This window comes from Schistocerca gregaria, chromosome 2 (genome assembly GCF_023897955.1).
Source record: "Schistocerca gregaria isolate iqSchGreg1 chromosome 2, iqSchGreg1.2, whole genome shotgun sequence".
Classification (NCBI taxonomy): Eukaryota; Metazoa; Arthropoda; class Insecta; order Orthoptera; family Acrididae; genus Schistocerca; species Schistocerca gregaria.
Window position 1 is genome coordinate 812,253,986 of NC_064921.1, and position 107,188 is coordinate 812,361,173.

The following is a 107,188-nucleotide window of genomic DNA, read 5'->3' on the forward strand; positions in this document are numbered from 1 at the left end:
GACAGCCAGATATTTAAGTTGCATATATTTTTCGTAATGCATTTGTGTTTGTATTCCTTATGGAACGAATTTTTTGGTCTGCGGCTGAAACCACCTTAAACCATCTACGAGCAGGCCGTTGTGGCCGAGCGGTTCTAGGCGCTTCAGTCCGGAACCGCGCTGCTGCTATGATCGCAGGTTCGAATCCTGCCTCGGGCGTAGATGTGTGTGATGTCTTTAGGTTAAATGGGTTTAAGTAGTTCTAGGGGCTGATGGCCTCATATGTAAAAGTCTCATAGCGCTTAGAGCCATTTGAAACCATCCATGTTCAGGTCGTGTAGGACGGCCTCAAGAACTTCTCAAGTTGCTTAGTTTTCTAGTCGACGTTTCCAAATCCCACAAACACCTAGACATAGCATACATGTCCAATAATCGAACAATTTTCTCAGTTTCCCACACTATGTTTAACTTGTTGACATGCTACCGACTTAACATCTAACCTCAAACCAAACGCAACGACTAGTTTCGCGTCGCCGAAGTTGGAACAAGCAGAAACTGATTAGTTTTAACAGCGACTTGGCGCAGCGGTGCACCGTGCATGAGCAATGGCAAGTAGCGCGGTTTCGAAACTTAGTTTCACAACATAGTGTCGACGTGCAAGATAGCCTTTAGAGAACCTGCATTTGCATCCTGCGTAAGGCCTAAATGAGAGAGATTAGGAATCGTTATTGAAGCATACATACAAACAGTTTCGCTTCATTTTGTAAAGAAACGGAATAGGCTTACTCTTGATGAAAATAGCAATTCCCGGCTGAGCCGTTCGATACCACTTCGCGATGTATATGCGATGCAGCGAATCTTAGTGAGCACATCTTGTAATGTTGTTAGTTGGCTAGAATGATGAAATTACGGTACTCTGGGTACAGTTATTATGACTAATAATGAAATTGTTGTGAAATATAGCCTTTATTCGAAGCTGTACACAATGAAAGTAAGGAAATAGTAAAACACACATTTATAAGAATCGTGAAGTAAAACCTATTTGTTATTATTGTTCAGCTTAATGAAAGGACCCAGGAAACACGTTAGTAATAAAATTCATTCTGTAATTAAAGAGTTATTTAGTTTTGTAAATTATATGTTATTGTACAACTACATTTTCTGTTTTGCCAACGTTGACTATACTCTTTGACCTGCTTGTTATTCTATAGTGTTTGTAATGATTTACGAATCTAAATTTTGTAACTCATCCTTTAAAACTGTTAAACTCTTAATTGAAATCGTGAAAACAAATATTTTAAACAATTCAGACCGCTGTGTTCCGATTGTTAGAATGTATGCAAACCTCGGCAGCAACAGCCGGAGGCAGGTTGTTCTGCACCAGGTTTCGATGTGGTCAGTTATATCACAAATTTTGTAAGGCTCAATTATATGGGACGTTATCTTGTGGTGCAATAAAGGTGTAATAAAAAAAGTTTTGTATGTTTCCGCTATATCATGGTTCCATTTGCAACAGGAGGGGAAATTACTAGATGTGCACTGCACAGTCGCTTGCGAAATATGTAAGTAGATTTATGTAGAATGCAAGACAGTATCCTTCTGGGAATGCAGCATGCAAGACGCTACCGGAAAGCTACTGGCTCGCGCGCAGAATATCGCTGCTGGAAGGATGTTTTCGTGTGGAGTAGGTTTCGCCATGTGCGCGCCCACTTCCGAGAAGCGGCCACCTGGCGTAAGTGCGGCAGCCAGTGCTACATAAAAAGGCTGAGCTACCACGCCGGCGCCGCCAGCCACTCCCTTGCAGACATGAGCAGAAGAGTAACGGCTCTGGTGGCAGTCGTGTCGTGCGCCTTGTGGCTGGCGGCAGCGGGCGAGGGCGGGGCGCCGTCGACGTCAGCGTCAGAGGAGTTCCCGGAGGTGCAGACGCCGCAGGGGCGGCTGCGGGGTAGCGTGCTGCGCTCCCTGGATGGCCGAACCATTTACTCGTTCAGGGGAGTGCGCTACGCGCAGCCTCCAGTCGGCGACTTGCGCTTCAAGGTACGCTGCAGCCTGTTGGTGAACTAAAGAGCGAGTCGTGCTTCAGGCAGGGGGCGAGGCCAAAGAGCATATATGTACATACACTACTGGCCATTAAAATTGCTGCACCAAGAAGAAATGCAGATGATAAACGGGTATTCATTGGACAAATATATTATACTAGAAATGACATGTGATTACATTTTCACGCAAATTGGATGCACAGATCCTGAGAAATCAGTACCAAGAACTACCACCTCTAGCCGTAATAACGGTCTTGATACGCCTGGGCATTGAGTCAAACAGAGATTGGATGGCGTGTAGAGGTACAGCTGCCCATGCAGCTTCAACACGATACCACAGTTCATCAAGAGTAGTGACTGGCGTATTGTGACGAACCAATTGCTCGGCCACCATTGACCAGACGTTTTCAATTGGTGAGAGATCTGGAGAATGTGCTGGCCAGGGCAGCAGTCGAACGTTTTCTGTATCCAGAAAGGCCCGTACAGGACCTGCAACATGCAGTCGTGCATTATCCTCTTGAAATGTAGGCTTTCGCAGCGATCGAATGAATGATAGAGCCACGGGTCGTAACACATTTGAAATGTAACGTCCACTGTTCAAAGTGCCGTCAATGCGAACAAGAGGTGACCGAGACGCGTAACCAATGGCACCCCATACCATCACGCCAGGTGATACGCCAGTGTGGCGATGACGAATACACGCTTCTAATGTGCGTTCACGGCAGTGTCGCCAAACACAGATGCGACCATCATGATGCTGTAAACAGAACCTGGATTCATCCGAAAATATGAAGTTTTGCCATTCGTGCACCCAGGTTCGTCGTTGAGTACACCATCGCAGGCGCTCCTTTCTGTGATGTAGCGTCAAGGGTAACCACAGCCGTGGTCTCCGAGTTGATAGTCCATGCTGCTGCAAACGTCGTCGAGCTGTTCGTGCAGATGGTTGTTGTCTTGCAAACGTCCCCATCTGTTGACGTAGGGATCGAGACGTGGCAGCACTATCCGTTACAGCCATGCGGATGAGATGCCTGTCATCGCGACTACTAGTGATACGAGGCCGTTGGGATCCAGCACGGCGTTCCGTATTACCCCCCTGAACCACCGATTCCATATTCTGCTAAGAGTCATTGGATCTCGACCAACGCGAGAAGCATTGTCGCGATACGATAAACCGCAATCGCGATAGTCTACAATCCGACCTTTATCAAAGTCGGAAACGTGATGGAACGCATTTCTCCTCTTTACACGAGGCATCACAACGTTTCACCAGGCAACGCCGGTCAACTGCTGTTTGTGTATGAGAAATCGGTTGGAAACTTTCCTCATTTCAGCACGTTGTAGGTGTCGCCATCCTTGTGTAAATGCTCTGAAAAGCTAATCATTTGCATATCACGGCATATTCTTAGTGTCGTTTAAATTTCGCGTCTGTAGCGCGTCATCTTCGTGGTGTAGCAATTTTAATGGCCAGTAGTGTATATATCTCTATTCGATATCTTGGATCGATTATGAGTAGGGACTGGAAAATATAGCATCTAGTTTTGGCAAAATTCCCAACAGTTGTTTGCATGCTACGGTCGCAGGTTCGAATCCTGCCTCGGGCATGGATGTGTGTGATGTCCTTAGGTTAGTTAGGTTTAAGTAGTTCTAAGTTCTAGGGGACTAATGACCACAGCAGTTGAGTCCCATAGTGCTCAGAGCCATTTGAACCATTTGAGTTGTTTGCAGAATTCGCGTCTATTTTTGTCGAAATTCGCATCTATTTTCTTTGTAAATTGTTAGATGCACAAACGTAAACGGTCGTCACGCTACATGACAGAGAGAAACAAATTGATAGTTCTTTGAGATTGACTGTTAAAAAAAAGTGGTGATTGGGAACTTTTTGACTGCAATGTTGGCGTATCCTAAAACTGTAAACAACTCTTTTTTCCGAGATAGCCATTGTTTTCTTCGTTGGACTATATTTAAACTTTCAAAAATGGTTGTTCTGTTGAAAAGTAGCAGCATCTTCCCGCCAATTAGGTGAATGCATCTGTGGTATAAGGTGTTTCCTGACATTATTTGTTTTTTTCCCACCCAATTAGAAAATAAAAAATCTGCAGCAACTAATTTCGGCTTTTCGTGGCTATTCATAGACCTACGACACAGCCGGCCGTTGTGGCCGCGCAGTTCTAGGCGCTTCAGTCCAGAGCCGCGTCCGGCCAGAGTGGCCGAGCAGTTCTAGGCGCTACAGTCCGGAACCGCGTGACCGCTATGGTCGCAGGTTCGAACCCTGCCTCGGGCATGGATGTGTGGGATGTCCTTAGGTTGGTCAAGTTTAAGTAGTTCTAAGTTTAAGGGGACTGATGACCTCAGAAGTTAAGTCCCATAGTGCTCAGAGCCATTTGAACTAGAACCGCGCTGCTGCTACGGTCGCAGGTTCGAATCCCGCCGCAGGCATGGATGTGTGTGATATCCTTAGGTTGGTCAGGTTTAAGTAGTTCTAAGTCTAGGGGACTGATGACCTCTGATGTTAAGTCCCATAGTGCTGAGAGCCATTTGAACCATTTTTGAACCTACGACACATGCTTGACAACTCTACAGATAGAACTGACAAGGCCCTTAGCTCAGTAATAGAACCGAGCGTACAGGAACTTGATTTTAACGTTAGGGGAAGAATTTCGGCGCCATCGAAAAACGTCACAGATTTTGTTTTCCAATCGCTATAGCGCAGAGGGCGGGCTCTCTAGGCTGTTGTCGCAGATGGCCGTGAGCCTAAACAAACGAGAATTTAGACCGCCACAGGAGAAGGAGCGGTGCGGGTAAGCAAACCATTTCGCTGGGCAACAGCCTACAGCAGAACTAACACATTGTTAAGGCATCGCCGATCTCTTCTGGTGTTGTAAAGTCGTAATCAAAACTGGTGGTAGATCAGGATTAGTCGCTTCACTTATTTCAAAATAAGCAAAGAAAACAAGCAACGCGCAACACAAAGCATTCGGGGACGCCTACCACACAACTGTTTGTTGAAGTGAGCAGAGTATTGTTAACGACGTAGTTCAGACCCAACCTCTAGCGGTATTCGATGCAACTATAGTTCTAAACATCCGCCACCTAATTTGCCACGTTAAAATTGTCCGCATTATACTATCTTTTGAGTTTTAGCTCAAAACCAAACATACAACTGATAATTAATTGAAACCCTCAGCTGCCGACAGGTGTTGCTGATACAGCTCGATGGGGACAGCTGAAAATGTGTGGCCCGACCTGGGCATTTTAAGTTGTCCCCATCGAGCTGTATCAGCAACACCTGTTGGCAGCTGAGGGTTTCAATTAATTATTATTATTCTAGAGAAGCTGCACGGTCATCAATAGTATCTGTTCTTTCGATAACAGTTACTGTCTTCAAACATGCAAGTTTCTTTCTTATAAAATGGTAGGTTCCATTACATTATGCGACGTCTATTTTAAACAGGCCATTCAACGGTCCACAACTCGCATGGCACTGGATCATTGAGCGCATTGATACATCGTAGCAACGTACATTTTATTTTGCAAATAGGTTACGCACATTATCTTTTCAAATTGGGCTTCATCAGATGATGTACAATGCCAGTTAACTGCCTACATTTTCGATACGGTATGCAGAAAATAAAGCTATTTGTAATTATCACTTACAAATACAGTAGCTGATTTGGATACAATTCGTCATGATATATTTCACTCGCTGCATTGTACGAGCTAAAATCAACCATAGGCAAAATTTACGTAATGCATTTTTACACCTGAGTTTGATGCAGCGTTGTAGCCGGCCGCTGTGGCCGAGCGATTCTAGGCGCTTCGGTCCGAACCGCACTGCTGCTACGCTCGCAGGTTCGAATCCTGCCTCGATCATGGATGTGTGTGATGTTGTTAGGTTAGTTAGGCTTAAGTAGTTCTAAGTCTAGGGGACTGATGACCTCAGATGTTAAGTCCCATAGTGCTTAGAGCCATTTGAACCATTTTTGAGCAGCACCGTAACTATGACGAATAACGACAATAAACAAATTCAATTATTTATCGAATAAAGATATCAGACTGTAAGATGCGCAAAAATCAGATTTTTTCTCGTAATAGTTTTCGAATAATTGGATGATAAGTTTTTCATTTAGGCCGGAACGCTGTCTCTCAGCAAAGGCACAGCGAAAAGAGTAACAAACGGTCTGCCATCTAGCGGTGCGGTCCACCGTGCAGTGAAATGAGGAGATTTTCTCAGTGTGTGTTTCTTGCGTTAGTTATATTAATGACTAATTTCTGTATTCGGTTATACCGTCAGTAACATAGCCACTCGTGTTCCTGCTGCTAATAAGGCAAATACACCGTTCATTTATTACATATTTTTACGAGCTTGAAACAGGAGCGACTTATTTTCGGTTACTTGCGTAGTTACTAGTATATTTTTGTAATTTCTTGAATGTTTGAGTGCTTACTAGGAACAACCTGTTATTTTAATAACAGTGTAGCGTAGAGTACCGCCGTTGCTATCTACCCTTGTATCGACCCTCGTATCGCACATGCTTTTGGTTGTTTTGTTTAGAACAGCTCAGTGTCGGCTAGACCGTCAGTGACAGAGCCGCTCGAGTTCCTGTTGCTACTAAGGCGAGTACACCGTTTCGTTTATCGCATATTTTTACGAGTTTCAAACAGGAGCGACTTCAGAAATGGATAGGCACTGTGATTGCTGTGTACAGATGCGATCTGAGTTGGTGACCCTTCGCTCACAAATCCAGGCAGTGTTGTCTTCTGCTGCCAAGAGCATCACTTTGGGGGGGGGGGGGGGGGGGGGTCGGACGCGGAGACGTGATGGACGTCGAGCACGACCCACCTACCCCAGATTGGTCCACTGCTGTGGCCGCCCCGGGCACTGCCTGCGCTGAGGTTGACCCCTCACCCGTGGGCGAGTGGGGGATCATTCCAAAGTCTGGCAGGGAGCGAAAGACTTCCAAGGGGCCGATCGCAGGCCCTCCCCAGTTCGTTTTACGAACAAGTTTCGGCAGTTATCTGTGGATGACGAACTCTCTGAGCTGGATGCAGTCGTCCACCCTGTTCCAGAGGAAGCTTCTCGGCCCTCAAGGTCTGTGCATTCATAGAGGGTGGGTTTGCTGGTAGTTGGGAGCTCCAATGTTAGGCGTGTAATGGGGACCCTTGGGAATATGGCTGCCAAGGAGGGGAAGGAATCCAGTATGCACTCCGTGTGTATACTGGGGGGGAGTCATTCCGGATGTGGAAAGGGTGCTTCCGGATGCCATGAAGAGTACAGGGTGCAGCCAATTGCAGGTGGTAGCCCATATCGGTACCAATGATGTGTGTCGCTTTGGATTGCAGGAGATTCTCTCTGGATGCAGAAATGGTAAAGACTGCCAGTCTTGCTTGCAAGATTAGACGGAGCTCAGCATCTGCAGCATCGTCTACAGAACCGACTGTGGTCTTTTGGTGCAGAGCCAAGTGGAGGTTCTGAGTCAGAGACTCAGGCGGTTCTGTGACCGTGTAGGCTGCAGAATACTTGACTTGCGCCGTCGGGTGGTGGGTTTCTGGGTTCCGTTTAATGGATCAGGAGTCCCTTACACACAGGAAGCGGGTACACAGGTAGCGGGGGCTGTGTGGATGGGACTGGGCCGTTTTATAAGTTAGAGGGTCTCAGAAAACCACAGAAAGGGGGTCCGCCCAAAAGGGGGAAGGTAAAACACAGTATGGTAGCTGTAGAAACGATCGGCATTGTAGTTGTCAATTGTCGTAGCTGTGTCGGGAAAGAACCAGAGCTCCAATCCTTAGTAGAAAGCCCTGAAGCTCAAATAGTTATAGGCATGGAAAGCAGGCTAAAGCTGGAAATAACTTCAGCTCAAGTTTTTTCAAACGACCTAACAGTATTCAGAAAGGATAGATTAAATACAATTGGTGGAGTATTTATTGCTGTCAGGAGTAGTTTACCTTGTAGTGAAGTTGAATTAGGTAGTTCCTGCTAAATAGTATTGGTAGAGGCTATACTTGACAATCGGAGTAAACTATTCATTGTATCGTTTTATCGACCCTGCGACTCAGAAGATATAGTTGTTGAAGAGTTCAAAGAAAACTTAAGTCTCGTTTCAAATAGGTACCCCACTCATACAATTATAGCCAGTGGCTACTTCAATCTACCCTCGATATGCTGGAAAAATTAAACGTTTAAAGCCGGTGGCAGGCATAAAACGTCATCGGAATTTGTACTGAAGGCAATGGTACAAATGGCTCTGAGCACTATGGGACTTAAAATCTAAGGTCATCAGTCACCTAGAACTTAGAACTAATTAAACGTAACTAACCTAAGGACATCACACACATCCATGCTCGAGGCAGGATTCGAACCTGCGGCCGGAGCGCTCGCGTGGTTCCAGACTGTAGCGCCTAGAACCACTCGGCCATCAAGGCTGGCACTGAATGCTTTCTCAGAAAGCTTAAATGGTTGCGAAAGCATACTTGATATCTTAGCAGCAAATAATCCTGCACAAATAGGGAGTATCGGACGAATACAGGGATTAGCGAACACAAGGCAGTTGCTGCTAGGCTGAATACCATAACACCTACACCCATTAAAAAAACGCAAAGTACGTCTATTTAAAAAAGCTGATAAAAATGCTCTTAACTCGTTTTTTAAGAGACAGTCTCCACTCTTTCCGATCTGATCACGTAAGCGTAAAAAAATGTGGAACGACTTCAAAGAGATAGTATCGAGGGCAATTGAGAGATAATGTTGTTGTTGTTGTGGTCTTCAGTCCTGAGACTAGTTTGATGCAGCTGTCCACGCGACTCTATCCTGTGCAAGCTTCTTCATCTCACAGTACTTACTGCAACTTACATCCTTTTGAATCTGTTTAGTGTATTCATCTCTTGGTCTCCCTCTACGATTTTTACCCTCCACTCTGCCCTCCAATACTAAATTTGTGATCCCTTGATGCCTCAGAACATGTCCTACCAACCGATCCCTTCTTCTAGTCAAGTTGTGCCACAAACTCCTCTTCTCCCCAGTCCTATTCAGTACCTCCTCATTAGTTATGCGATCTATCCATCTAATCTTCAGCATTCTTCTGTAGCACCACATTTAGAAAGCTTCTATTCTCTTCTTGTCCAAACTAGTTATCGTCCATGTTTCACTTCCATACATGGCTACACTCCATACATATACTTTCAGAAACGACATCCTGACACTTCAATCTATACCCGATGTCAACAAATTTCTCTTCTTCAGAAACGCTTTCCTTGCCATTGCCAGTCTACATTTTATATCCTCTCTACTTTGGCCATCATCAGTTATTTTGCTCCCCAAATAGCAAAACACCTTTACTACTTTAAGTGTCTCATTTCCTAATCTAATTCCCTCAGCATCACCCGATTTAATTCGACTACATTCCATTATCCTCGCGTTGTTTTTGTTGATGTTCATCTTAAATCTTCCTTTTAAGACACTGTCCATTCTGTTCAACTGCTCTTCCAAGTCCTTTGCTGTCTCTGACAGAACTACAATGTCATCGGCGAACCTTAAAGTTTTTATTTCTTCTTCATGGATTTTAATACCTACTCCGAATTTTTCTTTTGTTTCCTTTACTGCTTGTTCAATATACAGATTGAATAACATTGGGGAGAGGCTACAACCCTGTCTCAGTCCCTTCCCAACCACTGCTTCCCTTTCATGTCCCTCGACTCTTATAACTGCCATCTGGTTTCTGTACAAATTATAAATAGCTTTTTGCTCCCTGTATTTTACTCCTGCCACCTTTAGAATTTGAAAGAGAATATTCCAGTCAACATTGTCAAAAGCTTTCTCTAAGTCTACAAATGCTATAAATGTATGTTTGCCTTTTCTTAATCTAGCTTCTAAAATAAGTTGTAGGGTCAGTATTACCTCACGTGTCCCCATATTTCTACGGAATCCAAACTGATCTTCCCCAAGGTCGGCTTCTACCAGTTTTTCCATTCGTCAGTAAAGAATTCGCGTTAGTATTTTGCAGCCATGACTTATTAAACTGATAGTTCGGTAATTTTCACATCTGTCAACGCCTGCTTTCTTTGGGATTGGAATTATTATATTCTTCTTGAAGTCTGAGTGTATTTCACCTGTCTCATACATTTTCCTCACCAGATGGTAGAGTTTTGTCAGGACTGGCTCTCCCAAGGCTGTCAGTAGTTCTAATGGAATGTTGTCTACTCCCGGGGCATTGTTTGGACTCAGGTCTTTCAGTGCTCTGTCAAACTCTTCACGCAGTACCATACCTCCCATTTCATCTTCATCTACATCCTCTTCCATTTCCATAATATTGTCCTTAAGTACATCGCCCTTGAATAGGCCCTCTATATATGCTTTCCACCTTTCTGCTTTCCCTTCTTTGCTTAATCCTGGGTCCCATCTGAGCTCTTGATATTCGTACAAGTCGTTCTCTTTTCTCCAAATGTTTCTTTAATTTTCCTGTAGGCAGTATCTATCTTACCTCTAGTGAGATAAGCCTCTATATCCTTACAATTGTCCTCTAGCCATGCCTGCTTAGCCATTTTGCACTTCCTGTCGATCTCATTTTTGAGACGTTTTTATTCCTTTTTGCCTGCTTCATTTACTGCATTTTAATATTTTCTTCTTTCGTCAATTAAATTCAATATTTCCTCTGTCACCCAAGGATTTCTATTAGCCCTCGTCTTTTTACCTACTTGATCCTCTGCTGCCTTCACTACTTCATTCCTCAAAGCTACCCACTCTTCTTCTACTGTATTTCTTTCCCCCATTCTTGCCAATTGTTCCCTTATGCTCTCCCTGAAACTCTGTGCAACCTCTGGTTTAGTCAGTTTATCCACGTCCCATCTCCTTAAATTCCCACGCTTTTGCAGTTTCTTCAGTTTTAATCTACAGTTCATAACCAATAGATTGTGGTCAGAGTCCACATCTACCCCTGGAAATGTCTTACAATTTAGAACCTTACCATTATACAATCTATATGATACCTTTTAGTATCTCCAGGGTTCTTCTATGTATACAACCTTCTTTGATGATTCTTGAACCAAGTGTTAGCTATGACTAAGTTATGCTGTGTGCAAAATTCCACCAGGCGCCTTCCTCTTTCATTCCTTACCCCCAATCCATATTCACCTACTATGTTCCCTTCTCTCCCTTTTCCTACTACCGAATTCCAGTCACCCATGGCTATTAAATTTTCGTCTCCCTTCACTATCTGAATAATTTCGTTTATTTCATCATACATTTCTTCAATTTCTTCGTCATCTGCAGAGCTAGTTGGCATATAGACTTGTACTATTGTCGTAGGCGTGGGCTTCGTATCTATCTTGGCAACAACAATGTGTTCACTGTGCTGTTTGTAGTAGCTTACCCGCATTCCTATTGTTTTATTCATTATTAAACCTACTCCTGCATTGCCCCTATTCGATTTTTTGATTTTGTGTTTATAACCCTGTATTCACCTGACCAAAAGTCTTGTTCCTCCTGCCACCGCAATTCACTAATTCCCACTATATCCAACTTTAACGTATCCATTTCCCTTTTTAAATTTTCTAACCTACCTGCCCGATTAAGGGATCTGACATTCCACCCTCCGATCCGTAGAACGCCAGTTTTCTTCTGATAACGACGTCCTCCTGAGTAGTCCCCGCCCGGAGATCCGAATGGGGGATTATTTTACCTCCGGAATATTTTACCCAAGAGGACGCCATCATCATTTAACCATACAGTAAAGCTGCATGCCCTTGGGAAAAATTACGGCCGTAGTTTCCCCTTGCTTTGAGCCGTTTGCAGTACCAGCACAGCAAGGCCGTTTTGGTTAGTGTTACAAGGCCAGATCAGTCAATCATCCAGACTGTTGCCCCTGCAACTACTGAAAAGGCTGCTGCCCCTCTTCAGGAACCACACGTTTGTGTGGCCTCTCAACAGATACCCCTCCGTTGTGGTTGCACCTACGGTACGGCTATCTGTATCGCTGAGGCACACAAGTTCGAAATATAGTGCGTGCTTCAGTGTGAGATGCTTTTAATAATTTCCACAATGAAACTCTGTCTCGGAATCTGGCAGAAGACCCAAAGAGTTTCTTGTCATATATAAAGCACACCAGTGGCAAGACACAATCAATACTTCCACTGCGCGATAACAAGGGTGAAGGCAGTGATGACAGTGCCACTAAAGCAGCGTTATTAAACACAGTTTTCCGGAACTCCTTCACGAAAGAAGACGAAGTAAATATTCCTGAATTCCAATCAAGAACAACTGCCAAAATGAGGAACGAAGTAGATATCCTCGGTGTGGCAAAGCAGCTTAAATCACTTAATAAAGACAAGGCCTCCAGTCCAGATTGTATAACACTCAGGTTACTCTCATATTATGGTGATAACAATAGACCCATACTTGGCAATTATATACAACCCCTCGCTCACAGAAAGATCCGCACCTAAAGGTTGGAAAATTGCACAAGTAACATCAATACCCAAAAAGGGAAGTAGGAGTAATCCGCTGAATTACAGGCCCATATCACTAACGTCGATTTGCGGTAGGGTTTGGGAACATATAGGCCTACTGTATTCGAACATTAGGAACTACCTCCAACAAAACGATTTATTGACATATAGTCAGCATAGATTTAGAAAATATCGTTCTTGCAAATCACAACTAGCTCTTTATACTCATGAAGTAATGAGTGCTATCGACCTGGGACGTCAAATTGATTTCATATTTTTAGATTTCCAGAAAGCTTTCGACACCGTTCTTCAGAAACGTCTTCTAACCAAAATGCATGCCTGTGGAATATCACCTCAGTTGCGAGGCTGGATTCGTCATTTCCTGTCAGAAAGGTCACAGTTCGTAGTAATAGACGGAAAGTCGTCAAGTAAAACACAAGTAATATCCGGCGTTCCCCAAGGAAGTGCTATAGGCCCCTCTATTGTTGCTGATCTCTTAAATTGTTTGCAGATGGCGCTGTCATTTACCGTCTTGTAAAGTCGTCAGATGACCAAAACGAATCGCAAAATGATTAAGATAAGATATCTATACGGTGCGAAAAAGGGCAATTCATCTTGAATAAAGAAAAGTGTGAAGTTATTCACATGAGTACTAAAAAAAATCGATTACTCGACAAGTCACAAAAATCTGAAGGCTGTAAATGCAACTAAATACTTAGGGTTTACAGTGACAAATAACTTACATTGGAACGATCACATAGATGATGTTGTGGGTAGAGCAAACCAAAGACTGCGATTCACTGGCAGAACACTTAGAAGGTGAAACAGATCTACTAAAGAGACTGCTAACACTACATTTGTCCGCCCTATTCTGGAGTATTGCTGTGCGGTGTGGGATCCGATCAGGTGAGACTGATGAATGACATCGAAAAAGTTCAAAGAAGGGCGGCTCGTTTTGTATTATCGCGAAATAGGGGAGATAGTGCCACAGATATGATACGTGAAATGGAGTGGCAATCATTTTTAGTTGCGATGGGAACTTCTCATGAAATTTCAGTCACCAGTTTTCTCCTCCGATTGCGAAAGCATTCTGTTGGCACCCACCTACATAGGGAGAAATGATCATCACGATAAAATAAGAGAAATCAGGGCTCACACAGAAAAATTTAAATGCTTTTTTCCCCTCCGCGCCGTTCGGGTGTGGAACGGTAGAGAGACAGCTTGTAGGTGGTTCATAGAACCCTCTGCCAGGCACTTAGCTGTGAATAGCAGAGAAAACACGTAGACGTAGATGTATTCTGTATATTTAACACATTCAGAGGAAAATAAACTCTCCCAGGTATGTCTGATTACTCCATTACCATTCATTTAAAAGTGTCGCTGTGAAAGGGCCTGAATAACGTTGTGAAACAGTCTGTAGCTGTCCTCGTGGCGCATTGGGTAGAGAGAATGGGGACTTCCCTGCTCGATTTTTATTTGCCGATAGGTTATACGGTACCTGTTGTGTAATGTATTTGCTACAAGTAGCACTTCTACGGTATGCAGATTACAGTAAAGTGTATGACAGAAGGGTACTGTTGTGGTTACAGGTAGGTCTTCTAAGCGTTCTGCACATAAATCAGTGCTCTGCCTTCCGTCGCAAGTAACTACGGGTAGCTCTGCTATCGATTAGAAGCAGAACCTGTGTTGCAGACACTTCCATGTGAAATTTTGTGGTAAATAACACACAAAAAATCTTTTCAGAGCAACCCTTTTGAACAAAATTTAAATTTCGTTATGCTGAGGGAATTGGGTTAGGAAGTGAGACGTTAAAAATAGTGTTTGAGGTTTGCGTGCCTCAGCAAGACAGATCAGCATACTAAACGTGCAACCAGGACAGAGAGCTCTCTGTCAAGAGGCCAGACGAATGGGTGGTTCGTAAAGAGGGGCAGCAGACTTTTCAGTAGTTGCAGTTCTGTTAACTGGACTTCTAATATCAGCCAAAATGGTCTTGTTGTGCTGGTGTTGCGAATGGCTGAAAGCAAGCAGAAACTTCTGAGGGCTTGCTGCTCTATTGTATGGTTAAATGATGACGACGTCCTCCCGGGTAAAATATTCTGGAGGTAAAATAGTTCCCCATTTCGATCTCTGTGCAGTTATTACTCAGCAAATGTCATTATCAGGAGAAACAAAACTGGCAGTTAATGGATCAGAGCATGGGATGTTTGATCCTGTAGTCAGGCAGGCAGGATAGAAAATTTAAAGAATGAAGTGGATAGGTTGCTGTTAGACAGTTTGAGAATTAGTGAAGTTCAGTGACAGATGGAACAGGACTTCTAGTCAGGTGATTACACGGCTATAAATACAAAATCAAATGGGGGTAATGCAGGAGTAAGTTAAATAATGAATAAGAAAATAGGGAAATGGGTAAGCTACTATGAACAGCATAGCGAACACATTATTGCAACAAATATAGACATTAATCCCACTTCAACACAGTAGTATGAGTACATTGCCAACAATCTCTGCAGATGATGAAGAGATTGAAGAAATGTGTGATGAGACAAAAGAAATTATTCAGAGAGTGAAAGGAGACAAAAATTTAATTGTGGGGACTTGAATTTGATACTAGGAAAAGGAAGAGAAGGAAAAATAATAGCTGAATATGGGGCGGGGGGTAAGGAATGGAAGAGGAAGCCACATGGTAGTATTTTATGCAGAGCATAATTTAATCATTGCTAACACTTCGTTTAAGAATCAAGAAAGTAGGTTGTATGCTTAGAGACACCAGAAGGTTTCAGATTGATTCTGTTATGATACAACAGCCATTTCAGAAACTGATTTTAAATTGTGAGACGTTTCCAGGGGCAGATGTGGCCTCAAACCACAATTTTTGGTTATGGACTGTAGATTAAAACTGAAGAAATTGTAAAACGGTAGAAAATTAAGGAGCTGGTACCTGGATAAACTGACAGTTTCAGAGGGAATTTCAGGCAGCAGTTTACTGGAAAAGGGGACGGGAATACAGTAGAGGCCAGTTGGGTAGTTTTGAGAATGAAGGTAGCAGGCGACCAAAAAAGTGCAAAGACAAGGCCTAGTAGGAATCCTTGTACAACACTGAAGATATTGAACTTAACTGATGAAAGGAGAAAACACAAAAATACAGCAAATGAAGCAGGTGAAATGGAATACAAAAATCTAAAAAATGAAATTGATAGTGGGTGCAGAATGGCTAATCAGGAATGGCTAGAGGACAAATGTAAGTATTTAGAAACATAGTCCTCAAGGGGAAAGATAGATACCGCCTACGTGTAAGTTAAAGAGGTCTTTGGAGAAAAGAGAAGCAGGTACATGAATATCAAAAGCTCAGATGGAGAAACAGTTCTAAGCAAAGAACAGAAACCTGAAAGGTGGGGGAGCATATAGAGGGGCTATACAAGGGAGATGAAATTGAAGACAATATTATAGAGATGGGAAATAATATACTGTGAGAAGAGTTTGACAGAGCCCTGAAAGACCTAAGTTGAAACAAGGCCCTGGGAGCAAACAATATTTTGTCAAAACTACTGATAATCTTGCGAGAGCCAGCAATGACTAAACTCTTCCATCTGGTGTGCAAGACATATGAGACAGGTGAAATACCCTCATACTTCAAGAAGAATGTAATAATTCAAATTACAAAGAAAGCAAGTGCTGACAGGTGTGGATATTACTGAGGTATCAGTTTAATAAGTCATGGTTGCAAAATACTTACACAAATTCTTTACAGAAGAATGGAAAAACTGATAGAAGCTGACCTTGAGGAAGGTCAGTTTGGATTCTGAAGAAATGTAGGACCCTCTAACTTCTCGTAGAAGACAAACACACATATATAATTTTTGTAGTGTTAGAGAAAGCTTTTTCCAGTGTTGACTGGAATACTCTCATTGAAATTCTGAAGGCATCAGTGGTAAAATTCAGGGAGGAAAAAGGCTATTTATGACCTGTACAGAAACCAAATGGCGGTTGTCAAGGGCCCTGAAAGGGAAGCAGTGGTTACAAAGGGAGTGAGTCAGTGTTGTAGTGTACCTCTGATGTTATCTGATCTGTACATTAAACAAGCAGTCAAGGAAACCAAAGAAATATTTGGGGTAGAAACTAAGGTTCAAGAAGGAGAAGTAAAAACATTGAGGTTTACTGATGATGTTGTAATTCTGTGAGAGACAGCTAGGGACTTGGTAGAACAGTGGAATGGAATGGACAGTGTCTTGAAAAAAAAAAGGGATATAAGACAAACATCAACAAAAGCACAACAAGCATAATGGAATGTAGTCAAATTAAATCAGTTGACACTTAAGGGAACTAGGAAGTGAGACACTTAAAGCAGTGAATGGATTTTGTTATATGGGCAACAAAATAACTGATGTTGGCTGAAGTAGAGAGGATATAAAATCTAGACTGGCAATGACAAGAAAAGCATTTCTGAAGAAGAGAAATTAGCTACCATCGAGTATAGATTTGTGTCAGGAAGTCTTTTTTGAAAATATTTGTAAGGTACTCATGTGCAGAAACATAGAGAATAAACACATTAGACAAGAAAAGAATAGAAGCTTTTGAAATGTGCTGCTGCAGAAGAATGCTGAAGATTAGATGGGTAGATTATGTAACTAATGAGGAGCTACTGAACAGAACTGGGGAGACAAGAAGTTTGTCACAACTAAAACAAGGGCTCAATTGACAGGACACATTTAAGACCTCAAGGGATCACCAATTCAGTGTTGATGGGAAGTGTGTGACAGCAAAGTTATACCTTAAAAAAACAGTATCTACATTTTAAAAATAACATAATGTAACTATAGGCAGACATGTTTGTTTGGTAAATGCCAGATAACACAGTGGATGCATTAAAAAAAAAAAAGATACAGGGTTTTTCATGAGTAACTCCATGGTTTCTGAAGATGATGCTGTGAAAATTACAAGACATGCAGAAAAAATCAAACAATGGAAAATCCAGGATAACATGTAACGGTATTATGAAACGGATAGTAGCTACTTATCACGAAATCTCCTGTGTCCATATTGAACAAACAGTGTAATCGGCAGTTAATAATAAAATCAGTATTATGCATTTATCACTTATTTTACCTTTTCTGCCCACACCTCATTTCCAATCCATTATATATGGAGACATTTATAGACATCTTTCTCGCACTCATAGCATCAGATTTGTATCTTTTGGCAAAAACTGGAACTAATTTATTTCCAGCACAATTCGGCTCTGCATTAAAGCTACAGAATGTTACCAAGTTGTGCTGCCACACAACAATTACAGCCCACACTGAACCTCTGTGAGTAGTTGCAATTTATTTATAATCACCCAACACATTGACCAAGTCACAAACAGTGCCCATATTGAGCACCCCTAATGTTAGTTGAGAACTTCCTCCATCCATTGATATGAGTCTGTTCCTGTATCTCCTGTAGTTTTCAAGTACTCATCTTCTGAAATCCTTATGAACAACAGTATACATTTAATTCAATGTCTTGTTAGGAAATAAAGTTATCTGAAAGTGGGTTTACCAAACTTTTAAGAGCTCAAGAATTTGTGCCTGAACACAAGAGATAAAAACATTTATGAGTCCTGGATTGGATGAAATGAGGTATGGAAGATTTAGCTTTTGATAAATCAATCTCACTTCAAATTGAAAAAAGGTTATTGATGTATGTTTCGTGTGCTTTGACTGAAGTTTTTGTTTGACAATTTTGCTGATGTTTTGGCAGCACCAGTGTCTGGCATTGTCAAATTTTACCATCCATAGCTACTGGCGACCTGAAGGGTGAAGCTTTGTCAGTACCAGCCAATCATGCTGGTGAAATGGCACAAAAATTGTCAAACAAATGTTGTGTGAAGAGCACTAGACAGAAGCCAGCAGGCAATTTGTCAGAAAGGGGCCACAGTAGTATTAACAATTTTATCACTTCAAACTGCTAAAATTCCATGAACCATTCTTTTAAAACTTTTAGCAAGTTTTGCCTAGCAGCCGGATCAGGCATCACTGGGAATTTGACACAAAAGAGCATAGTGTTTAAAGGTAAATACTGACTTAATTCATATCACCTGTCCACTAAAAAATTCAGCTGATTATGCCCATACAGAATAACTAAGCGTAATTCCTTTATTATTGTAAGGCATGTTGCACCATGGTATTAAAACCAACTCTTTTTTGTTTGAAATTTTTGTGGAGTGGACCACTTGAAGGTCAGTACCCTGCTGGTATAGTCAGCTATCAAATAATTTTGACCTTTCCTGCTCTATTCATGAATGAAGCATGGATAGAGCGACTGTTGATGATTACACCTCTGCATGAGCTATAATTTCTCTCATTTCTCTGATGAGGTCATTTCATAAGAAGTTTGCTTAATGTTCTCATCCCTTGGTCTTCCTCTAAAATTTTAACCCCTCCTCCCGCCCCTTTTCCCTCTGTTACCAAATTAACAATTCCTTCATGTCTCAGGATATGTCCTGCCAACCAAGTCAAGTTGAGCTACAAATTTTTGTTCTCCCCAATTCAAATCAGTTCCACCTCATTAGTTACATGACCTCTCCAGCTAACCTTCAACATTCTTCTGTATCACCACATTTAAAAAGCTTTTGTTCACTTCTTATCTGAATGACTTATCATCCATGTCTTGTACAAAGCTACAGATACTTTCAGAAAAGACTTTCGAACACTTAAATTTAGATTATATGTTAACAAATTTGTCTTTTTCAGAAATGCTTTTCATGCTATAGCCACTCTGCATTTTCTGTTCTTTCTACTTTGGCTTTGGCTATAATCAGTCATATTGCTGCATAAATAGCAAATCTCATCTATTACTTTTAGTGTTGCATTTCCTAATTCCCTCAGTATTGCCTTTTTTAATTCAATTACCATAGTTTTTATTTTGTTGTGTTCATTTTATGTCCTGGTCTCAAATCTATTCCATTCAACTGCTCTTCCAAATCCTTTGCTGTCTCTGGGAGAGTTACTATGTCATCAGTTAAGCATGAAATTTTTAATTTTTTTTTCACTGAACTTTAATTCCTTCTCCAAATTTCTTCTTCTACTGCCTGCTCAATGTGCAGATTGAATAAAATTGGGGATAGTCTGCAAATCTGTTTCACTCCCTTCTCAACCACAGCTTCCATTTAATGTCTGTTAATTCTTACAACTGCAGTCTGGTTTCTGTACAACTTGTAAATAAGCTTTCGGTTCCTTTATTTTATCCCCATTACCTCCATAATTTCAAGAGTATATTCCAGTCAACATTGGCAAAAGCATTCTCTAAATGTACAAATGCTTTAAATGTATGTTTGCCACACTTTCACTTATCTCTTAAAATAAATTATATGTGTCAGTACTGCCTTATATGTTCCCAAATATATCCAAAACCCAAACTGATCTGCAGTAAAGTTGGCTTGTGTCAGTTTTTCAATTCTTCTGAAAATAACTCTTGTCAGAATTTTGCAATGGATTACAGCCAGTTAAATATATTTTTATTATGTCTCCACGCTCTCTGCCAAATATGTGGTGTGAGGGAAGCCTGCCTACTTGGTTTGCCAGACAAACATTCAGACAAATCGTATTAATGAGTTTTATTACCAAATGAAACCAAATGAAATTTAAAATACTTATCTTTTGCAATTACACTGATGTGTCACAAGCAAAGGGCAACATACAAAATAATGAATCTTTTTCAGTAATAGACAGTTCCCAAGTCTGAGATACATAGAATCTACAAGCAATGTAACTAGAGTTGACGTTGCTATTGAACTGGCTGTCACCAGTTGGTTGCAGCGCTTATGTCCTCTTCACGTTGTCCTGGAGAGAGGTCCAGTCAGCATGTGATTGGCTGACTTCTCATAGCCTTCCCTTCTCTATCATTCTTGACCGGCATGCCAGCTCTTGACTTTACACTGTAACATTCTTCCCATAGAGATCATAAAGACAATATTAGAGTAACTGCAGCTTGCACTGAGGCATTTGAGCATTCATTCTTCCCACACTCCATATGCAAAAGAAACATGAAGTAACACTTATGTATAGTACAGTACTTACTTCACAGTAATTTTCAGAGTGTAGCTATAGATGTAAATATAGACAATGTTTAAAAAACCTATGTAAATAAAATATGAATATGACACAAATTATCACATATTATTATGAACTTGCAGCCACCAGTACCATTAAATCCATGGGATGGTGTAATGGATGCCACAATGGATGGTGCAAGATGTCCTGAAGCAGAGAACACTAACCAGACCTCTGAAGACTGCTTGTTTCTCAATGTGTACACAACTAAAGTAAGTAAAAATACTTCTATGATAGACACTTGCTATCTGTTTTAGGAAACATATATCTCCAAAATGTTAATGGAAAATTCTCCTTGCAACTTGTTTCATTAATTTAGATACATACTTTCAAATCATTCTTACATCAGCATGAATCCTTTTCCATTACATTATATATCTGCATAAATGTTGGTCTACATATTAAACTAATGCCAGCTACCAATGCAGAAATTGTGAAGTTAGGTTGGCAGAATAAAACATAGACATCTTCTATAACTCAGAGCTTGCAGTCATTTCATAATTTGAAAGAATAAGCCAGTTCCTTTCTACATTATGGAGGAATAATTACCTGCAATTCCAAAAGCTAGGGAGTGTGTATTTTTCACTTTATATGTGTCAATCGGAAATGTGCACATTTCAAGTCCTCAAGCCTCAGTGATTCTGCCTTATAGTTTAAAAGTTAAAGGGAAGAAGTAAAATACATTGAGATATACATAAAATATATCTGGAAAAGTAGACAAACCCTTATAAATATACATTTGAGTTTCCTGAATCCTCAATGTCTATGATAATGACATGTCTCTAAATCCGATTTATATTTTACATTATGTTAAATTAAGCATCAGAGCAATTCTGTGCCTATTTCAGAACATCATAATAAAAATGTAAGTCCCTCAGAGTGTCAGCTCTGTATGCAGGCAAATTACACTCATAATACATTGACTGAAAAAGATTTATATGAAGATAGAATGACAAAAATATATGAAAGATGAAATTTGCAATAATATTACCAAAATAAAAACCTAATGAATCAGTTTTAATCCAAATATTTTGATCTATTTTGAATGAAGTTGTTCAGTTATTTCTGGGGGCTGTTTATAAAAAGTCCAGAAAACCTGTTATCTCACTGTGAATAAATGGTTGCTCTGACTTTCAATAAATGTTTGCAATCCTTGGAACAATTTCTCAAAGAGAGACCCAGATTGAAAACATGGGTCACATGATGACAAATGGTAGCAACTACTATGAAAAGAGTCAGGTAATTATGCAGTTTTATGTTGCAGCCAAAAGTGTGTGTCATATTTCCTCAGAACCAGATTTTAAAATGAGAATATTGACATGGAAAAAACAAAGAGCTTTCAGTCAGAAGCAATTGATCACACATTGATTCAGTGCTCGCAATTGATCTTTAACTGTTAAAGGACAGTGAATTCAACAGAACTGTGTCATAAGGAGCATGAACAAAGAATGTGCTGAAAACCTCAGCTGAAGAGAATCTACAAAAATATGAAGTCACATTTGCATATATTGCATGATGTTCTAGTAGGATACCTCAGATCTAACAAGTCTTGAAAACGTGAAAGTGTTGATTAATAACTTAACTGATTTTTTTAACACAGTAAATAATCTCTTAATAATAATCATATTGATCTAGTAAATTGCATCCAAGATAATATGAAATGTGGTTTCCACAGTGCTAATGATAAATGAAGGAATTTTTCATAACAATATGACTTGATTGGGATGACTTAGTAGTAAATAATGCAAGTTCAATGGAATTAAGTAGATTAATTTATACACATTTCTATAATTCCAGTTGCCAGATGATACTAGAAACCCAAAGAGACCAGTGATGGTCTTTCTACACCCTGGTGCCTTCTATCTCTTTAGAGGAACAAGTGATCTGTTTGGTCCTCAGTATCTGTTAGATGAGGACATAGTTCTTGTGACTCTCAACTACAGGCTTGGAGCTTTAGGTATGTTGCCCAAAACCCACTTGATTTATCTTTAACAAAGTATAAAAATATTAGTAAATATGCTGAAGTTCACACGCAGACACAAAAATTCACCAAATGTCATTGATTGTTTCACAGAATAAGATAGCTGTAGCATTACTAGCTTTACATTCTGCATACTATTCATAGCATTAAAATCAAAAAATAAACTTCACTTTCTAGATTGTCCACCATTTGCTATACCCAACTCCTCTCTCATCCATTTTTCTAATGAAAAAGAGAATTGTACACTATTATTTTACATGGCAATAAATAAGAACTGCAACAATGAATTGACCAGACATTGACTTTGAACTCATTTTCTGTTTGGACTGCATGATGGAAATCAGTGTGTTATACCTTGCCAGAACTGTAGAAATATCTACTTTTATTTGGTGTGTGAATAGTGTACCTTAGTTGAAAACTGGCCAACATATGCTGTAATATTTAAGAGAAAATGGGATTTTGGAGCATTTTTTGTGAAAGTCAATTTTGAGGTTTTATAGAAGCCAGATAGCAATTTGGAGAAAAATTTCTTTTTTGAAGTTTAAAGATACAGCCTTTTTCAATTTTCAATTGGATTTTTCTTGTTTTCTGATTACAGCAATAATTTCATTGGTATAATGACAAATGCAAGAAAGTGCCACTGAGCATACCACTGTTGTAGCTGTTGTGGTAAAGGAAGTATGGGTGTAAAGCTTGAGCTTTTCTTAGTTACATCATATGTCATTACTAAAGCAAACTCCCCATGTTTGTCAGTTAAGAGTTTTTAAAGCAATTGCATTAGTAGCTGCAATGGCAACTTGTAATTGCCCGCCTTCTTCTTTCTTCCATCGATTGTCCAAATTAAACAATTTCCAATCCAAGTAATTAATAAGCAAAGTCTTTTATGAAGATTTGAGAGGAGTGAAGATTACAATAAACTTTCAAGTTTACTTCACTTGTTATGCCGAGATGGCTCCAGTTCTTGTCTAGGGGTCTCACTCTTGAAACTGAAAATCTAACATGAGGTCCTCATAGTTGGTTTGAACTAAATAAATTGGAATATTGTTGTTGCAGAATGTTTTTCAAAAATATATGTTCCACTGATTTTTTCATATTTTAGTATTTTATTTATTTACATTTTATGGCCTTCATTGGACCACTCTAGCCTACTTTATACAAAAAATTTTTCTGTTTCCTGTCAGCCCAGTACTTCTTCATTCTCTTGGATCTCATCCTTCTTTCTTCTTTGGAAACTACCGTTCCTATTGTCTCTTTGTCGATTCTCATTTGCAGTCTGGTTTGTTTATCTGTGAGTTTCCTGATTTTGTCAGTTTTGTTTCTTAGATCTTCTAGTGTAGTCTGTATCTCATCCATACCTTCCTTGATTTCTGTAATCCACTTAATATTGCACTTACCATTCCACAGTTTTTCTGTTATTCTCCTGCTGATCCTGTTCTCTGGTGTTCTGATTAGATGCTCGAAATTACACTGTTCGCACCTATTATACAAAAATATGTCCAATCACATCAGAGGCAAGTGTACGACTCTCTCCCTGTGGAAATAGCAATATTCCAAAGGGTACACAGTTTTTCTTAACAAATGAATTCCTGGTAGTTTTTGTTACATTATTAATTTCGATTATCATTTCATAAATGAATCCATAATAAACATAGTAAACACTACTGTATTGTGTAATTAATAATAGAAATTGTAAGAGTGCAAATAATTCAGAACTAGTACTTATGCATTGTAATGTTGAAACTAAAGTATTTTATACAGTAATATCTTTTCATAAATTTTAGCATGAAGTATAACTTACTATGTATAAAATTAATAAAATTATGTGAAAGTTTTCAGAAAAACAACTGAGATAACACTGACCTGCCCAAAAATCGAAAAATAATACTGGTATCGACAACTACTGTTGACAAAAAGTAATGTTAGACAAGGATGTCCCATTACAGACCTCACATTTGTATTCCAATATGGAAATGTGTATTTAATTGTTGCCAGTAGAGGGAAATAAAATTGGAAATTGTAAGTGAGCACATAATATACAAGCAGCTCTTAATAAATGAACAATAAAATATGTTGTACATTTTAACAGTAAATAAAAATTTGGTTTGCTCAAATAAATTTTGCAGGAAAGAAGAAAGAAAAAAATAAAACCTGCCTTAATCACTTTTGCTGCTGGTTGAGTTCTTGCTGCAGCAATTGCAGTCATCTACTTGGATCAGCAACATGTCTATCACTGTATGAAGACAACAGGCTGTTTGTGCATGTCTGTTTGACAAAGGCCAATATAAATTGAAGGGCCACAGAAGTTTAACTTTTGTGTCTACTGAGCACAGTACACTTTCCAAATGCTATTCTTCTGACCAAATGAGGTCACAAGGTCTGCTTTAATAGATTCCTCTATGTTATTGGTTTCCATCCATTTAATAATAAAGCCCTTCCTCTGTGATAATTGCATAAATTTTCTGATACACAAGAATTTTTTTCGTTTCTGCCATTCAAACTTCTGGAATGATTGCATCATTCCAAAATTAATTAATGTCTTATTTCCCACAAGAACTTGTCTCTTTTCCCAGCTACTCTGTTATTTTCTGTCAGCACAGGCTTTTGTTGAACTTTCTGTATCTGGGGCACAATTTCTGATCAGTGCGCCAAAACATTATTTCACTCATATCAGATGACTCTATGTGTAAACTTGTCCAATGGATACTTCTGTAGCATGCCAAACCCTTTTTTGGTGAGAAAAGACATAAAGTTTTTGTATATTCCCAGGAAATTCATTTCACTCTACTTTCAGTAATACCGAAATATTCAGAAGTTCTATTTTCTGGGTGTGGTACAGAGCTGTTTGCATCCTGGTCTTTTTCAGCCCTAAAGGAAGCATGTACAGTGACCACATTGGACTTCTCACAAGTCTACCAATGACACATGGTCTCACACAGGGCAGTTAATTATATCATGAGGACTACCTCACATAAATACATAACAATGAAAGCCAGCACAACTGTTTCACATACGACACCAAGCTATTATGTAAACACTGTAGCAATATTTATATGAAATAGAGAGTGGAGGAAGGAAGGCAATAGGGATGTGACTTCCAATTGCTCAGGGCACTGTGGTAATGCAATGGTAGAAGTTGAAAACTTGTTCTGTATCAAGATTCGAACACAGATTTATCACTTCTCATGAGTGGTTGCATTAACTGTTTAGGCCACCTGGATATGGTCCGTGACTGACTCAAATTTTCAGCTTGTTGAATGCTGCATTGCAGCATCCATTGTGTATTAACCCCCTAACCACATATTATTCATTCCCATAGGAATACGGACAATATTAGTACATCTGCACTGAAACAAATGTCAAGAAGCCATCACGCTATTACAAAAAATTTTACAGGGTGTTTAGAAATTCCTGTTATGAACTTTTAGAACCTGTAGAGTGCAGTAAGTACATTATGTTTTGAATAAGAACCCATGTCTAGAAACTTACCATTTCCATGTGACAGCCATTTGACAGCATGTTTGCTAGTAGGTAGGCGACAGGTTAGTCATGGTGGGGTGGGTTAGATAAGATCAGCTGATGGCATGTGAAGTCCATCCTACCTCTCTCACCTGCTTCAAGCCTCATTCATATGTCTGTGCATGTTAGAACAGTACGGTTGAATACACATTTGCAGAATACACAGACACGATCATCCAATGGCGAAGCTCACAGTAATGGAAGAGCTGCTCATTGTCTTTATCAAGGTTGTTCTCCACAATGTCTGTTGCATACCTTTTTAGCCACAGTTACGCAATGGCTTCGGGAAAGGGTACCTTCACTCTAAGCAGGCATCACTGTGGTGCTCCAAGGAAATGTTGCACACCCAAACTTGAAGAGGCTGTACTGCATCACATTGAAGAGAAGTCTTCAATGAGTACATGAGCAATTTCTTTGGCTATTACTGAGTGGAATTGTAAAACAAGTGATGTGGTCACACCTAATCAATTACTTGTAAAAGTGATTGTATTACCAGCATGTTTTAAAATTTGTTGTAGCACGGAAAGGGCACATTTCTAACATAGGTTCCAAGTCAAAATATTATCTATTTGCTCCTCTCTACAAGTCCTAGAAGTGTGTGATAGGTATTTCTGAACACCCTGTATATTTGAGCGTTTTTTGTTCTATCACATATGCCCAACAAAACAGACACCATTCGTGATGATGTGGCTGGTGGGTACAGTTATATGAAATAGGGAATGCATCATCACTCATCCATTAGCCCCCTACTCATAAATTATTCATTCTCATAGAAAATGGGACAACATTAGTGCACCCACACTGAAACAAATGTCTAGGAACAATTTCTCTGTCATGTCCGGATGGCCAAAGCAGTTAAGGCAATTGCTCAGGAGAAGCTTTAGTTCTGGGTTCGATTCCTGGTCTAGCACAAATTTTCAACTTTCGCTCCTACATTAACACAGTGCCCTATGTGGCTAGAAATCATGAATTCCCACCCATGTGTTCCCTTTCCCCATTATCTATTTCATATAAATGTATGCACCAGCCACATCATCACAAGTGATGTCTGTTCCCTTGGACATGTCTGACAGAACAGGCACCACTCAAATATGTAAATTAGTGCAACAATGAACAATGGAATTAAAATTCTGTTCAAACGTCCAGCAATGTAGCATACATGAGCATGTGGTACACAAAAAGGTGCAACAGCAAATAAATTTAACATGTGATATTATTACTTGATGTAGATTTATGTGCAGAAAAACATAACAGCTGTGAAATGCAGTTACAGAGCTCACATTTACAATTTTAATTTTGTTCATACATATCACCACTAGGCAAATTGCACCATAATATTGCAAAGGAGTGATCAGAAGTAAATGATAATATGCCTGTAAGTAGAGAATGGTTGTATCTTTAAACTGTGCAAAGGAAATTATTAATGTAACTATGGTCTGACTTCTGTGAATCTTCAGAGCCGACAGTCATCAAAAAATGTTTGAAAAAGCACATTTTCTCTTAAATATAAGCCTGTATCTTGCCCCCATTTCAACTACAATGTAATACTTATACATCAAATAAAAGTAGACATCTCCACAGTTCTTGCAACATACAATATATCAGTGTTTGTTAACGAGAATATAAGCTCAAAATCAATGGTCGTTCTTTATGAACTGGATAATAGTGAGAGCTCAGATTCAAGTGATACTCTTTTTATCATCTAGAAGAGCAGCTTTGCTTAACCACACCAATGGTTTCAGACTTCCCCTAATAATAGGACATGAGAAACAAAGAATTATACCAAAGCACATGTTCAGTTCAAAAAAATGCTAAAGTACAATGAGACAGAATGGCTGTCTAGTACTTATCTTTGGAAAGCCAAATTCCAAGTATGTACTGTCAATGGAAACACTAACTATAAAAAAATTTTCCTACCTTGCATATCACTCTGTTCCTTCCTCAGGAAAGAAAGGGGGATAATTATTATATTTTTTTCACTAAATTTTATGTTTTAGAATCAGTCTGTAAACTGTGCTTGTATAAGGAGTGCACATTTCACAAAATACCACTATGGGCATTTTCATTTCTGTATACAGAAGTACCAAGTTAACTTTTTCAATAGTAACCTGTAATTAAATAGCCATTTAACAAGATGGCTGTAGCTAAAATATACAGGACTTTCTTTTAGTCACTACATTGACATGACGGTTTTGAAAGGTCTATTTATAAAAGACTGATAGAAAAGAGAGAGAGAGAGGGGGGGGGGGGGGGGGAGTTCCAATGAAGAGTAGTGTGCTTCACCATGGGTTTGTTTGGTTGACACAGGGTTGTGACAGAGATGCTCAGCAAACTCCAGTGGCAGAAGTTATAAGAGAATCATTTTGCATGATGGAGAAGGGTATTATTGAAATTTTGAGGGAGTCCTCTTGAGGAAGAGTTGGACAACATGTTTCTTCCTTCCACATACATCTTATGAAATGACCACAATGAGAAGATTTGAAAAATTAAAGCTATATAGAGGCTTACCCACAATCATTCTTCCTGCACACCATTTGCAAGTGGAACAGAGAACAGGTGATCAGTTAGTGGTACCAGGAGTACCTTCTGTCACACACCATTAGGTGGCTTGCAGAGTATGATATAGATGTAGATGAAAAGAGCAGACATCAAATAGAAACAAGTCACTTATATGATAATGAGGAATACTAGGTGAAATATAAACTAATGATACAAGGGAGTGCAACCATTACATGTAAAGGAAATATTGATCATTGAATAAATAAGGTGTTAGGGATTTCAGCCCAGTTTTTTAACTTGTATTCATCAAAGGATAAAGGAGACCACCCTTTGTGAGTGGCTTACTTTACTCATAACATTGTTAATTAAACATATGGTCTTACATTCAGCCACCACCCACAATTACATAGTTATTTGCTGCTCAACCACAACCATAAATTCAGATGGATATGTTAGAGTTACTATTGGTAACTCTTTTTGTGCTTTTAAGCACATGATGGCACCTTACTTAAGCATAATGCATTTTGCTCAATATTAATTTGCTATACTATCTCTTTTACACATTGACTATAACAGTGTAATAGGGATAAACACATTCTTTGTCCTAAAATTATTCCAAGGATGTGGCCAGCAGAACATATTACTACCTAAGTAATTCCATCATACATAGTCGTTTAATAGTTTCATTATAAAAAAAGTTTTCCCTTTCTGCACACTGATCATCCTATGACAGATAAAGGTACAGAATACCTTATTTGCCTTCCTCAAGATAATATGCTTATTTATATTTACAGATTGTATTCCAATCATAATGTGTAAAATGAGATGAAAACATAATTGATTATAGAAATATGCACTAACAGTAATCAATTATAGGGTTCCTAAGCACTGGCGACTCAGTTCTTCCTGGGAACAATGGATTTAAGGATCAGGTGATGGCTCTCAGGTGGGTCCAGCAGAATATTGCTTCTTTTGGAGGTGACCCAGATAATGTAGCACTCAGTGGCTATAGTGCTGGCTCCACCAGTGTATATCTGCACATGCTGTCTCCGATGTCTAAAGGTGTGTACCAACTGTCATAATACACATTTTGTAAGCTTGTGACTTGTTAAGTACAAATAGTGAAATTAATGAAATATTTTAGAAAATAGAGCATAAGTACTGCTAAACAGAAATGTGAAGCTGGAAACGAAAGTTGAATTTTAACTATTAAAAAATCCAGGAAATTAATGTAGTAGCAATAATAATATGCCAGAGGTGCTTTTTATATTTTATTTACCTCTACCAGTTTTGAACAATAGCTTTCTCAAGTGCTAATTAAAACATAAGAAAAGCAGTTGTTGCAAACTTTTATCATGATGGTATGCGTTTTATTCAATATTTTGAGGCTGCAGAACAGCTTTTTTTTTTTTTTTTTTTTGCCACTTCTTCCTCTCAGAGTAATATTTGCAGCCTACATTCTTTGTTATTTGTTGGATATATTCCAATCCCTGTCTTCACCTACAGTTTTTACCTCTACTGCTCCCTTTAGTACCAAGGAAGTTATTCTCTGGTGTCTTAAAACATGTCCTATCATCCTGTTCCTTCTTGTTGTCAGTTTTGACATATGAGTCATTCTGTGCCAACTCTGCGGAGAACAGCTACACAGGAAATATTATGAAATAGTCATGGATGTTGACGTATAAGGGGCATTCAAAAAGCATAAAGCTGGAGCCTGGAATGTGCAAACCAGTGACAGGAGGGTAATACTGTAGTGCGTGTAACGAGGTGTGGTTCTGACCAGAGTATGGAAGTTCACAGCCTGTGACTAGAGGGCATGCATGCACATCACGTGACAACACAGAGCTAGCAGAAGCATGCATCAATATCCAACACCGCCAGTCGTATTGCTAACAGTGACATGGAAGCCTCAAAATAAGAGCAGAGAGGTGTTGTTCATTTTCTAACAGTGGAAGGAGTAGGAGGAACAGACATTGATCGATGGTCACAAGTGTATGGCAAACACTGCATGTCCCTTGCAAGGGTCAAGGCATAGCACAAGCACTTCAGGGAAGGACAGGTGTTGTTAGTCAATGATGCATGGTCGTGGAACTCCAGCAGAAATCAAATGCGAGGTTCTTGGCCGTATTCCATACAGTCTGGACCCGGCTCCCTGTGATTACGCCATTTATGGTCCCCCTAAAAGGCTCTGAGCAGCAAACATTTCACCTCGGTCGACTAAGTCCAGCTGTACATGTGGAACTGCTTCACACTGAAGCCCTGGGAATTTTATGAGACAGCCATTCACCACCTTGTGTCACAGTGGGACAAGTGACTCAACAGCCAGGGTCAATACTTTTAACATATAGGTACTATTTTCTGTAATTATACCTCCAGATCATTTCTTTTTGAATGACCCTTATAGTTCCTGAATTCACACTCTACAACAAACAAATGAATGTAGTACCAATATTCCTGTATATCAGTAGACACTTGTATGTAATTAATGTAACTGGAAATGCAAAATGGAGTATTTTTACACTATTGGGCACAACCTTGAGGTTTTGTGTGCCCAAACTACCATAAACAAATACTGATTTCAGTGCAAGTAGCACAACTATTTTAGAACTTCATGATGTGTAAAATAGTTCACTCATCTGATTCGTAAGAAGCAATTTGAAAAAATCCCAAGGCATAGAAGAAGCTGAGGAAGGAATTTATTAAGAATGTTTGGGGAGCTGACTCTGGGTGAGTGGGCAGCTGCATTTACCAGTCTGTGTCTTTGCATATCAATTTTCATTTCACCTTAGTGTTGTGCTGGTGAATATCTTCTCTTACATGAAATTCTGTTATATTCATTTGCCCATTTCTGTGTCATTAGCATTTCTCCTACACCATCTCTTCCACAATGGACTCCTGCTCCATTGTCTGAGCCAGTTCAGAAAAGTGTTCCTTTCCCTCTTTCCCTGGCTAAAACCATTCCCACATCCTGTTTCTTAAGTGCTGCCTAAGCCATAGAATTCAACCCAATGGTCTAAGCATAAAAATTCCTTTCTCTAGGCCCCCACCCCTCCTAACACAATGACCTTCACCACTTCAGTTTTTTGCCAGTCCCTAGCCCTCACAAAGCTGGTACTGAAGAAACACCTCTCTACGCCACACGATCCCAGTACTGTATCTGCTGCTTCCTCAAGATACTGCTACTGAGCAATTTGTGCTACATACATCATATCTCTGAAATTCAATCCCTTGCTCTCTAACACCTGAAGGAAAATTACAGACACCACTTCCCTAAGTTATTAAACTTCCTGACATCCTATTGCTACCTCAGGGCTCCCTATCCTGTCCACAGTGTTCATCCTCATCAACACTTCACAACACCCAGACTGAGTCTAGCTGATCTTTTCAACTTGCCACATCCCCCAAAGCTCCCTACCAATCCTACACCAAATCCAGAGCCATAATATTCCCATAACATTGTTGTGAAACTTTCCACCAAAACCCTTAGCTTCATAGAAGTTTCAGTCCTATCCAAAGGCCTCACCTTTAACACTGTAGTAAAATTTAACCATCTTGGACTTGTCAAAGACCTACTCTCCTTCTACAATCTCAACAATGGAAACACTTTTTTCTACCAATTCCTCCAACTAAAGCCAAACTAATCCCAACACTGAGCCCTGTGACTCCCAGTTCATACCATCATCCAACCATGATCCTCCTCCCTCCTACCTAAATGCCTCCTTGTCACCTTAAAGGAATTTCTTACCTCCAACTTGGCCTCACCATCCTTCCCCAGGTCTCTTCCTAGAACATTAACCTTTCAGCAGAAGGAAGGAAAACCATACACAGCCTCAAAACAAATGGTGACCTAATCATTCTATCTGCAGACACAGGTTCTACCTCTGTTGTTAGGAGTTACAGTGACTACTCGTTGGGAGGCCTCTGCCACTTATCCAACTCCTCTACCTATAAACTTTGTCAGAGTGATCCCATCTGAGAAGTCCAACATAAACTCCAATCTCTGCTTAAAGTCTTAGGCCCTTCCCAGAACCTTTTCCCTGAATCAATTGCATTCCCCACCCCTTTGACACCCCACACACCTACCTCCTATGTGCTACACAAAATTCACAAACCCAACAATCCTGGTTGCCCCATTGTAGCTGGATATTGTGCCCCCACTGAAAGAATTTTTGCCCTCATTGATCAACACCCACTGTATGGAAAAATACATAAAATAAGGGAGAGACAACCACTTACCTACAGAGAACTGGTGCGTGGCGCAGAAACACATAATAAAAAAAATTAACATTAGCTTTTGAGTGAGACTCATTGCTGCTGTGAGCATGGTTGTTTGGGTGTGTGTGAGTATGCAAATGTATGAACTCCTACTAAATAAATAAAAACAAATACTAGAAAATAAGCAAGAGTGCAGAAGGTAATGTTAATTGTTTTCTGTTACATGTTTCTGTGTGTCATGCACTAATGCTCTTTGTGTAAGCGGCTGCCTTTCCCTTACTTTACGTAAAAAATTAGCAGAAACATGAATAACATTGAGCTTAAGTTTGTAGTCGCTTTAATTATATTCTAAATTGTTCATGCACTTACACTTATTTACTTTGCATTTCTGCAAATAATAATTTTGTGTTGAGAAATAAGTCATGTGTTCAGAATGGAATTTTCACTCTGCAGCAGAGCATGCAGTGATATGAAACTTTGTGGCACTTTAAAATTGTATGTCAGACTGAAACTTGAACTTGGGACTTTGCTGTTTCTGGGCAAGTGCTCTACTGACTGAGCTCCCCGAGCATGACTCATGACACGTCCTCACAGCTTTATGTCCAACAGTACCTCATCCCCTACATTCCAATTTTTGCAGAAGTTTTCCTGCAAAACTTGCAAGCCTAGCACTTGTGGAAGAAAGTATATTGCAGAGACGTGGCTTAACCACAGCCAGGAAGTTTCTTATCAGTGTACATTTCACTGCAGAGGAAAATTTCACTGTGGAAACATCCTTCAGGCGGTGGCTATGCCATGTATCCACAATATCCTTTCTTCCAGGAGTTCTATTCCTGCAGTTTTCACACGAGAGTTTCTGTGAAGTTTGGAAGTTAGAAGATGAAATACTTTGAGAAGTGAAGCCATTAGGATGGGTTGTGAGTCATGCCAGGATAGCTCAGTTGGTAGAGCACTAGCCCACAAATGGCAAAGATCTCAAGTTTGAATCCCAGTCTGACACACAGGTTTAATCTGTCAGGAAGTTCCAAATCATTATATCCTACTGACAACAAATTGTCTCAGGTTATTCACAGTTTTAATCACCTGTCAAATTAATACCAAAATGTTATCCAAAGTCCAAAATGTGGTAAAAATAGGAGAAGAGGAGCATATTTGCAACAAGAGATAATATTTCAAAATTCAGCCACTGTCTCCTAGTTTTGATAATTTGCAAGGAAGTACTCTTTTTCTAGATTATCTCTTGTTTCAAATATTATTTTAAAATACTGAAACACTATTTATTGTACATAATTATGACCAAAGTCATTATTTTGTAGGCTTATTTCATAAAGGAATTGCAATGAGTGCAGGCTTTCAATCAAGTGCTGTAAAGGAACCATTGCAGCAAGCAAAGAAGCAAGCTAGAATTCTAAACTGCCCTGACACCACATCAGAGAAGATTGTTGAATGTTTGAAAGGAAAGGATGCCCTAGAAATTGCAGAAACACAGCCACAGTTTTTTGTAAGTATTTTGTTGTTACTAAGAATATAAAAGAGCTAAAGCAAAAGCTGGTAATGGAACTTTCTTGAAGGAATACAGATAATTCAGGGGGTAAAGGTATAACACCAAATAGGGAAAGCACAGAATTGGGAGGGGAAGATAAAATGTAGGATGAGGGGAAACTATGGAGAAGAGGGTGTGAGGGTAGGACGAGTGAAATTATAACCAAGGAGCAGGGGTGGAGCTGTGTGTAGGGTAGGGGTTAGCAAACATTGAGGTCAGGAGGGCTACAGGAACAAATGATGTGTAGCAAGGACAACTCCTTGTAGGTAAGAAATCCATGACAAGTTGAAGCATTAAGTCACTCCACAAGGTGCGCTCGTATGGTAGGACACCACCTGTGAGAGGTAGGAACTGAGTGGTTTGAATCTCAGTCAACATTGTTTTACTTTACACATAAAATTAGCACTTGTACCTTCTTTGGTGTGGGAAGAATTGGAGAGTGATAAAAAAAAGATAGGGAAAGGGGTATGGGGTGGCTCAGAGAGGACTCAGCTCTATAGATCAAAATGGATTTGAGTCACACATAATGTGTATAGAAGAAAAAATACTGTCTACAACACTGTTATTTGAAGAACTTTAAAGCACTAAAACTCAGCTGCTGGAATATTTTGAATAACAGTAATTTTCGGTAAAATAACATCACCAGAAACTGAGTAATGTTAATACTCGTTTCCAATCTTGCTAGACTAGTCTCAAGCATTTTCAGTGGCATCATTAAAAATATTCATACTGTGTGAAATTCACTAAATATATGACAGCAGATTGTATCTCAGGCATGAAAATAACTTCAGAATGGAGGGAACCTAACATGAAGTGCAACAAGTGTTAATACAGGGCCATGTTTTTAACCTACATAAATTGTTTCTAACCTACATAATTATCTTTCAGTAACTTTAAAGAGGGTGTTAAAAACTGCAATCTTTGCTGATAAAGGGCAGGAAGGATAGATAACATTCCTCCATAATTTCTAAACTCATTGAGGAAGTGGTAACAAAATGCTATTCATGTTGGTGTGCAGAATGTCTGAGATTGGTGATATATCATGAGACTTTCAGAAAAACATCATCCACAGGGTTCCAAAGATTGCAAGAAATGATAAGTGTGAAAATTATCACACAATTGGCTTTAACAGCTCATGCAGCGAAGTTGCCAATTAGAATATGCTATATGATGATTAGTTTGGCTTTAGACAAGGGAAAGATGCCAGATAGGTAGTTCTAACATTGCAGTTGATAATGGAGGCTAGACTGAGGTAAAATAAAGTCATGTTCATTGGATTTTCAATAATATAAAAGGATGCAAGTTGTTCAAAATTATGAGAAAAATAAGGGTAAGCTATTGAGAAATTGGGGGAGGGGGATATACTGTATGAACATGGCATACCAAGTACAAAAAGGTCAGATTAAAAAGGGTATAAGACAGGGATGTAGTCATTTGCCCCTACTGTTCAATCTATACATGGAAGGACCAATGACAGAAATAAAACAAAGGTTATATGTGTTCTGAGGCTCTCCCATGTATATGCTGTTTGAAGGGTTCTCGTGTGTCCAGCCAGGTATGATAGTCAAATGCCCATGATATTAGGCAAACAACCATTCCACCATCATCAGGTGATGGTGATGCAATTATCTGTCTGCCCTCTGCTGCTAGTGGGTCAATGTGTGATTCTGTGTTCCGACAGTGCGCAGCGTGTTCAGTTTTGGGGGAAGCAGAGGCTGCCGTAGGTGGTAGGAAGGGGGGCACAGTATCTCTTCGGCAGCCGTGGCAGAATGATCTCGTGTCTGCTTGCATCATTATTCCTTGATAGAACTTATTTTTGGGTCCAGGCCTTGCTGAGTTGGTACCCAGTGTCTCTGTTGACAAGGTTGTCTGTTATGCGAATTTACATGGCCTCTTTGAAAATGCAGTCCCAATAGTTATTTGTGGAGCCAATGCATTTGTCTTGTAATAATTTGCTGTATGTTCAGTGATTATGCAACATTCTGCTAGGGCAGATTGGCTTGGTTGGCATAGGCACGTATAGTGATGGTGTTCTTTGCATTGATCTACCAACATACAAAATGTTTGGCCAATATAGGATTTGCCACAGCCACATGGAATTTTGTATACATCCACTTTCTTGAGACTGAAATCATGTTTCACTGTTTCTAGTAAGGTACACGTCTTAGCCGGTAGTTGGAAGACTGTGTTGATCTTGGGTTGCCTTGTTACTCTCGCTATTTTGGATGATACGCTGCCTGCAAAAGGTAGTAATGCCAGCCCTTTATTTCTCTTTTTGCCATTTGTTCTTCGTCTTGGTCCCTACTGTGCTTCTGTTATTGGAAGGCCCTTTGGATTTGGTGGTTGCCTTATCCATCCTTGCTGAGCATAGTCTTCAAGTGTTTGAGTTTCATTGATAGGTTTTGTTCATCTGTGATCATATCTGCTCTGTGTACCAAGGTGTTAAGAACTCCATTTAGCTAAGCTGGATGGTGGCTACTGGAAGCATGTAGGTACAGGTCAGTGTGTGAGGACTAGCAGTACATCTCACCTGCACTGCAACAGGACATCAAGAAAGGGTAGTTGTCCATCTTTCTCGATTTACATAGTGAACTGTATATTATTATAGATGGAATTTAGATGTTGTAGCAATATTTGTAGTTGGTCCATTCTATGTAGCCAGATTACAAATGTGTCATCCATATATTGGAAGAAACATACAGGTTTCAGTTCAGCAATTTACAGGGCTACTTCTCTGCAACTCTCCATGAATAGGTTGGCTACCACTGGAGAGTGAGGGCTCCCCATGTCCACTCCATCAGTCTGCTTGTAGCACCTGCCATTGAAGACAAAATGGGTCAATGTTAACACACGCCTGAAAAGTTGTGTCAGTTCTGCCACAAATTTCTCACTGTTTAAGTTGATTGAATCTGCCAGAGGGACTCACGTAAATAGTGATACTACATCAAAGCTGAAAATGATGTTGAATTCTTGTAAAGTTAGCTCCTTTAGGTGGCCAATGAAGTCCATCGAATTCCGGATGTGGTGTGCACATTTTCCCACAAAGGATCATAGCAGGCCTGCCAGATGCTGTGCCAGAGAGTATGTCAGAGACCCTATGTTGCTAACTACCCGTAGCATCCCATCTTTGTGTGTCTTTAGAAGGCTAAATATCCTCTGTGCTACTGCCAAGTGTTGGTGAGGTCTCATGATGTCCTTATCCTTGAGTGCGCCATTTTTCATCAAGTTGGAGATGCTTTGATGTATCTTCTTAGTAGAGTCTGTTTTAAGCTTCTGATATACTGAACCATCTACTAATTGCGGCAACTTCTGTTCATAGTTGCGTCCCTCAAGAATGATGGTAGCGCTCCTTTGTTGGCTGGGAGAATGACTACCCCTGTATTTTCTCTGAGGTTATGTAGTGCTGTTCTTTCCACTCTGGAGATATTGCTTCTGGCTGGTGTTGCTGTTGAAGGAACCTGGCACATTTTTCTCCTAAGTTCTTCAGCCTTTTTGTCTGGTAGCCATCAGACTGCCTGTTCTACTGAAGATATTTCAGTGAATGGGAGAGTTTGCAGGTGTTGGCGCAAAGTTGGGCCCCTTTTCAGGCACAGCTATAGCTGTGTCGTCAAGTGGTTTCCCCTTGAAGATTGGTCTCTGTTTCTTCTTGTGGTTTGCCAGGTAGCTGAGCAAACTTAGTGATCTGCTTCTCCATGGATATCGAGTGCGTCCAGTGTGCTTGGGCCCAGGTGACACCACCCACCCACTCCCAGGTGTATTCTTGAACCACAAAGGATTATCATAGGTGAAGGTGCAGCAGGTCCTTCGTGTTCTTGTCAAGTTTCTGTTGGGTGTAGCAATTCTGTTCCCTGACCAGGGCCAGGCTGGCTCTACACTTGATACGATTCATAACAGTTGTGCATATGTGACACAAGACTTTGGTGAAGGTAGGTATGGTGTGTTTGTCCCTTCACCTTAACAAGAAGGCAAGAATACTTAGCAGACATCCTTTCTGGTTTTGAAGCTTATCCAGTTTCTTCACCAGATGGTACATATTCTCCCATTAGAGGTTGGTAATATGTGCTCAGAGGCTTTCCCATTGTATGTGCTGTTTGAAGGGTTCTTAGGTGTCCAGCTGGATATGATCGTTGAATGTCCATGATATTTTGGAAAATAACCATTCTGCCCATCATCAGGTGGTGCTAATGCAATGATCTGTCCACTCTCTGCAGGTAGTATTTATCTCTCACAGGTCTAGGTGCGATTCCCTATGCTGATGGTGTGCGGCTTGTTCAGTGGTGGGAGAAGTGGAGGCTGCAGTAGGTGGCTGCGATAGCCAATCTCCCCCAGCAGAACATTGAATAAACACTGGACACACAGTGAATTATGACAAGACAAAAATACTGGCCCTACAAAGAACTGCTGGGTCTCCATCTTCAAAGAGGCCATAGATACTTGCATAACAGACAACCTCGTCAACTCAGTAAGCTCTAGCAAGGAGCAACAGTCAACAGTGCAAGTGGACATGAGATCATTCTGCCATAGCACATGGAATAGCACCTTGACCTGCGAGAGATAAATACTAGTGGCAGAGAGCAGACACATCATTGCATCAGCACCACATGATGATGGCAGAATGGTTATTTGCTGAAATATCAGGGCATTCAATGACTGTATCCAGCTGGACACCAGAGAACCCATCAAACAACAAAATTAAGATTCATTATATGGATAAAAATTCAAGGTGAAAGGACATCAATGCTAAGATTTGTTGAAGACAATGCTGTCCTGAGTGAAAGTAAAGAAGAATTAAAGCATATACTGAATTGAACGCACAGCCTAATGAGTACAGAATATGGATTGAGAGTAAATTGAGAAATGTTGAAAGTAGTGAGAAGTAGCAGAAATGAGAACAATGAGAAACTTAACATTACAGTTGGTGATCATGAGTAGGATGAAGTTAAGGAGCTCTGTTACCTAGGCAGCAAAATAATCCATGATGGATGGAGCAAGAAGGATATGAGAAAGCAGACTAACATGGGCACATGGGTAAAAAGGGCAGAGGAAGAGGAGGAGATTAATGTTTAACGTCCCATTGAAAATGAGGTCATTAGAGACAGAGCACAAGTGCTCTGTCTCTAGGAATTAGGGAAGGATGGGGAGGGAAATTGTCCGTACCCTTTCAAAGGAACCATCTGCCATTTGCTTGAAGCACTTTAGGGAAATCATGGAAAACCTAAATTAGGGTGATCAAATGAGGTTGTGAACTGTCATCCTCCCTAATGCAAATCCAGTGTGCTATCTACTGCGCCACCCTGCTTGGTGCAAAAAGAGCATTCCTGGCCAAGAAAAGTCTGCTAGTATCAAACATAGGCCTTCATTTGAGGAAGAAATTTTTGAGAATGTTCATTTGGAGTACAGCATCATATGGATTGTATGGTAGTGAAACATGAATTGTGGAAAAACTGGAATGGAAGAGAAATGAAGTATTTGAGATGTGGGGCTACAGATGAGTATTGAAAATTATGTGGATTGATTAGGTAAATAATGAAGAGGTTCTCCACAGAACTGGTGAGGAAAGGAATATATGGAAAACACTGACAATAAGAAGGGGCAGGATGATGAGACATGTGTAAGACATTGGGCAATAACTTCCATGTTACTGTAGGGAGCTGTAGAGGGTAAAAACTGTAGAGGAAGAAAGAGATTAGAATACATCCAGCAAATAACTGAACACATAGGTTGCAAGTGCTAGTCTGAGATGAAAAGATTGGCACAGGAGAGGAATTCATGGTGCATCAAACTAATTAGAGGACTGATGACCCAAAAAAGTCCTCATTAGTCAATCTTCCTATAAATTATCTGAATATCTAGATTCAGGGATTGAAAACATCAGCTAGTTACTAATAGCAGATTAAAAGAAGATGTGTAGTAGAATTCAGGAGGCAGCAGACATCTTCAAAGTAGCAGATTTCTTATTAATTTACGCAATTATATTTGGATACCATAAGTGGGGACAACATTAAGCGGTATAGTTATACTTAGCACACCTATTTTCACTATTGACCTTGTAGAATATTAAGTATGTACAGTGTCCTTATGTTATGTTAATGTATTCCTTAACTTGTTCCACATCCATGAAGGTTCTCCTTCTTGAGGGAATCTACAGAACTTGATGAATGAATGAGTGAAAAAATGAATGTCTGTTCAAATGAAGCTTGTGTGTAGTAGGGCTTCCAGTATACTGACTGCAGCATACAAGTGATGATAAGCACAAATGACGGTTATGTTTGTACATAAGTAGACAAGACATGACCCATCATCACCATTAATATTATCTTTTGATACATGTAAAGGCATCCCTGTTGATGTGAGTTGTTTTTGTAATGACAGCACACAAGTACTCTTTGAATAACAGGTACACTGTGTCAACAGTGGCAGTAAGTCTCTTGTTAATTTCCTTACATCACTTATACTATGCTCTTACTTGCATATTCAGTATGCAGTTATCACATCAGATTGCTTGGAGATAACACACACTAAGTATCACACACACATTTATTAATCACTGATACATAACAAATGAACATGGCAGAACAAGTTGTGCGCCAAAAGTGCAGACTAGAGAAAGCCGTCCAAAGAACAAAAGTCACAAAGGTAGGGCACTCTGTACCAGACATGCCACAAGTACTTTTCAAGTTATGAGTTTTCTTCCTGGAGCATGGCTGTTTTCATGACTGAGTGCACTTCTTGTATATTTTAGTTACAATATGATAAAACACATACAGAAACTTTGAATAGGGATGAGTGTAGGATATCAGATGCATGATCCGTGTGTAGAAGAACCTGAAATGTCTTCAAAACCTGTGAATGGGGATAATGATGCCTGAAGAACCTGCGAACTGTGGTGGTGACTTTATTGAAGATGACATACACAAGACATCCAGATGAGAACAGAGCACAGCACTTACTAAACACTCAGAGAGAGAGAGAGAGAGAGAGATAGAGAGAGAGAGAGAGAGAGAGAGAGAGAGAGAGAGAGAGAGAGAGAGAGAGAGAGAGAGTCCATAAAGTCGCTCTTGTTGGTCAGTAATATTGTTGTTATGGGCAAGAGCCACCACACTTATCTGCCATGCACCTTGCACAGTATCAATGTTTTAATTGTGCCACTAATGATGACCTCAAAGCTTGGCACTGGTTTTGCAAAACTGTAAATGACTATTAATATTACACAGTTTAAGTTGCTATTATTGAATAACAAATGAGCAACATTCAGTGTGGTGTAGATTAGTTTCTGCATGTTCTATGGATCATATTTGCAACACATTAATAGTTTTCGTAACAAGATACAGTTTCTCTGTGAAAACATGACTACTTGCTCACCTCTACATAACTGCATTCATTTTCTTTTTTTTAAATTTTGATCTGTGACAATACCTCACATGTGTAAACCATTCAAATATAAACTATCTGTTAAGAAAATCATCTTTGGAGTAAAAGGAACTGTCAAGCAGAAATGATTTCAATCAGTTTCTAAAACTTCCATTGTCTTACAGAACTTTAATTAATGAAGTTGGTCAAATATTTTTATGGCTGCATACTTCTCTCCTTTGTACAGTTGTCAGGTTAAGTTGTGGATAGTGGAGAACATGCTTGTTAATAGAGCTACATCTATTTCAGCTGCTATTGATTTCAATTCATGCCTGATTCTTCACAACAAACTTCATAAGGCAGTTATGGGATTCTGGATATGGATAGTAATAGACATAATAAACTGTTCCCTAGTTTTCTACATACACATATATTTTACCATAAAGATGGATACACACGAACACTGCTTGAAGTACAAAGGCAAATTGAATTAAACATGGCGGCTTGTCAGAGGAGTTAATGGTCCAAAGATTGTAATTTGTGCGGTCGATGTGACCTATCAACGCCACACAGCCCCCCCCCCCCCCTCCCGCAGTACGGAGTACGGCCTATGAGTCCTGAGTGGAGGTCGTGGGGTCATGTGGGTGTAAGTGTCGGCGTGAGTGGTGTGAGGCAGCAGGCATACAACTAGAAGCTCCATAGCGGTATGGGAGAGGAGGCAGCATGTGAGCATGCCTTCCCCATGCATACTGAGCCATCTAAATAAATTAAAGCTCGAACACATGATGGGTTGCACTCTTGCGAGAGGGACAAGCTATGCACTATCTTGACGTTGAGTTCCTCGGTGAGGATCGGGTCTTTGCTGTTAGTGAGCAATACAAGCACATGGTTGTCTAACACCATAATCAACATGACGTCGACACAGTCAGGTGGTACGTTGCAGCGCAAAATGAAGGATGGTGTGTCTGCATCTCAAGTACCTGAAAGTCTTCAAAACCTGTGAATGGGGATGATGATGACATGCCTGAACAACCCGCGAACTGTGGTGGTGACTCGTTGGATGGAGAAAACCCAACCCAAGCATAGGTTGAACAGACTCATTAGCGGGTTTGTTAAAAGAACATGTGCTCTGGCAGTCCGACTAGGACGGCAGAGGGGTGTCAGAGTCTATGAAGGTAGGCTTGAGTCTGTGTAGAGAAACGGTTTGCAGGTGATCTTTTATCATAATGTTGAATGTCGTCTCACCCCTCTGGAGTACTTCGAAGGGGCCGAGGTAAAGGGGTTGTGAGGGTTGTTTGACAGAGTCATCCCTGAGCATGACGTGTGAGCAAGTGCTGAGTGCGGTCAGCATGTAAGTGTCAGCTAGGGAATGACTGACAGGTGGGTGTATCTGGGTGTTTCTAAAGTGTGCACGCATCCTTCCAATAAAGTCTGGGAAGGAGGGGGAATCCCTGGGATCTTGGGGGAGAATTAGTTCCCCAGGTAAAACCGGGTTTTTGCTGAAAACGAATTCATCATCCTATGTAAATCTGGTTTAAATGTAGAACGTAGGCCCAACAACACCCAAGGAAGTGCCTCAGACCAGAGAAAGTCGTGGCACCTGAGTGTAGTTTTAAGGGTGCGGTGCCATTGTTCCTCCAACCCATTGCTTTGCGGGTAGTAGGCTGTCATATGGATCTTTTTAACACCACAAAGATTACAGAGAATCATAAAGAGTACAGATTCAAACTGTCAACCATGGTCGGTTGTGATGATGGATGGGCAGCCGAACCAAGTGATCCAAGAAGAAATGAATCCTTTGGCCACAGTTTCTGCTGTGATGTTGGGTTAGGGGACGGCTTCCACACAACGAGACATTCTATCTATTGTGGACAGGATATACCTGTGGCCCTCCGATGGAGGCAGGGTACTGATAAGTTCAACATGTACATGATGGAAATGTCCCTTAGGGATGTCAAACTTGCTGAGTGGTGGAGAGGTGTGACGTCCTATTTTGTTTTGTGGACAGGAAATGCAGCTGCGTGCCCATGTTTGGCAGTCCCATTTCACATCTTTCCACACAAAATGCTTGGTGATGAGCTGAATGGTGGGTCAGATGCTGGGGTGGGTGAGATTAAGCAAGTTATCGAAAACCTGTCGGCACAGCGTAGGCGAGAGCAAAGGCCGCAGAATGCCTGTGGAAGAGTCGCACCACACTTTGTCCAAAATGCCAGGGAACTCAGCCTTGGTAAACATGAGCAAAGACTGCAGGTCCATGAGCAGACCCTGAGTGTCCTCGTCCGAAGCCTGTAGAGCGGTGAGGTCAGATAAATCAACGATACTTGAAACGGGATTGATTTGCGAGAGGAAATCAGCAGAGATGTTCTCCATGCCTTTGATGTGGTGTACGTCTGTAGTAAATTGAGAGACCAGGTCAAATCCTCTGGTGGGTTGCAGAAGGCATCCACCAACAGTTTGTAATTAGTAATAATGAAGAAAGGATGGCCCTCGATGTCAGTGCAGAAATGTTTGATGGACTCGTACACCGCCAGAAGCTCTCTATCAAAAGCGGAATATTTCTTCTATCAAAAGCAGAATATTTCTTCTGTGCTGTAGACAGTTTTTTGGAGAAGAAATGAAGTGGTGAAACTGTGTCATCTTTGCTCTGTAATAATACTGCCCCGACCACGAAGTCGCTGGCATCTGTAGTGATGAACAAATTGGCAGACTGTCTGTTGTTAACTTTGCCTCGGGTAACAAGCGAGGCCGAGAGAGGTGCTGGCATCGTGCAAGGGATAGTGATGGCCACTGAGTTGCTTGGCTGGCATGCGGGAGAGGGGTAATGTTTATCAACAAGCGGGGTGACTGACTGCGTAGCGGGCACGGTCGTGCTGCGCGAGCGACTGTTATTAGAGACACTGTTTTAAACACGAGTCACTATGCGTAGTGGGCGCTTGGGCGGTGCTGAGGTCACGGAACATGAATTGTCACATTCAATGTTTTTGAACTAACCTGATGAGTGTTTGAACTGATACTTGGTGATGAAGTTCAATCCGGCGCAGGAACTGTAGATTGCAGTTTCAACAGCGAGGTGCGAGCTGCAGTGAGCTTGTTGTAAGTGTGAGCAATGCGTTGTTTCAGCTCACCGTTCTCCCAGCGGAGGTGCACCACTGAGTCATATTCCAAAAGTAGGTTAGTGACACAGGTCACAATCCTGCCCGCGAGGGCGGAATACTCGTGAACTAAATCCCATGTTGCGGTAGAAACGGAACGAGGAGAATGGGTGCCAGAGCACGGTATCTGAGTGTTAGATGGGTAGTGTAACACTGAACACTGGACTATGTTTGGAAAGAGCTTGTAATGGGACAAAAAATCCATACCGAGAATTGGTTTGTCAATGTCGGTGATGTAAAAGGTCCACGGGAAATGCAGAGAAGGGGATAGGTGGACCATCACTTTCACAGAACTGACAGTTTGTAACATTGATGCATTGACAGCTTGTAGGAGAAACTTTGTCAGTGAAAAGTCAGTAGGAGCCAATGATCAAGATCTGATAGACATGTCAGCACCAGTGTCAATTAGGTAGACAAACTGCAATGAAATGTCTGTCACATATAAACGACTGCTTGGTGGAGGGGACAAGTGGACAGAGTGCAATGTTAGGGAATGCCTCTGAAGTTCCCCACAGGACTTGGCGTCACTTAGTTCCTGCGGTCGGTGTTTGGGTGTTGGCAAGGTAACCTGCACTTCTTTGCCTCAGCTCCAAAAATCTCATGGTACCAACAGTACGGATGAGCCAGATGTGGCAGTGGCGGTGACTATGATAGCGGGGGAGGCTTGTCCACATTGATGTGTACTGGGACATAAACTGGGACATATGGAGTGTCAGCAATTCTTGAGTGCTTGGAAAGAGGAGAGAGCAAATGAGTACTGCCTGGTGGCATAGAAGGCATAGGAGCGGAACGGGTCTGCCTGCAGACAGCCGGTAAATAGGAGGACTAGTCTCACACAGCGATGGTGGGTGAGCTGGTGTTTCTGGTGCAGGAGCACATACAACTGATCTGCGACGTGTAGACGAGAACCGATAGACTAGAAAGAGTGCGGCAGTAGGTATATCTGTAGGTCAGTAGGTAACTTGGCAGACCATACTGCCCACAGGGTGACGTCTGGCATCGTGTGTTCACTCACGAGTAACCTGAGGCAGCGCCAAAGTTGTGACAGAGTGCGGTCCCCCAGATGCTCCTTGTATAGAATCTTGATTATCAATTCCTGTGGTGAGCAAGCAAGTTGGTCCAATATCATTTTCTTGGTGAACTCGTACTTCAGTGGCAGTGGAGGCGAAAGTAGATCACAAATTAAATCTGAGTGGTTGTGAAGGTGTGTGACCAAACATATGAACTTGGAGTTGTCATCAGTCACTTGATGCAGCTCAAAGAGGTGCTCCACCAATGTGAACCATGAAACTAGATTGTCCTCTTATAGGGGAAGTAGCTTGGGTAGGCAGCCTGGAGGTGGAGACGAAGGTGGCTTCAGCGTGTCTTGGAAGGCCTGCGGTCCCACTGCACAAGAGTCCATGCTGGAATCCAGCATCACCGGAGTGAAAATGTTACTAGCACAAACGTTCAGAACAACAGCTGGTTGTAATATCTCTGAAGATGCCCGAAAACACGATGCGGCAGGCACGGCCAGTACCGTGGAAGCAAATTGGTGAGCAGTGCATAATGAGAGCCCGTAAAGTGGACCGGAAATTGCAGGAATAGCACTGATATTGTCCAACTCAGAAATGACGTGGAAGGCCAGCAAAGCAGATGCAGACAGTACTGCAGAAGGAGCAAGTGGTTGTATGGTTGGAATCGAGGCCCCCCGTGGGTGAGGGGTTGGCCTGAAGCTTAAAGTGGCAACAAAGAGAGTTTTCCATGCACACTGGCCATGCGCCCTTCGTGGTAGGACGATAAAACACTGGTGAAACCTGTTGGCAGTCCCACTGTCATAGTACAACATTGCTAGGTGAAGAGGCTATGTAGAGTGCACTCGTATCCTCATGGTCGCGAACTGGGCTGCTGATCTGGCGGTTTGTTATGGCGAACTGTATGCATAAAAATGTCTGTTACTGATTTGTGAGGAAGGTGAGGTGGTGTAGCTTGGTAATAGTTGACTGCATGTGTGTTTTGCACAAATGATGGCGTTGCACATGGCACTACTGTAACTGATGTCGTGGCACATGGAGGATTAAAGCATGTGTGCAAATTTCGGTCCCTTTGAACTTCGTACGAGCAGTCGATTGTCACACTATTTAGTAGATCATCCACTTCACTTTTCACTTGTTGTTGTGCATAATCCAGTGAAACAAAACCTGAGTCCATTGTTTGAGCTACCAGCGTAACACTTGGTCATTGTGGAGTTGCTAAAGTAAAGGTTATCCTCATCAAAGATTGTGGATCGTTGTCTCTTAGCTGTAAAATAACCAATGGCGGAGGGTTGTGTTGGCCTGGTTGTAAGAGCTGGACCTCAAAATCTTCGTAAAGAATGTTTGGTGATGTAGCCATGGCGTCATATGTGAAACCTGTTGATTCTATATGACTGGCACGAAAGTCGCGGAAGATGGAGAACTTTTTGTCCGTGGTCACCAATACGGGATACTGGATATGGATAATAATATACGTAACAAACGGTTCCTAAGTTTTCTATATACACATATATTTTACTATCAAGACTGATACACATGAACACTGCATGAAGTACAAAGATAGACTGAATTAAACATGGCAGCTCGCCAGAGCAGTTAGTGTTCCAAAGATCGTAATTTGTGTGGTCAATGTGACACAGTAAATACGTTGTGATACTATTGTTATTGTATTTATAGCAGATTACGACTATAAAAATTAAGCACTTACCACAAACTTATAATATTCGCAACTTAACAGTCATAAGGCCTTAAATATTACTGTAAAGAGCTTTTACTGTATTGTTTGGCACCTTTACAGGAATTTGGTTGGGATCCTATGATTATTTTTGGTGTTGTTATTGAGCAAGATTTTGGAGATGGAGCTGAGAGATTCATAACAGCAGATCCAACAGAGCAGCTACTGTCAGGGAACTTTGCTCAAGTTCCATTGATAGCTGGAACAACAAAAGATGAATTCACTTGGAAAGGTCTGGGTAAGTACTCTGTTTTCTATATTAACCAATACTTTTTAAAATAGCCAGCAAATTGAAATATCAGTATGAGGAGAAAAGAGTCACAATCTACATTTCTCATAGGAAGTCAAAAAATACTTACAATCAATAAGTAAGATGAGATATAATTTAAAAATAAAAACCACACAGCCAGCAGTAGCTATTTTAGTAATTGTACACACAGTTCTTTATATTAAAACAATTTTTGTTCATAATTTTCTCCATTTATGAGAAACATAATCTAATAAGAGACTTAAAAATGTGTCCTTTTGGCCTAGGGAGGCAACCCCTACAGAATATAGGGAAGTTGCAAAGATTCAAGTAAGCAACACCATCACCTAACTTACCCTGTCAAGGGGTCTGAACATTCTTATAGAAAACATTGTAATATGTACTGCAAGTTTCATACCCGGCCTCAGATAAAGAACAGATATCATGACCAATGAACAAGCAACAAAATCTATGTGAAAAATGAATAAAACAAGTGATAGAAATACTAATTCTGCAACATACAATATTCAGAGTTTAGGAACAAAAGAACATGATCACAACAAGTTTCTTAAAGAGCACAAAGTAAATACTAACAGTTTAAAATGGATAGATTAACAGTTATATGAAAATGGATAGATTCCTATCCCCCACATATTGACAGATATGTCTAACAGTCTTTTTAATGTGCCTGTCTGCCACACAGCGTCACCTATATGTAGTGAGCAACAGTCTATCCATTTCATATTGTTGTGTTCCATCCCAGATTTTAAAAAGTGAATACTGTAATAACAACAGAGGCATAGAAAAGAGTAAATGATATTAAAGATTCAGAACGCTAAGGTAACATTTTTCACGTATTCACCCAAACCATACCATCATATGTCCAGCAGTTATAGTGTGATTTAGCACTCCAAATCATTGCTTTCAGTCATCCACCATCTAGTGAAATTGTCATTTACACCTCCTCAAGCATCACTTACCACTGACTACAGAAACTTGTGGTTTATGAGGAGCTACTCAATCATTGTACCTCATTCTTTTTTACTCCCTCTGCACAGTCATTGTGCTAGCTGGACTGCTAGTAGCTTAATTCCATCCACTGATTTCATCTGATTTTTTTTACAACCAGTCTCTACAATGTTCAGTAGTTCCTGTTCATCACCACATGAGGTCAGGTAGTTCTTGATTTTGCTGTGGTTGTTCCTTTGTCATTTTCACTTCATAGTATCATCATGAACAGCTGACTTGGCCAGCTTTAGAAGGATTGAAATGTCCCCTGGAGTGGTGCATGGTGCTTACAATGTTTTTTTAAATTTTTTTTTTTTTGTAATTTCCATTTTTGGCGATACAGAAGTTAGTACTTTAATATACTTTGCATATTGTCATACATTGTTATTTTATGGGATAGTATTCTGGAGTAAATCTTCACTTAGGCAAAAGGTATTCATTGCACAAAAAAGTAGCTAGAATTGTGTGTGAGGTTCACACATGTACAGCTTATTGGCATCTGGAATATCAACCACAAGTTCACAGTACATTTATTCACTTATGACACTTGTTATTAACATTCCAAGTGATATAAGAATTACATATATGTTCACAGAAACAACAGTGGAAGGAAACATGATTTGCTTTACTCTTTAATCATTCTAACTTTGGCACAGAAAGTGGTGAGACAAAGTTGAGGCAATAAGCAGCTAGCTGGCACAGACAACATTGATATTGTTGTCACGTTTGCCTGCTTTATTTACTCATTGATTGTCCTTAGTGTCAACATACTGTGTTGCTACACTGGCTGAAAAATGGGGGGGGGGGGGGGGGGGGGGGTGGAAGTTCAGCTCTGACTAATGTAATTTAAATGATGTAGCTAACAGGTGCACATTTGCATTTCACAGTTCTTTACTTTCATTGTTCTCAAACCCCTCCCCCACTCCCCAATAATACACATCTATATAGCCAGTCCACTATTGGTTAACTTTGATAAGCCTCATTAATATGTTGCAAGCAAACATCAACATACTGCTATGATAGTTTACCGTTGAATATCTATGAGCAGTAAGAACCTAGCCACACAGTTCACAATTCTTGCAGAATACTGTGGTATGTATTGAACAGACACTGTCATTGCTTTAACACACAGCCTATTTGTCTTCCACTTATTCCACCATTAAGTTGATGCATTGTCGTTGACCTAACCAGCACGGGTTTCTCGTCTGAAAATCAGCCATGGACTGACTGTCTCAAGACCAAAAATTGGACCTTGTATATCATCACAATAAGAGGCACTGAAACTATACATTGTTCGATATTTAAGTTACAGAAATTACAAGTGAAACATACTTCATTCAATTAAGTGCATATACAGAAAAATTCCGTCTTTTTAACAGGTTGTTCCACTACAAGGGTTAGGCTGTATTATTTGTTTAAATCATGAAATTAACAGATGTAGTTAAGCAAACAATACTTTTGACAAAACTGCTAATTACTTTTGAACAGAGCCAAATAAATACTTAAAGAATACCAGTGTTTTGTCTTCCAAATGTTTATAATTAGTACAGAATTTAAATTTGTTTATAAGTCAAAATTAGAATTTAAGTTATGAAACAAATACTGATTTCACCCTATAACAAAAGATAGTAACTGAGAGCAGTCAAAATAAATTATGAAATCAATTACATGCATAAAACTAAGCACAACATTAGGTATGGTGGTATATTCTTTAAGATTGAGGGCCAAGCTTTCTCTTTTATGAAAATGCAGATTATTCTCATGTATGTTAATGGCAATTAGCCAAAAATGTAGAAAATGAATTTATGGAGGCATATGGCAAAACAAGAGGGGAAGAAAAAAGATCCCAGCTTGCTTTGTCACATCACCCCCTCATTGGATTGACCAGACAAATATTGCTAATAGCTAACTGGGCAATTCAGTAACCACAAGTGGGGCCAGAAATTGTGTTTAACAACTTACATACAAGAAAATTTTACATATGAAATCTTATCAAAACTACAGTACATATGTTTTTTAAATTCCTACTTATATGAAATGACCATATGAAAAACCTCATGCAAAATATTTACATAGCGTGTTTTGTGCAATTGCTCAAAATTATCCACAAGTTATACTTTTACTAAAAATTAAACATCTTCATCATAAGAGATGACCTTTTTGGATAAACAAGGATTACATTTTAAGATACATATCACTTTATACAAGTCCTGTCATGCTTAAAAAAAATAAATCCTCATGCCTGGCAAAAAGTTAAATTACACTGCGCATTGCAGTTCACTTTTTACACAGAAAATTTCACTTGCTCAATGTTTAGTATTTTTCACAAGCACTTTTACTCTTTTAATGAGGTTTAATACACTTTCTCAAAAAGTTGTCCTTGCCTTCAACAGGTCGTAGTGGCAGTTAGTAAGGAAATGCACTGCTATTAGTTCCCTTGGAGGTGGTTCTCCTTCACCACCGTACATGAAAAAATTAGACAATATACTCTACTTTAGTACACTTACTTTTACTTCTAACTAAGTATAAGGAAAAAATGTTTAACATTAATGGCAAATAATGGTCATTACTTCATAAATAAATACATTACATAGTCCTCATGATATCACAGCAATTAGCACTAAAATTGACTATAGTACGAAACATGGGGACTAGTAAAAATTTGAAATCAAGTGCACGTTACACTACAAAACCTTACTCTAAGTCATAACTGTCTGAAACTGGTTAAACATGAAAGATTTGTGTCTCTTTCACATTTGCAAAATAGCGAAAACTCAAGATGTACACAAGCAAAGATTTACAAATAAATTACAATATGAAAAAAGAAGAGTGTCACCATCACTTAACGTAATTACTATTCAACTCAAAATCAAGGGGATGTAAATTGTACCAAACCATTGCCCCACGTCTCTACTCAACTCTGAGCACTACTCTCATTCAACCAGAAAATTAAATCCTCACAAAATCACAAAATGTTACCAAAGAGTTGACCTGTCAGAAGCACGTGCATCAGTCTAGAATCACAGTTATCAGTTAATCAGCAAAATTACCTTTCTTCATTCCAGTATTACGACTTTAAGTTCATAATTCCTTAGTACACAAATAGGAGTTCTGACATAACCTATAGATCCAATAATGCAGCATTATATGACTTGTATGTCACTAAAATATTGTCCTTTCTGTTAAATTCTCATTCCCAGCTGCAGTGTCATGAATTGCACAATATATGCAGTACCCAACATTGCCTAGTTCACAAATAGATCATCAAGTTAGTTACACCACAATTGTTTTGTATACGGTTAGATTTTTTATTCATCATGTCTGTCAGCACCATTATTTTACTTATATTTCTTACCTCATTAGGTAGTCGAGTGCATTCTCAAAAAATATCCCTACTGCAGTGACAGGCTCCCTAACCATTAAGATCCTATCATTATTCATTATTTTATTATTTTCTTATTGCTTCATTAACTAGTAAATAAATACCGCTCTGCTTATCCAATGTAAAATTGATTCTACTGAAAAACACCCCTCATTAACAGATCCTTATGCGAAGTCAAACTTAACTCTCATTACTAATCAGACAATATTATTGCTTAGAAAAACTATTATTTCACTGCATTCTATAAAATTGCTTGAGATTCTAGCCTGAAGGGCAATATGCATACAAATCTTGCTTATTCTTTCCACACACATTATTCCAGGCAACTATGTTTTAAGTTGTAATTTCTTAATGTTAAGCAAGGTTGTGCCACGACACACTTCTGTAGGTAGATAGTTATCTCAATATACTGACTGCACTGACCAGAAACGCTTCTATGAGAGTAATCCCAAAAGTATGGACTCCTTTTTTATGAGTACATAGACCTGTTTATTTCTACAATGGTTTACATCAGTTTACAGCTTGAACATTTAGCTATTTTTTGACATTATCACCATTTCTGTCAATGCATTTTTGTAGATGCTGTGGCAGTTTTCGTATGCCCATGTCATACCAGCTCAGCACCATGCTGTTCAGAAAGTTCTGAATCTCTTCTTTCACCTCATCATTGAAGCTGAATCGATGGGACCACAATTAATGCTGACACGTACCGTGAGACTCTGAAAAAACTCAAACAGACAATTCAGAACCAGAGAAGAGGAATGTTGGGCAAGGGCATACACATTCTCCATGACAACGCTTGCCCACACATCGCTCGGCAAAGCGTTGCTCTCCTGCAACAGTTTCAGTGGAATATAATGACCCACCCCATATTCCTGACTTGGTGCCCAGTGACTATCACCTGTTCTCTAGGTTAAAAGAACAATTGGCCTGAAAGTGATTCAGCTCTGATGACGAGGTGAAAGAAGAGGTTCATAACTTTCTGAACAGCACGGCAGTGAGCTAGTATGGCATGGGCATACAGAAACTGCCACAGTGTCTACAAAAATGCATCAACAGAAATGGTGATTTTGTCAAAAAAATTGCTAAATGTTCAAGCTGTAAACTGATGTAAACAATTGTATAAATAAACAGGTCTATGTACGTATAAAAAAATAGGAGACCTTACTTTTGGGATTACCCTCATATTATACTACAATTAATGTTAATAACTTGGTATCCAAGATGGTTTTTTTATACTGCATATTACCTCTGCTGCTGCACCAAATTATCCTAACTTCATACATGATGATGATGATAATTTATGGTGGAGGGAGCTAAACAGCTAGGTCATTAGTGCCCTTGCATTAATGTTATACCAAAGAAGATTTTCAAAATCTATGTAGAGAGATCAATAAACTGGTAAACTAAATTTGATCCCAGCAAAGGAAACATAAAGCAACCCCAAAAAGGTGAGGTTCAGAAAAGCCCTTAATAAAAAAATAAAAAATAAAAAAAAAAATAAAAAAAAACACACCATGAGACACAGCGGGAAATCTAAATAAAATCATGGATAAAATACGTGTAAAGATGCTGTTAAAAAAGGGAAAAATAACCGTGGCTGTAGACGACTTACAAATAATATGTGACCCAGTGACTCTGTGACACATTAATAAGATCTCACACCAAGTGTTTTGGGAAGAATTCCAGACACTACACATAAGACATGAACAACACTCACCTTGTTATCAGTTAAAATAAAGGGAAGATCCTGTGGGAGACCCAGTTTAACCCTCTGGTTGTCATATAAAACACACTCAGTTAAAAGATGTCGTACTGACAGCTGTATCCTGCATCTCTGACATACCGGGGGCTCCTCCCAACCTAAGAGGAAGCCATGTGTCAATAGACAATGTCCCACTGTCAGCCAAGTAAGGGATACTTCTACACACCATTGCAAGCAGAGGGAGGTGATCCATGGTCACACTAAAGTCTTGATGGAACATAGTTTATTGTCCCTCACTTACAGCCACTGGGACTCCCACCAACATATGCCCTTCCTGGTCACAAATGAAGTGACAGCCCACAGAGGGACTGAGCAGCGAGCAGGAGGAGGAAGGGAGCAAGCCTCCTTGGCAGCAGCACCAGTGAGTTTGTTTCCCTGGATGCCTACGTGCCCTGGAACCCAGCTAAAAATGACTTGTTTCACCTTTGCAAGAGAAGGAGAGCGTCCTGCACTTGTTGCACCATCCAATCTGCTAGGTACATCTGTCCAACAGCCAGAAGGGCTCTTTGAGAATCAGAGCAGATGATAATTTTTTTGCCATGACACCATCTCTGCTCTATTGCCCTCAGGATGTCAAAAAGTTCCACGTAATAAATTGAAAACTGCTCTGGGAGCCCTATCAAGAGGACAAAGTCAGGGAACAAGACAAAACAACCGAAAACATCTCCCTGCTTAGAACCATCCATGTAGATGGTAATAAAATCTGGGTGGCTACATAAAATTTCATTAAATTTAATTTTAAAAACATGGTCTGGAACTGCAATGCTTCTTGTAATCAGTTATGAAAACAACCTAGGCCTTGGCAGTAGCCAGGGGGAGATCCTACTCCACCCCTGGCTTTGGACCTGAATGTCCCCCACCTGTAATAACTCAAGGCTCTCCCTTGCACAGATTCCAAATGAACATGTTGCTTGTGGTTGATGATTGACCAGTCATCCAGTGGCTGCTGAACAACATAACTGGATGCTGGCAATGTAGGAATGGACAATGTCCTTTATGATTGGCATACCACGAGGAGAAGACTACGAATAGACAGCGGAGGCTCACCAGCTTCAGCACACAAACTAACAACAGGGTTTGTGTGATAGGCCCCTGTTGACAGCCTAATACCCTTGTGGTGAACTGCATCCTGCATTTTAAGGTATGAAGGTCTTGCTGACCCATAAATCTGGCTTACATATTCAGGCCGGAGTCACACAGAGGCCTTATAAAGATGCAGTAGACGTGCTCTGTCAGCTCCCCAAGACCTATAACTGACACATTTAAGGATGTTTAAGGCCTTGAGACATCTCAGTTTCAGTTCTTTAAGGTGTGGCAACCATGTTAACTTCTGGTCAAAGATAGGACCCACTTCACCTTTTCCATGAAAGTGGGAACAGTGTCCCCCAGTTTTAAAACAGGGAAATTAAACAGACAGTGGGAATGATTAAAATTAACACAAACTGTTTTCTCTAATGAGAATTTAAAACCTGTGGTGCAACACCATTCCTCCAACCACCTGATCGTCAGTTGCAATTGCCGAGTAACTGTGGTGAGGCTGGAGGATGCCAAGAAGATGGAGAAGTCATCCACAAACAAGGAACATAGTACTGGACATCGCATTGTGGTTGTAATACTATTGATTGTGATGTTGAAAGCTGTCACACTTAAAACACTCCCTTGAGGGACACCATTCTCCTGCTTAAAATGGTCAGACAGGACATTCCCAACCCTGTATGTAAAATATCAGTCCAAGAGGAATGACGGTATGAAGGTCATAGACGTCCACGGAATCCCCACTGATGGAGCTGCAACAAAATATTATGCCTCCAGGTAATGTCATAGGCCTTTCCCAAATCAAAGAAAACACCAATAAGGTGTTGCTTATGAAGGAAAACTTGTTGAATGGCAGCTTCTTGCAGGGTCAGGTTATTGAGAGTGGAGCGATAGCTTCTGAACCCACACTGGGAATGGCTGAGTAGGGACCTGGTTTCCAGAACCCACACTAGGCACTGATTGACCATACACTCCAGTGTCTTTCCTGCACAGCTTGTCAAGCTAATACTATGATAACTATGAGGGTCTGTCTGATCCTTTCCTGATTTTAAAATTGGGATTAAAATAGATTCCTTCCATGAGTTGTGAAAGTCACAAGTTATCCAAATTTTGTTGAAGAGCTGAAGGAGGACTTCCTTTGACTGTCAGTCGAAGTGTTGCAACATGCTGTAGGTTATCAGGTCATTTCCAGGGATTGTATCACAAGCAACTGACAATGCAGAAGTCAGCTACCACAGAGAGAAAGGCTGGTTGTATTCTTCCATGTTGGTGGAATGGAAATCAAGATCAGCCTTCTCCTGTGCCTCCCAATATTGATGGAAGGTGGGATCCTGGCTGGAATCAGCTGTGATGGGTTTATATGATTCAGCCATTGTATGAACTATATCCATTGTTGATGTTACAAGAGACCCCTGTATTCATACAGCTGCTATTGGCAGTCGTGAGTTGAGGTCCCGCTGATGGATTCCCATACTTTACATCCAGGTGTTGACCTATTGATGGAGTTTAGGAACTCTTGCCAAGACCTCTGCTTACTCTGTTGAATTATTCTCCTCGCCTTTGCATGCACCATTCAAAAATATGCAAGATTCTCATCTTTAGGGCATCAACTGAATCTGCCCATTGCTGTCCTCCTGCACCTGATTGCAAAATGACATTCATCGTTCCACCAATGGGCAGGTTGCTTCCTAGGTGTTTCCATAGACTTTGGGATGGATGCATTAGTGACATGGTGAATCACAGCTGTAATGTGATCCACCAGTCCTGGATGCCATCACATTGCTCTAAAACAGCTAACTGCCTGTAAAGCGTCCAGTTAGCCTTTTTGAACAACCATCTTGGTGGCTTTCTTTCAGGCTGTGCTTCATCAGGCAGATGGATCCAGATAGTGAAATTGTCACTACGATGAAGGTCATCATCCACTGCCCACTGAGCAGTGTCCCCAAGAGCAGGCTAGCAAAAGGAGAGGTCTGTGGTGGTAGACAACCTGTAACAGTGCTAAAATGTGTAGCTCGACCTATGTTCAAAAGTATGAGATCTGTTGTGTGTAGTAGATCCTCAAGTGCCTGTCCATTCGAGAAAGTGGTGTGAGAATCCCATAGTGCACTGTGTGCATTGAAGTCCCCCAAAAGGAGGAGGGGGCGGGGGAGTTCATCAAGAAGATGAGTGAGGACCCCACTGTCAAAAGGCTCTTGAGGTGGTAGGTATAAAGAGCACACAATGAAGTCAACATGGGCCACTATCCGAACAGCAACCGCTTGTAGTGTTGTTGTTAAGGGAATAGGTAAGGAGTGAAAAGTGTCCTTTATGAACACTGCAACCACACCTTTTGCCATATCACCAGTAAGGTTGTCTTTTCTGAAAAGGTAATAGTCTACAAATACAGGTGTGTCAGTCTCTTTAAAATGAGTCTCTCGAAGGCAAAGGCAAAAGGGTCTCTCCTGTACAAGAAGTCTCAGTTCCTCCAGATGAGTGCTATATCCATTGATGTTCCATTGTAGTATGTGGGCATGTCATCAATGTGGTCTTGATTTACCCCTGTCTTTGTGCTGAGATGGTGAGGTGCTCGTAGAGTGAGGCAGAGTGGTGGGGCTGACTAGGTCTGGTGATGAGGCATCAAAAACCATTATGTCCTCACCGGCAGTCACTCATGCCAGAGTGATGTCTGATGGCACCCAGGTCAGCTTTCCACCTGAATGTTGAGTTCCTTTCCCCACTCCCTTTCCCAGCAAGGATGATGCAGAAGGGGGGCGGTGAGAGCCACCTTTCTTTGAAGATAGTTGGCATTGAGAAGCACTGTGCTTTTGGGATGCCTTTGAGCTGCATGCTGCAGAAGCATTACTGGTTTCTTCCATTGTAGCTGCCTGAATTGCTATCTCTTTCACTTGGCTTTGGCACACGCAGCTGCAAGTACAGGTACTAATGGTAGATAATGGTACACTGGACGTCGTATGAGTTGAAGTGTTGACCTTAATAGCAGTTTTCTGCACCAAGGAAGCATAAAGAGGGGCAAAGACAGGGGGTTTCATTACCTGATAGTCCTTCTTGGCTTCTGCATAGGTGATCCGTTTGGTCACTTTTATTTCCTGAATTTTGCATTCCTCTGCAAAAACAGGGAAGGCTCAGCTCCAAACTGGGTGGCTCCCAGAGCAGTTAATGCAGACTGCTGGAGACAACGGACAGTCAGTCCCAGCTTCATGGGCTGCCTTTCCACACTTTCCACAAGTTGCTTTGCCTTTGCAACTTAGATTTTTATGGCCAAAACTCTGGCATTTGAAGCATCACATAAGGTATGTAGGGTTGAACCCTAAGTCAGAGGAAAACTGCCAGTATGTTTTCAGGTAGTGTTGGAGAGTTGAAGGTTACAATAAAAGTGGCAGTCTTCTTAGTCTCTCCATTGGCCTCGTGTGTCCTTCGTTCCACATCTATGATCTGCTGAGGTACCCATTCTTGTTTCAGTCCAGCAGTGTCTATGTTCATAATATCATGGCAGGTTACCACACCTTTGCTGGAGTTAAGGGAGCCATGCAGCTCAACAATGATGTCATACTCACCCAATTTCTGTGATCTCATAAGAAGTTCCACCTGCTTTGCCCAGTTAGTCTTGACAAGCAAGAAACCATTTCACATCTACTTAATAGACTTTCAGGTACTAGCTAGCCCTTCTAAGCCTTTATGGATATAGAAGGGGACACTTTTTCAAATGTTGCCTCCATCCTCTTGATCACTACAAAGATATTGTGATTCATGATGTCTTGAGCCACGTTACTGATAACATGTTGAATATCAGGAGGCCTAGCCTCCCTCATTCTTTTTGATGAATGGGTTTGAGAACTCCCAGGTGACACACCTTTCCCTCTGGGAGGAGAAGATTTCGAGGGTTCCATCTTGGTCCCACGAGTAGCTGGTGAAGTAAGGGTCCACTCATACGGAGCCCCACATTCCTGAATAAGCCTTGTACAACTGAGTTGAGCTAGGTTCTCCAGAGGTTGTCCGCTAACAACTGTTCCACCTGAACAGCCATGCATCTCATCAGCATGTAGCACACTTTGAGATTGAGGTTTTTTTTTATAGAAGTTTTTTTCCATCCTCGCGATCCAGGCAGTCAAGCCAAGATCCCCATTCCCTGAGACACACAATGTTCCACCACTGTGCAGCACGGTGGTTGCTGAAGCATGCCCAGAGCTTATGGTGGCAGGGGACTGGTGGCTCTTACCAGCCCCCAGCTCAGGAACCCCAGTGTCACTAAGCCCGTACTCAGCAAACAAATGCTGAGCCCCTGAGGGCTTCACACATGAGCTGATTACCTCAGATGTTATAGTTTTCAGATAATCTGCACCGTCTCCTTCACCTATGCTGACAACTTTCATTTTCTGTTTACCTTAGCTCACTGTTTGGCATAAATACTTTAACCATGGAACCAATTTATTTTCTTCCATCCTCTTGTGATTCCATAACTTATCAGTAACAACATAATATGTATGTAGGTAACACTGGAGAAAACTTTTTAAAAATATTCCTATACTAAAGTATCCTACTGTACAAAATCACATGAAAGTCAAAGATAGAATGTTTCTGATTCACTTATAAACTACAGATAGGATAGGAGAAGAGTTTGACTGCCTCAGGAAACATGAAAAATGAGACAGACAACTGGGGTAAGCATTATCACCACATAATGAATCCACCTACTTGCTCATAGGTCTTACTTCTGGTTCAATGCACATTATAGTAAGTTACTCCTCTCCTTTTATGGGATAAGCATTGTTACCCATACTATCATTCAATATGTCACTAGAATTATAATTTATACTTGTCTTACTGCTATCTACATTAAACTTATCTGTGATTACAGCATATTTATATATAAGTGGTACTTCATCACTACCTGCTCTAGTGTGAGCTAAAACTGGTGTATTACCTAGTTTAAATGGTTTGATCCGGAATTAAAATCATCTCCTATATTTCTGTAATTGAATTTCTCCTACCATTTCCGTGCCCATTCTGGCTACCCTCCACCCAACCACTCCTTGAATTTCTACTGTAATTAGTCCTGTTCATCATATTTACCTGAAATTCTCTCCCTGCTTGATTATTATCATCAAAAGTCCTCCTACAATCTTCCACTGAGGACTTTACCCTCTCCACTTTATCAACATAATTCAAGACGTCACTAATATTACCCCTATGGGCAGGTACAAGCAATTCTCTAACTTCCTGAGGCAACTTACTTTCTAAACCCATAATTATTGATTCACTATCTAGCTCTTTGTCAAAATATTTCTGTTTGTTTATCCAAAGCTGACAGAAACCTTTCACAGTACCCTTCCTAGAGTCAAATCCCTCCTCCCCAAAATTCACTAAAAATTCTCTGCTGCTTCTCTTTTGATCAATATTGATCTAAAAATGCTTTCTCAAAGCTTTACGATGAGGTATAGCTATCATCTATCTGAGCTGCCCATCCATAAGCATCTCCATTCAAAAAACCTCTCACAAATGACATTTTCTCTTTGTCATTCCATCTTTCAGGCAAATCATTAAATTCCCTAATGAAATCCAGTGGATACACTTCCCATATTGTTCAAAATTATTAAATTCCTTACAGCTGATAAATGAGGGACTGTTTGAAACACGACATACTCTCCATATCTCTACTCTACATATCTCTACTCTCCATATCTCTACTCTACATATCTCTTCCACCTTTTTCTCCATTTCAGCTAATTTTGAATCTACATTTTTATTTACTTTTCCCAGTTTTTCATCTATCACTACTGCACACTTGGTTTCTACCTCTGCCTCTACATTTTAATCTGATCGATTTGGTTCTGAAGTTTAACCCTATTTCCAGCACAAAATTTCCTGGCAGCTTTGGCTTCATCTTGACACTGTTTTTTGGAAGCCTCTGCCTTCCTAATACAGTCATCACTAAGCTTCTTTCTCTCTTCTACACATTTACTACTCATTAGTGTTAATGTCTCATTAGTATTATGTACTACCTTATTTACCTTTTCATCACAATCTTTAACTGCTGCCTCAACCTTCTTATGTAATTCTGTAAGATTAGAGTTGACTACCTTAATTTCTTTTTAAATTTCTCTCTTTAGTTCATCCTTTAAGCTAGTCATGTCTTGTTTCATACACATACTACTCATAATTTGCCTTAACATCACTTCCAATTTTCTGTCTGCCATAATCTGTTGGCCTTGCTGACTTTCGTTACTAGATTCCTCCCACTAAACATAAATGATTTCATTTGCTTCAGTACTGTTTTCGTCCATTTTGCTTACATCATCATAAAATGTAGATGGCACTTTTGTCACTACATTCATGTCTGATTTATAACCATCATCTACAGAACCAGTCCCCTGTTGTCCATGCTCTCATGCTGTCTTTTTAGTTAAGGCCACTCCTTACCTGTCACTTAATATAAAATGGCTTTTGTTATGAAACCACCTTATTCTTATTCACTCGTCTCCTGCTGCTGCTGCTTTGGTTGTCATCTCGATTCATCGTCTGCATGGCTGCTGCAGGTTGTAATTTTCACAGTGAAGTGTGTTGTATCTCCTGGTCGGCTGCATCCAACAGCTGTTCCTGTACCCAATGGCTGCTTCCATAGAACCCATTCAATGATTGGCTGCTGTCCTACTGTGACCATGAAACCCAAGTGCTGATTGACTGTTGCACTTCCTTCGTCAAGGTCATAGCACTGTACACCGCTCATGAGTTCACTGTTCACAGTTTGCAAACCCTAGTTTATTGTGCCCACATAAAATAGTCCTCACATGCAAGGGCACAATATGTGACATTTGCCTGCTTTATTTCCTTGTTGATTGTCCACAGTGTTGACGTACTGCATTGCTATACTGGCTGAAAAATGGGGGGTGGAAGTTCAACACTGACTACTTTAAATGATGTAGCCAACAGAAGCACATTTCCATTTCACAGTTCTTTACTTTCAGTGTTCATCCCCCCCCCCCCCCCCCCCCCCAATAGGTTGCAAGCAAACATCAACATACTGTTACAATAGTTTACTGTTGCATATCTATGAGCAGTAAAAACCGAGCCACACAGTTCACAATTCTTGCAGAATGCTGTGGTATGTATTGAACAGACACTGTCATTGTTTTAACACACAGCCTATTTGTCTTACACTTATTCCACTGTTAAGTTGATGCACTGTTGTTGACCTAACCAGCATGGGTTTCTCGTCTGAAAATCAGCCATGAACTGACTGCCCAAGACCAAAAATTGGGCCTTTATGTATCATAACAATAATAGGCACTGAAACCATACATTGCTCAATGTTTAAGATACAGAAATTACAACTGAAACATACCTCATTCAATTAAGCGAATATACAGAAAAATTCCATCTTTTAAACAGTTTCTTCTAGTACAGGGGTTAAGCTGTATTATTAATTAGTACAAAATTTATATTTGTTTATAAGTTAACAGTAGAATTCAGGTTACGAAACAAATATTTATTTCACCCAATAAGAAAAGATATTAACTAGGAATAGTCAAAATAAATTAAGAAATCAATTAAATGTATAAAACTAAGCACAAAACTAAGGCCCAAACTCTTGGCCTTTACAATTGTCTGCTTGTGTCTGTGTATGTGTGGATGGATATGTGTGTGTGTGAGAGTGTATACCTGTTCTTTTTTCCCCTTATGGTAAGTTTTTCCGCTCCCGGGATTGGAATGACTCCTTACCCTTTCCCATAAAACCCACATACTTACGTCTTTCCCTCTCCTTCCGTCTTTCCTGAAGAAGCAACCGTTGGTTGCGAAAGCTTGAATTTTGTGTGTATGTTTATGTTTGTTTGTGTGTCTATCGACCTGCCAGCACTTTTGTTTGGTAAGTCACATCATCTTTGTTTTTAAACTAAGTACAAAATTAGATCTGGTGGTATATTCTTTAAGACTGAGGGCCAAGCTTTCTCTTTTGTGAAAATGCAGATTATTCTAATTTATTTTAATGGTAATTAGCCATAAATGAAAAAAATGAATTTAAGGAGGCCAGTGGCAAAACAAGAGAGAGAGAAAAAAGATCCCAACTTTCATTGTCACATTGTTTCTAAGATGTCAGACATTGTCCTCCCTCAGAGCTAACTAAAAATATATACCGTGCACACAGAAAGCTATGTTGTTCTCAACAGCTATGCTGTAATGATGCTGGAGCCAACAGCATCTATGCTTTTGTAAATTGCATGACATGTATACAAAACTTCAGCCACATGGAGCCATTGCTTCACAGTACTAATTTTTATTTTAAAACTTTGATAAAAAGAAATTAATCAAATTAATCCCTATTTCTTTTTGGTTTTTCTGATATATTGACTGTTTAATTGTGCTAATTCCATGTTTCAGAAATTACCTACAATAATCTGGCAGAAAATATGTCTGAAAATTACGAGACAGTATTTCCAATTGCATTTGTTTATGAGCGGGATACGCCACACTCACTTGAAGTTAGTAGAGAGCTGAGAAAGTTTTATCTTCAAGATAAACCAATAACAAATGATTCTGAGATTGCACTTGGACAAGTAAGTAAGGCTCAAATACATATGACATGACTTACATAAAAAGTACTATAACGTATTGAGTGTGATGCCCTATACTCAGCTGTTTTTGTAACTCACCCTGTTTACTAGTGCCTTACACTGTGTATGTTCTTGTGAATCTTCCATCAACTATGTGCAATAATAATAGTTAAGAACAACAGTAACACATATATTTTTACAATATGAAATGCCAGGACAAACTTCAGAACATGTTTCTTGGCACAAAAAAGACAAAGACTCATCTCAACCAATACTGAGAAATGCATGACAGTGTTGATCTTTAACAAGACGAAATGCACCCTTTGCGAGAAGATCCACGTATTCCTTTTGTCAGAGAAAGTTCACTGAAGTTCCATAGCACTCCAGCTCAGCAAGCTTCAATGCTATGTTCATAAAATGAATGTTGTTATCCCTCTGTATTTCTGGCGTGTTGAGAGCTGGTAATATATTTAATAAATCAAATATGATCAAGACCATTTTCAGTCCAATCATCCCCATAAACTTGAAAAGCTGAATGGTGGCCATTTCCTCCGAGATAAATTTTGATGTGTAGAGGCAGTATCTACATCTACATCTAAATCTATACTCTGCAGACCATTGTGAGGTGCATGGCAGAGGGTACATCGAATTGTGCCAGTGTCAGGATTTCTTCCTGTTCCATTCATTTATGATCATTTGAATGTCTCTGTGCATGCAGTAATTATTCTAATCTTATCCTCAAGATACTTGTTCGAGCAATATATTGGTGGTTGTAGTATATCCCTCGAGTAATTAATCATTTAAAGCTGGTTCTTGAAACTTTGTTAATAGAGATTCTCAGGATAGTTTACATCTGTCTTTGATAGTCTGCCATTTAAGTTCCTTCAGTATCTCTGTGGCACTCTCTCGTGGATTAAAGAAACCTGTGACCATTCATTCTGACCTTCTCTGTATATGTTCAATATCTGCTGTTAGTCTTATCTGGTAGGGGCCCCACACATGTGAGCAATATTCTAGGATGGGTCACAAAAGTGATTTGTAAGTAATCTCCTTTGTAGACTAATTGCACTTCCTCAGTATTCTGTCAATAAACCAAGGTCTACCACCATCTTTACCCATAACTGAATCTATGCGATCATTCCATTTCACATTCCTGCAAAGTGTTATACCCAGGTACTTGTATGAGTTGGTTGACTCCAACAGTGTCTCATTGATATTATAGTCATAGGATACTACATTTTTTCATCTTGTGAAGTGCAAAATTTTACATTTCTAAACATTTAGAGCAATTTTCCAATCTCTGCACCATTTCGAAATGTTATCAATATCTGACTGAATGAGTATGCAGCTTCTCTCAAATAGAACTTTCTTATAGATAACTGCATCATCTAGAGAAAAAAAAACAGATTTTACTATTAATATTGTCTACAAGCCCATTAATATACAACATTAACAGCAAGTGACCCAACACACTTCCCTGGGGCACACTGGAAGTTACTTCTACATCTGACAATAACTCTCTATCCAAGATAACATGCTGTGTCCACCCTACTGAAACATCCTCAATCCAGTCACAAATTTCACTCAATATCACATATTATCATACTTTTGACAATAAGTGTAGGTGTGGTACTGACCTAAATGCTTTTCGGAAATAAAGAAACACTGCTTTCAGTATGTCATGTGGGAATAGTGCAAGTTGGGTTTCACATGATCAATGTTTTAGAAAACCATGATCATTGTGTTTGAAGTTCAAGGGAGAAGAAGGCACTACCTACATATGATTGATCAATTATTTTTAATCCATTAGTGAATATTTTAAATGCATGTTGCTAGGCATCCTGAATTTGTTGTTAACGCTTGACTTTTTAGTTTTGGAGAGCAGATGGATTTTGCTTGAATGGGTTACTTAGAAAAAGACTGACACAGATATAGCTTTCTGCCAGTAAGGCCTTCATCAAAATTAGATGACACACACACACATACACACTCATGCAAATGCAACTCACTCACACATAACTGCAGTCTAAGGCAACTGAGGCCACTGGCCGAGAGCTATATTTGTGACCGTCTTTTTGTTGTGGCTGTCACGACTCAGCATCTCCACTATATAGTGAGTAGGAACTTTCCTTTTCACAATATTGTTACATTCTGTTGTGGATTTTCCATTGTTTGATTTACTTAGAAAAAGGAATTCAGATGTTCTACTTAGCCCAGTAAAACTATAATTGTTTTGAAGAAACTCCTGTAATTTTTAATTAACTATCATTTTGCTACTGACACTTAGAGCTACCTATCTCCTCATCTTTTGCCTTCTGTTGCCTTCCTAGCTCCTCTTTGTCCCACATATCTAACACTGTATGTCTTTCCTCTGTACACACCCATCATTCCACGCAATCACTCATAAATAAACATCATCATTGTTGCCATGAGGACTGAGTTTAGATGTGTGTTTTAGAGAAAGAGCTAAATAAAAAGAGTGGTAGCTTGAAAGTTGGTGACATTTTCTGTGCTGTAACATTTGTTTGTAAGCCGTGCACCAATCAGCCAACCAGTTGCCTGTGAGGGCTTACTTGTCCTCATTTTTGTGTGTTATTTTAATTTGAAAATTTCTATCATCATTAAATTTTACTTCTGTTATTTTGTTGTTTTAGAATAGAAATTTTTAATTTATATTGTGGTCTATTTTCCTTTCTGTTACCCTTTTACAGGCATATTCTGATGCACTTATAATATTCCCTACGGACCGTGCTGCAAAGATAGTAGCTCAGCTGAGTTCAGCACCTGTGTACTATTACCACTTCACATATGCAGGCAGGTACAGCTGGTTGTACTCCCCAGGAACACAAACTCCATATGGTAAATACCTTGTTTCAATAAAATACAGCTGTAATGTACATATTATTTTTGGGTAGTCTTTGCAGCAAATTTTGATCCAAAGGTAATACAGCTAATAACTGAAGACTTTACAAGTCACTGGAATTTCTTTCACAGTTCTAAAATTAAACATAATATTATTCTCATGTGGTATATACCAGGCTTCAAACAGCTCTGCTTGGAAAACACATATGGCAATAAATAAATGCTCTAATGGCAGTACATATTCTTCTCAAATTATACTGAGAAATTTATACAGGGAAATTCTTACTCTCATTAAGGAACAGAACAACTCCCTCATTCATTTACATATTCTTCATGCCCTGCACAGTCCAGCATTCAGAGGAAACTTCAGGTTGTGTAACAAGTCTTTTTATTTATTCATAATGTGCCCATTTTATTACATCCTTGTTATCTACAGGACATCTCAAAATACAGACACTATAAAATTTTTCATATTTACATTCATGTACAAAATCTAGGCAAACATAAGTTGAAATATTACATGTAGCCAGGAAGCTTTCTAATCAACACATCTTGATGACTCTAATAAAATAAATAATATACTACTTAATTTTACATATTTACATTCATGTACAAAATCTGCTCACACAAAGGTTGTGATAGTACATGTAGTTTGGATGCTTTCTGATCAACACATCTTGATGACTCTAGGAAAATAAACAATATACTGCTTAATCAAACAATGGGAACTACAGATAGGAATGTCAACAATATAGGAAAAGACAGATTTGGCTCTGAGCACTATGGGACTTAACTTCTGAGGTCATCAGTCCCCTAGAACTTAGAACTACGTAAACCTAACTAATCTAAGGACATCACACACATTCATGCCCAAGGCAGGATTTGAACCTGTGACTGTAGCGGTCGCGCCTAGAACCGCTCGGCTACCATGGCCGGCAAAGACAGATTTCTACTTACTATAAAGAACACATGTGAGGTTGCAGACATACACAATTAAAAGACATTTACATAAAGCTTTTGGCCACAGCCTTCATCAGTAAAGAGAGACACACACCATTCACTCACACAAGCAGGCACTCATATGCACATACCGCTGCCGACTCCAGCCACTTGGACCAGAATAAGTGGCATTCCAATCTGTGCCACCAGAGATGGCAGTTTTGTGTGCATGAGATGTGCTTGCTTATGTGAATGAATGTGCGTTTTCTTTTTCTGATGAAGGCTGTGGCCAAAAGTTAAGGTGTAAGTGTCTTTTATTTGTGCCCGTCTGCAACTTAACGTTTATTTGTGCCTGACAGCAACTTAATGTGTCACCTTTATGGTAAGCAGCAATCTACTTCTTCCTTACATTGATGATACTGGAACCTGGAGTTTCCATTGTTTAACATTCTGATAATAATAAATTTTTATGTAGGGTGATGCAAATAGTGGAGATTTCCTAAGAGAGATTAATAAAGCTGTGTATGAACTTATTTTATTAATTAAAATAACTGGCTTTCCTTATGACAGCTGACTTTTCAAATGTAAAAAAAAAATGCAAAGAGTACTACCACTACAAAGAAGACAAAGATAAACAACTGCACTCACATAAATAGACTCTATGCACTAGTGGTCAGAATATGAGCATAAACAATAACAAGAACTGCAAACACATACAAATGCAGTTATGCAAAACCTTTCTAACATGGGGAGATTATGAAGGAGAACCTGCAGACATAAGCAATATTCCAGATATTTATCTTCACTATGCAGGGTTAAATCTGACTTTGGCACAGAAAGGGGTAAATTATGCTGCCACAAAAGTCTTTGGGCACCTACCAAACAGCATCAAAAGCCTGACAGATAGCCAACTAACATTTAAAAATAAATTAAAAGAATTTCTAGATGACAACTCCTTCTACTCATTGGCTGAATTTTTAGATATAAAGTAAGTAAAAAAAAAAAAAAAAAAAAAAAAAAAAAAAAAAAAAAAAAACCTTAATCATTAGTGTCATGCAATATTTTGTGTAATGTAATTTCTTGTACAGACATCTTTTATTAACCTGACACGTTCCACATCATTACGAAGTGTCGTATTCATGATCTATGGAACAAGTATTAATCTAATCTAATCTAATCTAATCTATTAATGCTGTAGAAGCTATTATTATGTTGGCAAATGCTGTAGAAGCTATTATTACATTGCCAAAAATTATGGTCTGGAAATGATTCACTTTGAGTTTTTTAGTCAGAGAGTAGCTGATTTCTAGAATGCTAGCCAACTTGATTATTGTTTTTGGAAGTTTGTTTGCATTATTTTAATGAAGTCAGTTTCTAATGACAGACACGTCAAACACATACATGAAAAAGCCTTTTACAGTTGGTTATGGATGTCTCATTGTTCTGATGTATTTAACATCGTACAAGTAACAACATTACTCTGTGTGTGTGTGTGTGTGTGTGTGTGTGTGTGTGTGTGTGTGTGTGTGTGTGTGTGTGCGTGAGTGAGTGAGTGAGTATTCAATGCAGAAAAATGTTTAATCAAAAGTCAATGAAATTTCCTACAGTTTTGTATGTTTCTTCATACCACAAATGAATCAGCTGCAGGTGAATGACTGAATCAAACGATGGAAAGGCCAGGTTGGAATACCAACAGTTATGAAAAGGATATATTGCTACTCACTGTACAGATGAAGCATTGTTTGCAGACAGGCACAATGAAAAGACAGTTACACAGAGAGCTTTCAGCTACAGACTTCTTCAGCAAAGAATGTAAACACACTACATGACACAAGTAGGCACACCTCACACACACATGACCTGTATCTACAGCCGCTCTAGCCAGACTGAAATTGAAGTGTTGAATGAAAGTAGCAGTTAGGGATTGGGAGGGAAGGGGAAGTGATATCAGAGTACAATGGGTGGGCAGAGAGAAGAGTACTGTCTAGTGGAGTGTGCAGGGACTAGAAGACTTCAGGGCAAGGCTGCCAAGGGCAGCATTGGGTGGCTGTGGAGGAAGGGGGGGAGGTGGGTGAAAATGGGCAGTGGAAAAGGAGAAGGGCAGTGAGGAGAAAGACTGGTGGGTGCTTTGTTAGGAAGCAGGGACAGTGAGGGTGAGGGAAGATGTTATAGGACAGAGGAAGTGGAAACTGTTAGGTGGAGGGTGTGGCAACTATGTTTTGTCATAGGTTGAGACCAGGACAATTTCAGGAACAGAGAATGTGTTCTGCAGTTCAGTGAAGGTGGTGGTGGAGAGGATCCAGATGGTCTAGATTTGTGAAACAGGCATTAAAATAAAGCATGTTATGTTCAACTGTATGTTGTTCCACAGGGTGGTCCACTTTGCTCTTGGCCACAGTTTGGCAGTGTCCATTTATCCTGGTACATAGCTGGTTGTTATTCATACCAATACAAAAATGTGTGCAATGATTGCAGCCCAGATGGTATATGACTTGGTTGCTCTCACAGGTGGCCTAGCCTCTGATGTAGCCTGTAACAGGACTGGAAAAGAAGTGCTGGATGGGTGGATTGGGCAGGTCTTACACGTAAGTCTACCACAGGGATATGATCCCTGTGGCAAGGAGCTGGGATTGGGAGCAACATAGGAATGGACTAGGATGATGTGGAGGTTGTGTGGGTGATGGAACACCACTTTTGGGGGGAAAGACCTCAGATACAACGTCCCTCATTTTAGGGCATGACGATAGGTAATCAAAGCCCTGATGAAGGATTTAGTTCAATTGTCCCATTCCTAGTTGTAGCAGGTGATGAAAGAGGTTGCTCCTCTGTAGCTGGTTCTTGGGGGTTGTGGGAGGATTAGGGATTTGTGGGAATGTGGTGTGGGAACTCTTTTTTTGTGAACTAGGTCTGGGGGACAGTGCCTGTCTGTGAAGGCCTTGTTGAGACTTCAGCATACTGGGCAATGAGGTCTTGTCACTCCAGGGACATCATTCCCAGGTGGCTGGCAGTATGGGAGAGACATTTTGGTGTGGAAGAAATGGCAATTGTCAAAATAAAGGTACTGTTGGTGGTGTGAGGCTTTAATGTGAACAAAGGTGCAGTCAGAGCCTCCAGAGAAGAGGAGGACAACATCCAGGAAGATGGCACACCAAGTTGAAGAAGACCAGGTAAAGCATATGGGAGAAAAGGTGTTGAGGTTGTGAAGGAATGAGGAAAAGTTGTCTCAGCCCTGAGCCCAGATCATGAAGATATCATCAGTGAACCTGAGCCAAACCAGGGCTTTGCAGTTTCGGGAATCTAGAAAGGCTTGCTCTATGGGGTCTGTAAAAAGGTTGTCATTGAAGGGTGTCATTCAGGTGTCCATTGTTACACTGTTCCCTTCAAATAGTCCCATGTTAGATGGTTATTGTGCCCCCACTGAAAGAATTTCATGAAATAGCTGTATGTTAGGATTAAGTTATAAGCGTATGAAGAATGAGGTAGTGTGTTTTGAGTCTGAAGGGCGTTGTGAGATGTAGTGTTCAAAATCAGCAAGACTATGGGTGTGAGGGATGTTGATGTATAGGGAAGTGGCATCAGCACTGACAAATAGGAATTCAGGAGCTGAAGAGACAGGGATGGTGGAGAGTTTGTGAAGGAAGTGGCTGGTATTTTTGACATTGGAGACTAGATTTTGGACAATTGGTTGCAGGTGCTGGTCAATGAGGGTGAAATTCTTTCAGTGGGGGCACAATAACCATCTAATATGGGACATCAAGGATTGCTGAGTTTGTGGATTTTGGGGAATATGTAGAAGGCAGGTGGGTGGGATGTCAAGGGGTATGGAGGGAAATGGATTCAGGTGAGAGGTTCTGGAAAGGGCCAAAGGCTTTAGGCAGGTATTGGATGTTATGTCAGATTAGGCAACAGGCAAAGGCTTTCTGCTAAGGAGTCACTGACTAGCTGGCAGAAGGCCTTTGCCAATTGTCTGACTCCTCCACCTACAATGACACAATTCTACAAGTCCAGCATAACCTCCAGTACCTATTGAACACTACCTCTCCCAATATCCTTCAGACTTCAAACCCTCTACCTCATTGCTCATACACTTTACTAACTTTATCGTCACTCATAACTACGTCTTCTTTGAAGGGAAGGTATACAAACAAATTCACAATGTAGCCATGGGCGCTTGTACGATACTGTACTATGACAACCTCTTTATGGGCCATCTGGAGGAAGTTCTCCTGGACTCCCAAAACCTCAAAGCTCATTGATGATATCTTCATGATCTGGGCTCATGGCTGAGACAACCTTTCCTCATTCCTTCACAACTTCAAACCTTCTGTCCCAGCTGCTGGACCGAGCGAGGTGGCGCAGTGGTTAGAACCTGGACTCGCATTCGGGAGGACAACGGTTCAATCCCACGTCCGGCCATCCTGATTTAGGTTTTCTGTGATTTCCCTAAATCACTCCAAGCAAATGCCAGGATGGTTCCTCTGAAAGGGCACGGCTGACTTCCTTCCCCATCCTTCCCTAATCCGATGAGACCGATGACGTCGCTGTCTGGTCTCCTTCCCCAAAACAACCCTCCCCCCCAACCCAGCTGCTGGTCTTCCTCAACCTAGTGTGCCACCTCCCTGCACATTAACCTTCTCTTCTTTGAAGGCTCGACCATGCCTCTGTCCACATTAAACCCACAAACCACCAACAGTACCTGTATTTTGACAGTTGCTATTCCTTCCACACCAAAAAATCTCTCCCATACTGCCTGGCCACCTGTGGATGTTGTATCTGCAGTGACAAGAACTCATTACTCAATATGTCGAAGGTCTCATCAAGGCCTTCACAGGCAGGCACTGTCCCACAGACCTAGTCTGCAAATAGAGTTTTCGTGCCATATTCACACACAGCCCTAATCCTCCCATCAACCCCAAGAACCACCCAACATCACCCTGGACTGGAACAACTGAACTAAATACTTTGTTAAGGCATTGTTATCTGTTGTAATTCCCTGAAATGAAGGACATCTTACCACGATCTTTCCCTAGAAACATGGTGTTCCATCACCCACACTGCCTCCACTACATCCTAGTCCATCCCTCTGCCACTTCCAATCCCAACCCATGGCTACAGTGATCATATTCCTGTGGTAAATCTAGGTGCAAAACCTACCCAGTCCACCCACCCAGCACTTCCTATTCCAGTCCTGTAACAAGCTTATACTGCCCCATCAGAGGCTGGGCCACCTGTGAAAGTGACCATGTCATGTAGCAGCCATGCTGCAATCATCTCTCAGCTGTTTATATTGGTGTGGCTACCAGTCAAATGTCCACCATGAAGAATGGTCATGCCAAAATGTGGCCAAGAGCAAATTGGACCACCCTGTTGCATAGCAAGCAGTCGAACATAAAATGTTTGGTTTTAATGGCTGCTTCACAACCCTAGGCCATCTGGATCCTCTTCTCCCCCATAAGCTTTTCTGAACTGTGCAAATGGGGGTTACCTTTACAACACATTCTCTGCTCCCGAGATTATCACAGTCTCAACCTAAGATAGCTTGCTGTCCCACATCCTCTAGCGAACAGTTTCTGCCTCCTCTGTCCTACACTATCCTCCAAATTCATGTCCCATATCCTCCTTGTGCTTACTCTCTGGCAACACCCAATTTCTCTTTTCTCCTTTCTGCTCGTCTTCTTTACCAATTCTCCTCCTAGTCCCTCCCCTCCACCACAGCCTCCCCACTCTGCCTCTAGCAGTGTTGTCATGTCACCTTCTAGTCCCTGCATGCTCACCCAGACAGTGTTCTTCTCTCCCTCCCCCCTCCGCTCATATTCTGTTATCCCTCCCCATGCCCTGCTCATGCCCCGATTGCTGTGTTTGGTCAACTCAACAGTTGCAGTCAAGCTATAACATCAGCAGATAGTGGTTATTGTGCGTGAGGTTTGAGGTTGTTTGCTTGTGTGAATGTGTGTGTGTGTTTTCCCTTTTTTTTTGCTGAAGAAAGAAGGCTTCAGCTGAAAGCTTAGTATGTAACATATTTTCATTGTGCCTGCCTGCAACTCACTATGTTGTCTTTATCATGAATAGTAATCTATTCTTCTCATAACTGTTGAATAGTTGACTATTAGTTTTCATTTTTCAGCTTTAAAATATAAGATACAGGTGTGTTACTAGTGTATGTAACTGGTTTATTTTTCATCTGTGACTTGTGAATAATATGAAATCCTCTAAAAATGTTGCTGATAAACTATATACCTATCATGTCACTGGCAGAAAGATCCAAAGAACATTATCAAGGAAAATGAGAAAAGGAAAAAGAATGAAGTTTTACAACAAGATGGCTGTTTCAGTTTTTCCATGTGGCTCAGAGGAATTTTAGCTGAGTACTAAATACCTAAATAAGATACATGGATAGGAAATGAGATTCCTGAGATTCGTAGAAAGCTACACAAGAGTTTAGAGAGTTGAGAAGAGTAGCAAAGAGATACAAATAGACTGAAGATTTGTCTGGGTGTGTGGCAAGAATGAATTGCTCAGATAGTGGCCATTTCCTATAAGAGGGGGAAAAATCTGGATTTGAAAACTGTAATTCTAGTTCATCACACAGTCTTAATGTTAAAAAGTTTTTATGTGATGTTTTTACTTTTTCTAGTGGCTTTGTTTTGGATAATTGAGCAAAGAGCTGCACTTTAATTTTCAGTGGTAATAGTCCACATTCTCAACTGATTCCAGTTGGCATCTTTAGTTTTGATGTTCTTAAAGATCTGCTTTTCCCTACCATCACAAGATTTTGCCCCTTGATCTTTTCCAACATTCTGATCAAAGAATACACTCCTGGAAACGGAAAAAAGAACACATTGACACCGGTGTGTCAGACCCACCATACTTGCTCCGGACACTGCGAGAGGGCTGTACAAGCAATGATCACACGCACGGCACAGCGGACACACCAGGAACCGCAGTGTTGGCCGTCGAATGGCGCTAGCTGCGCAGCATTTGTGCACCGCCGCCATCAGTGTCAGCCAGTTTGCCGTGGCATACGGAGCTCCATCGCAGTCTTTAACACTGGTAGCATGCCGCGACAGCGTGGACGTGAACCGTATGTACAGTTGACGGACTTTGAGCGAGGGCGTATAGTGGGCATGCGGGAGGCCGGGTGGACGTACCGCCGAATTGCTCAACACGTGGGACATGAGGTCTCCACAGTACATCGATGTTGTCGCCAGTGGTCCGCGGAAGGTGCACGTGCCCGTCGACCTGGGACCGGATCGCAGCAACACACGGATGCACGCCAAGACCGTAGGATCCTACGCAGTGCCGTAGGGGACCGCACCACCACTTCCCAGCAAATTAGGGACACTGTTGCTCCTGGGGTATCGGCGAGGACCATTCGCAACCGTCTCCATGAAGCTGGGCTACGGTCCCGCACACCATTAGGCCATCTTCCACTCACGCCCCAACATCGTGCAGCCCTCCTCCAGTGGTGTCACGACAGGCATGAATGGAGGGACGAATGGAGATGTGTCGTCTTCAGCGATGAGAGTCGCTTCTGCCTTGGTGCCAATGATGGTCGTATGCGTGTTTGGCGCCGTGCAGGTGAGCGCCACAATCAGGACTGCATACGACCGAGGCATACAGGGCCAACACCCTGCATCATGGTGTGGGGAGCGATCTCCTACACTGGCCGTACACCTCTGGTGATCGTCGAGGGGACACTGAATAGTGCATGGTACATCCAAACCGTCATCGAACCCATCGTTCTACCATTCCTAGACCGGCAAGGGAACTTGCTGTTCCAACAGGACAATGCATGTCCGCATGTATCCCGTGCCACCCAACGTGCTCTAGAAGGTGTAAGTCAACTACCCTGGCCAGCAAGATCTCCGGATCTGTCCCATTGAGCATGTTTGGGACTGGATGAAGCGTCGTCTCACGCGGTCTGCACGTCCAGCACGAACGCTGGTCCAACTGAGGCGCCAGGTGGAAATGGCATGGCAAGCCGTTCCACAGGACTACATCCAGCATCTCTACGATCGTATCCATGGGAGAATAGCAGCCTGCATTGCTGCGAAAGGTGGATATACACTGTACTAGTGCCGACATTGTGCATGCTCTGTTGCCTGTGTGTATGTGCCTGTGGTTCTGTCAGTGTGATCATGTGATGTATCTGACCCCAGGAATGTGTCAATAAAGTTTCCCCTTCCTGGGACAATGAATTCACGTTGTTTATATTTCAATTTCCAGGAGTGTACACAAAAGATCTTTTGTAGGGGGTGGGACCATACCATTGTAGTTGTTTTTCTTCAAGAATTCCAACAAGATTTTTTCCATTCATAGATGTTCTCAGTCATTATGTTATTCATTTTTATCTTTTGTAGGGAATAAAAAGGGGGGAATGCCACCTAGATGGTCCACTCCACACATAGGTACGAAATGTTTTGTGTAGGTGATCTTGGAAACATATGGAACTGTTCTGTCCCAAAGTATCTGACATGGTTCCATATTTTAGAGTTTGGAGGCTTTTTATAGTCTGTTACCAATCTCTTCGAGGATGGTGTTATCCAAGGAGACAATATTACCTAAACAATGGAAGTTAGCCTTGATCTTATTTTTAATTTTAGGTTCATAGGTGGTGTATAGGAAAATTTCTATTCAATGCTAGACTGATTTTCTTGGGATTTCTATTTTTGAGACCCATAGCCATAATTTTTTCTTGCCAGAGGTCTAGATTATCTAGTACGACCACTTGTGTCTCATCTCGTATCAAAACATCATCAATGGATTCATTAGCTCTGTATGATGGAGCCTTTCTTTTTGCTGCTTTTAAAATTTAATCTGTTATGTTGCTGAATAGGAATGGTGAACTACAACTCTTCGCTTCAGACCAGTCTGATCTCTGTTCTGTAACTGTACTCCAGAGTACTTCTCAGGAGAACGAGTAGTGTTTTTTTTTTTTCAAAATAGCTTCTTTTCTCCTAAAGTACATATATAACTAATATAAAAGTATGTCACATAGATTTGTAAGCCACATGACAGCGTAGTTACACCTCTGTATCACACTTCTTACTGTCACAATACAAGAGAAGGAAAGTTGCCACTCACCATATAGCAGAGATGCTGAGTCATGATAGACACAATAAAAAGATTTACACAATCATAGCTTTCGGCCATTAAGGCCTTTGTCAGCAGTATACACACATACACACGAGCACACACACACACTCACTCAAGCGCAACCTGCAGTGTGCTTTCAAAATTCTAAACTTTCATATGTATACTGTTTTCTATGACTTTGATTTAATGGAATCTATGGTATTGATATGGGTCTATAATTGTTTGGCATTTCTGTTTCATCTTTGTTATAAAATGGGAGTGTAACTGGCATTTTCACACATTCAGGGAACACACCTTCATAAAGAATACAATTTGCAAGATATGTTGCAGGCATCATGATTGCAAAAGCTATGTATTTAATAACACTGTTAACAAGGCTATAGTAAGCCTCTGTTTTTTTTAGTTTTTAAGTTTTTAATTTATTTATAGATCTGAAGATGTTACTTGAGGTGATTTTTCACCAGAATGTTTTGGTTGCTTATGCAGAGATATAGAAGCTGAACGGTTAATATAATTATTTGTAGTAAATGAATAATGGGACCAGGTAGAGTTTATAAAGTATTCATTAAAGGCATTGCAATCTATTGGGAGTGTGGCTTTCCCTTTGCCCATATTTATCTAACTTTTTATAATATTCCAAGCTGCTTGACAGCAGTTTTTTGAGTCTGTGATATATATTAGTCATTTATTTTACATTTAACTGATTTTACTTCACATTTGTATGGCTTCTTAAGGGTAATATGGTGTTGCCTGTCTTCCTCCCTTTGACCACTCTTATTTTTGTGCATAAATAGTAGCATCCTTATTTGCTCAAGTTTTGGAGTGTACCACTTGTTAGAGTGCTGAAGTTTCTGTTGTTTCTGGGGGGCACTTTTAGTAACAAGCAGGCAGTACCTATGTATTGCATTTTTAATGCTGGATAAAAACATAGAGAATCCCTGCTCAACAAGATTTTTTTAATTTTATGCAGTATATTTTACCAGTGTGAACCTTCAGTTCATGTATCAATCGCTCAGTATTGCTCTCAGTTAATATTCTATATGTGATTAACTGTTTAGTGCTCTCAGGTTTCATACTGCCTATTCTGATGCATATCCCATCATGGTTAGATAATTCCTACTTAATCACACCATATTCTAGTTGACACTTATTTACATTACTAATTACATTGTCAAAGCATGCATGTAACCTAATAGGATTTTCATTTATACAATAGCAGTTTAGTGATTTTAGACAGTTAATCATGCTGTTTACATTTCTTCTACTTTCTCTTACATCTATGTTGAAGTCTTATGCAATAAAAATTTTGTGGTTTTTTGTGTTTAGTGAACGGTTTGATTAATGCATTCAGTTTATCTATTAGAACTTCATCATCAGAAGTTGGAATTCAGTTGCAGATGCAATCATAATTTTTTGTGTTTGCAGTATTATAGCTGCTGCCTCAAATGCACCATCAATGTAGTGCTTGCATAAGTTTATTACTGAATGCTGCAAATTTAGATTTTCTTATAAGTAAATTGCCTCACCACCATGTGCAATATTAGTTCTACAATAATTTAGGGTAAAATGTAGCCATATGGTCTATTTCTTAGTTTTGCAGCCAGTGCTCATTAATACATAGTATGCTGTAGTTAATTTTATCTGACCGGTACTGTTATTTATTAAGCTTACTTCTCAGGGATTGTACATTAACATGTAACAATATCAAATCATTTTTGGTATGGGGAGAACACTTATTGCTTCTTCTACTGCATTTTCTTTACTGTTCACTACAAATTGTTGTGACCAGATCCAACATGTGTTAGGCTTGATCACTGCTGGAAGCTTTCATTTGCTGACTCTTTAAACTGAAGCCTATACATTGTTTTATTTCCATGCTGTGATCTTTTTTTTTTTTTTTTTTTTTTTTTCCAACCTCAAGTAGTGTTTTGCTTAGAGGTGATTTTCCTAAGCAATTTAGGTGTTGACCATGCCTTATGTGGCAAGCTGTGTTACAGTGACAAGTTTACTGTGGGGCACAGTTGTGGTGTAGCTACAGACCAACATATTTTTAATGTTAATCACTGTTACATCTTTAACACTGAAGGAAAAGATAGATTGCTATTTACCATAAAGAAGATACGTCAAGTTGCAGACAGGCACAATTGAAAGACACTCACATATAGCCTTTGGCCACAACCTTCATCAGTAAAGACTCTCTCTCTCTCTCTCTCTCTCTCTCTCTCTCTCTCTCTCTCTCTCTTTCTCTCTCTCTCTCAAGCAAGCATACTTGATGCACACATGACCACCAGCTCCAGCATCTTGGGCTGGAATGTCAATGATTGTTACCTTTTTGAAATGATTACATGTTGAACTATAGGGCTTGTTTGCTCTTTTTTCACACCATTTCTTTTCTTATACACAGACATAGTAAATGTACTCTTTCTGTATTTCTCTTTCATCCTATGCAGTGACATTGTGGATTAGTATCCCACTCATTGTGAAACAAATTGCATATTAAAATAGTTTGTTCAATTCAATTTCCACAGTCTGTATTCTCTTTCAGCTTCTTCAGGAATTCATCATTTTATTTGTTTGATCATCCTCTTTGTGGGATATAAATTGAATCACACCTCAATTTCTTCCTCTCATGTCATCGACAATTTTATTATCCTTCTGCTAACAAACTCAGCCAGAGTGGAAGTATGTAATTACTTATGGATGAAATTTTCACTTGAATTTATCCGGAGCAAATACAGCCTATGGTCCAATCTGAGATTTAATTTCATGATTATTGTGTGCTTCATTTCAATTAAGCCCAAGCTTACTTCTTCACATTTATTTATTTATACCGTAAGAGTGACCCACTCATTGAAGTTATTTCATGTTTCATCCTGATAGTCCATTCAGTCTGCTTTTGATTCTGTTGGCTGGAATGGCATCACGGTGTAAGCTGTTGTTCACTGATGGCAATACATTTATCCTGGACATACCATCCCCATCTTCTTTGTGATTTATTACTAGTGCAATTTCTGTCTCACTTGTTTCTGAGAACAGTCTTTCTTTCTTTCTTTCTTTCTTTCTTTCTTTCTTTCTTTTTGTCACCCCCTCCCCTCCCCTTTAAACACCACACACTTCAATCTTTGTCTAACATGCCAATTGTGATGTAATGTTACGTATGAGAGACCTCTTTCTATGTGTCATCAACTAAAAAGGCACACACATTTCTGTACATTAAAAGATGAGTTATAAATGTTTTTGTGTTTGTTGGAAAGAAAAGATATGTATATTTTATTAAGATGCAGTTTCTAACTCATGCTTTGTTTGTTTTTCTCTCATAGGCGTTTCACACCATGATGATCTCATTTATTTGTTCTACATCTCAGCAAGATTCCCAGAATTCATTAAAACTGATCCTGAATACACAACAGTGAAAAGAATGACAAAAATGTGGACAAATTTCATCAAAATTGGGTAAGTTTATCCATTCAAAGATATAAATTTTAGTAAGTGCCTTTCCTGATGAAAAGCACATCAGTTAGTTAATTAGTTTCTCCATGAGCCTGTTTGATGTACAATATGATAGTTTCGTATGATATACTCAATATTTTACAAAGTCAATATTTTTCCTGTTGGTGTGAAGCATCACAGTGTTTTGTATCTGCTTATCACACTTCTGTCTGCATCCCACTTAGACTGAGTTATGGGCAATGTCAAGTCCTTTCTTACCTCGTATTGTATCTGTAATAAATACTTCTGTTTGTGAGCTGCATATGATTTTTCAAAACAAGCCTGATAATTGAATAAATACCATACACTGTGAGGCAATATTCAATATTCTCAGCCATATACAAGAGAGTCATGAATAGATAACATATATCCCCATTACTACATGGTTCTTAACGTTAGGGATTATTAAATTCTTCCTTTATGTAAATTTTCACAGAAATATCTGGCATAACACATATTAAGTGAAAGTGGTCAAAATAAGTTAACTTATAGTTTTCTTGTCCCATGATTAAGATGTCACCAGGTCTTGTACTGACTGTCAGTATGACAGTTACATGCACAATATGCACACTCTTTGCAGCCTGATGTAAGGGGCAAGCTTGAGCAAATGTGGGTTTTGGACTCATGGAAAACTAGCACTCCCAACTGCAGTCACTGTGGGAAACAGTGTGTTAATGACAGAGGCTACTGTAAAATATTGTCAGCTGTAACAGCAGATAGATGGCATGCAGTTCAGTAAATCTCTTGCCATTTCAATGCTGGACAGCTACAATGGCCAGTGCCCATACCATCCAAAACTACCTCCTCAGTATGCGACACAGTAGTTGCCAACTGATGCATGTAAGTCTGCTCAGTATATGTCACATACATTGGTGTGGCCACAGGAACACTAGACTAGGATGCTCAAAGAATTGAAATAGGTCATCTGATACACACTGACACACACCAGTGACTGGGTACGAATTTGCTGAAAACTTCATGTGGCAGTACATCTTGGTCACCAACCAGTCAACGTTCAGGAAGAGTGTTATTGTACTCTCATATGAAAGATGCATACTTAGCATGGTCTGGGGCCCCTGATATGCCACAGTGAATTTTCGGGAACAAACTGTCTGATAATGTTCATCTGTTTCTTTGATTGTAGTACTTCACAGTTGATCGGTACCTTCGGTAAATAATGCACTAACACATGTTTCCAAATTAAGCTAGAATGGTTTGTGAGTGCTACTTTGTCTCCCCCCTCCCTCCTCCATACCTTTCCACATACTGCCTGACATAGGGATATCACTTTGTGGTATGTGTGGTCTCAGACCCAGTTCCAATCAAATTCATTCAGTTTTTGATCATGACTGGATGGCCATGCATCAGGTTGACACCCCTAATTCTCTCATTGTACTGCGAAATCCATGCCATGGTGTACTTGTACTTCTGTCTTAATCAGGACAAACCCGAGTGATGTATGCTACTACACAGGTGCCTATAATTCAATTCCTTGTGATTGGGTATTTATAATGTGAGAGAGTTTGATAATTGCTCTGCAGAGTAGTATCAATTTAGTGTTTTTATGATCTGGCACAATATCTGTTCCCCTCAAATGGCCCTAAGAGGCCACTGTCTCTGTTCATTGTTAAACCTGACTTTCTTACAAGTACGTCTACAATCTTGATATAGTTTCTGTGCTGTTTCAGAAAATGTTGTTTTGTTTATTTGGATGATTTGAAAATGAGTTCAGGTAACCCAAAACTAGTCATCAATTAAGCAAAAAATTAATCTTGCAGCTTTGGCTATCATCCAGTACCATGTTGAAAAATCAATAATGTAACTATATAAAAAAACAACAGGAGATGTCACATTCAGTTCTTAAAAACTAGAGAAATTCCTGAAGAACGTGTTAAAACAGAGAAATAAAATGGTGGAGAATTCAAGACAACAAACAGGACAGGTGTGAATAGGACTTAAACTCTGAGAGTTCTGTGCAAACTTAATTATGTATGTATATAGTGTATCTATTGGTTCTGAAGAGTGTGTTTGTGAGTATGAAAATATGTGACATAAATGACAATATCCTTTGATTGCATTCATTTAGAAGCTTAAATATTTTTACACCACCAAGGGACCATAAACCCTAGTATTCCACATAAATTTCAACTTGACAGCATTTAATTTATTTATCCATTTATAGGCAATATAAATTGTGTGAATGTTTTCAACACATAAATACATAAAATACAGACACAGAGACATACAAATATAGACAATTACATACATACACTCCTGGAAATGGAAAAAAGAACACATTGACACCGGTGTGTCAGACCCACCATACTTGCTCCGGACACTGCGAGAGGGCTGTACAAGCAATGATCACACGCACGGCACAGCGGACACACCAGGAACCGCGGTTTTGGCCGTCGAATGGCGCTAGCTGCGCAGCATTTGTGCACCGCCGCCGTCAGTGTCAGCCAGTTTGCCGTGGCATTCGGAGCTCCATCACAGTCTTTAACACTGGTAGCATGCCGCGACAGTGTGGACGTGAACCGTATGTACAGTTGACGGACTTTGCGCGAGGGCGTATAGTGGGCATGCGGGAGGCCGGGTGGACGTACCGCCGAATTGTTCAACACGTGGGGCGTGAGGTCTCCACAGTACATCGATGTTGTCGCCAGTGGTCGGCGGAAGGTGCACTTGCCCGTCGACCTGGGACCGGACCGCAGTGACGCACGGATGCACGCCAAGACCGTAGGATCCTACGTAGTGCCATAGGGAACCGCACCGCCACTTCCCAGCAAATTAGGGAAACTGTTGCTCCTGGGGTATCGGCGACGACCATTCGCAACCGTCTCCATGAAGCTGGGCTACGGTCCCACACACCGTTAGGCCGTCTGCCGCTCACACCCCAACATTGTGCAGCCCGCCTCCAGTGGTGTCGCGACAGGCATGAATGGAGGGACGAATGGAGACGTGTCATCTTCAGCGATGAGAGTCGCTTCTGCCTTGGTGCCAATGATGGTCGTATGCGTGTTTGGCGCCGTGCAGGTGAGCGCCACAATCAGGACTGCATACGACCGAGGCACACAGGGCCAACACCCGGCATCATGGTGTGGGGAGCGATCTCCTACACTGGCCGTACACCTCTGGTGATCGTCGAGGGGACACTGAATAGTGCACGGTACATCCAAACTGTCATCGAACCCATCGTTCTACCATTCCTAGACCGGCAAGGGAACTTGCTGTTCCAACAGGACAATGCACGTCCGCATGTATCCCGTGCCACCCAACGTGCTCTAGAAGGTATAAGTCAACTACCCTGGCCAGCAAGATCTCCGGATCTGTCCCCCATTGAGCATGTTTGGGACTGGATGAAGCGTCGTCTCACGCAGTCTGCACGTCCAGCACGAACGCTGGTCCAACTGAGGCGCCAGGTGGAAATGGCATGGCAAGCCGTTCCACAGGACTACATCCAGCATCTCTACGATCGTCTCCATGGGAGAATAGCAGCCTGCATTGCTGCGAAAGGTGTATATACACTGTACTAGTGCCGACATTGTGCATGCTCTGTTGCCTGTGTCTATGTGCCTGTGGTTCTATCAGTGTGATCATGTGATGTATCTGACCCCAGGAATGTGTCAATAATGTTTCCCCTTCCTGGGACAATGAATTAACGGTGTTCTTATTTCAATTTCCAGGAGTGTAAATAGGTACTTACATTACTTGCCTTACTGAGTTACCCATTTGGATATTGTATTTCACTGTTTTATAACACATTGTAAAATGCCTCTTATCAATAGTAATTAATCAGTAGCACAATTGTCAACAGAACTTACACATCATTTTTAGGTAAGCCTTTATGTTATAAAAACACTCTTTCAACAGATAATTTTTGGGGTATTCCTGAAGGCATGTATTTCACTTATATCTTTGATCTCTTGTGGTAGTTTATTGTATTGTTTAATTCCATTATGTAGCACACTATTTTGGGTTTTTGTTTTTTCTATTGATAGGTGGGTGTAGGCTGCATATGGTGCCATGTTCATGTAGGGACCTGTTCATTGGGTACTAATCACTGTCTTTTTTTAATGTGGATCACTGTTTGCAAGATGTACTTGCATGGAACAGTCAGGATCCCCATAGATTTAAACAACTCAGTGCAATGAGTTCTCTTGGTACTATTTGTCATAATTTGTACAGCCCTTTCTCGTAGCTTAAAGATTATTTGTCTGTTCTGATCATTTGTTCCCAAGAACAGTATCCCATAACTCATCACAGAATGAACATATGCAAAATATGTTGTTCTGGTGCATGAGCTACTACACATAGAATTTACTATTCTAAGTGCAAATCATGATGAAGCTATTCATTTCCAAAGGGCAGTAAAATGCTCAGTCCCATTTAAGTTGTGGGTCAACATGCATCTCCAGAAATTTTGTTTATGGTATGTATTCTATGAGTTAATCTTCCACTTTTAACAAGTTATTTTTGGGTTTTCTGCTTATGTGAAAACCAAAACTGTTGTTGCTTTTTTTAAACATATAAAGTTAATTTGTTGTTGTCTACCCATCTGCATACATGTATGAATGTATCTTTAGCTTTGTTCTCTAGTATATTTGGTGATGTTTCACTGATCAGTATGTTACTGTCATCAGCAAGCAATACTGTTTCACTGTGTTTGACACTCTGAGGAAAATCATTGCTATATACCAAGAAGAGTGTTAGGTCAAGCATAATTCCTTGGGAGACTCCAATATTACTGTATTCTGGGTCAGAAAGGCGTTTTATGATATGAATGGAGTTTGTTTGTCAGACCTACACCCATTGCTCTAGAGTTTTTTAGGTATGAGTCAACCCACTTATTTGCTATCCCTCTTATACATAGAGCTTTCAGTTTATTTAACACAATTGCATTGCCTACTATAGCAAAGGTTTTGCTGAAGTCAATGAAGATGCATGTTATATGATCTCCTTTGTATAGTGTTTCATAAACAACATTTGTAAAATGAGCTTTAGCTGTTTGTGTACTTTTACCAAGCCTGAACCCAAACTGTTCTGTACACAAAAGATTGTACTTTTTTAGGTGCCCCAAGAGTCCAATTTTCATTATGGGTTCCCTTACTTTTGAAAATGATGACAGTAAAGAGGTGGGCCTATAATTTTTATGTAGGGGCATGATCTTTGCATACTTTAGAGCCTTTGGGAAACAACATGTGGTGAATGGTTCATTTACGATGTGGAGTGAAGGGTCTTTTATACTGTCTATACAGTCCTTCAGCAGCCACACGGGCATTTCTTTTGTATCTATTGAGGTTTTAGTTCTTAGGTTCCGAAAAACAAAGCTTATTTCTTCTCAAGTGGTCACTTGCAGCAGCATTGTGTTTGGAACATAATTCAGTGTTTGTACAGGCTGTATTTTGTCAAATTTGTTTTGTAGCTTGGCAACCGGGTTCCTGAAATTTTGATTGCGAAGTGTGCAGTTTTTCTGAGATCATGTATTGTGGTATTATTTTGCTGTAATTGCATGTTTACCTGTTTTGTCTCTTTTCTATTTGTCTTCTGTTTGGTGGCATACCAGGCAGCTTTTATATTCTTTTTTGCCTTTTATATAATTTTAACATTTTAGACTTTTTTGTTGTAACTAAAACTTTTCGATATATGTTTTGAAATGCAGTATCATTTTGGTTGTTTTGTATGTTGCTGAAGTGTTTGAGTGTTGCAGAGGATTTCCTTATCCATTTGGTCACCCAGTTTCTTTTTTTGTGTTTTAGTGACTCACAGTACTTTCGGGAATGCTTCTTCGAACCTAAATTTCGATAGAAACATTGAAAACTTCCTATCTGTACTATTTCCATGTATACTTCTTCTCATGTTTCATTGTTCATTTGCATCGTAAATTCAACCTTTGTGATTGCTATGTTTAATTTTAAGAAGTGACTGGAATGATCTGAAAGGCCCAGATTACCTGCGACAACACAATTTTCTTTCTCAAAGTCAGTTAGTATATGGACAATGATTGATGCTGAATGCTCAGTTACCCTTGCGGCTGTGTTAATCAATGGTGATATTCTATAGCTGTACACAATGTCCTAAAATGTGTTGCAGAACCCATCTGGCTTTAAAATGTTGATGTTTAAATCTCCATAAATCAGAATTTTGTCATTAGGATGATTAACCATGTCTTATACTTGAATTTGTTTTGCTGGTAATGTATCTAAGTCACCACTGGGAGAATGGTAAATGTGTAGTGCAGTAAGTCTTTGGAACATACGTGGCTTTCTCATCTCTGTAGCTGATTCTTCTATATGTTTTTCTTCACATAATGAAATAATGTCATTTCTAACTTTATACAGAATCCCTTCCTTTACATTCATACATGATCCACCACCTCTACTATAATGGCAAGCTAGATTACAAGATCTGTTCAAAAAATACCAGAACTTTGACCCACAAATTTTTTCTATGCTTACCTTTTACTTATTGTGCATGGTCTCCTTTGAAATACTTTCCTCCACAATTGGTGCACCACTCTCAACACCATTTCTACTTCTGGAAGCAGTCTTGGTATGCCTCTTGCTGAATTGCGTGAAGCACAATTTGTAGATTTTCTTTTATCTCATGTATCATTGCAAATCTTCATACTTTCAATTGTGTTTTCAACTTTGGAAATAAAAAAAGTCCACAAGGGCCAGATCTGGTGAGTAAAGATGATGAGGCAGACAATGACATCATTTTTTGTGCAATAGTCATGCACCAACAGTGACAATGAGTTGTCTCTCCACATTTCAGGCCGTTTCCTTCTCACATTTTCTTGCAGGCATTGCAGCACATCCTGGTACTACCATTGATAACAATTTGTCCCTGCGGCATGAATTTCTGATGAACCAACTCTTCAAAATCAAAGAAAACTAACAACATGGCTTTACATTTGTCCTGACCTGAAGAGCCTTTTTTGGTCTTGGAGAACCTTTCCAAACCCATTGTGAAGGTCGAATCTTGGCCTCAACATCATAATGGTAGACCCTTGTCTTATCACCAGTTATGATTGTCTCAAGGAACATCTCATTCTCATTTGCACAATCCAAAAGCTCTTTACAGATTGCAATGTGAAGTTCCTTCTGGTCTTGACTCGTGAGCCATGGGACAAACTTGGCAGCAACATGCTGCATCCCAAGATGCAGTTTTAGGATTTCATGACATGATCCAACTAAAATGTTACCTTCTTCTTCAATCTCTCAAATGGTCAGTCTTCATTTGACACGTACAATTTTGTTGACATTCCTGACATGAGCATCATCAGTAGATATCGAAGAGCATCTTGAATGAGGGTCACCTTTAAGTTCCATCTGGCCATTTTTAAATCATGTGAATCATTTGTAACACTGAGCATGGATTAAGCACTGACCATAGGCTTCCTACATCATTTGGTGTGTCTCTGTAATTGAATTTCATGCAAAATTTAATGGAGATATGCTGCTCCTCTAACTCTGCCATCTCAAAATTTGCAAACTGGATCACACATCGTTCTACTCAACACAGTACTGAACAATAACTAACAGACATACAACAATGAAACATCTGGTAATTAGACATTAAACACAGATATGTTCAGGAATATCAGCTGCATTTCGCTCCAATGGACCGTTGGTGCTAAGTTACAAATGTTCCAGAATTTTTTGAACAGACTTATTATATGTGCTTAGAGCTAGTTGTGTAATTTCTGATCCCCTGCACCAATCTTCTGTTATGCAAACAAGTGAACTATCAATAGTCTGCAGTTCCACTTCTAGCTGTTGCACTTTATTTCTTATGGACTGGATGTTCTGTTGGAGAACTGAGAAACACTGAGTACTTCTTGCCTTGGAGGCTTCTTGTTTCCTTTGTTTTTATCTAAGAAATCATTTGGGTGATGAAGGGCTATAGTTTTCTTGTATTCACCTCACTATCCAATGTTTTTTCTGCTGAATCCTCATAATTTTTTTCATGATTTTCTGCTGCTGATGGTTCTTTCACTTCTACTTTTTTTTAGGTGTTTTTGTTGTTCCTGTTTGGTCTTGTGATGGTGTTGTGTCTATCAGTTTGGTTTTGAAGTTATATTGGTGTTTTATTATTTCCTTAGTTGTCATGTTTGGCCAATATTCTTTACCCAGACCTTCCAGATGTATTCAGTGTTGTGTGTGGAATCTACATCCTATATCACTCATGTCGACAAGTGTTGTGTGTGGAATCTACATCCTATACTACTCATGTCAACACATTTCACATTTTTAAAATGTCTGAAGATTTTAGCAAATTGATTATTGGCCCTTTGTATCTCTGTATTAACAGACAACTGTCTCACAAGATCATGGCAGTGTGGAATATTCACAATTATAACATTTGTATGTGTGAGAGTTTCCAGACACTGTTTAAGACCATGCATAGCACTTGCCATTTTGGTTTTGTATATGTTGTTAGAACCTCTCAGAAGTACAACATAGTCTCTATGGTGTAGATATTTTACCTCTGTTGACGCAATCATCTTTTTACTTTCACAAATTGAAGCTCCTAGTTTCCCTATATCTCACACATATATATTAGTTTTTCTATTACTTTATTTGCAAGACCACAACGATGGTTGTCTGAAAGCATAAATAGTTTACTATTGGAGTTTACAGTCTAGAAGTCATTTCATGTTGTTTTACTGAACACTACATCACAACTTTGGGTTGGCAGATTTGCATTGTCCACATTTATGCTTGGTTTCTACTCATTCCTCAGGAAAATGGGTATTAACAGACAGACAGATGGAGAAGGAAGTTGTCCTAAAGGGTTCTGTTTCTACTGATGGAAGTACAGAACCCTAAAAATGCATCCATTGTAAAAGAAACTATGCATGAAAGGTGAGGTGACACATTAAAAAAATACATTGTTATATGTGAGATAGGCAATTTCAAATGTTGGGGTCTATCAGCCAGTGGGCCATGGAGCATTTTGTTTATGGGAGGAGGGGGAAGGGACAATCGAAATGGGTATCATGTCTTATGAAGACTTACTCCGTATAACTAGAATTATTAAGCAACATTGTAGTTCAGATTATATGGATTCCTGATAACTGCTGGATGAACAGTTAAAACTATTAATACTAAATAAGGTCCAAAGAACCAGCTGAATCTCTGATAGGTTCTATATAGTTTTTGGAAGTGAATTAGCACTCCATGAATAGAGTACTCTGTGGAGTTTAGAAGAGAGCACACACCACATGCAAGTACAGAAAAGATAATGATAGTGACCCACAGCACTCCATTTCCCTGTCAACACACTATTCATTTTTACAACCCCCTCCCCTCCGTAATATGTTGAGTAAATTGAGAACAATAGTTGTAAAGCATCAGAACTTAATTTAGTAACAATTTTTTGATATTTAAATATAAAAAAGAACTGCAGAGCAATAAATAATTAACAAAATATTAGAGCTATATTAAGTCAAGTAACAATAACAAAATGTTTACTGGCCCTTGGCCGCTATGTGGAGCTACCGTAATAAATTTCTCATCAATTTTACTTCAGCATTTGTGATTCACCAATAACAATTTGGGCACAAAATTTTAGAAATAAATTTCATTGGGAGTGCACTAAATACAGCCTACCTCCAAAGTTCGCTTGGAGAGGTTATTTTTTCTATATTGTGTCATGTTATGCGTGTTTAAGAGTGAAGTCTGGGTCTAAGCCAGGGGATTTGGGTATGAGAGACCAACTCACTAACTACCTCCCCACCAGCACCAGCTGGAGGGTGTGGGTACATTATGTGGCCATGGGTTGAGGCCAGGATAATTACAGGAGAACAGAATGTGTTGTAAGGATAACTCCCATATGCACAGTTCAGAAAAGCTGATGGTGGAGGAAAGGATCCAGATGGCTCAGCTATTGAAGCAGCCATTGAAATCAAATGTGTTATGTTCAGCTGCATGCTGTGCCACAGGGCAATGTGTTTTGCTCTTGGCCACAGTTTGCTGGTGGCCATTCATCCTTGTGGGCAGCTGGTTGGTGGTCACACTAATACACTCCTGGAAATGGAAAAAAAAACACATTGACACCGGTGTGTCAGACCCACCATACTTGCTCCGGACACTGCGAGAGGGCTGTACAAGCAATGATCACACGCACGGCACAGCGGACACACCAGGAACCGCGGTGTTGGCCGTCGAATGGCGCTAGCTGCGCAGCATTTGTGCACCGCCGCCGTCAGTGTCAGCCAGTTTGCCGTGGCATATGGAGCTCCATCGCAGTCTTTAACACTGGTGGCATGCCGCGACAGCATGGACGTGAACCGTATGTGCAGTTGACGGACTTTGAGCGAGGATGTATAGTGGGCATGCGGGAGGCCGGGTAGACGTTCTGCCGAATTGCTCAACACGTGGGTGTGAGGTCTCCACAGTACATCGATGTTGTCGCCAGTGGTCGGCGGAAGGTGCACGTGCCCGTCGACCTGGGACCGGACCGCAGCGACGCACGGATGCACGCCAAGACCGTAGGATCCTATGCAGTGCCGTAGGGGACCGCACCGCCACTTCCCAGCAAATTAGGGACACTGTTGCTCCTAGGGTATCGGCGAGGACCATTCGCAACCATCTCCATGAAGCTGGGCTACGGTCCCGCACACCATTAGGCCGTCTTCCGCTCACGCCCCAACATCGTGCAGCCCGCCTCCAGTGGTGTCACGACAGGCGTGAATGGAGGGACGAATGGAGATGTGTCGTCTTCAGCGATGAGAGTCGCTTCTGCCTTGGTGCCAATGATGGTCGTATGCGTGTTTGGCGCCGTGCAGGTGAGCGCCACAATCAGGACTGCATACGACCGAGGCACACAGGGCCAACACCCGGCATCATGGTGTGGGGAGCGATCTCCTACACTGGCCGTACACCTCTGGTGATCGTCGAGGGGACACTGAATAGTGCACGGTACATCCAAACCGTCATCGAACCCATCGTTCTACCATTCCTAGACCGGCAAGGGAACTTGCTGTTCCAACAGGACAATGCACGTCCGCATGTATCCCGTGCCACCCAACGTGCTCTAGAAGGTGTAAGTCAACTACCCTGGCCAACAAGATCTCCGGATCTGTCCCCCATTGAGCATGTTTGAGACTGGATGAAGCGTCGTCTCACGCGGTCTGCACGTCCAGCACGAACGCTGGTCCAACTGAGGCGCCAGGTGGAAATGGCATGGCATGCTGTTCCACAGGACTACATCCAGCATCTCTACGATCGTCTCCATGGGAGAATAGCAGCCTGCATTACTGCGAAAGGTGTATATACACTGTACTAGTGCCGACATTGTGCATGCTCTGTTGCCTGTGTGTATGTGCCTGTGGTTCTGTCAGTGTGATCATGTGATGTATCTGACCCCAGGAATGGGTCAATAAAGTTTCCCCTTCCTGGGACAATGAATTCATGGTGTTCTTATTTCAATTTCCAGGAGTGTATAAAAAGCGGTACAGTGATTGCAGCAGATCTGGTAAATGACATGGCTACTTTCACATGTAGCCCAGCCCTTGATTGTGTAGAATAAACCTGCGACAGGACTGGAATAGGAAGTGCTGAGTGGGTAGATTGGGCAGGTTTTGCATCTGGGTCTTCCTCAGGGATATGATCCTTGTGACATGGGGTTGAGATTGGGAGTGGCATAGGAATGGACTAGGGTATTGTGGAGGTTGAGTGGGCAACACAACGCCACTTTAGGAGGGTTTGGAAGTATCTTGGGTAGGGTGTCTCTCATTTCAGGGTGCAATTACCTGTCATTGTGCCTTGAAATGAGGGACATCCTAACAAGAGATCAGGGCAGCCTGTTGTAGAACATGCTCATTTTCTTCCAAATCACAGCAAACTGAAAAGAGGCAAGTTGTTCCCCACACAAAATATTTTACCGTATTTCAGAAGGAATTCTCTCAAGAAGCTAAGTTAGATCTGAAGTACTGTGACTATTTGTATGGGAGAACTTGCAGGAAGAGAAAGTACACAGAGTAGACACTATCACTACCAGCCAGTGTGAGATAATTACCTCCAAAATGGTAGAGATATTAAGCACTAACAATCACCTTTTGTTTCAGCTGAGTAAGGGGAGAATTTAAGTGAAACTCTCTTTCCTAGTTAATAATGCTACATGGTAATGTAATCCAGATAATTTATCTTAGAAACCAGTCCCAATTGGTAAAAGCAGAAACCGAAACCATAATTCTGAAATAGCATAGTTGCTTGTTCATAGTAGATGTGTATGACATTTATATTCAGTAGAAAAGTCTTTAACAGTCACAATGGTCTGATTGAAGTAGCAGGCACCCAGTGGACACCTCCCTTGTGCAAACCGAAATCATCCAAGGATAGCATTGTTTACACTGATTTTCATGGTAGTTGACTCTATCTGGCAATTTTACCTTCCTGAATGCTTTCTTACATTCTTCATTATAACTTAGGTTTATCCATTATAGATTTGATTAATGAATTAAAAGCTTGTTGTATTGCATTTCCTGCCCTGAGAATGTGTAGGAAGCTGCTGGCTGAAATAAATATTGTTTTCAGTTATTTTGCCCATCTACTTTCTTGTGAACAGTTTCTGGGCCAAAAAAATCATAAGGTCCATGTCAAAGACTAGTACAATGAAAAATACTCCTTGCCTTGCACTTTACAGTGGTTGCCAGAATTTGGATGGAAGATAAAACTGAATAGGACTCAGAAGGACCTTGCACTCATCTGCTCAGGATATTCATTGGCATCATAACTAGTTTAGATTTTTCCATTGGTGTTTACTAACAGTGAAAATAATTTAAGTTTCATAAATGAAATCAAACAATGGAAAATCCAGGATGGAATAATACCAATATTATGAAAAGTATAGATTATAATCACTATATAGCAGAGATGCTGAATCGCAGATAGGTACAACAAAAAGACTGTCAAACAAGGAAGCTTTCCGCCAAAAAGACCTTCATTGGAATTAGACAACACACACAGACAGCCAAATACAAGTTGCACACACATGGCCACTTTCTCCGGCAAGAGTTTGTGTGAAGAGTTGGGTCTGCCTGTGTGTGTGTGTGAAATCTGATGAAGGCCTTTTTGGCTGAAAGCTTACTTGTTTGGCAGTCTTCTTGTGGGGCCTATCTGCGACTCAGCATCTCTGCTGTATGGTGAGCAGTAATCTATCCTTTTCATAATATTGTCTCAAGTTTAATAAGTGGTTAGATCCTAGCAGTGGTGATGGAAAAGTATGTGACTGAATTTATAGCCAATCTTTACACCAAATGTTATAGGAACCCAGCTCCAGAGAAGACTGACCTCATAAATGTAGAGTGGAAAACACTTAACCTCTCAAAGCCAGCATACCTAGAGATTGGCTCGGAGCTGCAGATGAGACAAGGCCTGTACTACCAGGAGCGCATGCGGCTGTGGGATAGGCTCTTCCCTCTGCCCATCAGCACATCTGGGGCCAATAGAAGGAGATCCAGGCCTTTCAGGAATCACCATAGCCGCCATGCTCACCATCATTAGCCATGTGGTCCATTATTGTAAGTTCAATACTGAAGAGTAACACTACAAGTGTATATGTTTGTATGATATAATGTGTAGTAACATATCATTGACCACAATGACAATTCTGTCACTAAATAAAACCAAAATTATGTAGTAAACAAATTTTATCAGTTTACCTTATTTGTGTACAATGTTTTCAATAAAAGAATGATAACACTTGAGCCAATAATATCTTGTTTATGAACATAAAGCAAACCCATATTGCTTTGCAAATTTTGGTATAGGCTATGTGCAATAAATATAAAAATTTATCAAAATGTTAATATAATCAGCACTTTGGCTGTTTCCACTACTTAACAATAAAATTAGCTATAATATCAGCAGGAATTTACAGGTGTTAATGCACAGGTATTAATGGCTGCTAATTGTTGAATGACACATCAAAATGTGGCGGAGAGAGAATGTAAAAGTATGAAGTTGTAACTTTTGTTCCACCATTTAAAGCTGTTTGGTCTTTTCATTTATACTTTTACTACTTTCAATATTTTAAAAGAATGGAACAATGAAAGTCATTGTTCTGCACAATACTTAATAAACATCAGGTGCAAACATTTGAAATAGTGATGTTAACTGTCGATTTGTTGAGCAAATTGATACAACAGAAACCTTCAGAAAATGTCATTTTGCCCAATTTAAGTAACCTTATCAAAAATAAATAAAAAATTACATTGTGGTCTTCAATCTTCAGTCCACTTCCATACATGGCTACACCCCCATACAAATATTTTCAAAAAAGACTTCCTGACCCTTAAATATATACTTGATGGTAACAAATTTCTCTTCTTCTGAAATGCTTTCCTTGCTATCGGCACTCTACATTTTATATCCAGTCTACTTTGACCATAATCAATTATTTTGCTGCCCAAATAGTAAAATTCAGCCATTACTTTAAGTGTCTCATTTCCTAATCTAATTGCCTCAACATCACCTGGTTTAATTCGACTACATTCTCTTATCCTTGTTTTCATTTTTTTGATGTTCATCTTATATCTCCCATTCAAGATCCTATCCATTCAATTCAACTGCTCTCCCAAGTTATTTGTTGCCTCTAAGAGAATAAAAATGTCATTGGCAGACCTCAAAGTTTTTATTTCTTCTCCCTGGACTTCAATTCCTACTCCAAATTTTTCTTTTGTTTTCTTTACTGCTTGCTCAATTTACAGAATGAATATCAGGGATAAACTACAACCCTGTCTCACTTCCTTTTCAACCATTGCCTCCCTTTCATGCCCCTTGACTTTTATAAATGTCATCTGGTTTCTTTACAAGTTGTAAACACAATTTGACTCCCTGTATTTTGCTCCTGCTATCCTCAGAATTCAAAAGAGAGTGTGTCAGTCAATAATGTCAAAAGCCTTTTCTAAGTATTCAAATGTTGTAAATGTAGGTTTGTCTTTCCTTAACCTGTCTTCTAAGATAAGTCGTAAGGTCAGTATTTCCTCATGTGTTCCTACATTTCTCCAGAATCCAAACTGATCTTCCCTTCTACAAGGTTTTCCATTCTTCTGTATATAATTCATGTTAGTATTTTGCAACTATGACTTATTAAACTAATAGTTCAGTAATATTCACAACTGTCAGCACATGCTTTCTATGGAATTGTAATTATTATATTCTTTTTGATGTGTGAGGTATTTAGCCTGTTTCATATGTTGTGCTCACCAGATGGAAGAGTTTTGTCATGCTCTCCCAAGACTATCAGCAGTTCCGAAAGAATGTCATCTACTCCCAGGACCTTATTATGGCTTAGGTATCTCAGTGCTCTGTCAAATTATTGTTACAGTATCTTACCTCCTCTCTCATCTTCATCTACATCATCTTCCATTTCTATAATTTTACCCTCAATTAAATCTCCCTTGTATGGACACTCTATGTACTCCTTCTACCTTTCAGCTTTCCCTTCTTCACTAAGGACTGGTTTTTCATCTGGGCTCTTGATATTCATACAGCTGCTTCTCTTTTCTCCAAAGTCCTCTTTAATATTCCTGTAGACTACATCTCTCTTTCCCCTAGTGATATAAGCTTGTAAATCCTTACATTTGTTCTCTAGCCATTCCCCCTTAGCCATTTTGAACTTGCTGTCAGTTTCAATTTTTAGACGTTTCTATTCCCTTTCACCTGCTTCATTGTCTGCCTGCTTAGCTGAGTAGTACCGTGTTAGCCTACAATGCAGTGGGCCTGGGATGCAGATTTTTTTCTGCTTGTGGACTGGATGTTGTGTTGTTCTCATCATCATTTCATCTTCACTGACACACAAGTAGCCCAATGTGGCATAACCTGAAATAAGGCTTGCAACCTGGCAGCGTAACTTCCCCAGATGGGGCCTCATGGCCATCAATGCCTCATGATCATTTCATTTCATTTCATTGCCTGCTTCATTTTTTGTATTTCTATATTTTCTTCTTTCATCATTTAAATTTAGTGTCTCTTGTTTTATCCAATGATTTATCTAGGCCTGGTCCCTTTACCTATTTGAACTTTTGCTGCCTTCACTATCTCATCTCTCAAAGCTATCTGTTCTTTTTCTGTTGCATTCTTTTCTCACGTCCATGTCAATTGTTCCCTAATGCTTCCTCTGAAACTCTTAACAACGTCTGGTTCCTTCAATTTATCCAGATCTCATCTGTTTAATTTCCTACCTATTTCTAATTTCTTCAGTTCATAACCAATAAATTGTGGCCAGAGTTCGCATCTGTCCCTCAATATATCTTACTATTTAAAAGCTGCCTTACAATTATATAATTAATCTGAAACCTTTCGGTGTCTCCAGGTCTCTTCCATATATAAAGCAGGCTTTCAAGATTCTTAAACCAAGTTGTAGCAATGATTGACGTATGCTTGGTGCAAAATTCTACTAGGTAGTTTCATCTTTCACTCTTTTCCCTTAGCTCATATTCATCTAATATTTTTCCTTCTCTTCCTTGTCCTACTATTGAATTCCAGTCTCCAATCACTATCACATTTTCGTCTCCCTTAGCGATCTGAATAATTTATTTTATATCATCATAGATTTCTTCAATCTCTTTATCATCTGCGGAGCTAGTTGTGTGACAGTTTACCTTCTTTATTTTGATGTTTGTTGTCCTCAGTGTCGACATACTGTATTGTAATACTGCCTGAAAAATGGGATGTGAAAGTACTACACTGACTACTTTAAATAATGTAGCCAACTGGTCCACAGTTGCATTTCACAGTAGTTTACTTTCACTGTTCACAATCCCCCAATAATACACAGTTATACGGTCAGTGCACTATTGTTTAACTTTCGATAAGTCTCATTAACAGTATTCAGGTGAACATGCACATACTGCTACAATAGTTTACTGGTGAACACCTATGAGCAGTAAGAGCCTAACCATATAGTTCTAACTAATTAATGGAAAATCTCATGTAAAGATGTGAAACAATTACTAACAAAGAGATAGAGGGGCTGGCCAGTACTTACCTCAGCTCAGTACAGCCGATAGAAACACAAAAAACAACCGAAAATGTAAGTTCCTAGCTTTCGGAATAAATCTTCCTTCACCAGGGAGGAGAGAGGGGAAAGAAAGGGAAGAAGGGAAAGTGGATTTAGTTACTCACAACCCAGGTTATGAAGCAACAGGGAAAGGAAAACAGGGAAGGTAGCAAGGATGGAGGCATGGTTGTCAGAGGGAAGCCAAAGATATTCTACTGCACCTCTCTCTCCTCCCTGATGAAGGAACATTTATTCCGAAAGCTAGGAACTTAAATTTTCGGTTGTTTTTTGTGTTTCTATCGGCTGTACTGAGCTGAGGTAAGTACTGGCCAGCCCCTCTATCTCTTTGTTAGTAATTGTTTAACCATATAGTTCACATTTCTTGAAGAATAAAAAGGTACGTATGGAGCAGCCAATGTCATTGTTTTAACACAGAGCCTAATTGTGTAACACTTATTTCACAGTTAAGTTGAAGCACTGTTGTTGTTCTAACCATCACTGGTTTGTTGTCTGAAACCCGACCATGGATTAACTGCCATGGGACCAAAAAATGGGCCCTTGTATATCCTCACAATAATAGGTACTGAAACTTCACATTGTTTGGTGTTTACTTTACAGAAAATAAAATTGAAATTTAACTCATCAAATTAACTGAATACATTGAAAAATTCCGTCTTTTTAACAGTTTCTTCTACTATGAGAGCTAATCCAAATTATTTGTTTGAATCATGAAATTAACATATATAGTTATGCAAACAATAATTTTGACAGAACTGTTAATTACTTTGGAATTAATTAAGGGCTGGCTTTTCTAACATGTTTTCGAATAGAGCCAAATAGATCATTTAATAATACTATTAGTTATTCCTCCAAATGTTCATAATTAGTACAGAATTTATATTTGTTTATACATCAACAATAGAATTTAAGTTATGAAACAATTACTGATGTCACCCTGTAACAAAAGATACTAACTAGGGATAGTCAAAATAAATTAGAAAAACAATTACATACATAAAACTAAGCTCAAAATTAGATCTGGTGTTATATGTTTTAAAACTGAGGGACAACCTTTCTCTTGTATGAAAATGCAGGTTATATTCACGTATGTTAATGGTAATTAGTTAAAAGTGAAAAAAAATGAATTTAAGGAGTCAGATGGCAAAACAAGAGGGGAAGTAGAAATACCCCAGCTTGCTTCACATCACCCCCTCACTGGATTGACCAGACAGATATTGCAAATAGCTAACTGGGCAAGACAATGACCACAAGTGACCCCATACAGTGGGTTAAAAATCTATACACAAAAATTAATACATAAGAAATATTAGCAAAACTACAGTACATACTTTTTTTTTCCAAATTTATACTTGTATGAACTGGCCATATGAAAATCCCCATACAAAATATTTACATACAATGTGTTGTACATTTGCACAAAATATCTACAATTAGACATCTTCATAAGAAGTGATGTCCTTTTTGGGTAAACAAAGATTAAATTTTAAAATACATATCACTGTATACAAGTCCTGTCTTGTTTAACAAAAAATTAATCCTCATGGGCAGCAAAAAAGTTAAATTAAACTGTGCATTGCAGTTCACTTTTAGCCAAAAAATTCCCCTTGCACAATGTTCAGTAAATTTTACAAGCACTGTCATTTTTTCAGTGAGCTTTTACACATTTTCTCATCAACTTGTCCACACCTTCAACAGGTCCAAGTGGCAGTTAGCAGGAAAATGCACTGCTATCAGTTCCCTTGGAGGTGGTTCTCCTCTGCCACAATACATGGAAAAAATCAGATAAAATACCCTACTTTAGTACACTTACCTCCAATCTGCTTGTGTCTGTATATGTGTGTGTGTGTGTGTGTGTGTGTGTGTGTGTGTGTGTGTGTGTGTGTGTGTGTGCAAGTGTAACGTTGTCCTTTTTTCCCCGGGATTGGAATGACTGCTTACCCTCTCCCTTAAAACCCACATCCTTTCGTCTTTCCCTCTCCTTCCCTCTTTCCTGATGAAGCAACCGTTGGTTGTGAAAGCTTGAATTTTGTGTACGTGTTTGTGTGTCTGTCAACATGCCAATGCTTTTCTTTGGTAAGTTACATCATCTTTGTTTTTAGATATATTTTTCCCACGTGGAATGTTTCCCTCTATTATGGACCTTGCTGTTGGTGGGGAGGCTTGCATGCCTCAGCGATATAGATGGCCGTACCGTAGGTGCAACTACAGCGGAGGAGTATGTGTTGAGAGGCCAGACAAACGTGTGGTTCCTGAAGAGGGGCAGCAGCCTTTTCAGTAGCTGCAGGGGCAACAGTTTGGATGATTGACTGATCTGGCCCTGTAACAATAACCACAACAGCCTTGCTGTTTTGGTACTGCGAACGGCATGCAGCTTTACTGTATGGTTAAATGATGATGGCGTCCTCTTGGGTAAAATATTCCAGAGGTAAAATAGTCCCCCATTCGGATCTCTGGGTGGGGACTACTCAGGAGGACATCGTTATCAGGAGAAAGAAAACTGGTGTTCTACAGATTGGAGCATGGAATGTCAGATCCCTTAATCGAGCAGGTAGGTTAGAAAATTTAAAAAGGGAAATGGATAGGTCAAAGTTAGATATAGTGGGAATTAGTGAAGTTCGGTGGCAGAAGGAACAAGACTTTTGGTCAGGTGAATACAGGGTTATAAATACAAAATCAAATAGGGGTAATGCAGGAGTAGGTTTAATAATGAATAAAAATATACGAGTGCATGTAAGCTACTACAGACAGCATAGTGAACGGATTATTGTGGCCAAGATAGACACGAAGCCCACGCCTACTACAGTAGTACAAGTTTATATGCCAACTAGCTCTGCAGATGATGAAGAAATTGAAGAAATGTATGATGAAGTAAAAGAAATTATTCAGATAGTGGAGGGAGATGAAAATTTAATAGTCATGGGTGACTGGAATTCAGTAGTGGGAAAAGAGAGAGAAGGAAATGTAGCAGGTGAATATGGATTGGGGCTAAGAAATGAAAGAGGAAGCCACCTGGTAGAATTTTGCACAGAGTATAACATAACCATAGCTAACACTTGGTTTAAGAATCATAAAAGAAGGTTGTATACATGGAAGAAGCCTGGAGATACTAACAGGTTTCAGATAGATTATTTAATGGTAAGACGGAGATTTAGGAACCAGGTTTTAAATTGTAAGACATTTCCAGGGGCAGATGTGGACTCTGACCACAATCTGTTGGTTATGAACTGTAGATTGAAACTGAAGAAAGTGCAAAAAGGTGGGAATTTAAGGAGATAGGACCTGGATAAGCTGACTAAACCAGAGGTTGTACAGAGTTTCAGGGAGAGCATAAGGGAACAATTGACAGCAATGGGGGAAAGAAATACAGTAGAGGAAGAATGGGTAGCTCTGAGGGATGAAGTAGTGAAGGCAGCAGAGGAGCAAGTAGGTAAAAAGATGAGGGCTAGTAGAAAACCTTGGGTAACAGAAGAAATATTGAATTTAATAGATGAAAGGAGAAAATATAAAAATGCAGTAAATGAAGCAAGTAAAAAGGAATACAAATGTCTCAAAAATGAGATCGACAGGAAGTGCAAAATGGCTAAGCAGGGATAGCTAGAGGACAAATGTAATGATGTGGAGGCTTATCTCACTAGGGGTAAGATAGATACTGCCTACAGGAAAATTAAATAGAGCTTTGGAGAAATGAGAACCACTTGTATGAATATCAAGAGCTCAGATGGAAACCCAGTTCTAAGCAAAGAAGGGAAAGCAGAAAGGTGGAAGGAGTATGTAGAGGGTCTATACAAGGGCAATGTACTTAAGGACAATATTATGGAAATGGAAGAGAATATAGATGAAGATGAAATGGGAGATACGATACTGCATGAAGAGTTTGACAGAGCACTGAAAGATCTGAGTTGAAACAAGGCCCCGGGAGCAGACAACATTCCATTAGAACTACTGACGACCTTGGGAGAGCCAGTCCTGACAAAACTCTACCATCTGGTGAGCAAGATGTATGAGACAGGCGAAATACCCCCAGACTTCAAGAAGAATATAATAATTCCAATCCCAAAGAGGGCAGGTGTTGACAGATGTGACAATTACCGAACTTTCAGTTTAATAAGCCACGGGTGCAAAATACTAACTCGAATTCTTTACAGACGAATGGAAAAACTGGTAGAAACCGATCTTGGGGAAGATCAGTTTGGATTCCGTAGAAATGTTGGAACACGTGAGGCAATTCTGACCCTACGACTTATCTTATAAGAAAGATCAAGGAAAGGCAAACCTATGTTTCTAGCATTTGTAGACTTAGAGAAAGCTTATGACAATGTTGACTGGAATACTCTCTTTCAAATTCTGAAGGTGGCAGGGGTAAAATACAGGGATCGAAAGGCTATTTACAATTTGTAAAGAAAGCAGATGGCAATTATAAGAGTTGAGGGGCACGAAAGGGAAGCAGTGATTGGGAAAGGAGCGAGACAGAGTTGTAGCCTATCCCCGATGTTATTCAATCTGTATATTGAGCAAGCAATAAAGGAAACAAAAGAAAAGTTCGGAGTAGGTATTAAAATCCATGGAGAAGAAATAAAAACTTTGAGGTTCGCCGATGACATTGTAATTCTGTCGGAGACAGCAAAGGACTTGGAAGAGCAGCTGAACGGAATGGACAGTGTCTAAAGGAGGGTATAAGATGAATATCAACAAAAGCAAAATGAGGATAATGGAATGTAGTCGAATTAAGTCTGGTGACGCTGAGGGAATTAGATTAGGAAATGAGACACTTAAAGTAGTAAAGGAGTTTTGCTATTTGGGGAGCAAAATAACTGATGATGGTCGAAGTAGAGAGGATATAAAATGTAAACTGGCTGTGGCAAGGAAAGCGTTTCTGAAGAAGAGAAATTTGTTAACATCGAGTATAGATTTAAGTGTCAGGAAGTCGTTTCTGAAAGTATTTGTATGGAGTGTAGCCATGTATGGAAGTGAAACATGGACGATAAATAGTTTGGACAAGGAGAGAATGAAGATTTTGATATGTGGTGCTACAGAAGAATGCCGAAGATTAGATGGGTAGATCACATAACTAATAAGGAGGTATTGAATAGAAATGGGGAGAAGAGGAGTTTGTGGCACAACTTGACGAGAAGAAGGGACCAGTTGGTAGGACATCTTCTGAGGCATCAAGGGATCACAAATTTAGCATTGGAAAGCAGAATGGAGGGTAAAAATTGTAGAGGGAGAGCAAGAGATGAATACTGTGGTGCCACTGCCAGAAACCACACTTGCTAGGTGGTAGCCTTTAAATCGGCCATGGTCTGGTAGTATACGTCGTACCCGCATGTTGCCACTATCAGTGATTGCAGACCGACCGCCGCCACACGGCAGGTCTAGAGAGACTTCCTAGCACTTGCCCCAGTTGTACAGCTGACTTTGCTAGTGATGGTCCACTGACTTCTACGCTCTCATTTGCCGAGACGATACTTAGCATAGCCTTCAGCTACATTATTTGCTACAACCTAGCAAGGCGCCATGATCAGTTACCATTGATATTGTGAATCATGTACTGTCACAAGCGACGTTCATGATTAATGGATTAAAGTTAAGTATTCCACCAGCTACGTCCGTTTTTCTGAAGTCTACTTTCCTTGTCCTGTTCCAGACCTCACACCAGCCTGCGTGAGCTAAAACACGTGCATTTCGGCCTCCTTTAGTGGCACGGTGTTGGCTCTCCTGCCAACCACAACAAATATACTAAGCTGATTCAGAAGGATGTAGGTTGCAGTAGGTACTGGGAAATGAAGAAACTTGCACAGAATAGGGTAGCATGGAGAGCTGCATCAAACCAGTCTCAGGACTGAAGACCACAACAACAACACATATATTACATAGTTGTCATAACATTACAACAATTAGCACTAAAATGACTATAGTACAACAGGTGGTGACTATAAAAATTTAAAATGAAGTACACATTACACTACAAAACCTCACTCTAAGTCATAACTGTCTGAAGCTTGTCAAACTTGAAAGACTTTTGTTTCTTTCTCATTTTCAAAATAGCAAAAACTCAAGATGTGTAGTAGCATAGGTTTACTAATCACTATGTTATGAAAACAGAAAAAAGAAAGAGCGTGGCTAATCACTAAACTTCACATGGCCTTATTGGAATCCGTTTAGCACACAAATATTAAAATATACTTCACTGCTATTCACAATCTGATGACAGTAACGTGTGCACATGTTTGTTTCATAGTTCAGGCTTCTCTCACTAGAGCTGCACATGAAAACAAAATACCCTCTCTAGCGTTAATTTCAAACAATATCATTTGTGAAATTTCAACATTCCACATGCAGTACCAGGGGAGAAAAATTATTGTGCATTACTTTTTAATCCTATGTCATAGAAAGAATCAGTATGGTAGAAAAGGGTGTACATCAAATGTGTAAAAGCAACATTTATAAAGAGGAAATGGAAGAAATTCCTTGATTATATTCTAAGGAAACAAGCCAAATGATGCAGCAAGCCTAAGCTGACAAGTGCTTAAGCTGTACTCATTGTTACAAATGGTTCACATAGTTTAAAAATGGGCAGATGGAAGTTAATAATGATCCTCGTTCAGGACACCATGTGGCATCTACTGATGATGGCCAGAGATTAGATTAGATTAGTTCTTATTCCATAGATCATGAATACGACACTTCGTAATGATGTGGAATGTGTCAAGTTAATAAAAGGTGTCTATACAAGATATTACCTTACACAAAATATTACGTGACACTTAATATTTTATTTATTTATTGTGGGGTTTGGGGAAATTACCCATTTACTATATCCAAAAATTCATCTAATGAGGAGAAGGAGTTGCCTTTAAGAAATTCTTTTAATTTCCTTTTAAATGCTATATGGCTATCTGTCAGACTTTTGATGCTATTAGGTAAGTGACCAAAGACTTTTGTGGCAGCATAATTTACCCCCTTCTGAGCCAAAGTTAGATTTAACCTTGATTAGTGAAGATCATCCTTTCTCCTAGTGTTGTAGCCATGTACACTGCTATGACTTTTGAATTTGTTCAGATTGTTAATAACAAATTTCATAAGTGAATATATATATTGTGAGGCTACAGTGAAGATCTCTAGCTCTTTAAATAAGTGTCTGCAGGATGATCTTGGATAACTCCAGCAATTATTCTGATTACATGCTTTTGTGAAATGAACACTCTGTTACTCAATGATGAATTACCCCAGAATACGATGCCATACAAAAGCAGAGAATGAAAATAGGTGTAGTAAGCTAATTTACTGAGATTTATATCGGCAAAATGTGCAATGACCCTAATAGCATAAGTAGCTGAACTCAAATATTTCAGCAGGTCTTCAGTGAGTTTTTTCCAATTCAACCCCTCATCAATGCATACACCTAGAAATTTTGAATATTCTACCTTAGCTACCAATTTCTAATCAAAGTCTAAATTTATTAATGGTGTCATTCCGTTTACTGTGTGGAACTGTATGTACTGTGTTTTGTCGAAGTTCAATGAGAGCTCATTTGCTGAGAACCATTTAATGATTTTCTAAAAAACAACATTTACAATTACACCAGGTAATTCTTGTCTGCTGGGTGTGATAACTATACTTGTACCATCAGCAATAAGTATCAACTTTGCATCTTCATGAATATAGACTGGCAAGTCATTAATATATATTAAGAACAGCACAGGACCCAAGATCGAACCTTGCAGCAGCACATTCTTGGTTGCTCCCCAGTTTGAGAAATCACCAATTTTTTTGCATATTATGTGAACTGCTTATTTCAACTTTCTGCACTCTTCCAGTTAGGTATGATTTAAACCATTTGAGTGCTGTCCTATTCATACCAGAGTACTTGAGCTTATCTGGAAGTATTCCATGATTTACACAATCTAAAGCCTTTAAGAGACCACAAAAAATCCCAACAGGTGACTTCCAGTTACTCAGAGCATTTAATATTTCATTAGTGAAAGTATATATAGCATTTTATGTTGAAAAACCTTTCTGAATCCAAACTGACATTTTGTTAAAACTTTATTTTTGCGGAGGTGTGAAGCTACTCTACAATATATTACTTTTTCAAGAATTTTGGGTAAGGCAGTCAGAAGAGAGACTGGGTGGTAGTTGTTGACATCAGACGTATCCCCTTTTTTATCCGGTGGTTTAACAATGGCATTCTTCAGTCTATCTGGGAAAATACCCTGCTTCAGAGAGCTATTACATATGTGGCTAAGAATCCCTTTTATCTCTTGGGAACAAGCTTGTACTATCCTGCTGGAAATGCCATCAATTCCATGTGAGCTTTTATTCTTGCAAAACCTGGCCTTCACCTCTTCCCTGGCTGCTACCTAGCAACAGAACTTTCCTCTTACTTTCTACTTTTTTTTTTGAAGCAGTTGGTTTTCTACTGAGATTCTGTTGCATCTTAACTACATCTACTTTTACTGGAGCCTCTTCCTTACATAAATGTGGCAGCAAGGCATATCTATTTGTTGTGCCAACTGGGAAACTGTCAGACACTGTCCTCTTTCTGTGGCCCCTGTTCCCAGCTACCACTTCCCACTGCTGTTTGCCCTCCTCCCCTCTTAACCTCTTCAGTTCCTCCTCGTTCTGTCCCAATCAGCCTGAAGGGCTCTAATTTTCTCCTCCTTTTCAGCTATAATCTTATCTCTTGAGCAACACCATGTCAGGAATGTCAACAAAATTGTGTGTGCCAATCGTAGACTGACTGACTGAGAGATTGTAGAACAATGTAACATTTCAGATGGATCATGCCAGGAAATCCTGACACAGCATCTTGGAATGAATTGTGTTGTAGCCACGTTCATCCAAAACTTATGATTCAAGACCAGAAAGACCTTTTCCTCGCAATGTGTGAAGAGCTTTTGGATTGTGCAAAGATTAGATTAGATTAGATTAGATTAATACTTGTTCCATAGATCATGAATACGACACTTCGTAATGATGTGGAACGTGTCAGGTTAATAAAAGATGTCTGTACAAGAAATTACATTACACAAAATATTGCATGACACTAATGATTAAGTGTTTTTTTTTTTTTTTTTTTACTTACTTTATATCTAAAAATTCAGCCAATGAGTAGAAGGAGTTGTCATCTAGAAATTCTTTTAATTTATTTTTAAATGTTAGTTGGCTATCTGTCAGGCTTTTGATGCTGTTTGGTAGGTGCCCAAAGACTTTTGAGGCAGCATAATTTACCCCTTTCTGTGCCAAAGTCAGATTTAACCCTGCATAGTGAAGATCATCCTTTCTCCTGGTGTTATAGGTATGCACACTGCTATTACTTTTGAATTGGGTTGGATTATTATCAACAAATTTCATAAGGGAATATATATACTGTGAGGTTACTGTGAGGATCCCTAGATCCTTAAATAGATGTCTGCAGGATGACCGTGGGTGGGCTCCAGCAATTATTCTGATTACACGTTTTTGTGCAATGAATACTTTTCTACTCAACGATGAATTACCCCAGAATATGATGCCATACGAAAGCAGTGAATGAAAGTAGGCATAGTAAGCTAATTTACTGAGATTCTTATCACCAAAATTTGCAATAACCCTAATAGCATACGTAGCTGAACTCAGACGCTTCAGCAGACCATCAATGTGTTGCTTCCAGTTTAACCTCTCATCAATGGACACACCTAAAAATTTTGAAAATTCTACCTTAGCTACAGACTTCTGTTCAAATTCTATATTTATTACTGGAGTTGTGCCATTTACTGTACGGAACTGTATATACTGTGTTTTATCAAAATTTAAAGAGAGTCCGTTTGCTGAGAACCACTTAATAATTTTGTGAAAAACATCATTTACAATTACATCACTTAGTTCTTGGTTTTTGGATGTTATTACTATACTTGTATCATCAGCAAAAAGAACTAACTTTGCATCTTCATCAATGTGGAATGGTAAGTCATTAATGTATATCAAGAACAGTAAAGGACCTAAGACCGAACCCTGTGGGACCCCGTGCTTGATAGCACCCTAGTTTGAGGAATCAGCTGTTTTAACATTACACGAACCACTTATTTCAACTTTCTGCATTCTTCCAGTTAAGTATGAATTAAACCATTTGTGCACTGCCCCACTCAAACCATAATGATTTAGCTTATCTAAAAGAATTCCATGATTTACACAATCAAAGGCCTTTGAGAGATCACAAAAAATACCAATGGGTGATGTCCGGTTATTCAGAGCATT

At 40.0% G+C, this 107,188-nt stretch overlaps 1 protein-coding gene across 1 annotated transcript; it reads left to right on the top strand.

The window, feature by feature from the left end:
* The first annotated feature begins 1,671 nt into the window (after nucleotides 1-1,671).
* Nucleotides 1,672-93,635, top strand: LOC126335115 (esterase E4-like). The gene is made up of 10 exons (XM_049998069.1): nucleotides 1,672-2,016; nucleotides 20,629-20,757; nucleotides 22,343-22,502; nucleotides 29,418-29,603; nucleotides 34,073-34,257; nucleotides 47,613-47,787; nucleotides 63,360-63,535; nucleotides 66,244-66,391; nucleotides 79,750-79,882; nucleotides 93,195-93,635. The coding sequence occupies exons 1-10, from the start codon at nucleotides 1,786-1,788 to the stop codon at nucleotides 93,430-93,432; spliced, it is 1,761 nt and encodes a 586-aa protein (XP_049854026.1). The 5' UTR covers nucleotides 1,672-1,785; the 3' UTR covers nucleotides 93,433-93,635.
* Nucleotides 93,636-107,188: the final 13,553 nt, after the last annotated feature.

Excerpts from the sequence above, each read along its gene's own strand:
- LOC126335115 (XM_049998069.1), top strand. The coding sequence starts at position 1,786 with ATGAGCAGAAGAGTAACGGCTCTGGTGGCAGTCGTGTCGTGCGCCTTG. Across the intron at positions 22,503-29,417 it reads CTACAGGCTTGGAGCTTTAG|GGTTCCTAAGCACTGGCGAC; the intron begins GTATGTTGCCCA and ends AATCAATTATAG. Across the intron at positions 47,788-63,359 it reads ATTCACTTGGAAAGGTCTGG|AAATTACCTACAATAATCTG; the intron begins GTAAGTACTCTG and ends TCCATGTTTCAG.